A 144179-nucleotide genomic window follows, 5' to 3' on the forward strand; every position below is an offset into this window, starting at 1 on the left:
TAGCAAATGGCTGCAATGAAACAAAGGGTGAAAAATTTAAAGGGGTCTGAATACTTTCCGTACCCACTGTATAACAGAACATTACACAATACCAAAGCGTCTCTTTCTTAAAGTGTCTTTTCACCTCCCCGTATTGCAGTAGTTTAGTCCTTGTAAACTGCACCACAGTATTGCTGGGGGGAAAAGCTAAACGGTTATCTAAGCAAAGTAGGGCAGGATTTCATGGGCCACTTTATGGTGCCCCTTGATGAGTTCGGGCCCCCCATAAAACCCACTATTGTGTACAGGTGTACAGGGAAGTACTAAAAAAACTATAAAGCGTTTTGTGGTTCCAGAAGGAACCACATGAAATCTGATAAATGTGTGAGGTTGAAGACTACAAGTTTGAAAAGAAAACATGTTGGAGTTACAAAGGATTGATATTACGAGACCTATTTAGCCCCCTCTTCATCTATACTTGATGCTAGCAGCTCGAGGCTATATTAGCCGCTAGCTAACACACCTGAATCTCTGACTAAACTGCATTATAGGTAATGTTTTATCAACGAAGAAGAGTGTGTGAAATAAAAAAGAAAATATTCCTTGTTCTGCTGCACAAATTTTTTATGTTTTATTAAGTGTCATAAGTTCAACATTGTTATAGGAGTGAAATGCTAAATCTGTGGAGTATGCTATTACAGTTAAGAGTTGAGACCAAACACACACAAAAAACAATCTTGCATTCTGCCAAAGTTGTCAATATTTTATTAATCTTCATTTAAGGCAATCCATTACAAAGCATTTCACAAACCACAGTATGACGACAATATCATGTCCAACACCTGGTTTGGAAATTATTCAGCATGCAAGTCAGAGACCAATAGAGGTATGTAAACAACCTGGGATAAAACAGGAGTAGTGGCACGAAGAACCCATACAGAATGTGTCTCATAGGAACAGAATGGAGAGAAACCAGAGATGCAACATGCGAGGTGGCTGTAATCTCTAAATATCACGCCAAGTAACAAACGAAGCACATGGCAGATGCACTAATCAAGTGAAATGAAGGTAGACTACCAAACCTCCTGGCATTTTCGCACAAACATGCACATTGTCTAAAGAGGCCAAGTTCAACAACAGAACACATTTTTGGCACTGAACATTCTTAATATGGGGCTTATGTACATAATTAGATTTCAGCCTCAAAGAAAATGATAAATGAAGAGATAATCAAAGTCATTTCCTCCAAGAAAACATAATTAAACGAATTGTTGGAAAGACATCTTTTAGACTGAAAAATATGTTTCATAATAACTTAATGTTTCACAATTGCATAAGTGTCATTACTGTGCTCATTTCATATTTATTGATTATGTGTTTACTACTGAGGGTTGCAGTCTTTGATTTCCCTGTGGAGGAAATCTCACAGAGAAAAATAAGAGTGTAGCTTGTTATAATCTTAGTAGGCCGGCTAAAACAAGCCATCTTGCTGTATTAATTACATGAAATATGTCGGAAAAGTGCACATAACATATGACCCCAACCCACTGTTTTCATGTAATCTCTTCACACTCACAGTGTATGAGCTGCATGCTGACAACATGCCTGCTAAATGCGATGCCTACTTGGTTTTCAGTAATTATCAACTTGTGATTGTTTTAAAGGGAACATGTGAAAGTAATACAAACACATTGAGTAATACAATTTGAAGAGGTTACTTGCAAAGTAAATATATCATATATATGTAATTAATTATAATACTTCTTTAAATATATTTCATATCAACTGTATTCAATGTATATTCATGATTTACTTTTGGGCTGAATGGCTTTCTGTAGAGGTATTCTGGTATTTATGTGTGTTATGTAACTAAACTTAATGTTTTCATTTCATTTCTGATGAACAAGTGGATTTGGCAGCAGATTAAACGTTGCTTTGTCATCTGAGGGAGAAATGTCATCACATATGAAAAATTAAAAAAGAATATAACAGGACGCCAAATATGGATCTGGGCCCGTGACAGAAGGAGTTCACTGCCTCTGGACTGAGTTTCTGCAGTATCATCACACTATAGCTTCTCTCTGAGAGCACTAAAGCAATGGGAGTCAAAGAAAATGATACGGCTAACAAAGAGCGTAAAGCAACATGAATAACGTAAACACACTTGCTCTCAGCACAAAACAAATGAAAAAAAATACCATGAGAAATCTGAGCTTCACATTCTCTGAGACACACGACAACTCTTTGTAAATGTAAGTTTAGTCTGTGTCATTCATTGAAACTTTCTTTAAGGACAAAATGAGTAATGCAGAAGACAGAGGATCAAAAATAAACTCACTTCTCAATGAATGTTTGCTGTTAATCCTTGAGACAATGTTAACAGCCACAGTTGAGTTGTAAACAAGTCTTGACTTTGAATATTGTACAAGGCTCAGCGACACTGTTAATTCTCATTATTTCAAGACAATTAGTGAAGAGCAGCAAGTATAAAAAGTACAGGACACTGTTAGAGACAGCGTGTAATAGTCAGTAATAGTCCTAATCTTGCAACAGTTTTATTATCACCAACATTTTCTGTGTGTACATCTTAAACATGAGACCTGCTGCTGCTGGCAAAATTACACCTGGGTAACTGAATTTGGATATGTTTCCATATAATAGGCACATTTGGATAGAGATATTGAGTGACTGAGAGATGCTAATGGAAATAATGGCCAATATAAATAATTAGGATGTATACAACTCGGCCACAATGGCGTTAACTGACTTTAGAAATTGTGTACACAGTCAAAAAGAGGAAAGGAAGAGAACAAACGTGAACATATTGGCCGCTGTCTTGAATCCAATTTTCAAACTAAATTGTTTTTAGGTCAGGTATTTTGACTTCCGATGTTTTGTTATAAAATTGGCTGTTGTGCATAAGTTTAAAACAATGTTGTCTGGGAACACTAATGGGAACACTTAAAAAACAATGAATTTATAATGAATCAGAAAAGATGGACTCGTTAGTGTTTTTGTTTTGTGCAATCAGTTATTGTTTTCTTTAAAAAAAACATTCAACACCCAAATACTTCACTGCAAGATTTGTGATTTTTCAGTTTTTATACCGGGGAAACAAATCAATTTAAAGAGGAGAAAATTAAGTCGGTATTCGCTGACATCGTCTTTTGAAGTGTATTTGAAGGGTCCTTTAAAAGTACAGAGCAATATCCCAGACAACAAACTGTAACCACAACAAATATAATGGAAAGAAAACAAACAGCGAGAAGACGAATGAGATACGGCAGCATGACTAATAATTTACCTCTCTGCATACAAACAGGGAAAGTATGTGCTTTGAATCATTCATTTATTTTTTGTAAACATTCTGTTTCTGTGATAAATATAATTGAATTGTCATATATTAGTATATAATTTCTTTATAAACATTATTCCAGTTTCATTGGGTTTAAAATTATGCATGACGTTAAAGCGATGTCAAAAATATAACATGGGGTCCTTTCCATTATTTTCATTGTGGTAGCTGTTGGTTCTTTCAAAATAATATCTTTTGAGCTTATTAATATTACAACCTTTGTGCTTTTTATTTGGACAGTAATTAGTGCATTCTGTTAATATAAACACTGGAAATAGGTAAAAGACATGGTGCTGGAAAATCAGTATGGCAACAGCTCGCAGCAGGTCCTCTACATAACTGGCTGCGATTAAATCTATCAGTGAAAATGATTCATAAACTGCGGAATAGGTTTCATCACATGCAATTATATTACAGTCCTTATCAAAGTAGAAATTGGTATATTTTCTTTAATACACTGGTCATAAAATATATAGATGGAAAACTACACCCCCCTCCCCCCCAAAAACCCCCTCAAAGGAAAGAATTATTTCTGCAATAAATAAATAAACAACTTAATATACCTATGATTTCCTACTTCAACACATACCGTTTCCAAAAGGTATCACAAACATGATACACACATTCTAATATATGTATGCCTTTAAACAGGCTCTTTCTACGAGTTTACTTGCTATCCATTACATCACCACTTTGACAGGTTTGACAGCGAACAACTAAAACCTCCTTCCACAATGGCCTTCTCTCAGCGCTCTCATCCTCAAGCATTCTGGAAGAAAGCTCTTCCTGATCATCAGCAGCTTCACCAAAAGCAGTCGTATTTCTCCAAAACAATACGGAGTCTCATCATTTCTTTGTTCAGCCGAATTAATATTTATGAAAGGGCCTTAAAAGCGCATTTTCCCAAAAGATGGTTGTGAAGGTCGGTTCCCGTCAACCACGACCCCGCCCTACCTCAACGCAGAGCTGTTTTTGGCGCTCAAACGAGATTGGTCTGGAGTTGATCTCCAGGGGAGTAAGCCGGTGGGACGGAGTTAGGTTTAATGCCTCTGGTCTTCATGGAGGATATGAGCTGGTCAGGGATCTCAGCCAGTACATCTTTAGCCAGCCGCGCCATGCTCAGCACGTGGTTGCCTGTGCGGTCCATGTAGTCTCTGAACGGGACAAACTGCAAGAAATGTGTGACTTTATGAAAAGGATGTATCACGCATGCAACAAGTCTAACAGGCTATAAATATGAAGGCAAATAAATGTCATAATCTGCGAGCACAAATGAGATCTGAATTTGCGATCAAACTCCTACGAGTAACTTCGCGTTTGGTGTGAACACAGCATTACAAAGAACCCTTGAAAAACCCTCTTCAAAAAAGGGTTCTTGAGAAGCAAATGGTTGTGCGTAGAACCTCAGCCCTCTAGAAAAGAACCTGTTTGGAACCCTAAATTCTAAAAGTGTACTTTAATAACAGGAGTTAAATAAAGGTAACTTGTATTTTGTAAAGAGAGGGGATCGCAATTAGCAGAAAATGTGAAGCAGAGATGGCTTTGGTAGACATTTGTTCCTGAAAATCAGCAGGTATTTGAAGCTTTCTTCAAGTTCCTCAATGTCGTCTTTACTCTCAACAATCTGAGCATCGGATAATTAGTAGAGAAAACACAAGCTGCCCAAGCTGACCGATCACAGCTCCTGTCTGTAGCCACCATAAGTAGTCATTTCTGGGGAGGTACATACTACAGGGATACATGCGTAGGCTATGTAGCTACGTCATGGCCCCTAAACACACATTCATAATTCAAGCTTTAGAGCATTGGCAGCACTGACGCTTCAAAGAAAAGAGCAAAGAAAAGTTTCCCTGATTCTGGTGCTAGACGAAAGTTCAGAAGTTCATTAAAATCTCAAGAGGTAACCCTCTTTCCTGCAATTTTTACACTTGCCAATTAGATTATGATGATAAATGTTGGAAAAGTTTACATATCATCCTCACTGTGGTGCACAAGTAAAGGACAAAGGGTCACCAAAGCATTGTGGTTCATCCTCTGAGGATGAAGAACATGCACAGTTAATTAAATTCGAGGAGGAACATGCACAGTTAATTAAATCAAAATCGATCCATCCAATATCTTTTTAGAAAGTTGATATTTTGGTTTGAATGTGGATAAGACAAATCTTGGAGTGGGTTCATCCTCTGGGAAGCATGAATCTGTTCAGTAAATTTAATCATGATGTGCTTATTTGATTTTTCAACTTTAATACTGAATGTTTGAATGAATGAACTATCAATTACATATTTCAAGACAATGTGAACTGTTGAGATGAGATGTCTTGCTTTGAAGTAAAACAAATAACCAACACTGCTGTCTGTAAGCATGGCAACTAACGGAGAGAAACATTTAGAAAAAAAAGAGACAAAACATTAAAAGGTCTCACCTGAACAATGTCCCTCTCTGCCAACTTCCCCCTGGACGAAATTCTTATGTCATCACCATCCAGCTCAACCATGGCTATAGAGAAAAGGTATTAAAATGATCTCACATAAAAAATATATATTTTATACTGATGATTATGTACAAAAACTGCTATGGTTGGGAGCAAACCTAAAGAGCAAATTTGACTCTAACAAACCATCCCTGATGCAAACAGTCCCCAGACTGTGTTTCACCATTTTATTTATACACAATTGTTCCCTGAAGAATTTTATTTGCTGTTCTCACCATCAAACTCAGCTTGGCCAACTCCAACAATGATGATAGACATGGGGAGTTTAGCTGCCTGTCGTGAACAGAAGAACAAACAGTCGGGGTTACATTTCCAGTTATTTGTATTTTTCTCCCAATACACTTCTCATTCCGAAAATTCAGTATGGACTCTTTTCTCCGGTAAACATAAACAATAATGGACAAGATCAAATAAAATAACGAATACATAGCATTTTCCTGACTATGGTTCACATTATGATGCTCGGGTTGTTCAGAGACTGAGAGAAAATACAAAATACATTATTCAGCTCAGGGGCTCCAAGGTCATTACAACATCCAGCATATAACATAATATTTTAGCTACTACATGTTTTGCAGGCCACCTTTACAATGTGGAATACCAAATGAGTTTAAGTGCATAATGTTACACACCGTTCTTTTCAAGAATAAGAAAAACAGTAAAAATAACATGTACAAACATGAAAAAAGTATGCTTTATTCGTAAAACATCATCCTACACACTTGCATCATTCAGTCTAACATTATCTATTCATGATCTTTACATAAAGAAATGTGTCAACCACTGTTAACGTCAGAGCATAAAGGCCAAGTGTCCTGCCTATTTAACACCAATCTTAACTACACTTAAACTTAAATAGTAAAGATGTAATAGGGCTTATCTTCCACACTGTTTGTGGTGAACAGCTTTTTTTCACTGCATGATGAATCTAAACCACAGTCCTGATGGGGAGAAAGTGAAAGCTCTGGTATGAATGAATGATGTATGCTTGTGGTATAAATGCATTTAAAGGTGTAAAAGTAGGTCAGCTTTCCTAGAAAAATCTCCCGAGGGGAGAGGCCTGTCACAGATAGGAGTATACAGACTGAGGAGGACCATCCTCTCCATGTTCTCCATCATTATTCTCCCTCCATCTCCTTTGCCATTTTATCTTCCCCTCCACCTGGCTCATTCCTTACGACCTCTTGCTCTCACACTAATTACATACAGTCTGTTTGCCCCTTTTCAGCAGCAGAAGGCCACACAAGCATATACCTTTAAATGCCAGATCAGATTCTGAATCAAGGGCTGAATTATTCAGTCTACACCATTTGTTACTTTGCTTGTACTGTACAGTCACTCAGGGGAAATAACTCCATCAGTCTGTGTGAACACATCTTCCTCTTACTGCAGAGAACCGCAACAAATATACAGAGACTGTTAGCAGATACTTGTTCTCATAATACACTTTTTTGCTTCATTGGTCACATTAATCAAGAGGAGAATATTAATGAAAAAAGGAACACAGGGATACAGAATTAGAACTTTCACTGTGTCTTCAAGTAACTTGAAGGTCGGAAATCATCATCAGTTCATCATCAATTTGTTCCAACTCCTTATTAAAGCAAAATGTTTATCCTGAGTTAAATATTTAAACTCAAGACTCTATGCCTCATGCACAACTTAATACACATTTCCCTTGAATCAAGCCCGACATTTCTGGTATCTTTGTAATCTCTGGGGTTTTTTGTGTTCGAATAACGTGTGGCTTTGGGGTTGAAGAGGTCAATGATGAGGACAATGAGAAAAAGTGAAGTTATAGCAGCTTTGTGATGGATAGAGTCAATTTAAATAACATTGAAACATGCTGGCTTGATTAGGATTTTGGAAATAAAATGTATACAAAATAGGTACATTCAGAAGCAGATCATCTCTTCTTTTAGAAATTTGTAGATAAATCAGTCAGTGAGTGCCTAAAGTCAGCCAGACAGGTGAAACTTTTGCTTATTGATTCCAAGGGGACAGATGAACTGAGCAAAATGCAGTTATTTAAGTGTCTATACATTTTAAAATATTCATGGGTTTTATGAAGTTACTGGTCGAGCCAGCCTTATATCCAGACAACGAACTCACAACCGGAGACATAATCCAATACCTGGGCACAAATTGATTTATATTTTGGCCTACCAGGTCAGAGAGAGACTCTCTTTCATAATTTAAAATCCTGGAATGAAATTTGGAGCTTATGGAAAAAACATCAAAGGGAGGATGGCCGCAGAAGCTGTCCTGTTAGATAAATTGACACATTAGTCACTGCAGGCTAAGCTGCGCTGGTTTGGTTTGACCAGGTCAGTGTGATCAACAGCAGTTCTTATAACATTACCAACAGATATCTCTCGTTAAAGATATCTCTGAAGATACACCGCAGCCCAAAAACGAAATCAAAGGTACATAGATGAGTGTTGCACGTAAGTCTTTCATTATTATTAATTTCTCTGGGGCAAAGGCTAAATGCCAAGGTAAGAGGGTAAATTAGTCCTTTTTTTCTGTGGGCAGAAGAAAGTGTAGCCAGGTCCAAACAGAGTTGAGAGGTGGCAGGAGTACACAGCAGGTTCGGGCCGAGCAGTGCAGAGCAGCAGACAAGATCTTAAAAGGAAGGTGTGGCTGTTCGAATGGTTTGATTAACAGTCGCAAATTCCCTTTAAACCCAGTCTGCTGGGGGTCAGAGCACCGTGTCACTGTGCTTCAGATGGTGGGCTGTGTAAGACCACTGCCTCTCATACAGTGAACCTGTTGACCTGAGAGTGAATCTCAGCTGAGCCCCTCAGCCTTCTGTGAGTCTCGATAAAAAAGGACAAATATTGGACAAACAGAGCACCCGAGAACAGGGGTTAGACAAGTGGAGGAGAAACATCCCGTAAAGCCTCAAATCCTAGTGCAACTGGCTTATAAGCCGCTCAAAGTAACACAAAAGCTGAGAAAAGTGCCACAGCAAGCTAAAAGCACCTGCAATGCCAATGCAAGAACAGAGAGAGCAAGAGAGAGAGCAAGAGAGAGAGAGAGAGAGAGAGAGAGAGAGAGAGAGAGAGAGAGAGAGAGATACGTCCTCCAGGCAGTGTTAGAGCAGCACTTACATTCACTATGGCCTCCTTGGTCTGAGCCATGTCTGATATGACGCCATCAGTAATGATGAGCAGAACAAAGTACTGAGATCCGTCCTGCACTGCTGCTGCATACCTGAAACAGAGAAATCATTAGCACAGAGTGGTTTAAGACAGCTCCACACGGACCATGTTCAAGCAAAACAGATGCAGACAGCATGTTCATGGATTAACATACAACTCTGTGATTGGTTTAAACAACCACAGAGAAAGGCAAAGAGGAGCAGAGCAGCAACCATCTCCACTGTGTCAGAGATTAAAAACACAACAAAAAAAACATTAAAAAAAATATTTTTCAGGAACAAAGTTGCACCCCGCCCACCGTGCGACACAAAAGCTTAATATAGATATGTAAATAAGGGGAATATGTTGTATAGCACTTCATGTCTCAGAGGTCTATCCAGACTATTATGAAACCCATCAAAGACAGCACAGTGAGTGTGGCCTAGTTTCTATCGCCCATCGCTGGCTGCTCTATGAATAATTTATTAAACTGTTTATGCAAGTGCTGCAGTCTTATTCCTTCAGAGCATTATTGATTGCCTAGCACTCGTTTGACCACTCTTGATGAGTGAGAGCGGGTGAAACATGACAGATCATTGTGAGACCCAAGGACAGGTCAGAGGTCAGCCATTATTCATTCTAATCAGAGAGCGTGACTGGTCAGTGACAAGGCAGGAGCACTGACTGGTGTTCAGGAGATTAAAAATATCTTTGGCCATACAGCAATGCAGGCCACACTCACTGGAGACATTTGACCACATTAGCAGAGTAATAACTGTAACACCAAATATAATAGTGTATTATAGAGAGTTTACATTTGTAGGATTAAGATTATAATAATAATAATAAAATAATCTTCAGTATTTGAGTTTAACTGCAACATTTGGCAAAGAGAGGTCGTAGAAAATGTAATTATTTTGTCTCCAAATTCTTTCAACCAGGACTATTCAAAGTCATAATGTTTAATTTTTATTGGGCATAATATCCTTTGAAGAGTTGTATTTATGAATAGTTAGGTATTCCTTGAAATCACACAATAAAAAAGACTTCTTCCTTATCTTTTTAAAAAATATATCATTCTTGTGGGTCTATATGTATTAACTCAAAATGAATGACAATATAGTACAACACAGTTTAATGATATGAAATGTCTTCATAAGTAAGCTATACATGTTGACGCGTCCTTATATCTGTAAAGAATGTCCATATATCGGTTTAAAACAACATTATAGTGTGTCATAAACTATTTATCAAATGTTTATATAGTTCTCTTTAAAGTAAAGTCTTACCACATGGTCATTGATAACAAACCAGAAATACAGGTAAATGCTGAAAGTCAAATCTAAAATTCAAGTTCATGTCCGCAGTGCACGAACGTGAGTCCAAGTGTGAGTCATTGATATTCAGGTCCAAGCCAAGACATGAGTCATCATTACTGAGACCTAAATCCTGGTTTGAGTCCAAGAGTCCAGTATTAAAACACAGGTTGGGGGTAAGACAGTGTTCACCTTATTATAATTTAAATACTGTTTCATCTTCAGAAGACCATTTTTCAACAAATCGTGTGGTGCTGCCCCCCGCCAGACCAATCTCTAAAAAGTCTGAAATATCTGGTCCCACATATGCCTGATTAACATTTATATTCAACTCAGCTTTGCAGGCGATTGTTTATTTTCCCTTCATTAGTTCTGCTCAATTCAGAGAGAAACCATCACTCACTGTCTTAATACCTCTGACCGCATGTCTACCAGCCGAGGATTATTTACCGATTGACTTTCAAAGAAAGGACAACTGTACTCTATGTTGTGCACTGGGACAGCTATTTGTTCTTGTACCTGGCCACATGATTAACAACAGGAGAAAAGTTGGTCGGTCCATACAGCTGAACCGTCTTAAGGCTTTGATGGTAAGCTTCGAGAATCCCCTCCATGCCGTTACAGTACGGGTTCTCAATGTTGCCATTCTGAGAAAAAACCAAAAAATGAACGTCTGTCAGAATAGAACACATCAAGACTTGATATATTGTGTCTGGGAGTGAAGTTAAAGAGTAACTTAATAACAACAAGTGTTTTACTTTCCTCTCAGGGTTGAAAGTTGTATTTTTGCCTCTGACCACACCCAACCTTGCAGCGATTTCAAAATTCCACTCATTCTGTTTGAATTAACAGGAGAGTTTCAGAGGAGTCTAAGTCTGGCTCAGTTTAGCTAATGCTAACATTACTAGTCCATGCTTTGACTGACAAGCATACATTTTTACATCATTTTGATGTGGTGTGTAATGTAAAAAACAGTGGGCTTATTAAAACATTTACGTTGTTACCTGACAAGTTAGTTTGTCGAAAAATTTCTAAAATATATCAACCATCCATCGAACACATATCTAGGCTTGCTGGATTGAAATGTGCAACAGTTTATTAGCAGCTGAGTGTGTGCTCAATCCAACGCATCAAACCCAGCTGTGATGACGCGGTGTGCAGGTTCATCCTAACCTACAGAGGTCCGTGAAGTAGAGCTTCGCTCCCATAAGAGAATGAGTAGAATGGAGTTGAAGGACAGTTGGACATCAGTCTTTGCTCCCAGAGACGTCCTTGTCAAACTTTGTTTCAACAGTTAGCTGCCTTAGCTACAAGGCCCATTTCTAACCTAACAATTCACCCAGGACTCTAACTTTACTTTTAAACCCACTTACAAACCTGAGCATGAAGACTAAGACTTCAATTATATGGTGAGATGAATCTTAATTTACAAATTTTAATGGAAACATGGAGTGATGCAGACGTTACCCAGTAGACAGACTCCTCATTAGGCTGTACTATGCAGCAGCCAGAGCACATTAGCTGGCAGAGAGAAGCCAAATTGATTTAAGATGATCCTTCAGCCTTATAGAACCTCATTTGCACTATAAAAAGGTAAATGAAATTCACTCGGAATTATGCATATCAGAGGTGCAGCAGCGGTCATCTCACAATGCACACATCCATATGAAACAGTTATCCATGCATGTTGGAGAGAGCGTAAAAACACAAACGAGTGCTCACACTCAAAGATTAGATCCACTGGGACGGGCAAATTCATTTTAACATAGAGTCTGATTAACTTTGTGAACATTTCAGATGGTGAATTACAACCCGAGTGTGTGAAATAACCCCATAATTTACTCACCAGAGGGAACTCGTGGGAGACCCTCCCATCAGGGGGCAGCTTAGCACCGAATCCCAGGGCAGGGAACATCTTATCACTGTCATAGTCCTGGATGATCTCTCCCACGGCCTTCAGGGCCATGGCATAGGCATTCATCTGGTACGGGTTCATGTAGTGCAGTGAAGTGGACTGTGACGGATTTCCTTCCAAGACAAGTGAAGTCAGAGTCAGTGATGCAAACCATCAGACTGAGGCTGAACTGACAGCTGGAAGCGGAGCAACAAGAGCCAAGACTAAATTGGATGTTTTGAATAGGAGGTGAGCCTCGATATGACTATCTGCGTTATTTACAATACAGGAATTCAATGTTTATATTTTCCTGTTCATGTTTTGAAGTAACAGTGGCATTGTAAACACGTCTGGGTGGATATTAGTTTCTAGGACTCCCTTTTATACCGGCATGAATCAGTAACAGTCAAAATATGACACGCAGTTCAGTGAAAGCAGAGAAAATCAAATACCTTCAGAATGATCTCATTGAAATGTTTTAATGTATCCATGAACCACAAATTGACTTTATGCAATGGTGAAAAATATTTAAATATTTAATAGATTTTGTGTGCATCTCTTTATTTGCACATTAACATATCTTGCCATTAATATAACTAGAGTATGTTTTATGCATGTCCAGCTCTTTGATACACATCTATCGTTTGCTTTGTAGTTTGCACTAGATACAGAAAGTATTTTTTTTACCTTTTCTACATTCTGTTTATAATCACTTTTGCTTTGTCTTCTCTTGTTGTCCTCTTTTAAAAATGTATTACATGTACTTGACTTTATTTATCACGTGAACATGTAGATAAAAACAGTTTAACAATAAAAAAGATTAAAAGGTTAAAAAAAGAAAAGCAGGAAAACTCCAGCCCCCCTTTTGATTCATGGAAAATGCAATAGTCATACATCAGATGACAAATGGAAGCAGAACAGGGTGATGGTAGCGTAAAACACTCACCGTTTGATGCAGTGAAATCAATGGCCACTGTGAAGTGAATCTGAGTCCTGAAACAAATGAATGAAAAAGGATGCTGTTAACAAAAGAGAGGCAAGAAAAACTCAGCGCTGCAGTTTAATGAGGCTCTCCCTGGTTTCACTGTGCTCTCTGCTCTACCTCTCACCTGAGAAAGTTGTGAGAAAACAAAAACCCAATACAGTTTGGATAATGCACCTTTACTGCCTGGACAACATAGGATCTAATCAGGTTTTTTGAGAGCATAAATTTACTAATGGTCAATCAGCATCCTAAGCACTGATTTGATGCTAAAATGACTAAATTTGATGCATATTTTAAGATTTAACAGTGAAGCAGTAAAATCAAAACAACAAACACATCCCATGAAAAAAACTAGAAAAACAAATAAATGCAGAGTAATTTCACAAATAGTCACATTATGAGTTGCCGCAGCTGTCTTAATGATCACACTGAATAAAGATATAATTATTAACACGGCGCAAGAGCTGTAAAAATAAAATAATATCAATTCCATACTAGCTGTTTTGACTTTACCTTTTACCGTTCTCAAGATATATGAACATTTCCACAATCCTGTACAGTATGTATTATTATAGTCACATCATTAACTTTACTATCATTGTAATCACCGTTTGTGTCTTTGTTCCACCTGGTTGTATTAGCAATGGAAAGTTTGAGGTCTACGTCAATCTGAACAAAAAGCAGCCTCACAAAATGTAAAAAAACTATTGGATGTTTTTTATTCATGAGGTCATAATGACAGACAAGACCTTGAAAATAAACTGAACATGGCCTGACTGGCCTCTGCTGGATTTGTCCGTTTCCCCAGTGAGACAAAGGAAGAGAGAGAGGGAAGGGGAGTTAGATCAAAGTGTGTGCCCTTTCGTTGTGATTAACACTGATTGCCTTTCCTGACTTTGACTCCATTGAGAATATTCCCACAAGCGCCTTATCCGAGATAATGGCGGCTTCCTCCTGGAGAGACTCTGACCCCAGCTCATTAATCAGCATTGAGCCGGGCCGCTCAGCTGACAAAGGGGAATTGTTACAATGGCATGCTGCCTCAAGTCTCTGCTGATTTCTATGGTAAATTTTGAAAGTTAAGCGAGAAAAGCAAGGTGGTGAGTTAGTGTTAAGGCAGAGTGTTTACTCTAGAAATGGTCACACAGGAACTGTCCGTCAAACTGCCAATTACAGTCAGTCATCGGAGCATTACTTGGAAATTCCTCCTCAGACAGGAGCTGTTAAACTCTGCAGTTAAGTGGGAGCACCTACAACATGGTCCTATACCTTTTTAATCTGAATGTTTTTAAGGACTAGAACACAGCTGATGATTGTCACATTTATAGCATCCTTATCATAAACCCATTTACAAAGCACAATCCCTAAAATAAAAAATATATTTAAGTAAATAGACACACGATATAACAAGAAAATGCATACAAAAATACACTAAACAAACACTAAACACATTGATTTACAATAGCAAGGTATAAGTACCTAAAAAAAGTAGTGCAGAATTTTTTTCCAATTAATCGACAACCACTTTCTAAAATAACCATAGTTACCATTACCACAATCTTCTGTCATTGAACAACATCATCCAATATTAATGTACTGGTCTGGTGATTGGGCTGCTAATTTTATATCATATATATAAATATATATCTTTCTTCAAATATTATCTTAGGCATTCACAATGTCTTCCTAAAAAATGTCAAACCTTTGGTCCAACAGCTGCACCATTCACATGGCTGACATCCCTGGTTTCCCTGGTTTAGGAATTTGGATTATTCTTGGGTCAGAGCTATAGTTGTCACTATTCTACGATCCATCTATCATCAGTATTTTTGTCTGTCTGTCTGTGGCTTGCTGCAAGAGTTAAATCTTTAATCACACTTTGCTGTGTTCAGATGACTAAATTTGGTTTCACTATTTATTTATTTTGTTTTCCCATTGGTAATGCTCTGTGGGGATATGTTTGAGAGCAATGAGCTCACAAATTATTTTGTGACAAAAAAATTGATATGACTTGAGGTTGACTGATGCTGCAGTGTTGTCTGTTTTCTAGGTCTAAAACCAGTAGCTGGTCTGGGGTTACTATTTTTATATCTGCAATCCTCAAATCTATAGTCCTTGAGAGCGGGCAATTCTTCAGTTCTCTGAAGTCTCAATTGTCAGACTCTTCATTGAGTGAAGTATTGCTGTGTGGAGAAATTACTGTATTATCATTTGCTGCTTCATTTTATCAGGAGTTCATAAATCTGACACCAGCCTTTGAATGGCCTCTCACAACCTGATTCAGAACAAATCCTTCAGAACAGGCAGTCCAATAATTCCCTCTGGGCTTCACTCTGTCCTTTCATTTAATCACTCGCTCAGCATCTCGTGTTCTCTCAGTTTTTTCTTTGCAGCTATAATGACAGCTCCTCAGCCACTGTGTGCATCACCTTGAATTACTGCAATAGTTTAAAAATAGATACAAACGTATCGGTGTCTTATTGGCTTTCCCTTTCCAGTTAGACAAACAACATATGGCAGGACTCTTTGTAATGTGAAATCCCTGCAGTCTTGGCAATCTGGGAATTTGAAAACAGAGTGACAGAGAACACAGCCACTGTACACCTACAGTCTCATCAGTATGTGCCGTAAATTGGCCAACCCAGACCACATCAATGAGCAGATTGGCACAGTGCTTTTCTTGTGTAATGACATGCAGGCAGAAATACACAAGGGAGTTGGTTTGGTTTCAGAAGTAGGGTTGGGCCGGGGGTGGGGGCACTAACAAGTAAATATACAGTATTTATTTGTCCCTCATTATGAAATGTAATAGCAAACACCAACCCATATGGTAGGGCCGCCTGTATGTAGCCTGGGAGAGAAACACAGGATAAAAAGAGTCCCGTTGCTGCTTGTTAAGCTTGGTTACTAAATTGTGAGAGCATCGTAATAACTGAAGATGAAAATATCAACATTTTTAGTGAGTCAGATCTTCTCTCTTCTCGTTTTGGACTTTGGTGACACCGGATAGTGAAACAAAAAATGTTCAGAGAGATTTTAGTAAGAAAATCATCCTGAAGCTGTAAAAATGAGGGGAATGAAAGCTGCATTCAAAAATGAGTGGGACATGTCCTTCCACCGCCAATTGAAATTACACTCTTGGATATTTAGTATCTGGCAGTAAAAGTGGCAGTGAAACAAAGTAAAAGAAAGGTCAGGGAGGTCTACAGTGGTAAGACTCAGATTGCAGAAAACTGTCATGACAGTTTCTAGTTGCAGCAAATTCCCTGCACAAAACTGTGCCATACATGAATTTAAAGTGAAGTGTTCTGCCTCTGCTTCCCTGTATACAGGATCCACAGAAACGCCGATGTATGAATGAAACACCAATGCACAAAACCTACCAAGAATCTTTTAACATCATTACCTTCGCTTTTCTGTATTTTGCAAAGTGAACACATAACAAACCACTAAGCATGCAGTCAAACATAAAGCGGCAGAAGAATGAGGAAATATCTCCCAACTTTTAAGAACCAAGTGGGCAGTAAAGGAAGAAGACAAATAAAAGAAAATGGTGCACTCCAGTAAAAATATCACTCTGAAGACTGACCACAAAGCAAACCTAAGCGAAATGAAATAAAACACACATCACATTCTCCCATATCAGGACAACAAGATATTTTAGGATGAAACTATTAAACCTTAATAAGATCTCCACACAACAGAGACTCCACACAAGCCATTACACGGCCGAACACACTGCAGATTTAATTTAAAAAGAAATATTTCAACATGCGATGAAAAGAATATCAATCTTTCATTAGCCCCTCAGAATCAGAGCATGTGGCTTTTGGACTTTAATTACCTCTGTTTGACTTTATCTCTGCCCCAATTGAACGTTAATGAAAATTTATGAAAAACCAATTCACTGTGAAACCAGTCAGGATGGAATGGTGTGTCTGGAGAAGAAATTGCTTTTTTTACCCTCTGCTTCAGAAAATCATCTAAAACGCACCATTTTAGTTATTTCCTGTTAGAAAGGGAGCGGTAAAGCAAACATTTATGAAATGAGAGAAATCAATAGAGGTATTCTAAAAGATCAAATTCGGGTCTTTGGATCAGATGTCTACAGCCGGATGCAGGCGTTAGTAGGTTTGGAAGACATTCAGGTTCAGCTTTTTTGTTCCAGTTGCTTTTTATACATTTGTATGAGTTGAAGAAAAGCCATCTCTTTCAGCCAACTACAGATCAAATCAAAACCCAGCAATCCATTGGACAAACAATGAGTGTGCCAGAACCCATGAATTGCACATTTTGTTCCAGCAGAATAGAATTAAATCTGAGTCCGATCAAAAATATTTTGCAACTTGTGTTTGTCTAGAAACATCTGTGAATGAGTAGAAACTTCCCAACTGCACATCAATTTTCAATTTAAGTAAGACAATTTTTCGAAAGTTTTTATTACAATTAAAAAAAGTTTTTCTGTAAGTGATTTGTAATGTGTTGTATACGTGCTTGCTCAGACAGCTAACATCTAATTTAATTTATCTTGGTGATAATGTGAGCTTCTTGTTTCCTCGAATGCAATACAGCCAATTAAAACAGAGAACATCTTGTGATGAGATGAAACAATGTTTTCAGCCTTCACCGCATGTTTGACCGTCCCAGTGGGGCAAATCTTATTGTTTTTAATGATCTTTTGTGAGTTTTTCTCATCCTTAATTGAAGGGTTAAGGAAGAGTGGATTATTTTTATATTGTGGGTGTTGTGAAGTCCTTTGAGACAGTAACAGTTATTGAGGGTTATTAAAATAAACCTATCTTGATGGTTGTTCAGTGGAGAATAGGCTCTAGCTGTAAAGACTCATAAGAACTCAAAGTTGCCTTAAGGTTTTACACTTCAATTGACAAAAACAGCAGCAACACTGTCTGTGTGGAGTTTCATTTTCCATAGATACAGTTAATCTGGATCCCATCAAGGATAAGCAGCACGCTCATTGTATCGTCCCTCCAATGCCAGCACTAGTAATCTTGTTTATTTTCTTCATCAGCCTGTCATGCAATCTGCTCCATGCAGAGAAATCTTTTAAATGCTTTCATTTTGCTTTTCTTACTTGATAAATCCGGTAATTTATGATTGTGAGGATTTGATGGGGTGAAATTTTGTCTTTGCAGTTTTCTTTGTCACAAATATCTGAGTTACCATAGGAAGGAAAGTGCACACATATTCTGGCTAATATCATAAAGGAAGGAGGGAAAAACTACACACCCATAAATCAGATACAGTCTTTGTATCTAAAATTGTATTAAAAAATATCTCAGCTCATAGAGGGCTTCTGCAGAAAATAAATCCTGGATTCCCCTGAATGACTGGAGCACCTTAACTGCACCCTCCAAATTACAACAAGTGGTATCAACACAAAGACTGAGCATTATAACCTTCATAAAGGACGGATTTGTTTTGTGGCTGTTGCATTAGAATTAATACGTGTTACACAGATGTACCTAATAAACTGGCAACTGAGTGTAAATCTATTTTTATTAAGAAGAAAAAAAAAAAATTCTTCTTAAAAAGCTGAAAATCCCCCCGCAAAAAATATCAGTTAGGTTTAAACCCACAAACATACAGAAGTCCATAAAAAAACAATAATTGTGCATGATTTTTACACGTTTGCTACTTTTAGCTCCTTCTTTACTTGACCACAAGTATTGTACGTGTAACTTGGTGATATATATATATATATATATATATATATATATATATATATATATTGTAGACTTATTACTGAGTTTAAATGTAACCATCACCTAGTTTTGTATGTGCTGGTTCCTAGTATTTGGACAGACATACAGTAATAGTGTCAGAGGTATTGAATGACCTCTGATGATGATGGACTCTATTTCTATGATCTTGTTGAACGACCTGTGAGCTCACAGCTTTGAATCACTGTCTTTTTTTCTAAATAAGTCAGTCAGATGATTCTTTGCTTTTATTCAGAAAAAACAAGACGATATGTGCCGTGATAATGATGCATCAATGTCCTCCAACATACCAAATATATTCATATTGCTAAAGTTCTTGTAAGAAACAGATGCAAGACAGTGATTTTGTGTTTCATCAGTCAAATCAGCCACTAGTGGACATACAATACAGGAAACTATGAGAAAAGTCAATGAACATAGGAATTCGTTAACAATGATAAAATACATGTTTGAATCATTTCACCTGTGGGTGTAGGTCAACCAATTAACCTATTAACCTATTGAGTGAAGTTAATGTTGCCTTAAATCTCCTGCATGTAGAATATTGACATTAATATATCATTCTCAAATGATTTTGACAGCAGAGTCTAATGATCACAATAAATACATATAAAGCATTCATTGCTCTCTGCTTTCAGAGACAATTTGGCACAAAAGCCAGTGTTAAGAAAAAAGAAAAGAGGCTCAGTATAAACACAAAAGGTAGAGACAGAGATCGCCTTGACTTACAGCACAAAGAGATAGCACTAAGTAATATTGACCCTTTCTGGATCCCCCCATAACTGTCGTGTTTTTGATGTAATCTACCAGGCAATTTTTTTTTATCTCCACTGCTCCTTTTCAGACTTTTAATACACAAGGACTCCCATTGTTGAGAGCACAAGGACTCCCATTGTTGATTTAAATAACTCGAGAGAAAATGAGTGAGAGAGAATTTTATTTCAGGGATTTCATGTATTTTTTTAAAATTCGCATTAGTGTTTTTTAAGTAATAGTCGTTGTCATCAGCCACTCTTCCAAGCCAAACACCGAAACCACACTAAAGAACCTGATGAGCTTTTTAACATCTCTAATACTGTGTAAGAAAAAGATGAAGTACCACTCTACATAATGCTTCACTCCACATGCTGGGTCACATTAATTAACGGGGTAATCGCTCTCATTTCTGTCTGAAACAGACAGTTTCATGTGAAGATTACCATTTAACATGATGGATACAAAGCTGTTTCAAGCTTTAGACAGAGTTGAGAGCTCAATTTGAATCTGATTTTAGAGAACTCACATAAAAGCTACTACAAGTGCATTTAATTTTGTGGTGCATAACAATAAAGCATTTCTTTGCCAGTTATTTGCGAAGCCACCTGTCAGAAAGTTGGCCTGAATTTTTGTTGACATCTTTGATAAAGAGGTTAGTGCTGGTGTATTTCCCTCAAAGTTTGAGAAACAAGATTCTGCCATCTGAAACAAAAAGCATTCAACTCTACTCTGTATATTGTGATATTTCTAAGTTTGAGTTTCTGTAGATATTTATTGGTTTTGGAAAATCGTGTCATATATAAAAGCAAAATCCAATAACATGGTAGAATGTGGTCTTTTGACAAACAATTTGTTGTTTATGTTATTTTAAAGGCTAATTTGGGACAGACTGGTTACAGACATTTATTATTCTACAAAATATCTTATATCCCACAAAAATGTTTTTGTCTTATCTTTCACCTCAATCTTTGAGCTTCCTTCCTTCCAAATGCCATACAGACATGTTTGTACCCAATAAATAATTAAAGCAAGAAGAATAGTGGGAATACTGTATGTACATGCCCCAGTACCAGCAAATCCCAGTGGTCACATTTGGGTTATACAGAACATGGATGGGTGATTATCTGGGGTTTTGTGAATATTAAATTATGTTATGATAAACCAACAAAAAGATGAAAATCCAATTAACTGAAGTATGAATCTAAATGCAGTACAGTGTGATTTGGACTGTGATTTGGTTGTCTTTAATTAAGCTCTCAGATCTTCTCTATATTTTATCATAGTCGTTCATATTCATTGAAAATACAGTTGAATATGGACAGCATCGTCTCCTTTGGGGCCACACTTAACTCACATGAGGAATCTTCCAGGCCACTGAGTAACCGCAGTCAATAATACAAGAAAATGTGGGCCGGTGCTGCAATGAGCAGTTGGGTAGATTGGAAAGAGGATGAGTCAGGGGAGCCCAAGAAATGCATTTAAATCTACTGTATTAAATCTAACAGTGCTGATTTTCCACCTTATTTCCATGATTATTCACAGCAATGACACGTTTACATTGCCCATAACACACTTATGTCCTCTGTATTGCTGTGGCAAGTTGTAGCAAACCAGTTTATAGGGTTGACTCCAAATAGTTATATTTTAAATAAATTTAATCTGAGGAGCCTGATTTTGCCAATCTCATGTGGTAATGAAAAAAGATCATTCATAAATAATAAAATGGCTACTTCAAAATCAAAGAACAGGCCTACATTTATTAACCGGAGCACTCACATAACTGCTAAGCAGATATATATTGAATTTATAAACAATTCGCTAAAATCAGCTGGGGAGGCTAGACACTGCTGTTTGCAGTGCTATAACAGCTGCATGCGTCTCTCTTTCTCCTGTTGGCTTTCCCTTTGCTTCCCTGTCCTTTCTCTTTGGTTTGAGGATTGGGTAAATATGCAAAAAATATATATAATTTCAATAGTTTGAATTTCGATGTCTCCTACTCAACTTAGAAGCCAATTCTCAGTATGTTTGCAGTGGAGGATTTCAAGTTTCCACACAACACTACTGTAATTAACCTAATGGACCATGATTGGCTTAGTTATGATGGCTCTTACATATTGTAAACATCTTTCCCGCTTCAGCAGATTAATGTAAAAACAGCCTTTAAAATGTGGGACTCTGCACAAACAACATTCTGCACAGGGAAGCTCAGACATCCAAGGGAATAAACAACAAGCAAAACACATTTTTTAGTGAAGGGAAACTTTAAGAAAATTGATGTTGTCAGACTTTCTGTGTTTTTGCCCTCTGGAGAACTGGCACAAAGGTAATATATTAAAATACTGTGTATGCATATAAACAGCAACATCATTATCAGACTAACATTAGACTCACCCTCCTTTGATGTAATCCAGGAAGGTGTGCTCTGACTCCACATTGAATGACAACAAGGACACCTGTGGAAAAAGAAAAGGTCCAAACAGATTATCTCATGCATGGTAATTAAGGAAAGCTAAACCTACCAATATACACATTAACACTGACCTCTGAGCTAACCAACCACAAAATGAGTTATCCACACGGAATGATTTTGACGCCTGGGCAGCATATTAGTATTACAATCACTGAGAGAACCTCAGTGTGGCAGAGCACTGATGGATGATCAGTGTAATGGAAAACTAGCCACGGATTTTAATTACAGAGTCACCGCTTACAGAGAGCAGCCAAAGTACTCAGGCAGTAACAAAAGCTAAGGCTCATTTATAAACATCCATCACTACTCTTCACTAATAGGACAGACAAGAGTCCCTTTATGCATCACTATGGAGTAGGTCATTCTCCCTGTTTCAGGTCATGGGACTGTTTTCTCATCTACTTAAATTCACTGTCTGGATCATAAGCCCAGAGACTGCGAACAAAACAAAAACATTTAACAGAGCTGAACTGCCTCATACAACCTACTTAAAGGAAACTTCCTGATGAATACAAAATTAAAGGAGGGTGCACCAGGAGCTTATCTCAGAACTCACCGTCCCGGAGTGGATGTATCTCTTTTTCTTTATTTTCTTCTTGGCATTCACCACCTGGTATGAAGGCAGAGTAGAATAGAAGGATGAAGATAATATAAACTTGCAGCACAATTCTTTTTTTCCACCCTTGGGCATGTAATAAAAACATCTTTGTCCTCCTCCATGTCTGTAAGGGTAATGGAGCATAGGGGCTGAATCCAATAACCGCAGTAGGTGAGAATGAGATGGCATTGATCATGCCCCGCAGCAGGATACAGATTATACAGGGGTTATTTATATAAGCACCTACACTGGGCTGTACATTTTACATGCACATTACCAGGCTTGGGTATGTTGGGACACATATCTGTGTCCCAACCATGTAATTGGAATAAATAATGATAATATGCAATGGGGGGAAACAGAAAATGCAGTGATTAAATGCTTTAATAAGTAAAATGTGCAAGATATGGCCAGAATTTTTGTTAAACACATTTAAAAATGAAATAGGAGGCAATATTTGAGTCACTGTAGCATCCAGTCTACCCTCTGTCAAACATGAGAGTGTGAAGAACTATAGCTGCCCTGAGTCTTTGTCCGCTTTGCTAGTTTATTTATTGGATTATATCCAAAGTGAAAGAAATGAGAAAACAACCTATTTGTTTGTTTAGGCCTAACCACCGCCAGGGGTTCAGGACATGGACCTATATTTAGCAGTTAGCTCGAACTCAGCCAACGGAGTAACCCCAACAGCGGGATCTGATCCAGGGAGGCTGTCCTGACGCCGTATCAGCAAACTTTTTGCTGCTTTCGTTACAAGAGTTAACTGCAGCAAGCCAAAAGCCCACTGCAATCCCAAACGCAGGCTCTCCTCCCGACGGGGTGGACTACTCTTTTCTATGTTTGTTACAAGCTTTCTTGGCTTTTTTAAAAAAAATTAATATAGGAATAAATAAACAGCTTTGTTACATGCCACAATTATATAAATACAAGCAAAATAACTTTCAATTCGAATAGGCTGTTGCTCAGAGGATGTGTTCTGTGCTACTGGTTTACCCTTTGTGCTACTGGGTTAGCCTTTGTGCTAATGCTACTGGGTAAGCTTGCTGAGCAGCAACTCTCAGTCATTATCAGGCTCAGAAGGTGTGTGCTCATAAAACTGTTAACTTCTGGACTGAAGTGAATTTTAAGTTTAAGCGTATTTTATTTAAGCTGAAATGTTATTTTGACAGACTCTCAGAGTTTCAGCAGTTTGGTAGAATTTTAACATTCTTGCCCTGCTGTTAGTTAGTAGTTGGCTTTTGAATGATGAGTGTAAGTTTAGATTTTATGCACCCAGCAGTAGAGATAAAATGCTGCACTCTTCTTCTTTGGAGCATGTGGCTACACATTATACATTTCCCCTTTAAATTAATGTTACATTTAATGCCTACAGGCAGAAACATGTGTGCAACAGTGAGCCATCACAGTCTAAAATCTCTACTGCTTATTCTATGGGTCTGCACACAAACACAAAGCACAAGCCTGGAGGATAATGTGCTTTAAAATAAAGTAAAAGGTATACCACTCTCCCTCTCTTCTCCGTTCTGCCTCTGTGGTTTCTCTGTGCTACTCCTCAACTCCTCCAACACAGATGATGGCTTATAGCACTGCAGCCATCGCCGCCAGGTTCACATTATGTCACACAGACATCACCCTCAATTACACGGACCTCGGTTGGCATTAGCCTGCTGTCATCTCAAATCACAGAGCTAATGTTTGCAGGCCCTGTTCATGTCAGGTTTGGTACACAGGAATCTGCCAAGAGTCAAACAGCGGCCGTTAACCTATTCAAATTCTTTATTTGTCAACAGTGATAAGGTGGCTTCATGTCCTCTTTGACCACATCTTGAAATCGATTCAAGTGCACTGACCTGGCAAAGAGTGGATGAAGAAACTGCTGTGTTTCATTTTCTAATTAGAATACATAAAGGTTTGGTGAAGGGTAATGGATACACCTTCTTCTGCCATATCAGCAGTGTGAAAGGGCAACTCTGCATGCTACTCACCAATTCTGTCTCTCTTTCTCATTCTGTCTCTCATCACCTATCTCCATCTAACCAATGCCCTCTCCCTCTTTTCACTGGCCCTGTTCTTTCCTTAAGCCACCTCCATGACTAATTCAAAGGCTAATGTAACATGGCAAGTGTTTTAATGAGCAGGGACCAAAATGAGTCCCCCAGCGCCAAACATTAATACCTTCTCTTACCCTCTAAGGATCATCCAAAAAAACTCTAATCAGCAGCTAAGTTCAGTTGTACTCTACCCACAGAAACACCCTTCCTCGTCTGTTCAGCTGCACCACCTAAACTCTCAGATGCTTAATGCGGTGTAGGGTGAGGAGAGACAGAGGAGGCTAGCTGGTAATCAGCCACAACTCTGGCTCAAACAACAACAGCCTCTTAAAGTCATTAAACTTTGGATAATAAGACCTTGCAGATCAAAAGGTTGCACTGGTTTGGTCTTAAATCGAAGTTGGATTCTGAAACTTTTTCCAAGAAATTAAGTTTCGGTTTGTATTTTGCTCACAGCTCTGTCCAGCTGCAGTAAGCTCCATGTGCTTCTTCACCTGACTTGAAACACATTGGGTAATGGGTGTATCGGCTGTCTTTTTCTATACTCACCTCGTAGACGTTTAACTGGTTCTGACCTCGACATAGCTCTTTATAGCTGGTGGTGAATTCACCGATGAAATCGTGGCTGGAGATAGAAGACAAAACTTGCATGAAATGATGTTCATTGAAATGCAGAAGGTACAACCCTTCAGAGGGGAGAGGTAAAAGATAAAAGTAGTCGGAGGAATAACTTCACAACCACTGAGGCACGGATGGAATCTAAAAGTCCATTGTTAAAGAAAAAGGAATAGCAAGAAAGAAGACAAGATTGTGAATGTGATGGAAATAAGTCAAAGGACAAATCTGTAGACAGTGGGCAAGACATGGAACAATAAATAAATGATATGAATTATCACTGTAAATGCTGTCTGTGTGTGCATCCATTACCTCCCGTCTCTGTCCCAGTCATACACCTCCACTTTGATTGTCCTGTAAAACACATAAAAGGAGAGGACAAAGTGTTGAGCACATTTATGTAGCATGTGAAACTTCCCAGAGAACGTTTCTGAAAAAGCTATTTAATCTCATTAACAGTTAGTAAAATAAAAATAAAATGAATCAAAGAGAGCCTGCTCTGTGTTTGCATACAAAATGTGTTTTTATATACATTAGCTAATGACAAATTATTCAACCTACACTGTGACCAATAGCAATTCAGTCAGTTTTGCATTCAAGAAAGCTTTTAGGAGCCAGTTGGTAAAACATCAAGGTTTTAATGAATTTTTTACTAGTTAGTTTGTGTTTCTCACAGAAGAGAGAGTTTGAGGTTAGCTGCCAGAAGTTTACGTAAAGAATTTCCCTGCACATGCCAAAGATGGAAAACTAACCTCTTGGGAGGGAGCGTATTTTGCAAGGTCCTGAAATAAGTTGGAAGGCAAGAATCCAAATAAGTAAGCCTGAGATAATTCACTCAGAAAGAGGAAATTGCTTCCTCTTTTATTCTTTATCTGATGGAAAGATCAGTGGCTCCCCACCATCAACTGCTGTCAATCATGTGTCTCTGGGTCCAGGAGGCAAGGTGCTGGAGGGCTGCACTGTTATCCTGACCTGAACTCATTCTGTCTGCACTTAATGTGTGCAATCCATGTAGCACATAGAGAGGAAACGCAAGAATTGTAACGTGAATCTGTGTCAAAACCAGATGTTTCTCACTTTAATTGAGTTCTATGCAGAACTCAGAGTCTATGATTGAGGAATTGCCTCCACATCAGTGTTGCCAACTTACTTTGTCGCTATATTTAGCGACTATTCAGACCCCTCTAGCGACTTTTTTTTTTTTTCAAAAAAGCGACTAGCGACAAATCTAGCGACTTTTTCTGGTGTTATTGGAGACTTTTGGAGACTGACGTGAAAGCACGTATCGTTCTGCAGTTACTGTCCTCAACGAGCAGCGGGTGCTGCCGTGAGCCCTCCGCCGTCCCAAAGCACTCACAGGCGGTCAGCCTCACAGCGGCCTCCCGCAGCAGTCACAGCAGAGAGGAGAAGCTGCAAATGAATCGCGCATGCGCAATGCCGTCGCTGATCCCGGCCGGGCTTACAGAGCGGGATGTAAATGTAAATGTTTCTTCACTGTCACACTAAAATCAATCACTGCATTTGACTCACAGCCTCAGTCCCTTCCTCACCTCGTCCACTGTGTGTGTGCCTCTCTGTGACATAAGCTGAACCTCTAGCTCATCATGTCTCAGTCTAAACTGCTCAAACATACAGAAAGGAGTGGGAATCAAACCCTGAACTCAAAGGCTGGTTGGTCCGTTTATTGGAGATGATACACGGGCATACTGCCTGTGTTGTAAGGCTGATTTATATGCCAAACTTTGTGATATAAAAAAAACACATGACAACTCAAAAACAAACTCAAAAGGCAAATCCTTATCACAGTTCCACCCAAAGCAAGCTGCCATTAATGAGTAAAAGAAATCCATAAAAATTATGCAAATTATGCAAACAGTGCAACACACTCGTCAGATACCAACGCTTGGTCAGTAGCCATAAGCTTCAAACTATGACGCTCTAGGAACCCTCTGGCATCGGTTTTGGACATGGCAGGGACAGCGTGTCGGTTTCCACACCAACGGAGGTCTCCTGAAGTCCTGCGTTTGTGTGACCCATCCACCACGTGTCCCACCAGCAAGTGACCCCGAAGCACTGAAAGGCAGCACACTCAGAGGGAGTGTGACTTCACTCTCTGCTCAGGACGCAACACTTTACTATATATATTTACATAGCAAATAGATGCTTGCCGCTTTATTAATGTTATAAATGTCTTATAGAGAACCTTTAAATACTGAAACAACATTTAATATGGTCAGATTTCAGAGTACGAGTGAGAGAACAATCATCTTCTTGTACTCTCGACAAAAAAATTAATGTATTTTGACACTCAGGGCAGATGATTATCCAATGATGCATCAGTCAACATCAATTTTCTCCAATGTAATTTTCTTTTAACTAATGATCCTGGTCGTGAGCAGCACTACCACACGATCAAATCTACTGGTGAAGATACAGATAATTAGATCAATCTTATTTCGGTCCCTGCACCCACTGCATGTTTCAGTGGAACTGGGAGAGATTTCCCTCTCTGATCGCTATTAAAACCAGATGATTACATGAGATTTGACAGATTAAAATGAGGCCGAAAGACGTGACTCAAGACAGGACATAAACATAATCATTCTTGCCTTAGAACTAGAGGTAAAAGATGGGCACGGACTTGTCTCACCTCCTGTCTCATCTAACTGTGTGAATGATATCCTTGAGTTTTTGACTCTTGACTGTATGTGTAGTCTGTTCTTTTCTAGTTTTTTTGGGCAGAATAATCTATCAAATGATATTATTCTGTTGTCTTGCTGTAATTTACTAATGTTATTGATGTCTACTCTGTACAGAAAATTCATTACATATCTGTGGCTCAATCAGTGAAGTCTGCATTATCTATTAAGTATAATTGGCTGAGTCAATCAGAATTCTCAGAATTACTGCGCATAGTTTGGGTCAAAACCAGGCCAACTGCAATTATTACAAAGCCAATAAAGTTTAAATTTGATTTGCTGAGAAGTAGTGAATCAAAAGAATGAAAATGGCAGTGGCTCTGCTGTGTAGATTTTGGAAACTGCAGATATTATACAAATGCAAACTGCAGATATTATACAGGAACTGTCAGGGAGAGCCCTAAGTCGCTGAAGATTTATCTTGCCATCAAAATCCTTAAAGGGAATCAGGCTTCTTTCATGCTTCCACTCCATCTGTCTGACCCAATTAGCTTCTCCAGGCAGGTGAGCAGAGACGGGATCGAAGTGAAGAACCTCGGTTGACACCCAGCGTGGTGGAGAGGGCGAGGTTTGACATGCTCTTTGACGACTTCTACACACTCGCATGGCTGTCTGGGTCTGCACACTTTCATGCCCACACATAGCAGGCCTCCGCGTACAGACACTCACTGTCTCTCTTTCTCTCCTCTTATATTTTATTTTCCTGCCAAAACTCTTCCAGCTCCTCAGGTGTCCCAGGAGGCCTTTTTCTCTGAAGAGATTTAGATAAGATAGGAGATGCAGCTGGAACAGCCAATCAGAAACTTGAAATGCCAGCTGTAATATTTATATCTTACAGCAGCAGATAAAATAATGGTATAAAATCCATCCATCCATCCATCTTCCGTAACCGCTTATCCAGTTAAGGGTCGCGGGGGTGCTGGAGCCGATCCCAGCTGTCAATGGGCGAAGGCAGGGTACACCCTGGACAGGTCGCCAGCCTATCACAGGGCAGACATATAGAGACAAACAACCATTCACGCTCACATTCACACCTACGGGCAATCTCAGAGTCATCAATTAACCTAAGCTGCAGCTTTGGACTGTGGGAGGAAGCCGGAGAACCCGGAGAGAACCCACGCTGACACGGGGAGAACATGCAAACTCCACACAGAAGGTTGTCTGGCCCGGGAAATGAACCCGGGCCCCTCTTGCTGTGAGGCGACAGTGCTAACCACTACACCACCGTGCAGCCCTGGTATAAAATCAATGGTGTCTAAATTTGACACACTAAAACCATTTGGAAAGAAGTACGCAGCATATTGAAACGCTACGTGGCTTTGATTTCCACTGGAAATTCACACTCCGTCCGAGTATATGTAAAGTGTGCAGAACACTTTATTGTACATCATCAATCACCTTACCTGTCGTAGTCGCCGTTGCAGAGCCCTCTGACAGGTATGGAGAAGGGCTGCCACACAGGGTTCAACGTGTTCTTCACCACTTCAGTCTTGTGGCAGATGGTGAACCTGGGGATGCAGGTCGACAGGGATTTAAAATCTCTAAGAAAAAAAACCCAGTGATAAAATCTTCCCGCTATGCTTTGCTAGGAGACCATGCCTGCATGAATGTATCTCAATGCCGCTGACTTCAAGGGATTTCAATTTTTTTTCTCTCAACCCTGGTTCACTTCCTCTTTGATCTCCAGGCTCTACTATCTGTCTTTGATAGGCTAAAACGGAATATCCACTGAGAAGCAGAGGTAAGAGACAAACTCACGTGCCGTCCTCATTGCTTCTGTAGAAGACCATGAAGGGGTCCGACTTTCCAAAGAAGTCCTTTTTATCTAGTTTGTTGGCACAGAATTGCATGGTGGCGTAATCCTACGGACAAAGGAAAATAACAGAGAGTCAGAGAAATGAGAAGACAAAAAAATTAAGGACATTGCAAATCCATGCTTCTGCCTCTGTTTGACTCCTGTTGTTTGTTTATACTTGCTGTGTGCCAAGATATAAAAGCACTGAAGCACCAAATAAAAGCACAGTGCTGAGTGAATCCTAATAAGAGCAGAGTGAAACCAGCCAGTCGGTTCTCGCTTCCAAAACCTGCAAATGCATTCATTCATTCATTACCATTTCTTTATTACGCTACTCCTGCATAACAACAGTGGATGGGATAAACGGTATCAAATTGAAAATACCTTGTTGTGCAGCATATAATCATAGTAACAGTGTGAGAGACCATGCAGAGGCACAGAAATGGATTTTAAAACCCTGCATATGGAGGAAGGGGGGGCTGTGTACAAAAAGGATGTGGAGGGTGTGAGTACAGCTAATGATACATTAGAAAGGCTGGTATTACCATAATTATATTCATTTAGGCAGCATTTCAATGTGCGCTGCCATTACCAGGACAGTGAATATGCCCCAAAATGGTCTTGGTTCCAGATAGTCTCCCCATGGTCAAGATATAAGTATGCATTGTATAATAATGAAGCATAGTGGGCACAGTCTGGACAGGTAAATGTCCATGTCAGAAGAAACTCTGCAAAGTGTTCTCCATAACTGACATAGCTTTTATCTCAATGCTGTGTTAGACTTTAAAAGGTTTTAGCCCCTTAACATACCGAAAATGCAAGTTGACTAATCATATTTTAAAGCATGAGATGTGATACCAAAAGACGTTTTGGGGCTTTCAAGTGGCAGAAAGAAGAGCTGTTTATACCCTGCTGGTCTCCTGAGCTTTTAGATTTTGAAGTGAATTAGATCTGCTATTAGATCTGAATCAGCATGGCACTGCACTGGGTTTCCATCAATTGCTTTGACCCAGATCAGTACGGTGCACTCTGCCTCTGATCTGCCTCTCACTAACCTACATCACATCACTCAATGCCTCGGACAGGACACAGACCAGCCTCTGATGCAAACGCTCAGAAAAAGATGGATGTCGCTACATGGATACTTGGTAAAATAACTCTGAGATTATTCTCCTAAAAATTGGGCTAGTTTGATTATCGCCGTTGTTTCTAATCACAGTTCATGTTTCCAAGCAACACTGTGGAAATGTTAGGACAAAAGCAAAGGAAAGAGCTGATTAAAACAATGGTGTGTCAGCCAGTGGTTACTCAATGAAGCAGGGCTGTTGTATATTTTGTTTTCATTCCCCACTGTCATTTTCAGTTATTATCTGTGTTTTTACTGTACCGCTTCGACAATATAGGTAGAGAATAATTATTTCCAATTTGTGTACCTGGACACAGATCAGCAAAGTTATAGAGCCATCCACTGTGCTTGCAAAAAAGTCACGCTCATCAGTGGAGCGGCTTTTCACAAGAACTTCTTATTTGGCATGTTCCCATTGTGGCTTGTTTCGAGGATTTTAAGTTTGCTTAGGTCAGTCATCCAAACCCTTAAAAATAGAGGCATCCTATAACTGTTCTGCTTAACTCTGACACGGCCTCTACAATTACACTGTCATAGCAACACGGGGCCTTAAGCCTTCATTAGGCACGGATAACACATACCCACTTTGGTGCCTTGCAGTGTTCTCTCATTAAGTGTGGAAAAAAAGGCAGAACATTAATTTCAGCCACTGAGGTTTAAGAGCAACAGGGGAGTACAGAATGCAGTCTGTTTCCTCTTTTCCATTTCTCTGCACCCCGAAGATAGCGCTGCATGGGAAGTGTTAGAGCAATGCACACTGTCGCTTACAGAGAGTCGTAATGGTCTTTCAAAGGAAAATGGAGCATTACCTGAAAGGGGGCCTCGGGTGAAGGATTTCTATCAATGTGAAGAGCAGTTTTATACATGCACAAAAAAAGGACCAAAAAAAGGACCAAAAAAACTACAGTGATAAACTGAAGATTACTTCATTGAATACATACAATCCAAAAAGTCAATGCTAATTGGGTTTATTGATGAGTAAAGCAATTGACGGTACAAGTGAATGGTAAACTGGTGAGTATATACTATACATACACTCCGGAGAAAGACATGGGAGAAGTGCAGTGTACCGTACATCTAAATGTGAACTAAACCTTAATTGAACAGGCAGAAATAAAATAAAAATCTCTGTCATGTGTAAAGTGTTGTGTGGTTTACTTAGATTTAAATCAGCCTGAGCTGCAGCTGGACTGTGAGGATGAATTGACCGAGAGCCAGCTGCTGCTCAGCATGTTACATGTGCCAGAGTTAACGATAGCCAAGAGGAAGCCTTTGATCCATGCAAAGACTGTTGCTATCTCTAATGATACCTGGCAAATCTACTACAAAAGGTGAGAGCCAACCAGCCTCGAGGTTAACAATCCCTGCAGAACTTCCCCAGTCAATTCCCACTCTGCTGGTTTCAGTTTTCCCAAACAAGAGTTGTAGTGTTTCCCTCAGGCAAACAGCAACTCAGCTGCCGCCATTTATCGGTCACATGTGTATTATAGAATAAACACCATCCAGATGGATGGTAGCAATTCCAAACTGCTATAATTCCCAGGTGTGGGACTTACAGTGGGGTCTTCAAATTATTCAACTACGATACGTGTTTACTCCCAGTTCCCTGTTCTTTACTCAAACACAAGGTTTTTTTTCTATTCAGGGTCAAATTCTGTGTAAACAGGGCAGGTCTGGAGTTACATGTCAAGTCTGTATTTAATGGAGTCTGGGAGAAAGGAAATGGTAATTTGTACCAGTTATGATCATTTGCATTTATATTACAAAACCGCTCTTGAAGTGGTGCTTTGCAGTGATTATGCTAACTTCTATCATTGCAGATGGTGACTCACAGCAGCCCCTCAATGACTGTGCTTGCTTCAATCCATAAAACCAAATCAGTAATGTAAAGTCATGGCAGTGTTATTATAAGCATGGGTTATCTGCCTCACTGTAATCTGGGACTGTTTATTTATCAGGAAATAATTGGTGATATTCATAACACTTCCTCAAAGTCAGGCACAACAACTGTGAAACCTGGTGCTTTTTACTCAACATGTATGACTGGACGTTACAAAGCTTTGAACCATTACATCCCTACATGCGTTAGGATATCATAAAACATTCACACAGTACGTAGTTGATGCTCACTGGCTTGTTTACAGCCTCTGAGGTAGGCCAGTTGTTCTGGGCAATAAGTCTTGATACGTCTACTGGCAGCAGTATATTGAGATTACTATCTTCATTTAGCAGGGCAGAGAGAAAGCCAATCGGCGTTAGTGGACACAGGTTATTAACACAGATTCATGGATTACCACACCACACATCGGAGAAAAGGTCTGCTTCAGTGATGGGAATAAAAGCAAGCTCAATAAATATGCAATCAAACTCATAGCATATTCACTATGTATACAATTTCCATTTGACATACGTAATTGCAAAGAGACATGGCGTATCCTGCTGGTTTAATGGGGGCTGTTATGACACAATATATCTAACTGAAGCCAAGGCCATTAAACAAGCCACTTCACTCAGTATATTCATTACGGGACTTACACAAAATGCACCATTTCCCCGCAGTGTGTCTCAAACAATTTTACAGTGACATGTCATAATCAGTTACACTCAATACGTTCGATTGAACTTTAATGTGCCATTGTTAAAGGGCCCAATTCCAATTAGATCAGTGAACATTGCAAAACATTTAATATGAAACCCACTGTGTAAGCAAATTACAAAATACAGGGGTTAAAGCTATTTAAACTTACTCTGCAGTTTCCCAGCTCCTCAGCAGACAATATAATGGTCCCACATTTCTTCCCAGGTATGCCACTGTGAAAACAAATGGAAATCATTCACTATTAGAACAAATATTGTACAAATCACAATGATGAAGATCCACTCGATTATCTTGTTTGTGGTTTAAATGGCATTGAGAGGCACCGTGTTGACTTTTGCAATTCCCACAAGACTTGCAATGTTGTAAACTGCCCACATCTATCTCAAGTTTCTTAATGCTTGATGGAGGTGATGATCATAGTGTAGTTATTTTAGCAGCAGCATTAACCTTTTTTGGTTCCTGTCCAGTTATCTTCTGAAAAAGGGTTAAAGTACTCCTGAGAATCAGGGATTTTATTTCCACCAGAAAGTATATCAGACATTAAAAAATAATAATTAGAAAGATTAACAGTAATAAGGCTTTTTATGCAGTCACACTTTTCACTTGAGGTGATGATTGTACAAATGTACTTTTACATACAATTACAGCTGTAATCATATAATTCATTACAGAATGTGACATTAGAGTGACAGTCTGACAGCTCTAATGAGAACCACTGTAACTGAATCAAAAACCAGAGATAAATATAGGCTTTTGAGTTTTTTAAGTACAATGTGGAACAAAACTGCTTAGTTACAAAACTCCTCTGATCCCTGTTTGCCAGCATTACACTGAGAGTATAAAGCTCCGCGGGTCTGCAGTTGTTTACCGCTGATTCCCGCTCCAGCAGATGATCAAGGCATATCGTAGCACAAGAGAGTTCCCTGTGTGTCTGCATCTCTATGCTTCACCTCTTCAGTAGTTCCCCAACCCAATGGTGGTAACAAAAATAGAGACAGCTCCAGAGTTTGTTCTTAATGGTTTTGGGCTGTGTTTTTTTTTTAGGCGGAACAGAGTTTTTTTTTAATATCCAATCTCTCCACTCTATGCATCCACTGAGGCTGTGCGAAGAAGGCAGAGCAAGACAGCATCTCTACTTTCCCATCATACAGAAGCACTCCAGCTGCTGACACTCCTGTCATCTTTTCTGGATAAAGAAGGAAATTATGTGGGAGTCCTGCTGTGGCTGTAGCTGGAGAGCAATCATTAGAAGGTCAGACTTGCTGCAGATCCTCATTAAGCAATGACAGTTCATCTGACTGCCAGTAATACTGGATTCCATACTGCTAAATGGGATCCAGAATTTGACTACAGCAGCAGATGCTTGCTATAGCGCATACCTGCGATGGCTGAACTTACAGTACTAGGTATGCCAGGGGACCCAGAGTATTAAGAGGTACAGCATGGCTTCCTTTTGATTATCTACTTGTGCAGGAATTGCTTGTAGTCTTTTTAAGAAATATGGTCCATGGTGCTTCCATTAATCTTTACTGGCCTATCTCAGGTATCCCAGGACCTTAATACATGCAGTTCAATGCCCCATAAAAGAAACAGTAGCCCCTTAAGTATCAACTTTGGATCATCCTTAATATAAATTCACAGACCAAAGGCATCCGATTGGAAATACTGCGCACTGTGTGCAAGAAACCTTCCATAGTGTCAGCCTTTAATGAGGCAAAATGTGGCCCTTCACACTCTGAGAGGGCAGGAACACTTCATTCTCAAGCTCCACGAAGACTATTTTCAAGGTTAATCAAATGTCCTTTAATAATTGATATTCAAGTCGCCACTGTGCAGTTTATGACGCCTTAAAGAGCCAGCAAACCCTTAAACAATGAGGCCAGTAAACCCTGCACACTCCACGGGTCAGGTTATCTCCCAAGGGTCACGATAATGGCCGATACTCTTTTAAAACGGGGAAATGAGATCCATTGATTTGTAGAATATCAGCTCCAGACACGTTAGGATGCACCACCCTGATCTAATCCCTGCTGCTGAGACGAGAGCAGGTACCAAAAGGGCAATGGTCTTTTTTAAATTAGCCATGCATTATTGAGTGCTGCATTTTCTCTGACAATGCCTAGTTAACTTGAAGAGCAAATAAGCACTAAATGGATAAAAACCGTTCCTGTGGCAAAATTGTTCCTTTGACTGACAATTTTTTTCTGCCAGTTCCAACAGCTTCTGCACTGAAATGTAACTGCTCATGATATGAAATGTCCTGAATCAAGAGGCCTCATTCACTCAATGCTCATTCACTGATGTTCCTCAGTGGGAAAACGCTTTGATGATGAAATCATGTGAAATGTGCTGCTGCTGCCCTCCTTGCTGTTCTATCTGCATGTGAACGAGGCCCACAGTCCGACTGCTGTGAGGAACTGACAGTAGTTAATCAGTTGGTCATGTAAATGTGTATTTGTCTCCACTGATTCTGCGCTGCTCAGACATTTGACTATTGAAATTACAACCTTGGGATTGCTTGGCTGTTTTGTAATGTTAAACAGCCAAGCAGTCCCCAGCTAACCAACTCATGTCAACAAAACGATATGACAGCTTCAGTGTTTCGGGTTACATCATCAAGGATATACACGTCTACATACAATATAATGCGGAATATAACATACTTTTCTGTATTTGCTTCAATTTAGTGTTGTAGGGCTGTGGATTATGGAAGTGGATCACACTCAACCTAGGCTGCAACATCATATCTGGGGTCCCCAGATGGTTGTGGTGAAAAAAATGAAATAACATATTTCATGCTGGGGAATTTACATACCAGTGATATGACTTACCTCAGAAATATAGATTTTATTAAGTGTGTTTGTGAGAGTCAAAGTGTGCATTCAAATAAGTTTCTGACAGGGGGATTCGCAGTGGGTCAGGGGGAGAGAAAAAAGTCACGGACAGCTTAAAAAAAAAACTACAGTGCTGAAACACATCGGACAAAATTTAGGTGCTAGATGTTCTAACACGGACATGAATATTCTTGTGGTTCGCGACTTGAAAAGGTGAGAAGATCATCAAAACCAGCAAAGCCAAATAATGTGTTGCTATGATGTCACTTTGCAATGTTGTCATCGGGTAGTGTGAATGTTGCAGCAATGTAATTAAGGATGCACATATAATAATATAATTTATGGTATAATATGATAACTATCAGTTTGACTATTTAATGATGAAATTAAAGCTTGTTTATATCAACTGATATTACTGATGTTACTCTACACCACACAATGCATGCTGGGTAGTAAGCACAACGTAAGTCTACATCAATGTTCATTCAATCCCTCGACTCTCAGACTATTGCTCTCAACGAAATCCACTTGAGTTTGCACAGTAAAAGAAGTTAGCGAGAGCTCATTAAACCACTATTTGAATGCATTGCTTATGCTTCTTACAACTTTAAGTGACCCCCTGAGCTTTCTTTTATTTCCACTGAGGCACAAAGTTCCACAAGAAATATCAAAGTCTAATGGGCATATTGCATGCATAATGCAGGATCCCTTTTCATGACGCACACCTTTAATTCTATGTTTAAATATGCAAAGGCATTATTTATCCTAACTTTTAGTATAAAAGTTCAAATGGACAACGTAGTGAAATAAACACCTTAATGTGTATATTGGATGAAAAATGACATGTTTAGCAAGCAAAATAGCCGAAAATCTCTTAATTGATCAGGGCAGAGGATGAAAAACAATGTTTTAGCTTGTGATGTATTGCCCTAAATCAAACATACCTTATCTTTTTCTGCATGATGTGTCGTACCTCAGTGAGTGAAATAACTGCCCAACCACCTTCAGTGCCATGGAGCTACGTGGTGCACATCCACAAAGTAAAATAGAAGAAAAAAATAATTTCAAACATTACCTAAATGATTGGTTAGGATTAAATATTTTATAACTTTAGTTTACGGGTGCAGAACCCTCTCCGGGGCCTGACTGAGAGTGTTCGTGGTGAATGACAGAAACAATTACCGACCTTCAGTTTTTTTGAAGAATAAAATTGAAGCACTTCTATTGAATGCAATTTACAGTTAGGAGGAAGAATAGTAATTATTGTGCAGAAGCAATAATGACGGCTAAATTCAGCAAGTGAAGAGCAGACAGGTGAATAAGAGTTTTGATAAGGTGTTCTCGCAGAGAAGACTGATGACAGCCTTTTATCGTCCACAGCTTCTGTGCTTCCAGTCAATGATTAATGGGATACAATGAAAGCATTAAGGCTTCCAGTATCTGAGGAATGCAGGTCAGATGTGACTGCACTAACCACATGCTAAACAGCTCTGATGCTTACCTTTCACAGTGTTCTATCATTAATACATTTAAAGGCTGCCCTTAGCACTCGACAGACACCTTGCCATATGGTCCTGACCATTTAAGCATCATGTTAGCAAGACGGGCTACCTCCGCTGCTGTCCCTCCTGTTCAACTGAAACCCAGAGGATCAAACAAAGCATCATGAAGACAACTAACAAGTAGAGACAGAAATGAAACACTGCCTTGTAGCAGAGTGGCCTCTTTTACAAAGAAAGAAAGCTCACCCTGAAACAGGGGGCTGTTCTGCCGGATCCCCTGATTGATCAACTGAATGGATAGAGATCAAGCAGCATATTTCATCATCACTACAATTACTGGGTTAAAGTTTCTGATACTGCTGTTCTGCAGAATACCAATAAGAATATCTCTTTTCCATAGAAAAACACATTCGAGTCATGTATCCTATGAAAGATCATTGTGCATGACATATTACAATATGGATATCCGGGCTCAATGTATTGCCTCTGAAATTTCCCATCTAGAGGCAGTTATTGTCGTGACATGGTGATTCACAATTCTGTATTCTCCATTACCAATCAGTGCGGGGGTGGGGGTGAATGGAGCTTTGTGAGATTAAAGTCCGAAGAGGGACAAGAAAGCAATTGTTGATGCCATTCACGTTGGGTCATTAGGATGAGGAATGGGCTTGTTATTTAACTAACGCAGCAACGGGTCGTACATATGAGAGTGGGGGAGGGTTATCTGCCCAATAATATGAGTGAGAGCCCAAGAAGAAGAAAATTATGTTTTCACACTGCGGCTGTTGTAGGGTGGGATTACAGCACATATTCTCCTTTTAGAAAAAAAAAGACTGCAGCGTGCTGAGAAGATTGTTTATTCGCAATTTCACACCTGGGGATAAGCAAATTAAAAAAGTATTATTTGGGAAAGACAAGAAATAGGATCATTTTTACTGCATGAAAGAATGATTTCAGAGATATTGCCATGGTTAGAGAATCCAATGAATCTTTCTGGTTGACTGTGGGATAAGGGTAAATGAACAAATCTAACTGGTTTGGGACCAACAGAGATGAAGGGTGGACAGATAATGAGGCTTTTTGCCACTCTAAACGTTTGGGGCAGTGGGCAGATCATAGTTGAATAGAATTAGACAAGGTTGCCAAAAGTCTATGAGGGTTCAGATTGGATTATACTGCTAATCCCTTTGATCTTCATACACCGATAAGCATCCATAATTCCTCACCTCACCAGGATTAAAAAGGAGGATGAAAAGTGCACCGGCTAATTTATAAGGACGCCAGAAAAGCTAACTGTAGTTCTCGCTGGTGTTTGTGTTCAAAATAGGTAGCTACAGGCAACCTGTGCTAAGCTCTTTGAAGTTTTGTTAGAATGAGCACAAAGCAAGTAAATAGGGCAAAAAAAATGCTTTGCAGAAAATGTCAGAAGGATATACCAAACAGCCAAGAGTAAAGAATGCGTTTGCTTTTTTTCAACAGTGGAAACGAGATTCAAGGCATGAAACCACATTGTCACCAACATGTCATCTTTTTTTCCCGTTGTTAGGTAACCTATTGGGTACTATTCACTGGATACCTTGGGAATCTCACTGATGCATAATGCCCATCATCTAAACCTTGAATGAAAATAATCTTGTTATTTATGGTTAATTATGTTTGTTCTTGTGTAATTATGAACACTAAATATGAATTAAAATTACATTTCAAATGCTCTCCATTGTAGTATTGATGTAATGAGACTGTTGTTGTTGTGTTGATTATATAAATCATGGCGCAGGCTTTAATCACTTTAACAAAGTTTGACTAATTGTGATTCTAAACAAATGAGCCATCCATCAACCACCTGCAAACTAAAAATGCTTGTTTTGACAGAGAAAAAAGAGGATTAGGAGAAGTTGTCAATCAGAGAGAAACTTTCTCTCTAAGGCTACAGAAAAAAACTACTATCCAAAGTCATGACAGTGAGTTCACTCACTCTCTCCCGCCGACAAGAAAAAACTTCTCTAGAGGACATAACAAGCACATTTCAATTTCCTCACGGCAAGAGCTGAACATCCCTCTCTAGCAGAGGCCGAAAGAGAAGCCCAATTCTCGTTGTTAATACAGTATAACACACATGTTGTAAGTCATATTTATCCCACTTTCCCTCTCTGGGTGTTTGACATTTGATCACAGCTGATTCTCGACTACCATATCCCCGCTGTGTCACTAGGCCACGCCACCTTTGGCCCCCTCTCCTAGTGCTGGGCGGCGAGTAATGAAATTCATACCATGTCACACTGGGGCGCCCAGACCTCCTCTCCGGCGCTTACTGCTGACTATAGATTGCAATCTGCTTGTCGACAGATCGTTTTCGGCTGTTTAATAGATTAACAACAAGGGAGTGTTAAACTGAGGCAGCAGAGCGTTCGTTGAGAGTCTCTTGGGGTAACTTTCGATAAGATGAGCCTGTGGCAATGACAGAAATTAACATTGTCTGCTCTGAGTGCAAAGCAAATCAGCTAAACTCATCCACAGATTAAAAACCTCCGCCGCCCTTGTCTACTCCTGCACTTGAGGCCTTCATTATGTGTCTAAAGACAAAAACCCATTGCCTTATTATCCACATAGCTTAAAGAACCAAGACCTATAACAACATTTAATGACCTGTCTCTTTTCATGGCAGAAAGAAAGGGACATCTTTTTTCGATTTTATGTGACGCCAAAGTCCTTGAAGAGTCATAAACAGAGCAATTCAACTCCAAGTTTGCTACAAGAGCTGTTCTGCTGAGAGGCGAGACTTTTTCCTCTTATGAAACCAGAATGGTAACTAATAAATCCCTGTTTCACCACACAAAAAGAGTTCTTGTAGAATCAGCACGGTTTGGTTTTTCCTCACTAAGCAGGAACAGACATTATTAAAGAGGGACCCTTGTTAGTGTTTAGGCTTGGAGCCCAAATTGGCATTTAGCGAGGCAGCAGAAAGCTCTAATTGTGTGTGATGTCCCAGGGCAGAGGATGCTGATTACTGTTAGCCGTCTAAAACACTTCACCTCCCAGTTAAGTAATACAGGAAAACATGGGGCTAAACAGGCAAAGAGAACTATCTCCATGCAGTATCAAGAGTACTTAGATGTTGGAATTTCAGTTCCACCAAAAAATGAACTTTGCATACTCCCACTCATTATTGAAATCTGCAGAGTTGCTTTTTTCATCTCGGAGGAATTGCCGCTGAGTAGCCCCGAATCAGTCAGCCAACTACATTAACCATCAACTCTAAAAGCACTGTGAGTCTCTGAAGTCGAGATATGACAAGTGATGCCCTCTGCCTCAGTTTTCTCTGAAAGAGTCATACATCTCTGCTACTTGACACAGAAGTTTGACATCTGTGAGTATGACATTGTAAAAATGTATCTGACCCTTTTATGTTAAGTTTGATTATCAATTCTGATAATTGTGGGGTGTTGCACTTTGGAATTAGAGTATGTGGAGATGCATCTTAGAAACCTCTTATGTATCTCAGCTAGAAGGTTTTAGCTGACCGCTTGCTAAACCCCTCCCTCACGCAGAGACGTCCAATCACAGCTTAGCAATGGTAACTAGGCGTCAGTTTTGGATGTGTCGGGGACAGCTTTTCAGTATCCGTTTATTACATGCATAATGTATTTTCAAAATAAACTTCCAATGTAGCTTTAGGGCCTGATCATACAGAGCGGGTTTTGCAGGTGGAAAACGGCAGGCGCACCGTGCTGCCAGATTGTTGCCAGAGTGTTTTTTTGCAAGGCAACCAACGAATAGTCCAGACGTTAGCTTAACGCGAACCATGAATTTACACTACTTATAGTTAATAGTACAGTTTAAATGAATGAATAAAACGCAAGGCACTCAACAACTCGATAGCATTAGCAAATCAATACACTCTCATTGGTTAAGTTCGGGAAAAGATCGTGTTTTGGTTATAATAAGTAGCCAACAGTTGTAATGTAACTGGTGTTAGTTAAGTAGGCTATGTGAGTTAATTAACAAAACTACCGTAAAATATGTCACGTTGACTTGGTTTCACAAGGACACGAATAGCAGTCTCCTGGGTGAAAGTTTGGTGTTTGTTTGAACAATCCACTTGACAACCACAAACGACAGCAAGGACCTTTCTTTAAGAAATTACAACAACTTTCAAGTGTAAGTCTGTCACTATTGTCATTGTAAACTGCATAGGTGCCATGTACCAATGGAAAGGTGTGAGTACAGTGACTAATGGGGTGAGGCGCAGATGACGGTCAATTATAAACCTCATAGTTTCAGGGAAATGTTTCTGCTAACATCCTGGAAGAATAATTATCTGTAAGTCAATGATGATATTGTTCCACTTTTTCATGACAGAACTGAAAGAAAAGTGAGGATTTTTAGCCAAAGAAGTCTGATTGGTTGGACTACAAAAAAAAACCATAATTTTTATGTATCGACTGATGGACTATGAGCTGTAGAAACACGAGACGGAAGAGAAAAAAGTGAGACAACTACAGTGCATGGATGAGAAAAGTACAGCTTACTACTGTATGTAATAAAATGCAAGTGCAACCTAAACTTGTAAAATGCAATGTAACCAAACACCAGAAAACACTGTTCAAAGAATAACCACAGATATAGTAACCACAGATATAGTATTAATTACATTGCTGTTGTGTCAGATTGCATTACATTGAACTGCTGTTGGTGTATTCAATATTTAACTTAGTTTTGGAGCGAAAAAGATACTTAGAGATATATGAGCACAGATATAGTGTTGGAATTATGTCTAGTCGTCAGTGGGAACACAAGGATGAGGGCTTGAGGGAGAATGATAAAATAATTCAAATCTACACTAAAATTCCATAGTTTATTGGATTTTATGCAAACTTGTGTTTCAGTTTTAGATTTTTTATGATTGACTTGTTTTGGTAGAGAGATAATTAAAACACGGCTGATCTGATGAAAGAAGAACCAAGCTTAATTTTAAAAACATAATTATCATTCATCACTCCACTCTGTTTATCATTCATCATATGCACTGGTGTGAGCAGTAATCATTTCACATGTGCACAGACCAATGCGTCAATCAAAGATTAATCCTGAAAACTCTGAGTTGATTGTTTTTGGTTAGAAGCCATCTGGAGCTTCGATCTGCACCAACAGTGTGAGATGGACTTTTTGTTTGGGTTTCTCTCAAGACTTCCAGCTGCTTTATTGATGTTGATTGTTAATTATGATCAAAAAGCAGTTTGGACATTAATGCATTTTGTGACACATTAACCACTGCACATATTAAGCTGTAAATTCCCCCACCAGGGGCAAAGCTAAGCTGTGAAAGAAAAGGTGATTATCAAATAAAGCTTCCGTGATTTTGATGAAATATTTGCTCTGCCTTTAACAAATCTGCCATGTTTTAATCAAATTATCTCTTTATCAAAACACACAAGAAATTTTAACTGCACTTTCATCGTTTTTGTCATATATTATTTTGGTTCCACATCTGGGCTAATTTATACCTAGATCTGCTTGTCCTTAGACTTTGAAGGTTTGCTTTCAAAGCACCACTGTGTTGTTGGCTCTGAGGAGCTAAAAAGTCTCATTTCAACAGTTTATGCTAAAGGCTTAAAGAAAATACAGTAACCTAGAGTCTAACCTACGCTGAAATCAGAACATATAGCATAAAATCAATATTACATCAAACTGCCATGGTACATCCAGGATACATTCTAACATAGCACACATTTTACTTCCTCTAAAAAGAGTCATTAAAGTCGTTTTTAGTTAATGCAGTGTGTAGACTTTCTGTATAAGTAAAATACTTATTGTTTTGTCTTATATATTTCCTCAGACAGTAGCTGACCTCTTACAAGAGTCACCTGACGTGCACTAGAAGATGCTAACTGTATTATATTTGTGAAAATATTTCCTGAACTTTCTATTCAGTAGCCACTATAAAGTGTTGTAGAGACAACTGAAAGACAACATTTTTCCTTTTAAAGATGGTTTGGTTCCTGAAGGTGGGATGTGGTTCAGATGAGCCTCTGACTTGAGTTATGGCTCTCAATCTATTTTTTATATGTTATTTCCTATATTTCTACAAAACCATCTCCTCCATTGCCTTCCATGGGTGCAGCCAGCACACCCACGACAGTCATTGCAGTTTTACATATGGTTAATTTCCTGCCTCAGGCACACAGCAGCAGGGCACAGTTACAGTAGGCTAATGGGTTTGACATGCTAATGTTGTGCTGCATTCATATGCTCTAGTGTGTAGTATAATTTACCATATCAACAGAAAAGGTTACTGCCATTTGTATAATGAACTCTATTATCAGGTTACCTATACAACCATAGTGTGATTCTCTCCCACAGGCTATACAAATAATCACTGCCATAAGAGCAGCTAATGTTGTTTCTCTGTAAAAGATGATATTCACCTGCATCAGTCGATCATTTAGCTTTGCATTTCCTCAGCTTAACTTGGATACATGCTTCTCATTAAAACCACATTATAAACAGAAATGATCTGTACCACTGTGTCAGTACAGCATTTCATAGCTCTCATTCCTTCCACTGGCAGACGTTTCTGTCTTCATAAAGACACGAGGGTAAAGCCATACATCTCATCTGTCCTGTTATTTTCCCCAAGACAAATAAATCGGAGAAAAAAATTGCTCTGAAGCAAATGGCAGGAAATTAAGATTGTTCCCATGTGCACCGCACATACAAATTCAGAAATGATTGAAGTGAATTATTCAACCAAGGTTGAGGAGCACGTTTCTGCGAACATGAAAGTGAAAGAGTGTATGAGTGTGTGTGAATGTGTGTGTGTGTGTGTGTGTGTGTGTGTGTGTGTGTGTGTGTGTGTGTGTGTGTGTGTGTGTGTGTGTGTGTGTGTGTGTGTGTGTGTGTGTGTGTGTGTGTGTGTGTGTGTGTGTATTCATCACAATATGGGTACAAGGAATCCTGCAACATGATGACCATTTTGTGCACATACACCCCAACATTCAGTCTTGACTTTTTAAGGCTCGTTAAAATCATAGCTAAGTGAAGTTTCGAGTAAAATCTTTGAAGCATGTAGGGGAAAATGTTAGGGTAAGACTCCTGAGAGTGAAAGGAAGTCAATATGATGTTCAACCAAAAAACATTTTCCTTAAACTTACATTCCTTCGCAATTAAATAGTATTAGCATATACATTTTGAAGGCAAAGTAATGCCGCTCGGATTAAGGGTTTACTATTCAATACATGTGATGTTATATCTGCTATCTGGTCACTGACCCTGCAAAATGTTTATACTGAACGTGTCCACAAAACATTCTTTGGAAATGACATGTTGACACACCAGCAATTCAATTTTCTCCAAAATGTGCTTGGAAAAGGAAATGTGTGTTGGGTACTGTATCACAGCATTTAAAAGGAGACAGAGTTGAAGCTATCTGTTGTGAGTGTGGGTTCACACTCTGATACTGAGTGTGGACTCAACACCTATCTGAGCACAAAGGTTTGATCAAGGTAAAAGAAAAACATACAGACGGGTTAAGCCTTTAAAGTCAAGATTAGAATTATGATTGGGTTAGAATTTGGGATGCGTGTAGCAGTTATGGTTAACATTACTATAGGATAAGTAAGTAAAATGGCCTCCAAAGTAAAGTAGTACGCTTTTGTTTGTGTGTGCTGATTGTAGGAGGGAGCAAAATGAAGGCAGATAGAGAGAGAGGAAGAGGTTTGGGGGAACAAAAATAAATCAAAAGCACAGCGAGTAGAAAGGGGGTCAGGCTATAAAAAAAAAGAAGTTGGTGGATGGAAGGAGGGAGAATAAATGGGAGATGAAGTGTGGAAAATAGGGAAAGGGCTGCTGATGTGCTTCTTAAGCAGGTCATTGGATGCAAAGTGCCTTGGGAGGGCTTGTTTAAGCATGGCTAACAGATTTCCTCAGTCCCTGCGGGGAGCTGTTCCTCGGCTCTGGTCCGGAGAGGCACTGTCACTTCAGGACATATGACAAGGAAATGGAGCACATAGCCATTAAACGACTTCTGAGCTATCGTCTATCACAGGAAGAGAGGAAAACTCCATTATCCTTGGATGCTGTTTAGCTATTTAAACATGACAGAACTGAATACAATTTTATCCTTAACTGAATGTTATCAGGAACAGAAAATTGAAAAGGAACCTATACTTTTCCTTTAATTACTAGCTGCCACAAGTACTTCCTGATACAAAAGCTATTGAAACTGTTAATATAAATGCGCCTGAATGTTTCATAAGGGCTCATTTCTACAGTTTATAAAATGCATTCTGTAACAACAACCATGTCATCTCTATCACCCTGCTGTAGAAGAATCATAGTGTTGATCAAGGTGCCCTGCTGAAGCTGTAGAATCAATACTTTCGTCCAGCGTGTCTGCCTCGGGCTCCTGAGCCTTCTGCCTGTCTCTGATGTGTGAATCCTAGTTTACAGCATACTGGTGAACACTGTCTCTTGATCCTTCTCATCCTCTTATTCAGCACTGAAGGGCACAGAGCTCTGTAATCCACAGCCACCAGTCCTTGGCAGAGTTCATGGTCGACACCAAAGCCCCGTTATTCACACAAGCCCCCCACTGCAAGGGCCAGCACCGCCTCTTTCAGTACTTCACACAGAAGCATGCAGGCTTCACAGTCTCACACACAAACACAAGCTTCGTAGCTCGTCAAACTCTCCTTCTCTCTTTCAAATAGACACACATAACTCAAAGAGTCACGCACAGGTCTGTGGGTGCTAATGGCTTCAGGGTTTCATATTTCCTAATTTACGTTGAAGGAGTTGATAGTGCCATGTGGCTCACGCTGACTTCAATCCGCTCTCCGTGCTAGATCGCCTCCCTAATGACAGTAATTGCATTGAGGAAGCCCCCGGTCCTGTTCAATTACCCGTTCTCATCCAAGCACACGGGTCTAATCTTGCAGTATAATGTACGGTACAGATGGCTCTTGAAGGCAGACATATTCATCAACGCCTCATCTCTCCTGCAACGTGTGGAATCCAGTAGGAAATCCATGTGACATTTGAAATGGTTGAGAGGTTGAGTTCTCAATATCTGATAATATCTGAAAACTTGTGTTTGCAAAATCACAAGTTATATTTGCCTCCTTAAGAGGATAAGTAAAGGAACAATCTCTACCTGGCTCTGAGTGGCTATTCTCACAAACGATTGTGAAAATAGGAGAGTGAACACGGTAAAATGAAGACTCACCCGAGAGGTTTCTCCAGGCGACTGGCGGGTGAGCCCACGATCTCTCCCAGTGTACAGTAGACCTGTCCCAGGAAGTCCTGCCATGGGGGGAGCATAAAGTGGGAATAGAGAGAGACGTAGGACGGGGGTGTTCAGGTGGATCACGGGGGGTAACAAGGAGAGTCGGTGAGGAGTTAAGCATCGTTACAAGAATTGTACGGTTATGAATTACGACATCTGAGGCAGACACGTACGTTAACGTCGGTTGGCTTCCGGGGTGAAGAAGAAGTAGGAGCAAGAGAAAGAGACCAGGTAGCAGCAGTGACACAACAGAGCATATCATGGAACAGAAGGCACACGACTCAAATACCAGACTGTCATCAAACAAGTGCAAAAAAGAATGGAAAAGGTGGTTATGTGAAAGAGCTGAACAGCAGATGGTAAAGAGTCACAGAGTCACAGAAGTCGAGAAAAGAGAAAGCGGACAGCACAAGAGATGTGAAGCAACGAAGGCCGGAAGAGTTTTGTTCAAAGAGCAGTTTGTTTCTAGACCATGCAGCACAAAAACACAACAATTAAAGCCTCACAGTGACAGAAGCAAAATGACTGCTGAACATTTTTGTACTATGCAAACCAAGTGCTGCAAATATATTCTGTAAAGGTCTATGTCGAATGAGTAAGAGTTTATTGATCAAAGCTTTCAGCATAAATGACAAAACTAACCTGAATGTTGTTCTAAAATAAAGTGCTGTCTTTTTCAGACAATTTAAATACATATAAATGTATATAGTTTTGAAATATATTTACATTTATATGTATACATGCTGTGTATCTGGATTGCAAACAACACTACAGAGCACACGAGAAATGTGTTGAAAAGCTTTAATAATAATATGCAATGCTTCATTTCTCATTTTAAAAAAAGTAATGAGGGTATTTCAGATGCAAATGACACTGAATGAGAACTGTTATAGCACTGGAGGAATAAAATACCTCATTTACATACTGAAGCAGATGGAAAGTATAAAACCAACAATATTTTGTCAGATGAAGCATAATTCATTCCTTATTCCAAAATATATTTGAGCATTTAGATGTCCCAAACTTTGGTTTGCATAAAACCTTAATGTTATACACACCAATAACAATTCCAACTAATGTCCAAAATATACAGCAGAACTCCTGAACCTCAAAAAAATGTCTTCACTTACATGCTTTGCCAGATCTGGACTTTTAGAATCAATATCATACCTGAAATCACAAAGAGATCACAAATCACAGGGGCAAAGATGTGGGCAAAACATCATGAGACATTACAAATTACTACAGACTCTCATAAAAAAAAAACAGTGGCTGCAGAGTGGACATTTTCTGCCTGTCAATCGCACACCTGGGTCATTGATGGAGCAAAGGGGAAAGGCATAAGCAATAATGTGACAGTTAATTAAGGAAGTAATTCTATAGTTTATGAATGTAATTTCCATACTATGCCTGGGGGATCATATTAAAACAATCTACCAATGCAGACAAAGTTTCCAGCATTTGCCAGTCAAACTTAATGTAAAAGTAATTAAACCTCAGTATGCCCTGGCTCCCACTTCTGTGATAAAAGAAAGATGTAGATGAGCAACACTAATTAAGAGGGGATGCACTCCCTCCTTTCCTGTTCCTGAGTCTAATCATGATAGCATGCCAAATTCATTCATTATGTGTTTAAAAATCCAAAGAGACATGCAGCTCCATCCTGGATACATCACGAGGTCCGCTGGGGACTTCATGCTTGAAAAAAACAAAACAGAGCAGGTTTTTGGAAGGATAGCTGTTCTACTTGAGGAGAGGGGAAGAGTGGAGAAAATGATCCTGACTCTTTTCTGGGAGATCTCAAAAGGAAACTACACCTCCCTGACCCTCTCGCTAGCCTGGCCTTTTCAAGAGGAGGAAGGCAGCTATATGTGAAAGAGGGGAGGAAATGGGTCATTCGAAGTTTTATGAGACTTGGTTTCAGACATTTGCTTTGCTTAGCAGCAGTGAGACTAAGGATAAAACTTTATATGAAATATTTATCACCCTTATACCAATCTCCCTTTAACAAATGACTACTGAGACACTGCTCCAATGAATAATTTCTCAGGAGAGCCGAGCTGGTGCCAAGGGAGTCAAGAAATAAAATGAGAGGCAGGAAAGATGGAGAGGGGATGAAGAGATAGATGGGGGGAGATAGAGACTGATTGAGGGAGAAGATGTAAGCTTGTGGTCGAAACAAAAGGAAGAACTGGGAGGACTGGGTTAGAAGAGGACGGCACATCTGAAACACTACCACACATCCACCTCGTGTGAGTCCCCAGAGGACCGGATCAAACAGAATAACTCACACGTCAAAGCGCAGGTTCTGCTTCTCCTCAAAGAAGTAGTCCAGGATGTACTTCCTGATAAAGTCTGGGTTTAGTGTGTTGTCTATCACCTCAGTTCTCCCAAACTAGATCAGAAAGGAAAGAATAGAAAAAGGACAGAAGAGGATGAAGTGAGCCCAGAGCTTTGACACAGCACATCATGCAGAAACCACATCCACTGCTCTATTACCTCACCCCACCCCCATTATCTTCCCCCAGCAACCGTGTGAATTCACAGCTTCAGATAAGCTCAGATTTGATTAAAAGAAGTCAGTGATCCCACAGTGTCAGCTCTTCTTCTCCACCTCTTCATTGTGCTGGGGTTGCACAAGCCTGAGGAAAACACTTTATGGAGTCCAATTACATTCATTTAATTAATACCACATTCACATCACTGTCGCTCTCAAAACACTGGGCTGAGGAAATGGTGACGAGACAAAGGCAGAGAAAAATAATGACTTTCACATTTGTCTTTACACAGGGGAACTGTCAAAAATGACGGAAAGATAGAAACCTATCTCCTGTTCCCTGGTGTTAAGAAGAAAATAGGAACCTGCCAGCACAGACAGTGAAAAAAGATCCGTCGGCGTTACGGAGCGAGACCTTCTGATGAGGTGATGTGCTGATAAACAAATCAACAGACTCAAAGTGTTGCACTCCCTGCACAAGCACATTAATTGTATCCAAAATGAATAATTCAAAGACAGAGAACTGATGTTGAGCTGCATAAATAAAAGAAAGTGTAACCATAAACCGACACAGTGAATTAATAATAGCAGTGTTAGAGCTTAATGAGTAGATGAAACAGCAGGATTACAGGCTCACACCTTTGTGATTACATCCAGTGGGGGTAAATCTCAAAGTGGGAATTAACAGGGGAGTTACACAGGGTAACGTGACAGCAGCGGAATACTTTTAACGGATGGAAGCCTATGCTAATGCAAAGACAGTCAAGCGGGATTGTGTGTTACATATGACAGTTTGAGAGTGGGTTTGCTGAAGTGTAACCTGCCATCAAACATAAAAAGTGTGTCTAAGCTTATGAAAGTTTAACTGCTGTGTGTGGAAGCAGCTCTCTTCTCGCTCATCCTCTTCATCTCTGTCAGAAAGTGTGAGAGCTCCCGTCCAGCAGATGCAAAGGAGGAGAACTCTCCACCGGGCGAACAGCCAGTTAATTCAATGATAGGAGCTGAATGTGGCCGAGGGAGCCAATAGCATATTCAATTTGGTCTCAGGCCAAACGGAACAGAAGAAGAAGAAAAGCATCAGAACCAAGAACAGCCACCCGAGGATAAAAAAAGATCTCCCACTCCACATATTATTCCTACCTTGGCAAGTACCCAGTCGACCTGTAAAGCCAGAGTTGCAAAGCATTTAAAATAACTGTCAACCCCCCCGAAAAAATTAACACGGGTGCAGGGTTATCAGGGCGCTGGCAGCGTTCACTTCTTCCCCTCCAAAAACCCCAACCAGGATAAATTGTGAGCTGCAATGTCAGAAAATTAATCTTGGTAAAAAAAGATTAATGTCTCAGAGTTTGACTAGAAGTGGAAAGGCCAGGCTTTGCTTGAATTTAGGGAGGTTTTATTGTGTCAGTTAAGTGAAAGCAGTAGAAAGAGGAAAACCTGCCGTGAACTGGGAGTAATTACAGGCGAGGGAGTCAGAGAGAAGGATTAAAACTTTACAGTCATGTGGTAACAGAATGATGGGCTGCAGCCACAGTTTTATTTATTCAGCTACGGATTCAATTAAATTCAAACATATTTAAATTGCACACATCAAACAAATGCAGTTTACAGTGCTTTAAATAAAACAATAAAAAACACAAACACAAAAAGACAACAACAAAAAAGCAGCAAACATGTGCTGTGTTGGAGCAAATCCTAGATCAGCAGGCAAACCGTTCCATTCTTTAGATGCATAAATACTGACTGTCGTCTCACTGGACTTTGAAAGTACTCTGGGTACATGTAGGATATAATGTCTGAGATGTTCTGAGGAGCAAGACCAGATATTTCTTTGTTTACCAAAAGGAGGAATTTGAATCTTATTCTGAAAGTAACACTTAACCATTGAAGGTTTCGTAGGTTATATGGTCTGACCTTTTTGTCCTGGTTAGACAAAGTGCAGCTGAGTTCTGGATAAGTTGTAATCTCTGGCTTTTTTTATGTTTTGAAGATTCATAAACAGAGAACTGTAAAATACAGCCTGCTCACAACAAATGCATGCATGATCTTCTCTGAGTCAGGTTGTGAAAGAAAGCCTCTTATCTGTCAGTACGGGTAAAGTTCTCAAGTGGAGAAAATGTAGCAATTTTCCTGGAATCAAAACCCTTTCTATCCATTTCTTTTATTTTTCTTCTCTTGGTGGATAAATGCGAAAGACTCGCAGCCGATGGTTTAGTTTGTTCCACAGAAGATTAATTGGATTACAGGCGGTTGATGGCGCAGTTAAAGGTGCTCCGACCAACCAAATCTACTCTTGGGAGAACAAAACCGCATTAGATGACAGAGGGGCAAAAGAGGTGCTTAGCTTTATCAATATGGAACAGCTTGACTCTGCTGCTCACAAAGCCAACTGTCCTCTAAACTGAAAGCACAAGCCTGTCTCTCTTTCAGGGCGACACGTTTAGGCTCCACTCAGCGTTTGTAAGCTGGAGGCCGGGTAGTGTAGCCAGTGGTGACAGGTATAAGAGGCTCTTCCAGCCTGAACTCTGCACTTGATGCCTGTTTACACTGCATGTCAATCAGTAAAACTACTCTCTGGCTTAAGTAAAATAATTTCACTGTGCTGCCACCAGCACCAAGTTGGATTCACTGTGAGCCAAAGCCAGCTGACTATTCTGCAAAGATATGTGATTAATGTAAAATTATAATCAGCAACCAAAGTCAAGTATTATTTGCTCTGAGAGATTAAAGTAAAGCAATGGAACACTCAGCTCATTCAGTTATTCAACAAATCAGTTCAGCAATCGATCAAACATCCAACCAGTCAATCATCCAGTCAATCATTCAGGTTAATTGTCCCTGATGGGAAATTTATTATGCAGTCAGGTTAGCAGAAATGACGAGCACAGACACATAAAGCACGAGACGAGACAACACAGACAACTAACCACCAGGGAGACATGGAGACATACAGATGACCACAAATAGATTCAAACAACAACTTTCAAGAAAAGTCTTGTGAACCTATTCAGGATTTTAGTTTAAATGTTATAAACTTTCTGCGTCTGTGTGTTCTTTTTTTTACTTCAAACTTCAGTTTTCTTTACAGATGAAAGAAACGAAATACAACATATTACCAAGTGACATTAGGAGGTGCGATTGGTCCGATATGTTCACCTGTGGACAGTAAAGCTAGCTGTTTCAGCCAAGTTTTTTTGCTAAGCTAATAATATCTTGGCCCTAGCTTTATAGTTACCTCCGACATGAGAAAGGTTTTGATCTTCTCATCTAACTCTCAGCAAGAAAGCAGATAAGCGTATTTCCCAAAATGTCAAACTATTCCTTTTAGACTTGCTTTTTGGCTTAAGATTTCTGAAAGTTTGGGTTAAAAGAGAGTAGAACGGACATATCAATTCAAATCAACATTGGAGGATGGTCAGAGTGGTGGCCATTTTAATGTGTACCATTGCCACGGCAAAGAGCTGTGACCGTTGTAGCCGGCTAGCTCTCACAAAACATTCTGTATAAAAAAACTTGTGGCAAATCGCAGTCTCACTGAGGTGAGGCTTTGAAGTAACAACCAAACGAGCTTCTTTTGTGCACAATCTGTTGCCTTGCTGCTTGAAAAGAAATTAAGGATTCATTGATTTACTTGCTTACAGATTTGTATTCGTAATTCACCAAAGCGGAGCTCTCTAACTAGTGAGTGTGCCACACTTTATGGACCCAGCCAGCATAACAACTAACAATCTGCATTTTTTTTTAACTACTCAAATCAGATTAAGTTTGTGGTGAATGGGCACAAGTAAAATAATATATAAATATGTGTGTGTGTGTGTGTGTGTGTGTGTGTGTGTGTGTGTGTGTGTGTGTGTGTGTGTGTGTGTGTGTGTGTGTGTGTGTGTGTGTGTGTGTGTGTGTGGCCATGTGAGATTAAGTGTCTCTCATGTTGAAATTCATGAACTAAACCTGCTCTGTACCACTGAAAGCTGATTTAAACCTTCCTCCCTTTTTAAGAGCCCACGAACACCAAAACACATATTTTTAACTGAAACCTTTGAATCTTGGAGGCCTGGACGCTACGACGTTTCCCACTCTTAAATCTGAGTGTTACACCACTGTGCACCAGCATGACACCAAGGTCTCTGTGGCATCAATAAACATAGCACTCCTATAGAGACAGATTGTGAAAGAAGAAGAAAAATATTGCTTTCCCAATGTATCTGTCTTCCTGTTAGGCAGCGTATATATACAGTATCGATTGAGCTGTATACATTCTTACTTGGAGGGCTTTTAGCTTTTGAAAAATAGTGATTCATGTTCACAGAGAATGGCTGGGTGCTGTAGATCAAAGAATATCAGACTGCAAAAAGAATCTGGAACTAAAAACTATTCCCCTTTGAGATGTATTTTACAGAAAGTTGTCGTTTCTCTGTATGTCATCCATTGAGATTACAGGGATAAATATTCCCAAAGGGATCCTCTGTTTTGCCGCAATCTCTGCCCTCCTCTACCTAATCTGCCTCTCTGGTTTTATTAAGGCCTAGAGGCCAACAGCCAGCGGAGACTCTGATGCAGAGGCAAATCTTTATTGATACAAATAGCTGCCACCTTAATCAGCAAATCAGTCACGGCTAACACAGTTCTGACCAGCGCACGGATAATCGCAGGGTCAATCAATTGCAAATGATTGGCACTCACAGCATTTACCTTGAGGGATAAGAGGGGAGGGTGGGGAGGGTGGGGTGTAAACAGAGAGTGGGCTGTCATGGAGAGGAGACAGGCAGACTGAGCTGTCTTGACAGAGGGAGGGAGGGCTGTGATATCTTACCTCTCTCCACTGTTTGCACTCGACGCCCTGCGTGTACAACACCACCACTGAGGAGAGAGGAGAGAGAGCAGAGGGATTCATTGTCACAGCACAATCTCAATCTCAATCAAGCATCCTGCTTCTTCAAATAGTGTTTGGTTTGTTCATTCTTTGCTCACATTCATCACTAATTATCCTGCCATGCCCTGACAGCATAATTAAGTGCCAAGCTTGATGATACTGCGTTGAATGACATTCTAGGTATAATGACCACATGCAAAGAACAAAGCTATAAAGCAAGATTTAAGGCTCCTGGAGCACAATTTAAGCCATGCAATCAAAATACAATTTCTTAACGGTAGGATTCTCCTGACTCGTGTTTGATTTTGCGACTTCAAATGAGGCTGAGGCTGGTGAACACAACGTGACCTGTCATATATCCCAGGGTTCATCTTCAGGCAAATACAAAACAGGGCCAGTGTGATATTTTCCCGGTAGCTTATTTACACAGGGCTTGAACCTCCTCCCTATTATGATAAATGTCTCATCCATATCCCTGCAGGAGTATCAAAGAAAATGCCTTTATGGCGGTTCCCCATGTGTCTCAACAAAAGATACCCATTTGTATTCAAAGGCTGACTTTTATACCCTGAATGCATTAAGGTACTTTCAGTGAAGAAAGGCTGTCACATTACTGTGCAAATGATATGCAGTTATTGAAGGAACACTTTGAAATAGCAGAGTAAACTGAATCAATGTTAAACTCAGCAAAAGTAAAAAGTATAGCTCTGCAAAAGGAGAGGAGGTGTCATTGAACCGTTTTCTGAACAAGAAAAAGCTAAACTGAAATTAGCATTGTTAAAAGTTGAGAACTTACATGGGTCGGATTTGGAGAAAGTGTCTCGGTCCAAGAGATCCCTGTAAAAGAAGGAAACAGTCACACATTAAAATTGGGGTGTGGCATGTGTTTAAATTGGTTTTATTCATTTCACTGAATTTTAGGACTGCTGTGTAAACGTTGGGGGGAAATCCCAATTGCAAAGAGCTACAAAATAATTGCATGGTAATTCATAACCACACTTTACTTCACATAAACCATACTGTCCTTGAATTTCAATTTTAAACGTGAGCAGTGCAATAAGCACATTAAAGCTCAGTAAAAGGACACATGTACCAGTGAAAAGAGTTTGCCACTACAAAGCATTCAGAGTGTGTGCATACCTTTGTCAAGCCTGCACAATCCTTTACATTTATTCTGAAAGGATAAAATGGACAATCATGGCATGCATGTGCTAGATTTTTTAAGCGTAGTATTTCAAGACAGAACAGCTAAAAATGTTAACTGCCATCTCAAAGTGAAACATTTTTGAAATTATAAAAAAATGTGGCCTTGCTCTTTAGCTTATGACATTATTTTCTACCAAATTTCATGAACAATACTGAAAACACTCAACAATCTTATTTGTGAAGGTAAATAATCAACAGATATATGGCATCGATGAACAGAACAGAAGTGACAAAACCTCACACTTGCTGCTGCAACCTAATAGGATCCATGGTTGTACTCATTATTTGAATGGTGATTTAGTAACGTTGGTTCCTATCTTGTTTTTATATGCCATATGGACGGCCTCTGTATGTTGTACAGCAAAAGTTTGACAACATTTAATCCAGGAACAACACCAGGCTAAGCAGCCATTTTATCGTAGAAGTCACAGGAACAACAGAAATACAATAAAGAAAATGAAGCGCATTCAGAAATTAATCTCTGTAAATTTAAGCCATTATGTAAAAGAAAAATCCAACATTCAAATCAGTAAATTGTGTTTGTCCACCCTGCTTGACCAGAGAAGGAATTAGAGCTGTAACGATTAGTTGATTAACTGATCAACAATTTTTTTTTTTAAATCAGCAAATACTTGATAATTAACTAATAATTTAAGTAATTTTTCAAGCAACAATGGTAAACGTTTTGTTTTTGAATCTTCTCATTTGTGAGGATATTCTGCTTTTCTTTGCCTATTTGGATGGTAAACTGATGTATCTGTGTTTTGGACTGTTGGTCAGACAAAACTAATAAAATGAAGAAGTCACTATTGGCTAATTTTACTGACAAAAAATTAATCCAGAGATCCACATAGTTTGCAGATTAATTGCTAACAAAAATAATTGTTAGTCGAAGCACTAACTCCTTATGCATATGTGATACGGGTCAAGAAACCTTTCTGGCACACCACCAGATGAGCAACTTCTATCAGAATAAATAGTGGGCTATCTGGGAGTTCTCTTTATATATCCATGACAACACAGAGTAAAGTGTGAGGTAATCAGCTCTATCAAGGCTCAGTAGTACTGCAGAGTGAAGATGAGGAGTCTAGCTATCCTTGGCCTGGTGACTCTGGCCTCAGGGCAGTAAGGCAACAAGCCACAGCACAGAGTACATATGAGGATTTATTTCACCATTAACAGCAACATGGATCAATACATCAAACAGGACCATCTGCATGCATCCATGAGCAATGTTAGATTCAAAACTCATGTAGCTTTCATGGGAGCGTAATGCAAAAAAAGAGTGTCCCATGTGTTCATAATGTTGTGAGTATCAGTTGGATTCAGCAGTCACACTCATTCAAACCTGTTCCCATTCAGTCTCCTTCAGTTTGAACCACAATCAAAGAAAACTGGCTGCTAGTAATGACAGGATACCTACAACACACTCTAAAACCTCTAAACCCTAAAATAAAACACAGCCTTGCTCGCCGTGGAGGAGCTATACCGTTCCCTGACGCTGATCATCGTCCAACACCTTTTCAAGCAGCCAGACGCTCTGATTGGCTGACAGACTCATTCAATATAAGAGCCGCAATCAGCATTAATAATATTCATTCATTCTTTATTTTTAGCCTGTTCCAGCCTAGATTCTGTGTGTGTTTCTTTGGGAGACATGGAAGTTTTCCAGACAACTCGAGTCATTCGCTTTAGTATGTCCTTCTGTCACTGTAAAAGAGCTAAGAAAGCAGATATTACCTTTAAAACATAAGACCTCTGCAAATGTGCCTGAGCATCGATCACTTAATGCAACATTTTAAATGAGGGCCATTTTCCAGATGGTTTCAAAGTTCTCATTAGCATAAAAGTATAATGCAAAAGCCTATGAATATGTCTTGTTTCTGCTTCCTGATTTTGTGCAGCTTCAATAAATAACTTGCATGTAGCTCAGAACAATGCTCATCCCTTTAGGGGAAGGCAGGATTTCAGGACTGAATGCAAGCAAGGGGGAATAATTCATGTGCGCATAATTCCATGTATTCCTGGACACAAACTCGTCTGTCACAGGGATACGTGGGGAGATAACAGATGCAGCTTGTTCAGGTATTAGCCTTGGGCTGACCTGACTACAGTTGGAACATTGTCAGTGTAATTATCATTGGTGATAACAAAGCCATCCATGACTAACTGCCTCTTTGTATCCACCTGTAACCGTCTGGCATCCATTACCCTCCGACAATTAGCTTGTCCATCACCTCATCCTGTCTCTCAGTGCAGAAGAGAATGTGCCACATGAAAAACATGACATCCTTTTTTCACATTTACGCCTTTATTTGCATTGCTGAATCTCACTTTTGTCTTGCAGAACATTTTTATTACAAGAAGTAAATATTAGTATACAGATTTGCACACCGACGAAAATTAAACCACCATCTTAATGTTCACATGGCCGGAGAACATACAGTGGTGCCGCAGAATGGGTATTAACAGATAATCAGTGTGCTTTCACTGCCTATTTCATAAGTTAACTCCTTCTCACTGCGAATCTCAGCGGGATAAGAGAAGATCATTATCCCGAAAGCTGATGTAGAACAAGTTTGTTGGAGATAAAGTTCATTGAAAGTAGGACAAAAGTAATTAGATCCAGCTACTTTTTCATCTATCAGCCTTCTTTCATACTGTAGCACTTTTGTGATCACTATGACTATCTCATTTGAAACATGTGAATGAAAATGGCAAACATCACTTCCTATTCCTCTTGATCTCAGCATCTTCATTAAAACTGTGCAAAAAAAAGTTAAATAATCTCCTTGAGTCACTGGAGCATTTAATATTTTATCACATGTGAAGCAAGAAACTGGAGTGCATTATTAGCTGTGGAACAAACAAAACAACAAGAAATTAAATTGAATTTCACTTGAAAAAAGAAATATATAATTGAAATAGCTTTCTTTCTCCGTCTAATCATCCTTAACAAAGTAATTTGTTTATTCATCAGTGAATAAAGCTTGCAGATATCGGTAATGCACATTTTAATTAATAAGGCAGTACCAGGAAAATCTGCGAATGATGAACTAGAATCACCCAGCCAATGCATGAACTCCAAATCTGCAACTCTCTCAGGCTGTATAAATGTTAATAAATGTTAAATATTGAAAAACGTTTCCACTTGAGGCAAATAGTAAAGGAGATTTGACCTCTAAAACGTGGCTGGCTGCTGAACTCAAATTTAGAAGAATGTAATAGGAGAACACGCTCCTGCTCGGTCAGTTCCCTGGAGATATTTTAGCAGCTCCTTGGTCCATGTGGCCGATTATTAAAGTGAGAAATGTGAGAATTAATTCCTGCCCCCGCTATGCCTTATTGTCAGCAGTACCTTAAATCTCCTCCACTTTCTTAGAGTTGTCGAAATCATAATTGGCACCTTGGCGAAATAGCATCTAATTCAGTGGAAAGTGTTCTTAAATTACCTTGAATCCGGCTGGCCAATTCTGGTATGCACTGCTGCCTCATTGTGACTTAAAAGGGAAATAACAAATACAAGGTTGAAAGTCAAGTCTCTGACTAGGTTAGAGGAAGGAAAGTCTCTTTATTACATTAGACACAATGGGAGATTGCTTGGAGGAGAAAGTGAAGGACGGTTTGCATTTTCAAGTCTACGCTGTCACTTCACTTTCACCACTGCCCTGTGGCCCTCTCTTTTTTTACATTACATTACATTACATTACAGTCATGTTAGCAGACGCTTTTATCCAAAGCGACTTACAGGAAGTGTATTCAACATAGGTATTCAAGAGAACTACTAGTCACCAGAAGTCATAAGTGCATCTCCTTTCTTAAACAAGCATCTTAAAGCATAAACCAGAGCAAAAGTATAGTGCAGAAGCAAATTACTACGAAAACAATAATTGCAACAGACTAATACGAATACAATAAGTGCTACAAACTAATACGAATAGGATAAGTGCAGTAAACGAATACGAATGCAATAAGTGCTACGAGGAAGGCTCAGGGTAGTACTTCTTGAAAAGGTGAGTTTTCAGCCTGCGCCGAAAGATGGGTAGCGACTCTGCTGTCCTGACGTCAGTGGGGAGTTCATTCCACCACTGAGGGGCCAGGACAGAAAAAAGCTGTGACCGGGTGGATCGGCCGCAGGGACCTCTGAGCGACGGGGCAACCAGTCGCCCCGAGGCAGCAGAGCGAAGTGGTCAGGTGGGGGTGTAGGGCTTGACCATGGCCTGGAGATAGGAAGGAGCTGTTCCTTTCACTGCCCTGTAGGCTAGCACCAGAGTCTTAAACTGGATGCAAGCTCTTACAGGGAGCCAGTGTAGAGAACGGAGAAGGGAAGTTGTGTGGGAGAACTTGGGGCGATTGAACACCAGACGTGTTGCAGCTTTCTGGACAAGCTCCAGAGGTCTGATGGCCGATGCCGGGGCTCCGGCAACTAGTGAGTTGCAGTAGTCCAGGCGGGACTGAGGACACACATTTTCATTCCACTCATACACCAGCGGGTTTAACTTTTGTCTAATATGGCCTTAAGCAGCCTCTCAGGGGTGAAATTGTCAGGAAACCAAACAAGTGAAATATATGCTGCAGCAGAGGTCAGCTGACCCTTTACAAACTGGAGGAATCCCATTAGTGAGACTGAAATACTCAGTTTTCCTTGAGGGTGTTTTTGTGATTCTTAAAAAAGAAATATCTACAATATATTATGCAGGACAGACCATCAGATACACGTGTCAAGGAGCACTACTGCTGAAACTCAATCTAACAAATTAAAACAATAACTGATAAAATCTAATGCTCTCCTGCATTTGATTATTGGAAATGAGATCTGCCTGCATTGCATAACTAAAACCCCGGAATAGTGACGGATGATGATACACAGTAATGTTGCGTTTGTCTGGATCTCAAAAACTCCCCTCCATTTCATTCAATCTGATCCCTTTATTAGTGACAGACCCATCTGCTGACCTTCACTGTGATGGCACCAGGTGTCTTCCCCTCCTCCATCTGTTTAATTATTCAGTTTCTGTTCAACCTGGGAACTCTCCAGGTTGAATATACGAAATACCTGCAGCAGAGCACTCCCTGGGCGGCCGTATCACAGGCAGTGACAAAATCTCCGTCATAAAGCTGCTAGTATAATAGATGAGAAATCACGTACGCCGTGATTCCTTGTTTCAGAGTGGCTTTTGGTGTGTGTCTAATGTCTGACATGGGAATAATATCACCGCTAATTGCACAGTGTGACAGCTCGGGATTTGTGCAGAGAAAGGAATTTTTTTTGTAAGGAGCTTAGGGAGATGCATACACTGATACTATGTGGCTGTAATAACCCAGGCAGAGAACTTTGCATTTATTCTACTGTTAGAAAACCTAAGCTGCAAATATCTTTGCAGGCACACACTAACCATGTACTTCGCAAACTGTCGACTTAAATCACATTAAATTCTACATTAGGAACCCCAATAATGCACGTAAAGTATTTCTAAGCTCATACATATTTTGACTTTGAAATGACTAACCGATCATTAAAGTGAGATATAGAGAAAGTAAGCTCTGCTTGGATTCAGTCAAGTGTGGAGTGGAGAGAGCAGGGTCAACATGTTCATGATAATAAAGCTTGCAAAGAAACTTTCTCAGAGTATAACACTAATTGATGTTAGTGAGGGAGGAGATAGCTGCAAGCGTATAGCATATAGGGTGGAAACGGATAAATGCAGATGTCTATCTGGAGGTGGACTCATGAGGAGCCTTTATAGGTGGAAGCACTAAGCAGCAGGTAAAATGGTGTCAAACCATAATGACCTATTTATTCAATGGTCTGGAACTAGGATATAACAGATCTGACAGGAAATCCCTACTATAAGGCCTATAAAAATGTTACAGCTTGAAATGAGCCAAACAGCAAAGAGATAACATTCAAATCTTCAATCTGATGACAGTTGTTACCGTCACTTTTAATTAAATTTAAGTTGTGTTTTTTACTTTGATTAACTGTGCTTGTTCTCTTTTGAATATCAGTGTCAAACTGAAATACTTCAGCTTTGAAGTCAAGTTCTCAGGGGCTTTGAGAGAGAAGTCACAGCTGTTCAAAAAACGATCTCTCTTTTACAACATTTCTCTCCTCTGGTAAAGGTAACTGTGAAGCCTCAAAACACTCATCATCGCAATGGTAACACTGAAGTCACTGATTGGTGGAATGTTTGTAGCATTTATGAATAACTTAGAGTCTGTGGTTGGGTCCAAAATCACGCTGTTGGTCACTCATTTGTTACTCCTTATATAACCGCCACTCAATAATTTGCTCTAGAGTTGCACAATGGTTCTTTATGCATCTGTACAATGCAGAGCACTGCATTGTGTGATGGTTAGCAGAAAGTAATGTACATGTATGGACACTACTTTTTTCATTCCATTGAGGATTTTCTTAAGGACACTAGCAGATGTATCTACAACTCAGATTTCAGACATTCAAGTAAAAGGGCTTAGGGTAAATACAATATAGTGCACAATAGTAAATAGGGAACAATTTCAGACATAGCTTGTTTCTGCCTGTATTTATAGGTTTTCACAGAGTGTTCATTGATATCCTGTCAATCAATGACAAAGGCTATCAGCCGAAACGGGTTGCTGTCACCAATGTAATATTTAAAAGGGGCAGTGTGTAGCATTTAGGAGGATCTATTGCCAGAAATTAACATAATATTAATAAACGTGCTTTCTTTAGTGTATTATCACCTGGAAATAAAAATGGTTTGTGTTCTCGTTACTTTAGAATGAAGCGTTTATATCTACATACATAGAAGGTCTTCTTCTTGTCTTCTCAAAGCTGAACACACTTTATGAAATTAGACTAACTGTCAGCTTCTACAGAAAGCTATTATCATTTAATAGTTTTGTAGCTTGTGGTTAAGTGTATCTTGCAAAATTCATACAATTTCACTGATAATCCATTTCCCTACAGTGAAAATTAATTGTATTTGTACATTTACAGCCACATACACAGCTCTGTGGCAAAAGCACTCACACATATTCTCCCCGACACAGCCACAAATGTCCCCTTTGGCTAAAGAATAACAGCATTGGCTTAAATGTATCCAGCAGAAAATTACTCTCTTAGATAAGTTTAGAAATGACAATAACCCTGACAATGAGAAACTTGTTTAGGCCTGCGGCTAAGTCTGTCAATGAGAGAGAGACCTCCAACATATGCAATACAATGTGGTGAAATCTTCACAGAGAAACCTGTGGCACTTTGTAAAATCTGCCACCAGCTCGCACATTTCCCTGACAAGCTGTGATGTTAGGTCAAATACCCCTTGATACAGAAATCCACTGACATACTCTGCTGACCCTTAAGGTTGTCTGAAAATAGTGACAAAAGCAGCTTGATACTTCTGAGCCAAGAGGGACTGCTTTGATTTCTTACTGCTGCACCACCCTCTCGACTTTTCCTGTCATTCCAATCAACACGTTCAGATGACACAGCCAACATGCAGAGTGTTATACATCACTGGCATGGCACCACAACTGTGTATCCATGGGATCCCCCTCTGCTGTCATCAATCCCAAATGAGAATATATTAATAACACTGACACCACCACAAGCCAAGTGTCTGCGATCCAAACTCATTTTCACTGTGTCAGGGGTTCATGCATAATCATCCGCTTCATCGACCTGTGAGACTCGCCTGCTGCAATCTTAACATCCCCAAATTGGAATGAAAGAAAAAAACTCTACCTCCTCTTGGCCCCCTCGTGTCGCTCAGCCACGATCCCCAAAACAGATGTGACACATCACTTGCACACCGCACACACACACACACACACACAAGCCATCCTGCAAGATAAAAGCTACGAACTCGCCCCAGGTCAGTCTTAACCCAGAACACGATATGAAAAGAGCTGCACAGTGAAAACAGTGCAAATTGAAATTTCTCTCTTACTCTGAGATCTTTTATTAATATTTGATGCTCTTGCACAATGCAAACTAGTTCAATTCAAACTTGCTTTCTGCCAGAGAAAAAAAAGAGGATGTTTCAACCACAAAAAAACCAGGTCACATGGTTTCATTGAATGGGTAACCAAGACTGAATTAGATCAAGAGATACGACAGCATTTAACACAAGAACAACAGCGGATAACAAAGCATTTAAATAAAAAAAGGTTTTTACACGGCTTGAATCCCAATTGCTCTGCTCAGGCAATTGTTTTTGACAGATTGAGCAGCAACGCCACACATCCTAATTGCCCTGATGATTTCATTAGGCTTCCCCACTCTGTTGCTGATTGCCTCAGGAAGAGTTCAGATCAGTAAGCATGCCTTATGTTTTAAGATTGACCCCTGGGATCCACATCTGTGGCCTTTTGTGCCAGGTATCCAATCCTGCAAGCATTTGTCACGGATGCTGACAGTCATGTGACCTCCTATGTGTTTCACAAGGTAATGAATCCCTCGGGAGCCGAGTGGCCCTGTTGAGTTAGATCCCCCAAGCATCGGAGGGCATTGATTGGATGCAGTGCTACTCTAACCAATCTATCACAGCAAATTTATGGTTAAAGAATGGGCGGCTGTGGCGTAGTGGAGAGCAAGGTAGTTCTCCATTCAGAGGATCGGTGGTTCAATATCCAGCAGTCGATGTGTCCTTGGGCAAGACACTTAACCCCAAGTTGCTCCCGAAGGCTTGCCATCATGGACTGGATGTTGCATGAATGTTAGTTAGAGTCTGATGGTGGCACCTTGCATGGTAGCCTGTCATCAGTGTGTGAATGGGTGAATGATATGCAATATACTACTGATTGTAAGTCGCTTTGGATAAAAGCGTCTGCTAAATGTAATGTAATGTAATATAAAGCGGGCGACGAAGCAACAGCAGAGAACAGGAGGAGATGGACAAGGTACTTTGTCTTCATCCTGATGAAATGGGCAACGGAGGCTGATAAAGTTCACCGTTCAAGCTGTCAGGTGGGAGGCTGAGCGCAGTGGAAGGGAGGGTGGCTTTGTCAGCTGATTTTACTTTTAACAGCATACCTGCAGTGTGTTTTGACACGCTGCAAAGGACCGATAAATTTCTATAATATGCCCTCTGTTGGCGTGTTTTTAAGTTGGAGAGATATAAAAATTCAAGCTGCGTCCTTGTGCTTGTTGTTTATCATGTACTCCCAATGATACAGTATCAAAATATGGGCTTTTCATCAAATCACTCTGTTATTGTTTTCCCTTCAATCTCCTCTGGATGGTAACTTTCTAACAAATGAGATACCAAAAACAAATCTTTCAGCAGCAAGAAATTATTTTCCCCTCGACTCTGCTCTGATAAGGGTTGTAAACCTATGTGGGGGTTGTCAGGCTTATCAGCTCTGGTCCCTCATTCTGGCCACAGAGGCACATACAGTAAACAGTGTATTTACAAATCATTACTGACATCCTGTCCATGGATCTGTACTGTGATGAACCAAAGGGAAACACAGGAAAAAAAACTGAAGATCCATGTATCAAGCAAGCCTTTAGGGGCTTTGTGATTTTCGTCCGTGTGCACATTTTTTTCCAATGTTCATTATCAAAACTGTGCTTCACAGTGGAACCGCAAGAGCTGAAGCCCCAGCTTCCCTTAAGTCATTGTTCATGGGAACTCTGAGACCGTCTGGTAAGCTGGTAAGAAGAAAGGGCACACTTTACAAACCAGCAGGAATCACATTTTCTACTTTGCTCATAATTAAAGCATGATGTAGCAAACCACATAGACAACTCATGAAATATTTATCAGAGCTGCTTCGGTATTAACTAATGAACACAATCACAACTGCCACATAAGAGGTTGGATCACGCTTGTAAAAGCACAAGGGACCACTGGCCTGAACCACTGAACTGTACTCGCTGGCGTGCATTTGGTAAGGCAGATGTAGAAATAGAGGCCACTTGAGTTTGAAAAGCCATCTTATCGCTGAGTTGGATGCTTGCAGCTAAGAAGCAGATGCTCTGGGTTTCGGCTCACTGGCTGACCCGTGAGCAAAACCAATCAGAGCTATAGACTTGGAACAATGTGCTATCACAGTGACATGCACTTGTTTCAATAAGGGGTTGTCTGCTTCAGTCCCTCCAGTTTGTCAGCGGGCTTGCTGTAATATCGGCATAGGGTTATGAAAATGCCAGCAGGGTTGCATGCCACAATTCAGGTCCATGTGCGCTGCAATCTTGGAGCTTTCAGGCTTACTAAATCAATTACACAGAGTTGTGGAGCCTGTGCCTCTCACCCACATCACACCCATTGTTTCTATTTTCTTCTATTGGATGGACCAGTTATACATTTGCAGATAAGTGGGAGGAGCGGCTTCATGCATGAATAGGTGTTCAGCTTTCGAGCTGTCCAACGTTTGATCTGTGAAGCAATCCTCAGAGGTCAGACATGAGCTATGGTAGCAAGTCACAAAGAAGAACAGACAGGCCTTGAAGTATTTGCATCTAAAACATAAACAATGTTTCAAGGCCCAATGAAAGCAGGAATGTTTTTTTTCTGTTCTATCAAACTGTGTCCGGGAGCAAGTCTTTGTTGCGAGACATTAATGACAGACTAGGGAGCTGTAGAGTTACCAGAGGGCATCAACACAGATCCCAGCTTAAAATATGAAGATCTGAGGAAGAAAAAAACATAAGTGTGTACCAACAGGGAGTCCAGCTGCTAGCCCTACACTGGACAAAACACACACACATCCTAAGCTCCATTCTCAGCACACACACCCACACACACACACACACACACACACACACACACACACACACACAGTTTATTAAATTTTGGTTACATAAACGCAAGACCTCAGGCCTTTGTAGGAATTAATGCTGTTCATTTTCTTTTAACACCCCCCTCTCCCCATAGCGGCTCCATCCTCCCAACCTGTCATCCCTATAAAAGGTTAAAATATTTCTTTGGAAAGGTGACTTATATACAAAATGGGTTAAAAGGTCGCCCACACAACCGCAATGTGGGGTTTGTTGAACAATTTAAGAATTTCAAAATGGATGACATGTCAGCGTTTGCAACAAGAGTGAGTGAATGCAGATTTCAGGAAGATGTCAGATGAGAGAGAGTGAAGAAAACGATGACAACAGACTGTTTGGTTGATTAATATCTCTGGCTTGTGGCTGAACATACAATAACGTCTGAAATCTCTTTTTTAATAGCAGTGCACATGGGAAAACATCATTAACATGCATTTAATACTGATGCAGCCAGGAGTTACAGAGAGTTAAACGCTGTGGATTATGGCAAAAATGACGCACAGCCTAGGAGTACAAATGAACAACAATTTCCACAAGAGACTTTTATTTTAAAACTGCATATGGTAAAACTGCACCGACTGTAATCGTCGACCTTTCTAACGCCACTATGTGTTGCAGCACCGTATACTGTAACTGTATACGGTGACTCTACCTGCAACCAGCGCTGCCCCGCCCTATCGAGCAGAGGCACTTGACATCTTCGTGGTATTTGTGGTTTTGGGGGAGGAGAGGGGAGCTGGCATCACTTAAAGCTTAATGGACAATCGAAATATTTAGTTCTAATTATGTTTTCACGTTTCTGTAAAAAAAAAAACTAGTGTTGTTTTCGGAACCTGCAAAGCGGTTACACGGCTTCACACACGACAACCTGCCTCGGGGGAAACCTCTCAGGCACGCCAACAAACTCTATGAAGGTCGATATCTCCTGTGGCTCGCAAAAACACACACACACACACACACACACACACACACACACACACACACACACACACACACACACACAGTGGTATAGACCCACGAGACACGCCGACAGATAAATGGATTTATTTTAATAGACACCAAAGCGTACATCTCTACGATATACAGGACAAACACACACACAAAAGTACAGGGATTGTCAGATTTACGGCACGTTGTGTGAATCTTGTGTGAGTCTTGTATGTATCTTTTCAGCAGATCAATGATCTATATGATGATATTACTTACAGTCATTTTACATTTGTAAAGTTTTTTTTTTATTCTTCAAAATGTTTAAAGTAAATCTTTTTAGCACCAACATGTTAAATGGCACGTTACTTGTTACAAACAGTGTCCTGTCCTCTCACAGCAACACGCACCATAGAACACGCGCTGAGCTCCTCCAAACCCTGGCGCACTCACAGCAGCAGCATCAGCACCGGAGCGGACTCACCTGCAGGACACTGTGATCTCCACTTTGGTGGCCGGGATGCTCCCGCTGATGGGATCGAAGTCAAGGACCGTCGCCGTGGCCTCCACTCTGTCCATCACGTCTCCCTCCATGTGTGCAGGAGACCCAGGCCAGCTCCCTGAGCCGCGTCAGTCCCTCTGAACCTGGACGGTCGACGGTGGAGAGCCGGAGCGCAGCGGGCGAGCGAGCGGGAGCGGAAAGGGTCCAGACAAACCTCCTAAGTGCTGTCCATTGGACGGGCAACAGCATGGAAAGTTGAATGGGGAGGCTGCAGCAGTGAGGCGATTGATTTGACGAAAGTGGGATCACATGCCAGGACGCATCAGCGCCAACTCCGCTGTTTACCAGGCAAAGAATGAGCTCTTCTGCCAGCGCAGCGTTTGAAAAGTAGAAGCTGTGAACTCCACCCCTCCTGTCTGCATTATCCTACATGCTGGGCTGCGACGGACACAACTCGTTGCAGATTCAAGCTGTAGCTCTATGGCTGGACGGTTTTTAGAGCCACTTACATACAGAAAATAAATTAGCACCGAGGAGCGTGAATATAGAGAGCAATTTTATTTTTCTTGCTGTTTTGGTTTAAGAATGGGTGGGGATTCCCTGCAGAATTAAACTGCCCCCTCAAATTAACCACAAATAAAAAATGTTCAAGCTGAACCTTCAGGTTTCAAGCAACGGATGAGTATTTATTATATATTTATTTTACGGATGAGTTTATTTTTACCTAATGTTGAAATCACATCAGTTCCTCCGGAGCCACCAGCTCTTATTACTAATTGAAAGGCTACATGGTGCTATTTCAGCATCTGGACAGCGCCTTAAAACTCCTGCAGCTTCAGTCACAGCCTCGTTCCTCGTTTATCACGGAACTAAAATCTGGATAAATCCAACCTATAAACTCACAGGTGAATGGCTTTAGATTATGTGGACATTCATGCAGTCTGTGTGTGTGTGCACGTATATAAGATAAGATAAGATAAAATAAGATAATCCTTTATTAGTCCCGCAGCGGGGAAATTTGCAGGATTACAGCCGCATAGGGTACAGTGCACACAAGAGACATAGTAAAAGAAAGACAAGATAAGAATAAAATGCAATAAAAAACAACTATTATAAATAAGCAATAAAAAACAGTAAAATCCACAATAATTGAAATATTATATGTACAGACAGAATAACTATTATAACTATAATTGCACGTTGAATTTGTATTGCACAGGTTTTTAGTGTCATGTGGTCTGCTGGGAGCAGAGTTGGTTGTGTAGTCTGATAGCAGCAGGAAGGAAGGACCTGCGGTATCTCTTTGTGTGTATGTTTGTGTATACACAGTGACTCATTTTCTCTTGCAAAACGTTTTTCTCTTTTAAAGAAATCACTCTAAACAACTCCTCATGTTCCTGAAACCTTTCACACAGTTATCAGAGGCAAAAAGACAAAAAGCAAATAAACCTTCTCCAAATGACCAATCTACACAGAGGTATTAGGAGCTGCATCAATTTATGACAAATGGAAATCATACTCCACATATGCTACAGACTGAAACACCTAGGCTTCATATGTTCCATAGATCACATATGTATCATGCATCCATGGAAACTGAATGAGGCCCATGTTGCAGTCTATCCATTACTCTCCAAACGTCATTCCTGAGCCGCAAGCATTGTGGAAGGTCTATTGGTAACGCAATGCTATAGTTAAACTTGTACACCCGAGAGTGAGAATAGGGCTGATGAGGGTTGCACATTTCGGACACAGCACTACCAGAGTGCAGCTTCATCATTAGTCATGTTCACACTGTAATTAGGCCCCTTGGTGGCCCTTGGTTGGTTGATTTTGAGCTCCCTTCGGTACGCTGTACCCTGCTCCCCCGTTGTGAAGCTCTCCGCTGTTCCCACCCACAGCCGCCGCACTTCCTATAGCTGTGGCAGGAGTGTAATTACGGTTGTATGGACCCTCTCTGCAGGGAGTATGTGTGTGTGTGAGCAGTGGTGCAGCCCAAACCTGCTCAGCAGCGGGCATCAGCAGAGGGGGGAGGCCAGATGACAGGGTACAAACTCCAACATCACTGGTGTTCTGCAGTGACGAGTAGCCTACGGCAACACAAGAAGATGTTGAAAGTTATACATATATTTACTCAAATATTGTATGTAGAAATATGGAACATTTGACTCTACTACATACGTCGGACAGCTGTTATCTTTCAGGCAAAGGGTACATTTATGAATATATATACACATTTGAAGCATATGATGGTTTGGTGCATATGGGAATAGAGTATGTAAATAATTTATCATTTGTAGGCTAATCGCAATAATTGCTCAAATGGGATAACAGCTCAAAGATCCGGACAGCCTTTCGTCTAAGGAATTCATACTGTTGCACTCATCTGTACAAATTAAAAGTCAGACAGATGGTTGTGTAAAGAATGAAATGAAGATAGCTCGAGAGACAAATTCAAATGCTGCCTACTTTCTTACGTCCACACACCTGGTCACCTGTCAATTCAGACACCAGTATGGTGTGAGGCGAGGGTGGGGGGTTCTAATGCTGTTTGATTATCAAACAATCGCTTCAATTACAACATATGAACGCCTTCGACACATTACGATCGACATTTGCATTGCGTGTGTTACCCACTCTGAATCATGATGTTGTTTAATCAGGTGCCAAATAATTCCAATAACTGCAAATGAAAAAAAGACAGTTTTATATGATTACAGGGATTGTAACCAATTGTAAACATTATCAGGGATAATTCTGCTGCATTACTGAGTACTTTACCTTTTTTTTTAATTTAGGTATATTTTACTGGTAATACATAATAAACTAACAGCTAAATAACATTTTTAATGTAGGACTTCTACTCTTAACATGCTATTTTTACATTGTGTTGCATCTTAAACGTTATTCCACCACTTCAGAACCAAAATACTTTCTATATCATCTGCTCTCCATCACTTTGCATGTCAACAGAATAATTATCCCATCAGCTACTACAAGTAAACATTAGGTTAGCTTAGCAACAAAGCTAGCATGGTAGACTTGCCCAGAAAAACTAGCCCAGGATGTTATCTCAACTTAGCTACCTTAACTCAACACCACACATTAAGACTTAACATAGCTTTTTTTCACTTTCTCACCTTCAAACACAGTAAAAATATTTTTTATATGCAGTTTAGACGAGTACAGGACTTGTCGCTAGCATTAACTACTATTATGACCTTTCTGTTTCTCGCGCTTACAGCGTCACTGACATTACTACTGCCCTCTACTGGCGAAAACTGATGTTGCAGTAATTCCGTTTTACATGAGAGCAGAGGAGTCAGTGACTAATAATCAAATGCACTTACACAAAAATAAATGGAACTACTGCCATGACAACTTTCCAGAGTTTTGCTTTCGATTTCACTCCCCAAGCGAATCAATGATATTTTTCACCTGTTACCCGGCATCGGGTTGTGCTTTTGTTGTATTTTTGTTTGCAGAGCTGTCTGTTTATGCACAGAATTGTGTGCCTGTTAGCATTATGTATGCATTATACATGTTAACATGTTAGCCTGACATAAAAACAAGGTCACATTTTCCGCAGGCCGGAGTGACTGGTGTTCAGCCTTCTTCATGTGTCAAGATTTAAACGTTGTTTTTTCCCTGGGCAGACATGTCTTTCAGGCTGATAGGCGAGATTTGTGGGATCAGGAAAATACCTCTTGAGATAAACCCATTGGATACAACCCAATGCGGGGTAATAATGGGTATGCAGAAATTACTGTTGGACAATGACTAACCCTGTATGACTGGCTGAAACACGAAGTAGGTCTTACATTGCATAGCCAAGCCTATGGTATCTTCACGTGTCAGCAGAGTAGCTTACGTGTGCTGAAGCCACGTATGTCGTTTGTATCTTAGCTTCAAGCTCATCAATTATCACTCAAACTGGATTTTCTGTATCATAATTATATGTCCCATCTGTACCTAAAGCAACACTCCACAATGTGCCTCTTTTTGATTCATAACAGTGTCGTTTTTGGTCATCTTGTGAAGCTGTTGTGCTGATGTTGGCACTCTGTCAGATATTACATTACATTACATTACAGTCATTTAGCAGACGCTTTTATCCAAAGCGACTTACAGGAAGTGTATTCAACATAGGTATTCAAGAGAACTACTAGTCACCAGAAGTCATAAGTGCATCTCCTTTCTTAAACAAGCATCTTAAAGCATAAACCAGAGCAAAAGTATAGTGCAGAGGCAAATTACTACGAAAACAATAATTGCAACAGACTAATACGAATATAATAAGTGCTACAAACTACTACGAATAGGATAAGTGCAGTAAACGAATACGAATTCAATAAGTGCAGCGAACTGATACGAATACAGTAAGTGCAACAACTAATACGAATGCAATAAGTGCTACGAGGAAGGCTCAGGGTAGTGCTTCTTGAAGAGGTGAGTTTTCAGCCTGCGCCGAAAGATGGGCAGCGACTCTGCTGTCCTGACGTCAGTGGGGAGTTCATTCCACCACTGAGGGGCCAGGACAGAAAAAAGCTGTATATCCTGTATACTCAGGACACCATTGACATTCATTTGGAGTCTGTTCATGGCCACCTGACAAATGAAAGTCCAATATTTACTTTGCCTCTCAGCTCTGGTATGCACCAACTTCAGAGACAGGGCAGGGCATATAAGGTCCAGTGGGTATCAGAGCTTTATCGCTGAATATGGCTGCTGAAGACAGGGCTGATGATGAGAGCAGCGACACTCAAAAGTTATCTAGTAATTTATTCAATATAATGCTTGAGGTTCAGTGCTCTTATTAACTGTAAATGTGCAATAAAACCAAAACCATGAGCTTACAGAGACTCAAAAGCTGCATATCCTCCTGAGCTGCAAAGTTGGGTGATAATTCTCATTCAATTGAACATTACAAGGGACCTTTTTCACATTTTCAGACACGGTCATCTGATTAATTAGAATGATATTGGAATGGTTAGAGTGCAGTTCTCCGCCATCTGTGGTAACTGTGTCTCTGGAACAGCGTATGTAGTTCCGCTAGCAGTAAGCCAAACACACTGTCAAGAACAATGAGAGTGAGAGTGAGGTTATCCCCATAGACATACAGTTTATGGCTTTCCCCCACTGTGTCTCTGGCCCCCAGAGTAGTCAGCTGTGTTGTAACTAATGGCCCCTACCGACCAGGGGTCAGCAGGCAGTCGGCAAAGGCATAAAACAGGCAATAAATGGTGTTTTGAGAAAGTGTGAGCCAACACAACCATGACAGGCCCTTGAGCATGCAGCTATAACTAAGTATCCAAAATAGTTTTCTGCAGCAGAATGCAAGATTAGCCATGGACAACACTTTTCTACTGTGGCACTGCTACATATACATGAGTAATGATCTAAATACTTGTTCTTCAACTGAAGGATGGAAGTACAGAGAAAAAAGCATCTTGTAGAAGCTGCTGTTATTTCCTGTTTTTATGAAAAGGTAGACGTTAGAAAGTTTATCTTCCATTTTCTGTGCAGTCTGAAAACACGCATCTACTTGGAAATGAACATCTGTGTGACAAAATACTGTAAATGTACCGTGGAAGAAATACTGGATACATTTTTTTAGATTATTCTTGCTAAAAGTGAAATTTTGTTTGTTTTGATTCAGTTTTTCACATCTCTGTTGAAAAGCAGACACTTTTCAAGGACAAGTATGCCATCTGTGGCCCACTGACAATAAACTGTGTCACATATGCAGCCTACCAGCATCAGACAGCAGCACAAGATGGCTTTTAAGCATTTCTAGGATTCCTTTTTGCAACTGATAGTTCTATTAGTCCAACCATGTTTATTTTTCTCCTTTTTTAACTAACTAATATTTTTGTTCTAAAATTTTAAATAAACTATAAAAAGTTCAGTGTTGATGTACAAGGAAGCCTTTGAGGGACTGAGGAACATTACTAACCGAAGGTACAGGGATTCAATTTAGCCCCTCTGTGATATTTTTTATTTTGGGAGTCGACCTAACTGTTGTGTAGGTATGACTGCTTTTGCATGAGAGTAGAGCTGTTCTTTTGGCAAGACTACAAGAACAGCTCCACTCTCATGATTCTGTGACACAAATCAACAACGCCCCTGTGTCGAGCTGGAAACACATTTGTCACTCTCCTTTTCAGATCATTGGATCTCTTAGTAGAAGAGAAGGAAACAGGGAGCATTAAATCCCTCCGATGCGATGATGTCCAAGCCACAATAAACAGAGCAGTGAGTGGATCCACAGTCATACATGAAAGTACAGAGAATAATTTAACTCAACAGGGAAGTGGGGTTTAGTCCAACTCTGCTCCATTGCCCAGTCCAATTGATCTGCAATGATGTGAGGTGGATGGAGGTGGATGGAGCTTCATCAAGCGTGCAGGGGGGGAAAGTGTGAGATTTTAGCTTCAGCGTTCATCTTCAATGTGAATGGAAAATGGTAATGTGTGATGGAATGACAGGACAGAGCTTCTTTATGTAGAAATGTGTGTATATGCATGACAGTTATGCATGCATACATGCGTGTGTGTTAGCATCACCGTCTCTTGCAGAGACTCTACCTTTACATTGATTGAGCACCAGGAAATGTAATGTCGGCAGCCTGCTCCGCTCTATCACTAAAACACTGGAGCGTGTCTGTTTTCAGTGGAGGCGACAGGAAACGGCCATGTTTTACTGTGGCGAAGCTCTGCCACTTCCCTGTCAGGGAGTTCATTATGTTTAGAAAGAGATTCACGGCCCCGTAAAGTGAAGGCACTTTTTTTTAGTACAGTGGAGGTAATTCAGATTTGTATGCTCTGGCCTGCTGCAGAATTCACACATAAAATCTTTTTTGTGGTGTAAATCTTTGATAATACGTTCAGAATTATTGCAGTTATGTAAGTATGCTTTAAAAAACTCGGGATCAAATATTTGACTGCCTGTGGTTTCCCTTTGAAATGCTGCACACGCTCCACGAGGTAATTAATTCAAATCATTTTCCCTGAAAAAGAAAAAAAATGATATCATTGCATTTATTGAGAGCTGTCATACATGCAGTAGTCATATAACCTTTCATGATTCCCAACTGTAATTGCAAGTCTTTGAAAAAAAACTTTTACACATTTTAATAAAATAAAATAATACTGGGGGCTTTTCTCATATCCTCTGACAGATCGGTTCGTTAAGCATGTGTGACAGCTTTGTAGCTGGCTGGCTGCAACAGACAGGTTTTTTCTCTTCCGCCAAATATCTACAACAAACTTTAACCATGAGCTCAGCTTGTTGGGCCATTTGCATTATTTATGTTGATAATATAAGCCAAAGTGATTGGTTGGTTGCAAAATTACGAGCTGGTAAATTTGTCAGCTGTTGTATTGATCCCGGAGAGAGAAATGATCGCGGAACAACTTAAAGCATCATTAACAATTCTTGCTTTGTCTTAGAGACCATGGAAGGGTTGCTGTGATACCTAACCAAAGACGGTTGAATTGTTACCATTTTACTTAAAACTGTTTATTCCTCATTTGTGTTCAAAGTCTCTGGAGCCTTGCATAGATTCTCTTTACCAACTCGTTACAATCTACAACAAAGAAAGACTATCTCTGGGCTCCAGCGACATATGACATCACTTCACCATCTTTGTAGAACTATCAGTTTCACATTCTGTTTGCCGTGTGAGTGGATGGATCAATCAATGCATCCAGTTGCTCTATTTAAATGCCAAGCTGTAACAGACAGAAATGGTCCCTTGAGAAGTAATTTAGGGCTCCTCAACTGGATGAGACCGCCTCCCTGTGAATGCCAAGTGCCCATAAATTTGTTAGAGACATAATCTGTAAAAGTTAAGGTTCCTCACATCTGCGTGCCTCTTGTGGGTGTCTCTGAATAACATGGTGTTGCCATAAGTCTCCTTGCTTCACTTCACAAGCAACTCATAATCCACCAGCAGCCTGACCTAGATATAACCATCCCTGTGCTCACATCGTATCCATATTCATTGGGCTCTCTTAATCATAAGACAGCCCCTTGAGCAGAAGAGAAAAATCTCTAATTAGCTGCTATCATCCAATGGCAGCTCATTGGGCTGCGTTTGTCTTGCCTGCCACATGTTTTTGTTTTTGTGTGTTACTGCAGTCGTTTTCATGCAGGTTCAAGGCTGGCTGTCATTCGCCATACCTGTGGTCACTTGTTAAATTAAGGTGGTAATGAGTTTCATGAGACTCTCATTCTGACACAATATGTTTGGTAGAGTAAGCATCATGCGTGCTTGAAGCTGCCTGCTTAGTAGTTCAGAACACAGACCACATGATCATGACTGACTGAAGTTTGCAGCTGCTGACATTCAGAAAAATAAATCAAAAGAATGCTTGCCTTCTTCGGATTGTGTTACTGTCATCCTCCAGACAGTTACTGGTCTTTCATGGAAACCGTTTCCTGCAATAAGACCCAACACTAAGACAATACCGAAATTCATAACAGGCACACTCTCCTACTATTGTTTACAAAATTACTAAATGAAGTGTCAGTTGTGGCTGTAGGCTGATCACATTGGTAGCCCATATCAAGTCAAATCAAGAGTTACAGTGAATTGCATCAGATTTCTGGTTGCATCAAACCATTGTTTGTGAGCCCATTAAATCTTTGTGGTGTTGGGGTAGACTAATATATTTGACTTCGCAACTAACAAAATTATCATTAACACCCAATAACAGTTGGAAAAAACACTGCATTCATCGTTCTACTTCTAAATTAAAAGAGTTCTCCAGTTTACTATTTGTATTGTCTTTCGATAAAATTTGTAGACTTCAAATCAGTATCGGTCAAAAACAGAGAATCCTACAACTCCCAAGATGCATCACCCCTGTCTGGTAATCACTTTCAAATGCCACATCTACTCTGTAATGCAGGATTTCTGTTTTGTTTGTAGTTTCAAGCCAAAGGCGAGATAACCGAGTGATGCCACTTGAGTGACTTTTACAAAGCTCCGCCCAGAGCCATTATACAATTGTTCAACTCCCAGAGATTACATCCATGTTGACCTTAACCCTTCAAATGTATAAAGTGAGAATTGTAAAAGAAGGTTGGCATTGAGCATGAAACAAAAACCTATAAACATCGTCATTTATTCTGATCTATTCTAGGGTTTTGTGCAACTGTCCAATATCAATGTTCTTGTCTGGGGAATATGTTGAGTGTTCCCTCTTACTGGTAAAAAGCACTGCAAAATGTACCCCTTTAAATTGCAGGTTATTTTCAGCAGTTTTACTGAGGTCAAGTCCCTTCTTCCAGACTTCATGAGTTAAGAAGCACAAGCACCTCAGTCTCTAAAAATATAATTATGTACAACTGTCAGACACTCAATCAACAAACTCAAAAAGAGACACACTTCTGCTGCAAAATTAGATGCAAAATAAAAGAGAGCTTCTTCCAGTGTAAAGTTTGACAGAAACAGAAGTGTTGGAGGGTTTAATGAAAAAAAGTCTCAATATCTTCAAAGGCTGAAAAATGAAAAAACATCAGCAGTCAAACAAAAGCAGCACAAAGTTGACAGGTTCCTCCTGTGTTCTCCAGAGAGAATTCATGATTGTTAAAAAACACACACATTTTTGTACCTCTATAATTATGAGGACCCTCCTTCTCTCCTAGGGATGAACCCAAAGAGAATTATCACTCGACTCTTGTGACAGCATTCAACACAATTCCCCCAATGAAAATGATTGGTAAACTTAGCGCCTTGGGCTTGAGTACCTCACTCTGCAACTGGTTATTAGACTTCCTCAACAGACCCCAGGCAGTTTGGATTGGCAGCCACACCTCCTTCACTCAGGTTGAACACCGGGGCTCCCCTCAGCTGTGTGCTCAGCCCCCTCCTGTTCATCATGTACACCCACTGCTGCTTCCCCTGAAAATAATCAACTTGTTAAATTTGCAGTTGACACTACTGTGATCGGTGGGATTACAACCATTGATGAGACTCCATATGGAGAGGAAATCAACAACATCTCAGAGTGGTGCTCAGAAAACAACATACTGCTCAACGTCAGTAAAACCATGGATCTGATTGTTTATTTTAAGAAAAAGGAGGTGAATACACACACCCATGTCTACAACAGTTTTAAGTTCTTTTGAAGCAACATCACAAACAACCTGATAAGGTCATCACACAACTCTATCCTGGTGATAAAAGTTTGTAAAAAAACAACTGTATTTCTAAAGGAAACTTGAGAAGGCAAAATTCCTGTGCCAAGTTCTTGTTAAGTCTTACAGAAGACCAAGAGAAAGCATCCTGACTAAAAACATTATATTACTGGCATGGGATGTGCACAGCCCCAGACAGGAGCACTCAACAGCTAATGATTAAAATAGCCCAGACAATCATTGGTACTCATCTATCGAGATAAGCAATATTGGTGACAAGAGGTGCCCGCAAAGAGCTCAAAGGATATTAAAAGTTAAACGAAAATGAGTCAAGGTTGTTCCAAAACACACTGAATAAAAAAAAGGCCTTTAAAACAATAAAAACCAAACCAAATCAAAGAGGCCAAACTCAGATAAAATCGGAAGCAAACTTAAATTGTCTAGACGTATACATAAACGGTTAAGAACAGTCTCTCGTTGTCATCTTCAACTTCAAATCGCTTACAACAACTCTTATTATCTGGCTTGAGCGCCGTGGAAATTGTAGTCCTACAATTCTATCTTCTTCGCCCTTAAAAGGTTACCAGTAGGTGGCAATATTTTGGGGGTTATTTAAACAAAAGGAAAATTGTCTCTTACAATGACAATAAATTCACTTTGAACCGGTACTTTTGGGAACACCATCTACATCACAACTACATGGCAAACTTAACACCTCAAACATGCAAAAATGGGCACCGATTGCAATCTTCTATTAGCAAACATCCTACCACTTGAAAATGGTTTTCACAAACGTATACGTGCATTAAACCACATACACGCGATTTCTTGGCAGCTTTGACAGAGTTACAATTTCTTTTTAGGAGCCAAATTGCAAGAAATTACTATTGCATGCTTGCATGAAACGCAAATGTCAAGGTGTCCAGTGTCAATCAATGAAAGAAAATGAATTGAATTACCTCAGAGGCAGAGAGTCTGAGAGAAATGCATTATCTGTTCATCCACTGAATCCCAGACCACAGCATCATCTGGATTTTTCATTTCATCTTCCACTTGCAGCAACACGCCACTAATTGTTCATCCTCAAAATGCTAACTGAAGCAGTTTAGTTTGTGTTGACTGTAACTAAGCAGCTCCACTGCTGATCTAAAATTAAATAAGAGTGATTTAGATGCTTAAAAAACTGCTTTAGTGAGTAGCATCACAACCATTGGAGTGACAACTTTTAGGGACAACAGACAAAACAAGCCCTTCCCACAGGAATTTGACCTCATCTATTTGTTTAACAAGCAGTGGGTGTCATCTTAAATGCTGCACCCCTGCAGCCTCCTGCCCCTGCGATGCCTCGAGGCATGGAGACATTTCCCTCCTACCCCTGATCAAAGTTTGCTTTCCAGTGTGGGCGGGAGAGCCTTTCATCAGTGTTTTCTCAAAGCTATATCCATGCAAATCACAGCATTTATCCCCTGTGCACTGTATGCAATATGGGTGGAAATGAATACACTGCCAGTGATATGGGAACATTGCAAGATAAGACTCACAGCAGGCGTAGTGCACCACCAATGGCTCTCTGAGGGGAAATAGCAGGATTCCTCCCACACAGAGATCAGATGCAGGTGCAGGGGAGCACCGCTGAGCCAAAGCTGCAAAGGAGGACTACCATTACAGCACAAATCCCCAAATATTGTCAAAAGGGATCTGTCAGCAAAAAAGAAAAATATAGAGTTCCACAGTCCTGTGGCATGTGCTTAAATTGCACTGTGGTTGAGTGAGTGAGGACACTAGTTGTTGTCATCCTCAGAGCACTAGCATCCGGGGGCGTGAACTCCTGTCTCTGGAGTGGACCTGTATATATGTGACAGTATGATTAATGCGACTCCACACCCTCTGCATTATTCGACCCTCGTGGCGCTCACATCTAGGTAATGAGGAACGGCTCCTCGCCAGCTGAAACCCCCCTCCCCCTCTATGCACATGCCCTCCGGTGCAGCCATCAGAGCAAGAGGATGCTCCGAGCAGGATTTGCCATTATGGGTTTCCTCATTACAGGAGCAGCGTGATTTTAGGAGTTGATGGGCTTCACACGCTCACAGGGGCCCGGGGATGTCATCCCTGCCTGGGAAAAACTCATCAGTGGCGAGTGCGGGTAGCAGTACAGGCCTGCTATGGTGTTGTTAACGCCAGTAGTCTTTAACCCCTTGAGCTATTTCTGACCAGCCAACCACCAGCAGCTGCTACTTGACAATTTCCATAAAAATGAAGCTCGCTCACCTCCATTATACTCCACAAATCAAACCAGTCGACAGGTAATGAAGTGAAGGGACTCGCTACTTACATTTTGTGAATCACATAATGTTTACAGTTTGACCTTCATAGGCAGAGCTTATTATCAATACCTTTACATTCCCTTCATATGTACCCTATGTGAAAAACAGACATATCTTAAATATGTGTTTTTATGAGCAATTTGTAGACCAGATGACAAAAAGGAGAGACAACCTGGACCCACAAATTAAGATACAAAAATATTGCCTGTCTATGATTGGTTAATAACAAAGACAGCTAAACATTGAAGGCTTTTCTGGGTCAGCAAATGTCAAATAAAGTTATTAAATCCCCATTCAGGCTGTCCACTATTTAGCCTCAGCCACAGTTTTCTGTGATGGAGCACCTCTTCTTTCTTTTGTGGGTAACAGAAAAGCAGTTAATGACTAAACGCCCATGAGTGTGAAGTGACTTAAAACTAAGCTGTTTTTTAAATTAACTAAATATAATAATACTAACTGTAATTCGACGGTAATAGAATCTACTAGAGACGAAGTACACAAACAAAAAGATAGCGACACTAAATGTTATTCAAGCTGAAATGTTGAGAGAATAGAATAGAAATGTCTTTGCGTACCCAGCAACAACCTTTGAAGCTCCATCCAGTCACCCTCATCCCAGTTTAAAGTCAGTTTACATGAACTCGCATCATCAACAGCTGCTGTTTCTTCAGTGTTTGATGCAAATAGTGATGGTTTGGATACTGTTCATCTAAACAGCCTTCTTCAAAAAGTGTGTGAAGAAGAGGGGTCAAGACACAGAAGCTTTGCACCAACTCCATTTAAGCCAAGTGTTTTGAATACATATATAAGTATGCTTCTAAATTCACTTCACTTTTGAGTGTTCTGTTGATGGGCTCTTCTATCTCAAAGTGCAATGCTCAGGAGGTGAAAGAGCAACTCAACTAAATAAATAAGTATTAAATCTAAAGGAAAACATTAACATTTTAAAGGAGTATAGTTCAACATTTTGAGAGATTACTAACTCAGTTTCTTGGTCGAGAGTTACAGATGATAAGATATATATTATTCTTGAGTCTGAACAGTAAATATGAAGCTGGAACCAGCAGTTGGTTGGAAACTGGAAGCAGGGGACAGTGATGCCAGATTTGATTAACACCAAGAAGCAATCAAAGTATCAAACATGCCCAACCGTCAAAGAAGTAGCCCAATTGTTTTAAAATGTTCTTAAAAAGGTTTTTTTTCATTCATTCATACAGTTCCCATTATGTTAATTGACTGACATCGACCTCTATAAATACACTATGTGAGTAGTATAAATGACCCTTTGCTTAGCCCCGCCCCCCTGCTGCTGCTTCGTCAAGCTGTCAGAGATATGTTACCCACACTGCCCACACTGTCACTAACTGCACTCCCTGAAGAAATATTAACCTTTTTTTTTTTAAATACGAAATAGCGATTTCAGAGAGAAGCAGACACAAGGGTCTACAGTATGCATTTGAAGGATAAATCCAGGATGGCAAAACTATTCGGCAGTAAAAATACGGGTTAAAAGTGTAAAATAGAAGCTAAAGCCTACAGATCACAGTGTAAAGTGAACCAACACATCACCTGTTGATCCATTCAGAAGAAAATGAAATGAAGGAACACTGTTCCTGTAAAGCCAGGTAGGTGCTCGCTGTTCAAACATTAAAAAGCAAAAGCAGCATGTGTAATCATTCAGTACATCTTTAGTAGCTTGCGTCGAATAGGGGGGTTAATGCTAGTTAACAATGTGCTAAAGTACACTGCTAATGTTAGCTAACCAGGTGATTACATAAAAATGTAACGTTTTAGAAACGCAAATTGCCTTCCTCACTCTCTGTTACAAGTACGTATCTCTAGTACACAACTTTTAACATTGACTTGCTCCAAATCCACAAAACCAGCCTGAAAAATCTGAAGCAATTGCATGAATGAAAGGAGCAGAGCCAGGAAGTAGAGCAGATGCTACACTCTGATTGGCCAGTCTGCTTTCAAGGGGTGGGATTTAGCGCAGGGTCAATTAGGTGAGCTATTGAACTCAGTGCCCTGTCAATTTCACGAATAATAATTGGGAGGAGGAGCCAATTAGTTAAAATATGGCCTAACCCCTGGGGGAAAGGGCACAAATTATACAGAAAGTATTTCATGAATATTATAAATATTTTGTTGTACATGCTGAATACAAGTTTAGTATGGAACATACCCAAAGAGACACTAAACCCTTTTGAAATCCGTGATGGGAACTTGCAGAGAAAGAAGAGTAACATGAAGAGAGGGCTGATCAGCAGTAGAATTTCTTCCCAGTCAAATTAACAGCAAGAATTTCCGCACCGCTCTCTCATACAACACAGCCTCGCCAAATTTTAGTGTTGAGGGGCGGGAATCCTCCTTCCTATCACTTCTGCTACAAGGTTATATAACTGCTGGAGCATCACTTACACATACAATGACAGGAAACAGACACTCTCGCATGCAGTGACAATCTAAAAGTGAACGCACGAAAAAACACACAAAAATGATTGCTGTGTGGCGTCTGGCCTCGCCTCCGTTTCAGGGCACTTCACAGATATATTGATGGTGACATTTCAAAAGGGCACCGCACATCATGATTGAAATTATAGGTTTGTTTTCTTTAATCTTTAGGGGCCCTCTGATATTATGCATGTGAGAGTATACACACACAATCAAAGTTCAGAGCCTTGGGTCCTAGGAGGTTAGAAAAGAATAGTGATGAGATTCACCCCCTGAAAGAAACATGCCTCCTTGCCATGCGTGTCCTTGCCCCTACCTGATTTCTCATGCAGCGTGTGTGCAGCTCGGAGTTGAAGCTGGTGTTGTTGCACCGATAGCAGCTGTGTTGGTAGAAGCAATGTTTTCACAGGGATTCAGTCTGTCAGGAGATCTGATGAGCCCAGCTCACACTTGATATCACATTCACACACAGAAACACACACACTGGGCTTCAATCCTAGAATCAGCAAGACATCCAGGGATTAAACACATAATTCACAAACTAAATGAGGAAGAAAGCCAGGGAGGAAATTACTTTCATAGTAGGTGTTTGAATATGAAAATCAAATTGATTAAATATTTTTTGTGTTAACACAATCAGTGTGGAGGATGCAGAAGCCTCTTCAAAGAACATCACACAAGAAAGGGTTTATGTAAAATACACTCAGGGTATTTTTCCACATTAAAAGATAACATAGGCATAATAACAACAAAAACAGCACTCTCAAAAGGTATGTTTAATATTGATTTTTCAAATAAATCGTGAATAAACACGAATAAAGAGCAAGGACATTCTCTTCCTCTTCCGTTTGTTTTAGTGGAAGTATGGAAGGAGCTCAGTCTTAATCAATACTTTGCGCATACATGCTAATAAATGACTCGACTCAATACACTCAATGGCATACTGCCCCCTCTTGGACAATTTTGGCTAATAAAATATTTTTTTCATAAACGCAACGAGAGAGAAAAGGCATTTTGGGGGATTTTCTGTGTTTTCTTTTTTCAGTCTTTTATTATTCTTTTTTCACAAAAGCAAAGCATCTGTGTCGCAAAAATAATCTCATTAGAGTGACACCAAGCACACATTCCAAGACTTGTAACCATTGCAGATGCCTCAGTTATCCCAAATACACTAGTGCTGGGTTGCTGAGGGTGTTAGACCCCATTGTGGTCTTTTCTCTGTCTGAAATAACAAGATGTGTCTGGCTGAGCTCTGGATAGGATCCTTTTTTTCTGCTGCCAAACTACACCGATTCTAACAGAAATGGGATGAAAGAAACAGGCCTCAGAGTCGGCTGGACAAGCATCTATGAAGCTGCGGTGCTGTAATGAAGGGGGGGGACATTGATGCAGGGTCAGGCATCAGGGAGTGGAGGAGAATGTTTAGGTTGTTGCTCTGAGAGAAGCACAAAAATGTGGATGCCGGTGCAGCAATTACAATACCTGCACTAAACTCACAGAGCTTATTATCTTCAAACATTGCTGCTGAAGAGACACAACATCACAGTGTAGTTTGAAGGTTAATGATGCAACACAGGGGGGTGTTTAGAAATCTATTTCAGTATGCACAAAGCCAGTGAGATATATAAAAATGAAGGAATACTAGAGATATACAAGACATTTTGCCCTCCTGCAACAACCCTCCTGTATACTGATTGGAGTGGTTTATTAAACTGAATACTAAGTAGAGAAAACTAAGTAAATTTTATTATTTTACTTATTACTTTTCAAACCAGCCCCAATGGGCAGTACCCTTGCCTGGGCCAATCATAAAATAAATCTGTGCCTGTGTTGAAAAGACAGTTATTATTTAGATGAAATGCCTTGCCATCCCTTATTGTCATTGGCATCTAATTGGAGTTCTTGTTCGTTATGAATCCAAAGGCTGAAAACTCCATCTTTTACAAAGAAGCAGACACTTTGTTGGGAAGGAATCAGTCACATAACATAGAGTCACATAACATAAAGCAATAATATAGCCAAAAGAAAATATGAATATGATGGAATATCTGTCACATTTCCAGAAAAACATTATGATGCACTATGCTCTCCGTCTCAGCAGCAAACCTTAATCACATCACGGAATAAGCATGACGCTGATTTGATGAAAGTTGGCCATGAACGTAATAAAGCTGCCAAGGTTATTAGAAGTGCCACAGGCCATTTTACAACAGCTCACACACCTCGTATTGGATTATGGAGAGAAATATGATGAACCAAGGAAGTAGGGCTTGCCCATTTAGAGAGGACCTGGGGAGGTTTAATGACTTGTGACTGAATCCATTCATAAACATTAATATCTCCTGCAATGACAATCTGCAGAGGTTTCCCTCAGTTGGTGGAAACTTGAAGACATCCTTTTAAGGTATGCTGCAGTTAAACTGTGTGTACATATCAGCCATGTGTTGCCTGTGTACAACATAAACACTCCAGTATAGCTCTGATCACAGGTTACATCCAGCAGCTAACAAGTGTGATGGGGTATTTAGGGTTTAAAGACGCGTTTGTCCCCTCAGTAGAGTTGATAAGGCTTTAGATCGGCCACTAATAACATCTAAAAGTGCTCATTTATCTCAGATGGACTTGATTTTTACATTTGGATTAACACTGAAACTATACTCACTCCAAGTGCCTTCAAAACCCTCTGACAACAAAACATCAAAATGAATGCACTTTGCGAGTTTCTTTTGCAAGCTCACAAGAAAAATAACTGAAATGTCCACTTGGCTCTCCACAATGTTTGACCAACTCAAAAAAACCATCACTTTATCTGTGATCATCTGTTTGCAGAGAGCCAGAAAAAAAGCGTTCACCTACTTGTACACCGCTTAACTTTTCTCTTTCTTGTGAATCACAGAAAAACAGACTGGCAGATCGTTTAAACAGCGTCTCTGAACTGCAGTGGGAAGCAGGAATAATTGAACATCTGGATAAACAAACCTGACTCCACTGAAGAGCTCAGCTATCAGTTTGCTGATAAATTCAATCATCTGAGGTAAGAACCCAAATATGAGCTCAACCCTCTGAATCCTTTAAGTGTAGATTGGTTTGGGTTTAGTGAGTAGATCCTGAGGATTACTGATCAATAAAGAGTTGAAATACAAACACCTTCTGTCCATCAGGTAGTACTCATTCAATAGATAAATGCCCCTTCTAACTCGAATAATACAACATTATAACTTTAGATTATTATCATTATTACTGATGCATTAAGCATAACATTTAATATACTCATGTGGTTTGTCCTCAAGTAACAAGCTTTATTTTGTTACTTTGCAAATTATTCATTTGCAAAGTAACAAACCAAAGCTTGCAAATAAATGAACAATACTATAAACTAATTTAAAGTCGAAGAACCTCAAATTTGTACAAAAGTATAGTAATTGAGTAGAAACTACTTTACAGGGTAAATAGTAACTGGACTGTACTTGTACAGCTCTTTTCTAGTCTTCCGACCACTCAAATCTTTAACACTCCATCAGGTTTATCTAATCATTCAAACCCATTCATACAGGCTGTGTATGAGGGAGCAATTTTGGGTTAAGTGTGTTGCCCAAGGACATATGGACTAGCAGAAATGGGGATTGAACCGCCGATCCACTGTTGGATCGGCAGGACGATCCTGCTCTACCACTAAACCACAGTTTCCCAAGGAAAGGGGTTAATAGAGGACTTTATCTAATTTTAGTCCCAAGGCCCTGAGGCCTGTTAATCCAGCCACCATGACTGATGGATGATGAAATGTTATGAGCAGCCAGCTATTACCATCTACAAACACAGTTCTCATTAATTAGGAGACAAAAAAGAAAAATGTCAAAATTACCATCAAATTTAAATTAGCAGTTGACGAAGTTGGGATCAACTTCTGCTTCCATAAGGTGGCTTCTGATTGGAGAGGACAGGCCATTTCAAGTCTTTTTTGTAAGTACCATGAACTTGAATTTTATCTGAAATTAGCTGGATTGCCTAGTGGCACCAAGACAAATTCTTTTAAAGAATCAAAAAACGATTCTGCTGTCTTCAATGTTAAACAAGAGCTAAAAGGTTTTGGAGTGACAGACAGTAGAATGACTGCAAAAGCCAACGCAAACAAAGTTTAATTCTCCTCAGTAAAGTGAAAGACAAATCCTACTTTAATTTATATTCAGGAGACGTTGGCCCCCCTAAAATCAAACCTATGAGCAATAAGGTGAGAAAATGGTAACACAGTTAAACGCCTTAATCATCCTACTAATGTCAGACCCTGTCTGTGATGGGAACAAAGGCTGTAAAATTAAGACCTCAGATTTCATCTTCATTTGGGAGCTATAACAGAGCAGCGCTGCTCTGGGTCAAAAACAGATGGACATGGATTTATCTTTTAATTCATAACCATGAGCTCTGAGTGCAGCATAAGTGGATCTTTGGATTTCACTAATTCTCTCATATCACTTTAGGCTTTCATTATTTTGACTTTAGAATAAGCCTGGAACATGTTTTTTTTGTAAGAAAACAAATAAAAACAAAAAACAAGGTTAATCCTTCTAAAAGTGTGAAATATATCTCTGTCCGTCTCTATGGTCTCCACATCCAGAACCACATCTCCTCTTCGAGGCGTCTCCAAAGAAACTGCAGGCTTGAAGGAAATCTTGACGAGACAGTCGGAGGCTGTCACATCAGGGATTACGTCTCATTAGAGCAGCACTCCAAAGCAGCTCCCCCACATTTCTCCTACACAGACTGAGTTTGATTAGTCTTTTTATCTAAGCTACGACATCTCCTCTCCATCTCATCGCTCTCTCTCTCGTTTCCCTCTCTGCTTCCCCCACCGGCAGCTGATTGTCCCTCCTGAGCTGCAGGGAGCCATCAGGAAGCCGTCTGGGAGTCTGTGTGGCGATGCAGGGATGACCATTCATCCCTGAATACTTCCCTCTACACATGGCGGAGTGTCGCACGACGCCCTCATGCTCCTTGTTATGAACACTGGCTGGAAGGTGAAGGATACAGATGGTGACATGCTCTGTCCGACTGCCCTCTGTCAGCCTGGAGCCAGGGTCGTCATCCCTAACTGAAGATGGCACAACAACAAGAAACATACAAGGAGTGACACCATATGTGTTGCTGTAATTCAAAGGACACAGTCAAAGTGATGTCAAAGCACACCAGCAGTTAAGAAAGAGAAATTAGTTAGTGGGGCTGCAGCAATCAGATTTACTGTTTTTGCTCAAAATGTATCTCTGGTGTTGAATACGGTTACTTATTAGCCAGCAGAGGGGCAATTAAAATTAAAATTAAAATAAAGTCTCCTGAACAGACTAAGAGAGATAAATCTCTGTTTTGGTATGAACCATTACAGACCAGCTGCTTTTGGCAAACACATTTGTGCTGTGAGATTTGAAGCTGCCCACAAGTCTGGATTTCACATCTGTGCCATTTTCTGAGCCTCTACGGACTCAGACTTCACTGTTGCTGAACTCCCAACACCATCTGCAACGACTTAAATATATAAAATTCTTATTGTGTTCATGTCACAGCAAAAAGTTTCAGATAAGCAGCACTCCAATATTGTATTTGACATAAATGAATACAAGTTTGAAAACTGCAAACCTTTATTATTTATTTTTCCTGTGTATCAGCCATAAACCTCAGCATACTTTAACGCAGAAGCCACTAAATATAACATTATGACATTGGAATAAATATGAGTTTGTACTAATTTAGAACAACTATAAAATGCTGTAAAGCTGCAGTGAGGATACAAAAATAACCCCTAAACATTATGCATGTATGTGGTTTTGTTGGAGATTGTTCATTTCAATTTGGTTTGGATTTCCAAGGAGGCAGATGTACTTTTACAAAACCCTAAGTGGCATTTAATCGTATGATAACACAACTGTAGTGTCTTGATTCTACATATGCTTGTTTATACCTCCTAGTTATGAATACTGTATGAGTGTTTCAATGGTGATCTTGTTGCTTTTTCTGTCAACCTCTGACGTCAGAGCCACGTCGTTAATTAGAGAGGTGAGGGTGCTGTCCAGGGTGCTGGATCCTGAGCCGGCTCTTTCAATGCAAAGCAGCCACAGCAGCAACGGGCGTGCGTTTTGTGTGCCGTGGCGAGTTTAAGGACTCACCAGGACACGTGGATAAAGTTATAAAAGGAGTACGAACATGTTTTGCTTCCCTGGAAACAGGGAACTTTTAAGACACATTTAAGAAAAGCTCGCTAACATGGATCTGCTTCCAGCCCAGGAGGCTGCCAAAATCTACCACACCAACTATGTGAGAAACTCTCGAGCCATCGGCGTCATGTGGGCCGTGTTCACCATCTGCTTCGTCATCATCACCATGGTGGTCTTCATCCAGCCCTACTGGATCGGGGACAGCGTCAACACCCCGCAGGCCGGGTACTTCGGCCTCTTCCACTACTGCATCGGGAACGCGCTCACCTCGGAGCTCATCTGCAAGGGCAGCGTGCTGGACTTCGCCTCCATCCCCTCACCGGCCTTCAGGACCGCCATGTTCTTCGTCGGGACCTCCATGCTGCTGATTGTGGCCACTATGGTCTGCTTCAGCCTGTTCTTCTTCTGCAACGCCGGGAACGTCTACAAGATCTGTGCGTGGATGCAGCTGGCCTCAGGTGAGCAGGACTGTGGTCTGTATGCTTCTACTGCACTGCATTTCAGAGGTTCATTATGTATTTTAAGTGCACGTAATTTGTTTGACAGTTAAAGTTACTGGTCGGATTAAGACCAAATAATAAATATAAGATCATTGTGTAAATATGACGCATTGTTATTGATTAAAGTAGTCTGCATAATGATCACTTTTACACTTTTAATAGTTAAAAGTACATTTTGCTAGTTATACTGTGAGTACTTTTTGAATGCAGAACTTTTACTTACACTAATGAAGTAGTTTTAAATTTAGGCATTACTACTTCTACAAGTAAAGAAATAGATAAACTCTTTCACGATTGGTGGCATCCAATGACAAAATGAACATGAATCATTTTGGGTAAAAATCTACAGCCTACGGTAAAAAATGTATTCATGTAGCCATTTATTATTTTGTAGGATGCGTTTTGATCACATTTTATTTTGTAGTACAGAACTGATACTGAACTTACATTTGAGTAAAGCTGAGAGATAAATATTGATTATTTATTATGAGTTATTATTATCTGGGATTAAACCAGTAGTAATCCATAAAATATCATAACTTTATTGATATTGAGGCATTGTGTTAAAAATGCTGTGGTAGTACAGCCATACAGTTACTATGTCACCTACAAGTTTACCGGGTTTAACATGAAGGTTTGAAAAACTAATGAGTAAATTGGTTTTCATACCTAGAGGTAAAATCTTGACAAAGGTTAAAGGTCACACAGTGCATGATACTCTTAGTTGGCGAGCGACTCCACCACTTGCTCTACTTTTTCAAACTTTATAGTTGCTTTAGTTTCTATTTCTAACTATCCAAATAAAGACTGTGTTTCTACATTTTGTCATGAAAGTACACACTTAACAGAAACCTTTTAAGTCTTTACCAAAGTTCAGCACCTGAATATCAAAACTCTGAAAAGAAGCAGTGAAGGATGAGTCTTCTGAACGGTTCCCTCTAAACTGTGTGAGAGTGTGATAAACTCATCTTCTCACCTCTCTTGTTTCATGCGAGGTGTGTGTGTTTGTATTGGATGTGTTGTTCTTCACTAAGGAAGCCAAGAAGGGATCCAGTTTCCGCCCAGACTTTGACACCTCTGATGGTGGATTGGTTACATGTAACAAGATCAGGTGTTGCTGTGTCGTTAACTGATCAAAACTCCCACCTGAAACACACCAGGGCCAAGTGTTATCAGAAATATTATCAAATAAATGCATTTTAAGAATCAAAAGTAAAATATTTTGTTCTGCAGTAAACGTGTCCCCTGTGACTGATATATTATCATAATTAAGTTTTAATACTGATGCAAAAAATGTGTTAACAGCATTTAGATACAGTCAGGTAGTTTTTCTAATGGTTTCCAACCTAGAAGTCAGGCTTCGCCATAAGGTCACCAGAGAAATGAATGTGATACAAAAAATAAATGTGTGCATTAAAAAAAACATTCTTTAATCTTTGCATTTTTGAATACTAATGAGTAATTTTAACTCTTTGGCCATCAAACAGATATTTAAATTAAACCATCTGAGAAGTTAAGAGGGGAAATGTTTTTTTCTGATTTAACTGCTAACAACTCATAGACTTCTGAATATGTTTTAATGTAAAAATAGCTAGGAACAAGTAAACACAACAATATTTCCCTCCAAAATGTAGTGGCATATAAAGTAACATAAAATGGAAATACCCAAGTACAGTACACGTACAACTGCAAAATAACACGTAAGTCATGCAGTACATCTACTTAGTTACCACACCATCAAATTTAACTTGACAATTTGGAATGGGCATATCTGAAAAATTCAGATTTGAATCTATATTTGTACGGCATATGTGGCAAAAACCCAGAGGAGCCTTTACCAGATGAAGAGCATTTAACATTTAAGAACTTTCATAGCAATACATGAAATACAAACAGCCCCACTGAGCATCCTTTGCTGCTGCACCATTAATAAATTAAACCTTAGGCACTTTATGGGGTTTCATCATGCCTTATCCTGCGCTAGGGGCTCAGAAGAACCTCCCTAATAATTATTCAGCAAAGTAACAACACACAGGGGTAATTATTCCAAGGCTCCACCACTTCAGTGTCCCGTCTTCCCCTTGCAGCTGTGTTGATGGTGATGGGCTGCATGATCTACCCGGACGGCTGGGACTCTCCGGAGGTGAAGAGGATGTGTGGCCAGAGGACGGATAAGTACAGCCTGGGGAACTGCACGGTGCGCTGGGCCTACATCCTGGCCATCATCAGCATCCTGGACGCCCTCCTCCTGGCATTTCTGTCCTTCACTCTCGGCAACCGTCAGGACAAACTGCTGCCGGAAGACTTCGAGGTGGAAGGAGGAGCAGGTAATGAAAGCAGATGAAGGTGGTGGTCACGGAGCAAAGCAGGGAGGTAACATGTCTTCTCTTCAGCTTGGTTTGCGGAGTCAGTATGCTGGTTGTAGGCCTTTTTCACAGCAGACATTTTGACTTGTTATGGAAGGAGAAGCATAAGTGTTTTTTAAGCTCTAATGTTGTGACAATGGGCCGGGTCCACAATACCAGAACCCTAAAACTGAAGCTGCTACATGTAAATGGAATTCAGCCATCACTCATTTTATTATTTACACCTTAGCTTTTCCTATGCTGGCACTATTTGAAGCCTACACTTTCCTTTTCACTTTGCCACTTCTGGAGAGAATCGTGTATCTTTACAAATTTCACAGAGATGGTTATACAAATACAACTATATATAAATACTCCACTTAACTTTTCTTTCCTGATTGGTTAAATTAAAAGTGTATAAATTCAAAACCATAAAACATTATGAAATGCTAAACAAGGATGATTTTAGGATTTTCGATCAAATTGCAACCTACTGTATATTATTTGATGCATTTTTTCAACATAGTACAACAAAAGAACACAATTTTTATCTTAAATATTGGTTAAAAATACAAAACTTACAACTTATTAGCAAAATGGTATGGTAATTCATGTGAGTTGCAACCCAGCGAGGAGGAAACAAAGGCTCAGTGTCTTCAATCCATTAAATACAGATATCCTTAGGAGTGTTTTCCCTCTTTTACAGCAAACCCCTGATGAACATGGACCTTCAGGACCACATGGACCTTCAGGAGTGATCAAGATTAAATGAACCATTTCATAATGTAGTTCAGGTCAAACTGCTCACCTGACTCGTTGTGACCTTTGGTTAATTGAAACATAGCAGTCCCTTACTGCTTCACAACCCTAACAGTAACAGCAGTGTTTTATTTCTGTACTTGATGTCAAACACCTTATAAACTCAGCGAAACAAGCTCGACACAGTCGCTTTGTATTGTATGAACATCTGCTTTTATTGTATGGTGTGTTTTTATTGTAAATCAACAGCTTACATAAAGTCCATGTTGAATCTGACACTGATGTACATTTTGTTGTTACCTAGGCTCAATAGATACATAGGTTATTTTTGATATGATCAATTTGGGACACCGTTACATAACATCAGATCTCACCATTTCCATGGTAAAAACAGAGACATTATTGAACAGTTGGCCATACATACAACTGAGCTCGAACACATCTTCCATACGCTTTATTAAAACACAGCTACCCAGCTAAATAATCTTAGCTAAGATATAAGATTTGTTAAAAACTGTACATAACTGTAATATACATAAAGGCAAACTCTTTGGTACAGATATATACAGTTTATTTTCACTTTTTTTTCCTTTGAATACGGCCTTTTAACATGTCACATCTTGTTGAAACCCCCAAAACAATATATTCCTGATTTGTATTAAATGTATGAGAATACCAGCCTCCCATGAGACTGAAAGACCTCATGTATTTTAATTAACTAACTACACTAAGTACCAGATGACGATGGATTTGTTATGGCTAAATAATATGACCTACATTATCAGACAGTGGATGTCTCTAAGAAACTGTCTGAAGAAATGCTGTGCAACATCACCACAGTTCGTGTACATGTCAGCCCAGTGTGCAACTTCCTAAGCCTACTTTACAAATACGAAATGTTTACCTTACATGTTTAATATAAGATAAAATAATTATTTAAAAAAAACAACACAGCACTAACGAAAATGCACAAGAAAAGAAGTATAAGTGGATCCTTTTTAAAGAGGACAGAATGACCAAGGAAGGCTACATATCCTTAATTTGTTTAGTGCAGGAGTGTAACAAACAAGGATGAGTCACTAGCAGTACAAGAATAGGTTTGCTTAGTTGGGAAGGTGAACGGAGCACAGCAGATTGGAACCAACATGACCACAAAGTAATATAAACCACTGGATTCCTGACGTCATCACACTGAGAGAAGAACCAACGAATACAAAGCAAACATACACAGAAGCATTAGTTCAATAACAAGAACATAAGAAATTCAAAACAAGAAAAACAAAAAAAAAAGAGAAATAAATATTCATCTGATATGCCCAAACTGGAAAGTGATCTGTTGCAGTCTCTGTTGAGAGTGGGAAGGTGCAATGGCTGGAGGTCTCCACTAGAGGGTAAGCCAGGGGTGACGCAAGCACTCTGCGGCAGTAGCCCTCTTCTCTGGGATCAGCTCCAGCATGGGAAGCAGGAAGTCGGTGAAGCACTCGGCTTCTTCACGGGGCCACTCGTACTTGTCGACCAGCACCTCCAGCAGGCCCCATGGCTTCAGCTTGGTGATGTGTTTCAAATCACCTGCAGACAGACAGCACTGCATCAGAGAGCCATGAAGAACTACAGCACAACAATTTCCCATGTGTACATTCACTACTATCGAATCTCTCTAAAAACATATTCAAACCTCTAGATATGACATACATTCAATATATTTACTTATATAACAGTCAGTGGTTTTACAGTAAGTATTTGAATAGCAATATCTAATGTTGGAAACGTTTTAACAATAAAAGTTTAAGAGAAAAAACATTTCAAAATGTCATACAAAAGATAAATCAAAACCTTATAAGCAGCTCTAGGACATGATTTAAACAACAGGCAGAAAACCTCTTCTAATCTTGACACTGACCAGTCTTTGTTTTACCTTTCTTGGTGAAAAAATCCTTGGAATATTTGCCGGCCGTTATGAGTTTGCGTGGGACACTCCCCAGCAGCTCAATTATCAGCGCTATATGGTCTACACGGCAGACGATTGCAAGAGGAGAGGCACAAGACACACAAGACAAACAACAGATTCATCAGACAGTGTCCGAGTCAAGGGCCCACTCTGGGTGAGTGGGTGGAGGGCTGAGGAGGAGAGAGGTCAGCTGACAGCACCAACATGTATATGGGTCAGATTGTTGCAGAGGTTGGGGTTCACACACCTACAGTTAGAAATCGGGCATCAAACATGGCCACCAGGCATTACTATAGCTGTGTGGTTCTTAAACTTCTTCCAGCTCAATGTGTCAAGAATCAATAGCCTCAGTTTTGTCACTGCAGTCAGACACTGGATGGTTATAAACAAAATTCAGGGGGGGGGGGGGGTTATTAACATGTAGGTCTTGACATTTTTCTCCCACTTTAAACACCTCATTTTAGCAATTAATAAAAAAGTTGAAGTGAATCTGTGAACTTAATCATTACAAATGTTAACAAATCAAGACTCTGTGATAGGCATAGTGAAGGCAGCAGGGAGGTTTTTCTTAGCGTTGAGACTCCAAGCACTCAAACAGGCATCATCCGCCCTGCAGAAGTGCTCTTGAACACGACCGACTGCCTTACAGAGGTGCCATCTGGAGCACAAATATTCTCAAACCATTTCAAGCCAGGGTCCCTTTATGGATGAGATACCACTGTATATCATATACACTTCCGGTCTGTAAGTAGGAAAAACGCCACAAAGTTGCATTTGACCAACCGATGGAGGAAAAAAATATGAGAATTCTCCCTTCAGTCATCAATATACTATCAAGTATCCAGTCATCTGGCTACAACTAAGCTGAGTGTACCTCTGCAAGCAGACAGAACTTATGACACGTGAATCAATGTCTGATGGCACTGTTCAAAGTAACATAGTTTAATTGGTCTGTATTTATTATTTTGCCCAGTCGCCTGCATAAACTAACAATTTTGGGTAGATCTGTATGTGCTGACAGAAACCTTCCTCCTCCACTTCCCATCCACTGATCCCAGAGCGAGCCACAGACAGAGAGGTGGCGTACCTCTCTTGGTGAAGTATTCCTGTGAGTATTTCCCACTCAGAGCATAGTGACGAGGGATTTTACCGAGCAACTCGATCATGAGAGCAAGATGGTCTGGAAATGAGGCACATCGGAGCAGGAGAGATAGAAAGTCAGAGGGCATCAGTTTGGAGAGGTGATGGCAGTAGTCATGTGGAACAATGTATTAGGAATAATGGATGATGACAGCCTTGCGTGACAAGAAGCACATGTATATATTATTTTTCACATGAAAAGCTTCAAACATTTCAATACATGAAGCCATTCACTTTCATATACAAAAAAACCCAAAGCATTAGGATTGAATCAGACTGATTATAAGACTTAAAGCACAGCCCTCAAAGGCATACACACTAAAACTTGTACAGCAGATTCTGATACAGGATGAGTGATTAGTTAAAAAAACGTCACACAACAGACCAAGCTGTAAAAAAGGCTGTTGGCAGTAGCCTCATGAGTTTGAGTACTGTAGGTGAAGAAGCTAATTCACAGCTGCAGGGCATGTGCCAATGAACTGAAGGTTGAATCTGAGCACATACCTGACACGCTGCAACAAAATCAAGTCGTACAGAAAACTCAAGCTAAGCAGCAAGCCAACATTATCATGAAGCAAAAGGATGAGAACAATGAAACTTTGAGAGAGAGAGAGAGAGAGAGAGAGAGAGAGATAGTGAGGAGGAGGTGAAGAGAAGATGAGCAAGGAAATGAGAGATGGCCCCGTCTCCAGTGCAGCAAAAGTGGTTTGAGGTGTTAGAGGAAATAAACACAGGAATGTTGGTACTCATCAATTCATCATTCATCTACATATCTTCTAAATTTGTGACCATTTGAAATCACTGTAATGAAGTACCTCATTTAGGTGTTAACATTGTGGAGAATTAAGCAAAGTGCACTGCAAACTATTACGCTGTTAACTGTTACACAATGAATTGAAGTGAAAGTCCCAGCTTGATATGCTTACTGTGAAACTTTTATGAGGTGTGGGGACATTTTCAAATAATTCATAATGGCAATTAAAAAACAATGAGGGCCAATTTCAGGAAAAACATCATGAAGCTTTTCACAGTAGCAATAACCATTTAAGGGTGCCACAAATGCCAAATCTCTTACCAGTTAAGCATACATTTAAAAAAAGACTATTAAATATGTCATAGGGATTAATTATGTGCAGGTCTAGAGAAAGAGAGGAAGAGGAAGTCCCAGCAATACCTTCATCCCTGGAGTAATCTTCCCCAGAATGTGGTTCAAACAAGTAGTCCCCTGTGGCGAGCTCAAAGGCCTGAGGAGACAACACAATCATCATAAACAGAGGAAATGACACAGTGTGAAGGGATTTACTACCTAGCACCACCTGCTGCCCACTCATAACAGCGCAAGGTAAACTGGATGATTTTGTTTTCTTAGGTTTTGATACAGTTGTGAATGCAATCTCTCACCATGCAGGCGGTGCTCCATACGTCGGCTGGTGTGCTGTATCCAGCACCAATGAGCACCTCTAAGGATCTGTACTGCCGTGTCTGGATGTCTTCTGTAAAGTGCTTGTTCTGAGAGATGGAGAGACAGAGGGGGAGAAACAAATCCTAAAAATAGATTCCAAAATATACCAGAGTGACAGAGCCTAGGACAACTGTATCCAGCTTCCTCTACAATTCAATTTCAAAACTCAGATTATCATAACAAATTACAACAGCGGGATGGAAGATTTAAGTATTTCTATTTTGGTAGCTAGATGACACTGCATGTGTCCCTAGCTGGAAGCTTCATCCCTAATCAGGAAATCCCTCAGGTCATTAGCAGGCTACTCACCACCCAACAGGCATTTCCCAAGTCGGCAATCTTGACCTTGATCTTGTCTGAATTGAGTGGCTCAAGGGGGTTCACTAGCAGGGATCCTGCTGTCTGTTTGCCTATAACAGAGCAGAGAGAGTGTGAAAAATAGATAAGAATGGAAAAAACATCTAAGAAAAGAAGAGCTTAACGATTAATGGACATTTAATACATTTCCAAAGCAGCCTATCCAGAGCAAACAGCTACCAATAAACTCTTTGCAGTCACTAGATGTGCTGATTTGGCTGACTGACCGTCCAGGCTTTCGGGCCCGTCTTCACTCTCCCCGTGCAAAATGCTTTGCTCCAGCTCTCCGTCCTCCAGCCCAACAGGAAGGTGTCTCTCAGTTACTCCACTGCTGTGAGCACCCCTGTCTTCAGTCTCAGTGTCCAGCTCCTTGAGATCTGCAGAGTCCACTCCGTTGCAGATGAGGTGAACTGGGGACTCCTCGCGCTGCTCCTCCTGACTGGCACATTTCTCTGTTGGCTCTGCGTTGCCATTGTGTTGGTCCTCGTCCCTCCACTGGGACTGCCTCTGGTACGCCTCCACATGGCCATTACAGTTAAACTCCAACAGCCCCTCTGGTCCCACCCTGGTGAGATCTGCATTCACACTGCTCTCTGAAAGCATCAAGAAAAGACGGATAACATTTCTTTGCAAATGACTCGTATAAAAGGCTTTTATTACTGTCTCACAATCGTGACTTCTTACCCTCTGTTTCCTCATTTCCCAGCTCCAGAATAGACAACTGTCTGAGAGGAGCGCAGGCTCGTCCCTTTGGAGACTGTGGGTCCTCGTCTTCATCTTCTTCATCCTCTCGTGTCTCTGTGGTCTTTTCCATCTCCTCAAGGTCCAGGATGCACTTTTCCAGCAGCTCTGCCTGACGCTTCTGCTTCTTTTTTAACTTCTTCTTCTTGTTCTTAGACATTTTTACTGTCTGTCAGAGATTAATTTAAGAAACAAGATGGCTTTAATGGATAGTTGCATATATATATGGAGCTGCCTTAAACGTGTGTTATACTGAAAATGAGGGAGGCTGACCTTCTATGAAAAAAGTCAATAATAAAAAGGGCTGTACCTGTTTAGGAGCAGGTGCTGTGCTTACTGAAAAGAGAATATCAAATGAGCACAAACTGTAACCACACTGAGCTAATGAATGTACATATGAAGTGTTTGTCTCATACTTGCTGAACCAGATGGAGGAGGTGCCCCAGCCCTCTGCCACTCTGTAGCTTCAGCTGCCAGTTTACGGACATAAGGCTCGTCAACACTCATCAGGATATTCTCTGGCTTGATGTCTGTGTGGATGATCTGACACTTTGTGTGCAGGTAATCCAGGCCTTGGAGAACCTGGAAAATGAATGAATGGAAAATGATTGATTGTAAAAGCTTTACTGTATTTTGAAATTGAACAAAAAGAAACACTTTTTAAATATTTAATATTTCAATATCAATTTCCATTTAGGTTTTCCACAAAGTTGAAACATATTGACTAAAAGTAGCCTCATAATTACAGAAATCTTAAACTAAAATCATAGCAAAGGCTTGACAAAAACAATTATTAAAGCATAAATAAGAGCAATACTTATTGGCAAAGTCAACATCAATATTGTTGAATCAGTTACAACAAAAGCTCAGCAAACTACTCCGCCCTGACAGGTTTCTCCTGTCACACACCCTGGAGGCTACCTGGCTCTTGTGCATGAGTGGAAACTACAACTGAACCTTCTTCAGGAGTCAGTCGGCATACAAAAGGTGTGACACTGTGGGTCTAATGTTACCTGTCTTATGATGCTCTTCACACACGGCAGGGGCAGCCCTTGATAATTAGACTTTATTATCCACTTTAATAAGTGATGCCCCAACACCTCAAACACCATGCAGACATCTGAAGAGCACAGCAGTTAAGATAATACAAGTAAGACAAAATGAATAACCCATTAGGAGAAAACGATTGACTAAACATGCCTTGTGGTCATTCATCTACATGATGAGCATTAGCATTTTTGACCGAAAGAGAGTGCAAACACTAGGGAGTGTTGCTAAAAAGTGTCAAATTACAGCTCCAGCTGTCCCTGTGGCATTCAGGGGATCTTACTGAGTCAAAGTGTTGTGATAGGCGGAGGTCTGTTTGGGACACACAGTTCTTTTAAGTAAAACCCTCACCTGTTGTTTACTTTGCCAACTGCTTTCACAGCTGAACTTGACACCCGGGGAAAGAATGATCCTATCCTTGTTAAAGTATTTTTCTAAGAATTAACAGGCTTTACTCTTTCCAGCAGGAAGAAATTAAACAGATCAAATCTGAATCATTAAAAAAAGACCAGGAAGCATTTACAGTATCTGGGTTGAAAGGATACGGGTTCCATTGATACCAGAGATCTTGAAGTCATCTACCATTTGGACCACCATCTCCCGGTTGGGATCATTGGGATCTGAATTTCTCACCTGAAAACAAAGAAACAGAACAACGCAATCCATACAATCAGGATTTACACTTACTAATGTTAGACTGGACCAACACAGGGTCGGCATGAATGTCTCTTTATCTGTTATACAGCTTGAACATACATGCCTAACATGCTGAATGTTGTCTGTGAAGTCACACAGTTTAAGTCTGTGATGTTTTTCACTGCAAGAAAGACCCTGTTGTCCTTGTGTTATGTGTGTAATTATGAACTGTGAACACTTTGTCCTCACTGATCGGTACATTTACTCAGCTTCCTGATTTGAACTCACAAAACTTTCAGTGTGCAAATAACTCATCAACTCACGGATCTGAGGAGTTTGATCTCATCCACTGCTGTCTCCGTGTAATGCTCTGCACTCTTCACCACCTTCATTGCAACAAACCTTTTCACCCTGCAACCACAGAGCAAGTAACGTTCGCTAACAGGAAGCACAGGGTCAGCTGCAACTGAATCTGTATCCAACTTGAAGCCTCAAAAACAAAACAGTGCTCTAAGAATATGCAGTAAAGTTTTTCTCGTACTGGATGTCCCAGGCGAGCCACACGGTGGAGAAGTGTCCCCAGCCCAGTTTCCGGATTACATGGTATTTTCCATTGTAAAGGTCTCCTACTTTCACATGGTGGTAGCCACCTAGAAGGGATGAGAAGACAGTCAATAAACTAATAAAAGGGCAATACTCTTTTTATTGTGACTGTCATACAAATATCTTAACTGGGTATCTTAGATAAGTTAAACTCAGTTATCAGGGAACTTTGTTAACTGTAAACAACACAAACACTGAATAAGACGGGCCTCGCCTTTGCAGTAGTCGTTGGGGTCCTCCTGCTCCTCATCATCAGAGCCGAGGATCTCCTCAGGTTCCTCGGGTTCCTGAGGCGAGGCTTCTTGCTGGAGATGCTGTCGAGCTCTGGAATTGACTGGCTGCCTGATGGGCAAACACATGCAAACAAACCATCTTAGACTTCATCAGGAACAGAGAACCGGACATGTTATTTCAAGCACTGGAACCGAGAGGTATTTTAAAGCTGTAGTGCAGGACTATTACTAATTATTCAAAGTCTGTTGAAATAAAGCCCTTGCCAAACGAGTTCACACAATGATGATTAAGCCTATTGCTGACAGGGAATGCCGTCTGTATTTTGCAGTATACTGGAGTCTGTGGCGCAACAGTGATGTGTTTTAAGTCAACCAGCCAGAGGGGAGGAAAGGCCGTACGTCATAAGCAGCATCGACAGTGTTTGTGACATTACTCTCACTGCCAGTTTGGGGGGGGGGGGACGACTCATTGATTCAGCTATCCTTATAGCTGTTCTGCACCACAGCTATAAGTATTAAAACCTCATATAACTGTATCTGTACATGTCTAAGCAATTTCATTTATATACACTTTTATTCTAAATGAATGCTTAACACCAGTATAAAAGGTGTACAATTAAAATGACTTTAAACTTCAACGGCAAGCCTTATCTGCAAGATTGGAGTTGATGCCAATTTTAACAGATCCTTATCTGGTAGAAACATATACTGTATATACAAACAAAAACAGCAACAGCTTTCAGATTGACAGAGACTGTAAGCAAGCAAAGAAACCTTAAATAATTCAAAAAATAATTATTAAGGTAATTATTTATTCCTTTGAGCTGCTGCAGATGATGAAAAACTGCATTTAAAATTCTATACTGCTGATGCTGGAGATGAAGAGACGCTGTCAAATCTTGTCAAACCGTTCCTGCCACAGCAGATCTACAGACACCTCTGATATCTCTCCTTCCACACACAAAATATAGGAGGCAGAAAAAAATCTCTGTCGCAGGCTATATTTTCTAAATTCATAGCTATGCAGCTGTCAACTCAGGTCTGAATAAGAATGGATTTACTAATCTTAATTTAGACCTATTTTGGGATGAGTGCAAACTGTGCAATTGTATCGTTTAGGGAAAATATAACATGAATCAGGACTTCAGCATTCGCCTAGTATTGGTAGATACAGGGTAAAAACTGCAGCTGGAAAAGAAAAAATATATATATTCATCGTCAGTAAGGAAGAGATTAGGTATAAGTGGCAATTACAAGGCCCACTTATTTTGTCATTATGTCGGATGGAAGTGAAAAAGAACATTTAGTCATTTTATATTGTAATTAAAATCACACTGGCACGTGAGCACTTTGCCTGAGTATTTATGTGTAACATCCTATAATCTCTCGGGCTGCACGGTGGTGTAGTGGTTAGCACTGTCGCTTCACAGCAAGAGGGGCCGGGGTTCAATTCCCGGGCTGGACAACCTTCTGTGTGGAGTTTGCATGTTCTCCGGGTTCTCCGGCTTCCTCCCACAGTCCAAAGACATGCAGCTTAGGTGCATTGAAGACTAAATTGCCCGTGGATGTGAGTGTGAATGGTTGTTTGTCAGACTGGCGAACTGCCTTCGCCCATTGACAGCTGAGATAGTGTACCCCTGCGACCCTTAAGCAGGTTACGGAAAATGGAATCCTATAATCTGTGTTAAACAACATTTCAGTTCCTGATATTAACTTGAAAGCAAAAGAGCCTGAAGTTACTTCCTCCACAAAGCAGATTACAGATGCCCATCACCATGGGAGACAAGAGCGCTGAGATCACATTAAAATTAATTCCTACACTGGTCTGTAGTGTATCACAAATGAGCTATTGCTTTTCACATAATCTGGAACCTGACACAGGTATTTGAAGCAGAGAGATTTAAAGGAATGCTTGTGCACCAATGAAAGAACAAACAATTGCAATTAATTACTGAATTATTTGAACTGAGTTCTGACTTTTTAATGCTATTTTTCGTAATTTGAAATGCATTCAAGACTTTTGCATAATTAATAATACATTTGTAGGGGGCAAACAAAATTGGAAATAATTAATCTCAAATCACACTCAAATCTCTTCAGTGACTATCGAAGATTGGATAAAGGAGGGACCAAAGGAATATCGTTACTTTTGCTGGTGCCTATCAGTTTGGCTGAGAAGGAAATATTTGACAACTGATTCAGAACTATAGGTTCTACAGTACGCCATTTCCTTGACTGAAGTGTTGGTGCTCCTGTAAAAACATGGTGCTCAGCATGCAACTATAACTGTGGTATGCAATGACACCGTTTTAGGTTAAATTTTTAGTATCATAATTCTTCTGCCTGATAGACATGCCTGTTTCAGCCATGAAATAACACTGTCGGGAGTTTAGTATCTGCAATAGTGCCATTTTCAGTAAAACACCATGCTTTAGTGGGCTGATGTGGGCTTCTTCATTCTCTGGTTTTAAATATAGCACAGGCTGTTATGCAACACTACGGAGGCTGCCACTGATGGCATGATTAGTAAATTGTAAGATGCATCCAAACAATCAGTAAAGATCAACGCTTGAGTGATGTATTTTGAGCCCTGACTGTTGCATTATCTTAATACAGTCATTTATATGCTTCTTTTTTTTTTTTTTTTTTTTTTTTTTTTTTTTTTTTTTTTTTTAAATAGTTGGACATGGCCTTCGGGTGGTTTATTTCAGGCACTACACGCAGCACATTCTATACGGATAACTTACGACTTATATCTCATTCAAATAAAAAGGTCCAAATAAATGATGCTAATGCCCTCACTTGAACCCCTTGCAAAACATGGAAAGCTATTAAAACCAACCCATGATTATTTTTTAGATATGTTAATTTGTCTAACCCTTTTCTTATCATAGGACTGCACAGACCAAAATAAAGTGCAAGCATGCAGTGAAGGACCTTGAGTCAGGTTCACATCTGAACGTCTGGACCCATGTGCAGACAGCACGCTCACAATGCAACAGACGACCACCTCTGACTGGACTGACACAATGTGCATGCTTGAGGGTGTCGTGTACAAAATAAAGAGATCTTAAAATAGGGTTTTTGGAAGGAAAAATAAATAAACTCACTTTTTGCTGGTCTTCTTTGCTTTCCCCCTCTTCTTCCTCGCCTGGAGTGCCAGAACTGTCAAGAGAAACCAGGGACCATTTATCATGCCATTGTCTGGTGGCCGATTGTTGTCTATTTGACACTCGGACAAACAAAAGATGACACTGACTGAGGCAAAGGATACCACTAACGTCACCCATCCCTTCAGCTCACAAACGCGGATATTATGCACTGTATTATTTCATATTCGCAACTACCAATATCTATGTAATTCACAATTTACGTGCATCTGTCGGTCACCCGGTTTGGTGTTGAGTTAGCTACCGTCCATCACTAAAGCCACCGACACTGTGCCGTGAAGTCATCTCACCCTGGTCAGTCTACATAAGGTTACTGTCGTGGGTGTGTAAGGTTGTGGGTGAAGCCACAGAGCTGGAGAGCTAAACGCAGCTACATAATCCTGACATGTCCCGGTGAAGCTACAGCTAATGTCTGGAGAGCTAGCGTAGCTCCAGAGCCACCAGTGCGTGACAGACGCGTTCAATTAAACCACCCCGTGAACGTCTGCAGCTCGGCTACTCTTCGTGTGTGTGACCGCAGAGGATCATCAGCTGCAGTGTCAACACACACACACGGGTGAACACGACCACTGCGGTGCACGGCGGGCTGGTGTAAAGGTTTACCTTTCCTCTCCATGTTGGCTGGATTCGTAGCTTAGCCGTTAGCTAAACCACCAATGATCGAATGTTCCGCGCATGCGCACTGGTTCGTATGCTCAAGGGGGAGCTTCCCCACTGAAGTCTCCACCTGAGCTCCGAACCGTTTTTATAAGGAGACACTGAAGAGACTGAAATTGTCAGTGCTGTGCATAGAAATGAGGATAGACAGGGGCCGATTCTCCTTAATACTTTACATTTGGTTAATAAAATGTTATGACTAAGATATATAATAGGGACAATTTAAAATGGCACAAACTGTCATCTGGAAAGTGTTTAAAGCACTGTAAACTTTGGCCTTTCTACACTGTAATTTTTGGTACTTTTTGACCGACGTGTGTAGAAACAATGTCTTTTTGTAATTTAGTATCATTTTGTCAGCATCTTGTGCTATCTGCTGCACACCACAGGGCAACTCAAGATATTTTTTTTCATGTTTGCAATTTAACAGCCAATCTAAGGTTTTTCAGTATATCAGTGTTTTGCTCCTGAACAGGACAGGCACAGCCCAAGTCATCATTATTGGTGCTTGAAAAAGAGTCAAAATATCCATTAAGTAAATGTGGAAACATATCGTGAATTTTCAAAATGTAAAATAAATGTGCAGGTCATTGTTCTCTTTGCTAAACCATTCGCATTAATTCAAACAAGGATTAGCAATGCCGATTAAAATATGTTCGGAAAAAAAGAAATACAAATAAACGGTCTCTTAAAAATAAGTCTTTATTTAGTTAAACAAAAGGACTGAAGATAGAAGTTACTCTGCTGGACTGAAATAGTTTAAGGGATCATTCGATTGTTGTTCATAAATACCACCTCCACAAAGTATAAATACATCTGAAATCCCTCTTTTACACATTTAAGCAGTATTTCTATTAGAGGTTTTAGCATGACACTTAAAATTCCTGTAAACCAACAACACACTCTCTCAAACGCACACAACTATTTTAACTGATGTACATAATAAAAGTGATTGCTTCATAACATGAGCTCAGAGATTTAAAAAATAACGCACAGATATTTACATAGTTTTGAGTAGAGCATGTACCCATGAATATTTTTTTTGCTGCTGAATAGCACTTTCCTTAAACAGTTGAGGCTCAGATTTTCCTGTGTAGCCAAAATATGTATACGATTCTCACAGAGCATCTAAACTATCAAAATAAACAATAAAATGTGTGAAATTCCATCGGTAAGCACCAAAGGTCAGTGACTTCACAGAAGAGGCACATTCTCAAATTCGTAAAAACATCAAATCCACTTCTGTCAAATATATAGCCCTTTAGAATTATGTCTTTTTAAATAAAGGAACCATTATGATAACTGAATCATTTTACAAGTTCATGTGACTCAGTGCTGTATGTGACAGCTGGGCAGGGCAAGTGGTAGACTAGCATATTCCTTTTTCAATTGATGGACACAGAAGCTTAATCAGAAGTTATTCAATAGTAAAATTAAAAACACAAAGTAGCACAGCTATAGGTCCAGGTGTTTCAGCATATCAGTGTCACAGTGACAAGTCATCAAAGTCTAAGTTTTAAAAAAGAAATTCTGAAGAACATAAAATTATTTCAGCTATTGGCAAGAAATGCCATTTCCCAGCAACAGTCCATCAACATTAGTGGTTCATAAATAAGAATAATGATAACTGCACTAATGAACATGTTGGGGATTGTTACAAATTGTCGGAGGCTGGACTCGATGTGGGTAGCATCACTCCATTTCGTCCTCATCAAAGACATGTGGCTCAAAACTACACAACGCCTCATAGGTTAATCCTGCAAGAACAGAAAAAACACATCAGTGATTCAATACGGAATACATCTATACCTGATAAGCTTGTTGTTGTTGTTGTTGTTGTTGTTTTTTAACAGGATTAGACTTTTTGTGTAGAATAATGACGTACGTTTCCACTCTTCAATCTCCAGCTCGCGGCTCTCAAAGCTCTGGTCGTACGGTTCGGCCTCAGGCTCGTCGTCTGGGTCGTGGTACTGAGCGAAGTAGGGGTGAGCCAGAGCCTCAGATGCTGTTATCCGCTTGTCTGTATCCAGAACCAGCATTTTCTCCAGAAGGTCCACAGCTTTAAAAACATGTCAACATGAGAACAGAGCCAAATCTCAAAACGACTATGATCCATAAAAACATCCTGTCAGGTAGATTTTTAAACCAATATTACTCACAAACAAAAGCCCAAACTATTTGTCTGAATTTATTTATATATTATATATATATATATAAATATATATATAAAAATTGCAGGGGTGGTACCACAAAACAACACAACAGATATCTTGTATTACCTTGTGGGTTGGCCCCAATGAACACATCAGCAAAGTTCCTCTTTGGCATGTGTGGTAAGGAACTGATGTAGTTCCTGGCCTGAAAAAATGCATAAAGTAAATCATGTCAGCTCCTACCAGCAGCAACATGTTGCCTACATTCAATACCGCCTGTTTCGTAATGCTCACATATTTTCACGCTTCTGATTCTGTTTAATGTATCCAACTGCATCTTATAATTACTGCTCACTTCTTACATATCTATATCTATATATATATATATATATATATATATATATATATATATATATATATATATATATAGATATCTATATCTATATCTATATCTGTATAGATAACTATTCTGTATCAAATACAGATGTCAAAGAAAAAAATTGTGGTGTGGCTCTCTTTGTCTTCTTGTCTGGTTGAAACAGTAAAGAAGTGTATGTGCAATTACATTTTTCAATATCCAATATTTGTTTAATTATATTTTAATACAATTTTCAATAACAAAACTACATAAATTAATTAAAAACCAAGACTTTTTTCTTAAAATCATAAAATATTGAGCCCTAAGTATCCTGGTATAAGAAAACAATTAAGGTTGCAAATTATTCTATGATTTAGAATGGAAAATAAAATGTAAATTACACAAAAAACATATTGAGAGAAGCAAGACAGCAAGTTTTAAGAAATGTGCAACAAAAACACAGAAAGAAACCTGCAGAACAAAGCATCTTTCATACAGAAAGTGCTGTTAGTAACTACTGTATCACCAACAGTAAGCCTAGCTGCTGCACACAGTGTGCATGTTTAATCCAGACATCTTAATACTACCAGGGTGAAATGACAAGCACACAAATGCCGTTACCACACAAGTTCAGAGCCACTTCTGGTAATCACAATCTCATGCAGCAAGCATGTCAGACATACAATTACCAGGAGTAAACTTAAAAACTAAAATCCTAAATCCCTGGCTGTGAACCCGGGTGGCCGTGCTGCTCATGGCAACCCACTTGACCAAAGTAGTCTGAGTCAACTAAGTGATGCTTCCATCAGTGTGGCCACCTTCATTGACTTATCACTTAAGACAAGTAAAGTTAAATAAAGATTAACATAGTTAAATCTTTGCGCCAAATATTACCGTTTGTATGGAACCCTTTTGGGGTAACACTCTGGATAAATATGGGATATTAAGCCAACAGCTGTGTTGCTTTATAAGCACAGAGAAAGTGACGTCAGCATGTCTGACTGTCCTTATGCCCCGGACTACTGTCTGGTCTAAAGAAAGTATCAGCGGATCTGGCTCACCTCGTGGCTGGGCATCCTGTTTATTAGAGACGCTGGGGGCGTTCCTGTTAGACGCATTATCTGCTGAAGCTGGTTTATATCTATGAAGCTTGTGTCAAGGGGAGTATAGCGACAGAGCAGAGAAAGTTAAGAAGCTGCTTCTCAATCTAACACTGTGCGACTAAACTCTAGATGCACTACAATGTTATGTTGAAAAGCAAACTTCAAGCTTTTAAGCAAAATGTGACAATAAAAGTTAAGATGTAGAGGAAGGACACAACACAATACTTTGCATTACAGTCAATCAGTGAAAGCCAGAGCTCAAATCACCTGTGTCATAATCATTTCATGACAAACAAACTTCACCCAATTAAAAGAGGCAGAAAGCAAGTCTCAAACCCACAAAGCTGAAGGCCGTAAAACATGCCATGTCAGTTAGGTAACAGATACACCAAGTTATTGCATAAAAGAGTGGCAAGTTTGGAGCAGAAAAACTTGTTAGAGGAAAACCTTGGATGTCTTTATGAACTCACAGACTCTGAAGATATTTTCATCAAAAGCTCGGGCCCTGGTGTTCCGACGAGCAGCATGATAAGCTTCAACTGATCAATGTCTACCGGCACACGGTAAAGGAAGACCAGATGCTGGACAAGGGAGAACTTGTAATCTGACCCGTTATTCTTCATCCTCCTTGTGAAATTTATGGCACTTAAAAACCATCTTTGATATAAAATTTCACTATTTACTTTTATTTCACACATGAGATGAATCAAAAGAAAAAACCTGCATGCAAGTTTGCACAGGATAGAGAAAGTATTTGAAATGTAACAAGGGGAAAGCTTACAATTACCAAAAGTGGAGGCAGCAGACAGCCCTGTTACAACCAGGGGGAAAGAAGGATAAACTAAATATCGAGCACAGATTGATAGGTCCGTGAAAAGACTGGCAGGGGTGCAGGCAGAGAGTGGACGGGAGCCAATGATGCATACCGACGGTGCAGGAATAGTTAAAGCACGCCAGTGTAAGCATTGCAGTAAAGGGCATGTGTCAAGCCAGAGGGAAGTGTGAAAACAGGTACTATCTGCGTTTCATTTCTAATATTAAAAACACCTCAGGCAGGATCATGTCTCAACAGAAAAGCAGGTTTTCATGAGAGGACACAGAAAGAAGCATTGCAGATCAGTTTCTGCTACTGTGCCGGCGAAAACAAACATCATAAATCAGTACTTACACAACTACGGACATGTTTAATTTGCCATGCAACTTGCATGTCAGAGTCTCTCCAACTATGGGAGCTCTGTACAAACTGTACTCTCAAATTGAAAGGATACGGTCAGTTCCAGGAAACAGAGTCTTTCCAGTGAGAAGTTCTGCCATTATACAGCCCACTGACCAAATATCAACTGAAACACAGAAAAGCAGGACACAAGCATTAAGATTATGACGTATAGGTGCAAAAAGTCATAGGGGGAGATATTTTCTATACCATCTACCTGTCATGTTGTAATGCATCCAGTTCAACATGATCTCTGGTGCGCGGTACCAACGAGTGGCCACGTAGCCGGTCATCTCGTCATCAGTGTGCCGCGCCAAACCAAAGTCCAAAATCTGGGAGCGATTTAAGTGCAAGTGTTTGTAAAATATTCACATTTGTGGACTGACATTTACATGGGTTTTTTTTCATGTTTTACATGCAACAGCTGTTCACTGACCTTCAGCTCACAGTCTTCATTCACCGCCAGATTACTCGGTTTCAAATCCTGAAAAAGCAAAAGCCAAAATGTAATTTAGTGTAATTCTAACATCTTAAACTCTACTTGTCATGATTGCAAACAAATATGTACCTCTGTTAATTTTAAAATAGAAGCATTACATCATCAACACCATGTAAAAGTAAAGGTCCTGTTTATGAGTGTTTGTACAAGGCACAGGCCAAACGCTGCCTTTTTGTTAAAGGTCAGAGACGCAGTGACATTTGTTGGACAAACAAACATGGCACTTACTCTGTGAATGATGTCTGCTGAGTGGATATACTGTTTAGAGATGGAGAACATGTGCGTTAAATTACATTATCAGTTGATTTTACACAACATGTAATGTCAGAGACAGTACAATGTAGGAACAATTGATTCATCTAACAATTTTTGGAAATAAGCTCATTTGCTTTCTTGTTGGTTAGATGAGATCACTGATACTCTCTTAACTGCGTCTGGTATCAATTTGCTCATCTTACTCCTGGCAAGAAAACAAACAGCCTTTTCTCTAAAACCTCACCTTTAACCCTCTGAGGATCTGGTATATGAGGAACTGCACATGGTCATCTGTGAGTTTCTGACATTTCACTATGTTGTTGAGATCTGCCCCCATTAAGTGAGTCACAAGATACCTGCCAATCACAAAAGTGTAAATAGACACAAATATCAGAAAGGCATGTCAATGTTTTCTCATTTCATAAAAAGTCAGATGGATCAATGAATATATTTGCACTTCAAACATTTTTTCCCCAGAGTCTGTTTGCAATCTGAAACTTATTTCCCATATGACAATGTGAGCTTTAACAGGTTTAGCTGCTACTTCTTTTCAGAGGCACTTAAAGGCCAAGCCCTGCACAAATTAATCGTCAGTTAACACACCCACATAAATGGGCTTAGTGGAGCTGGATCAGTGGATGATTCAAATCTAATCCCAGAGTTGTCTGAAGTGCCCAAATAGCACTAGTGAAGGAAGGCGAGAAAGCAGGATGCTGCAGCCAAAGCACACAACGGCGTGTGCTGCTTCGTCAGTCTGCTGCTCAACAAATCCCCACTTCATGAATACTCTTATACTCTTATTCTCACACAGCACAGAGAGCGCGGCCTTAAATAGCACCTGGTTACGCTTGAACTTGTTCTCAGCAGCACGGACACTCTCCAAAGTTCACCCGCCTTGGAAAAAAGGGGGGATATAAATAGTGACCTCTGTTTTCCTGTCTCCTATAGAAACAGGAGCTCTGAGGAGCCTCACCACAGCGTTGTGACTCAGTCTCTATATTTAGAGCGGAGGGGAACCATACTTTAAGCACCTGCATACCTGAGATTTTTTCCTTGATATCGTACTGCATTCAGAACATTTCCAATTTTCCAGCAGATGTACAGATAAAGAGAGCCACATTTCCTCTTGACAGACTGTGACTCAGCATTTATTCTTCTATGCAGTGTAAGAGAAGCTCCACGCCACCCACCTTTACTCTGCCCCGCTTTTCTTTCTATTCTCAAGAGCTCAGTCTCACACACAACCCAGATGTGTGATCTTGACTTCTGTCCTCCATGATATTATGCTAGTCGGGGAGCAGGGTGGTGACTCTTCATTTTAAAACAGGAAACATAAGTTAAATTATGTCTCTATGCAAATTATTGTTCCACTTTGATGTATGTTATTTTATTCTGCAAAAATGCTGCACATTTAAAGAGCACCCCACGGATTTAGCATTGTAATTTTATAATTATGTCGGACTCACGTTGGACAGTGATTTAAAAGAAATGATCAAATCAATGCAGCAAAACCAGAGATTTCAATTTTTATTTCATGCCTTCTTCTTCCTTGTCAAAACCTGGGGCCTAAACCACCCACGATATTTAACTCCCGAATGTTTGTTCAGAGATTCGAGTGTGTTAGCCTCAAGCAGAGGGCTCCAGAGGTTTGCTAAGTAAGGATGTCACGGAAATTTTTTTTGGGGCGGCTTAGTTTGTAATCAGCAGCAAATATTCAAAGCTTCGGACGAAACTCATCCTTCAGTGCGCAAGAGATCACCGTGACCAGAGGAACGCTTTGGACGGCATAGTGCAACATGTGTCTTTCGGTTAAGGATTAATTACTTATTCGTTATTCCACAGTATTGTTTTATGTAATTTTATTTCTTATTTCATAATAAGCATTTTTTCAAAAGTCTGGTGTGTTTAATGCATGTTTGTAATCCCGAGGGGTAAAAAAGAAAAAAAACTGAATATCCGAACACCAAAAATGTATAAAAGAATAACTACACAACGAACAAATAACAACATTTTCAAAGATCACTTCTTTCTAACTCTAAACTAAAGTTTTCAGCCTCAGACTTTGCACAGCTCCATCTGGAGTCACAAAGGGCTTCATACACAGACTTTGAAATGTAAAATTGGTGGAATCCCCCTTTAAAAAAACATTCACAAAATTACTTATCCTTAGTAGGTCACTTTCATGACATTGTCATGGAAAATAAAAAAAGATCATGAAAACAAGTTGCATGAGGCTATCCGGGGACATGACTGAGGGAAAAAAGTTCAGCACACTTCACTTCTCTGCATCTGCCCTGGCTGTCAATGTCTGTGGTCATTTTTTTTAAACATTTTGCATTAAACTCACAAAACAGGCATGAATTAAACGGAATCAAAACCCATTCTGAGCGGTCCAGGAGGCTTGAGACCACAAATGTTTCCTGGGTTTTCTGCAGTGTTTGATAGCAGAGGTGGGCTTTTATGGCTGACAGAGACTCATATGTACATCACCTGTTGGCCAGGGGGAGTGAAATAACATGAGCCTTTAGGGTAAAGTGCAGAGTCGCCATTTTAGACAACAAATGCTGTATATTAAGGAGTGTGGAAACCAGCCATTGCAAGTACATCACTAACCACAATCACAGACTGCCTAATGTAGTATTTATGTGACACAAATAACTTCACAGGTGAATTGAGTTGATTTGTATATACCAAACTACTTGGAAAAGGTTTTGGAGTCCTTACTTGAGACGACATAACAAACAGCTAATACATATTCTCATCTGTAGTTGGATGACTAAGCTCAAATGTGCAGCATTGTTTTGTTAAGCAGTCATTGTAGTTTCCCACGGTTAAAGATCAGGGAGTACTGTCTCCCAGTTCCTGGGCTGTGGTCTTGGGGGTTGACATATTTTCCCAGTATTTGAGTGGATTTCCTCAGACACAAAATGACATGCATGTTAGCTATTAGAAATAAACCTGTCCAAGCTGTTTGGCAAGGACTCTAAAATGAAGCGAGTGCTACACTGCCCACTCCCAAACTACTCGAGAATATTTAGGATGAGTCAAATCTTGAGGGATAATTTTCCATACAAGAATGTATAAAGTATGAAATCACAAATGGGCAGAGACGAGAAATCTGACTCCTAGTTTTTAATTTGGACTCATTCTTATGTTGGCTGTCGACTGAAATCCGTCACAATTTGATCTAGAGACAAATCACTCAGTGTGCAGAGAAAAGAGGGAGACATTCCACACATGACGGGGGAGGCAGCACGCTCTTTTGAGGATTTAGTCACCGTCTAGCTGTCCACTTCCCCTTTCTAATGAACTGTAACATCAGTGAACAATAACTACCTGTTTGCCAGCATCACAAATACGTTTCACAAAGCCAGAAAGCAGGAAACAAAGGGAAGGAAGCCGGTGGTGAAATGACTAGTAGCAGCCAGCGAGTGAATAACCAACAGAGTGTACAGTCTAAGAAATGTTCCAGTGTGTTTAGTCAGCTGGCCTGTCGCCAGGTGTTTCCCCGCCACAGCTAGGATTGTCTGCAAAACTAAAGGCTGCAGTTTGCGGAACAACATTTATAAATCATGCACAAGTGTTGTTGAGGTGAAAATGAAATGCAGTTATTATTCTAAACAAAAACATTCAACTTACACATCAGTGAATTCTTTCAGACTTGTTGCGGGGCTGAAGACATCTAGGAGGCCGATCACCTGCAAAAATATGACAACCACTGTGGATTTAACAAAACAAAGAACCACAGGAAGCAACTATTTATAAAAACATATGAAACATAATAAGCAAACACATTGTGTGGGATTGAATAATACTTTGTTTTTATGACTGTTCACCATATGACACGATAAAAAGGGAAGAGAAACAAGTTGACTTACATTTTCATGTTTCATGTGCTTCAGCAACCGCAGCTCTCTGTATGTTCTCTTGGCATGGATGATGGACTGAAAGGGCCGAGAGAGCTTCTTCACAGCTATCTCCAAACCAGTCTTTATGTCATATGCAGAACTGAGGGGGAAAATAAATTCAAAATATGTAAGCTTAAATCTCATCAGTAATAATACACTGGTCACTGTAACCTAACTCACCTACAACATTTTTAGTCAGCATGAACTGAATTAAAGAATATAATGTACATGCTATGAAAATCAACACAGCAGAAATGAGCTAAAAATATAAAGCAAGCCTGTCGTTTTTATGCAGATGAGAAAAATTGTTTGCTCTCAAAACCAATTAGGTGCAGTAAGAGCTGCTGAGGGCTGCAGAAAAGGGCGACATCAGCAGAAAATATCATCTCTCAGCAGATTGGTAGCAGGCCTGCCTGCAGTCTGTCCCGCACTCTTGAAGGCCGACTGTCTCTAAGCCAAACCCCAACACTTCCTCAGGCTCAGCTCACCTAACCAGAGTCTCAGGCAACCTCCACACTGCTACGTGTTCATTTTAATAGCTTAATAACTTTTGCTGTAATAGAATAGAATCTACCTAGCTACCAAACTAGTGCTGTATTAGAACCGCTAAAACTGAGATGTTTGAAAGCTGCGGACGCTGTTTTAGTTAAAAAACTCCAAGGTTGCCTTTTAGTCTGGACGGGCAGAAACAAAACCTTTGAAACATTGACTCAGACACCCTTGTTGTCTTCTTGACTGGGTCTCATCGGTCCTGACTTGTCCTTCCCTGATAAATCATGCCCCTATCATGTAATCCTTTTCCAGAGAAAATCATACATCAGGTTAATTTCGACATATATAACAAATTACAAACAATGCTGATCTTGTTCTCTATGCTAGCAGCTATTGTGCAGTTACATTTTGCATATTATAATGCTACAACTGCCTACATGCGCAGGAGACAAGCTATTATTGGAGCAGTATGCACATGCCTGGTGTATCTGAATTATCATGTGATATGAATCGCAGTCCATTTATAAACAATGCTGATGTATGACTCACTTTAAACTAAGCTATAATTATTAGTGTTTTCTATATCCTGCGATTTTGGTATGCATGTAGCATCTCAACATTAAAGCTGTGTCACCTAAATCAGAGTAGACTTGACATTATAGGCCAGTGCGCTGCTTGGAAAAACAAACCAATCGCAGTCAATGCACTTGTGAGCAAACAGTAATCTGAACAGCAACAGATTATCCTATTGCCCAGCAACAGCACAGCTGTCGTCTTCCATTTGCAAAACAAACATCTGCCCACTAAATCAAGTGTACCGCTGACCATGTTGTGTCCTAGATAGTATCAGCACAACATATTTAATCACCACACCATTGCAAAGGGGCTATCCTATGAAAGCTTACACTTTTGCCACGAAGCTGCATTAAAGAAATCCACCTCACCAGCAGCAAGGTCTTCTTAAAAAAATAAAAAAAATCAATAGGCAAGAACCCATCTCCACTGTAAATGCAAATGATTCTGTGCTACAAATTAGTTCATCCCTAGTAAAAACATTCACTGTAGAGATGCCTTTCATTAAGGCTGGAAACGTTAATTATATTTTGATTAGACTTGTATGACCAAGGAAATGACCTGGTCTTATGTGATGTATTACAGATAAAAATCATACAACTATTTGTACTAGGGCTGCAACTAAAAATGTATTTTCTTTATCGGTCAGTTCTTCTTTTTTTATAAATAACAGAATAATTATTATTTGTTCCATAAAATAACCCCCCAAAAATTACATTTTCAATTAAATAAAACAGAAAAGCAATAAATCCTTACATCTAAGAGGCTTTTTCCCTCTACCAGATAACTATTAATCAACAAAACAATTAAATGTTGTTTATGAATTTTTGGTGATTGACTATTGTTTCCCATAAAGTCTTAATTTGTAAAACTGCTGTTCATGAAATGATAAGCATCTTTCCTTTTGGCCACCTAATCAACACTACTAGTAATGTTTACTAGCATCAGATTATATTGAATAGCTATTTGAAAGCACACATAATAGAAATATTGTCACATCCTCCATATGAAGGTAACGTCGGTGAATCAAAACAATATTTGTAATAGTTGTTCTCGAGATCTGTCCCAAACACATTACCATCAACCAACACTAACACTATCTGTTAACCTCATGTAAACTTTACTCGGATTAAATCACCTGTTGTATCAGTAAAGCAGCCTCTGGGAACAGACTCTGCGGTTGCACTATGTAACTTAATCATAAATACTGATTGATTTGTCATTTCTGTGATGTTAACATGCAAACTGATTAAATAAAGACTCGTGCATTTCCCCCCAGAGTTAATGTAAGTGTTACTGAAACGCTTCCTGCAGTGCGGCTTGTGCGCCTGTCTGAGCAGTCAGACGTCTCTGCAGGAGAGCGATAACAAGTCAACAAGTTGTTCTTGTTCAAAGGCACATCGTGGCTCCACCTTGCTAGCTAGCAATCAGGACGAGCTAACCTAACTTTAGCTTCTGCAGCACAGGCCTCGTCTAAATGAATGGAGGTTAAGTTTAGGTGACCACTAGGCTACACGAAACGTCCACAAACTAACGCATGAAGAGCTTTACCACACGGATCCGTAGGCTCCGGAGCCCACCGGGGACAGTTTTCGGTAGCGCTCTGGGACTTCCCATATCGTCTTGTTGACCTCCTCCCGATAGAAATTGGGTCTTTCTTTCTGCGACATTCCTGCAGAACCGACTGCCGACCACCGACTCGACTTTCTGCTCTGAGGGTGGTGCTCCGAGCCGTGCAGCTAAACTTTCCCGAAGTTACGAGAAGTGACGCTAAATGTCACGTTTCTCGTCGTTGGATAACTCGAATCGAAAGTTACGCTGCTGCCTTTTTTGTTGTTGCGTGATGTTGCATCGACCGAGTCACCGTCTGCTGTATGCACGTTATTTAAATCTCGACGCTATTTGTTCCTCGCTCTCTCCGCTCGCCTCCAGACAGTCGAGATTTCACCCCGCTTGCAACACGTCGCAAAGACTCGCGAGAGCAAAAGAACGGGAACTTACGAGACGACAGAAACTGAAACCCGTGCTGCATTCAGATGCAAGAGCCTAGAAATGAGATACGTCCTCTACAAATATTCAAAATCGTAGAAGTCCGAAATCAATCACTTTCAGATCTCACCCATTTGGATTTGAATGATTTTTCCCTACATGTTAACCTTTAGAATGAACCAGAAGGACAAAAAATCAAAGGAGACTCAAAGTTGACCCATATATTAGATGTCACAATGACAATGACACAGATATCGTCTACAAAAATATACATAATAATATGTTGGTTTTGATCATCAAGGTAATTCACAAGTTCAATATTTCTTATCCTGAATAAATAAATAAGTCAATTGGGTTGATTTTTTGTCACTACAATTTAAAAAAAGCACAAACTCCAATTTGTTTTCATTTTAGGTAAATACTTCTTTACATCTCTTGAACTTTTTATGGTGTGCCTGCTATCGGTTGAGGCAGTTGGGTGGGTCAGTTTAACACATTAATCCTTAATGTTGCCCATGATTTTAAATTTAATCTCAAGTATAATTTCAGTTTTTAGGTTTGTATATCATCACGTGACGAAAAACAGGAAATTACTCCATCAAAAATGTGAAAAACTTTACTTTTTATTTGGAAGCAACAGTATGTTGCTCGATGCTGTGGATGGCTCCACTAATGAGAGCACATCGCCCAAATCAACCAGGTGTTGATCATGATGTCTTTCAGGGCCGTGTACAGACACAGAGCAGGTGCTTAAGCAAAAAAAAGTATCCCGCTAATACATATTAATATAAAATAAAGCTACATGAACATCACAGACAACACCATAACAGGCCACCAGTTGAATTCTTCAAAGGCCAAGACAAAGCATCTTCTACTGTGATTGGTTCCTTGATTTCAGTTTTTTGTGTGAACTGCCGTGACCTTCATTATTGAAATTGGTTCAAAGTATTGAAGACTCCTAGTGCCTGGTAAAGTTCTTACCTGACAGAAAAGCAGCCTTTGAAATTAATTCTCAGCAAGCCATTGGGATAATATGTAGTATTCCACTTCAACAGTGAAATAGTACTGAGCAAAGAGGTTTGGTAGAAATCGCTAGCTAGTAGTCACCCTTTCAAATTGAAAGGGTTGAGCTCACAAAGGGATTGATTTCTGACGGAATGCACCATTTATAAAACAACAGTCAGGGGTGGAATTATTATTACAACCCTTTACTTGAGTTCAATTGGCAGAAAAACATGTAGAAATGTTCTATTTCAAGTAAAAGCTCAGCGTTCAAAACTTTACTAATGTAAAAGTACAACATTTTTGCAGCAGAATAGCCCTGCAGTATTACATTATTTATATTATTGGATTTATGATTATTACTAATGCACTAACATGTAAACAGCATTTAAATGTTGTAGATGGAAAAAGAAAAAGTACCATATTTAATTCTGAATTGTAGTGAATTAGAGCTTTAAAGTAGCAGGTAATGAAAGTATTTGAGGACAGTACTTGAGTAAATGTTCAGCTAGATTCCACAACTGCTTAAAATGATGTGATATTTAAGATATGTTTTGGGGGAAAATACTTTCATTCTTCAATGTGAAATTGCAGAGAAAAGAAACATTTTGAATAATATCACGTGTTCCTGTTTTGCCCTGTTTGTCTTCGGTATCATGAAATGTAGGTTCAACAATTTATAGTTAAATATTAAAAACATCAATAACATGTGCATATGATTTCAATGTTTGTATTTTTCTTGACTAAAACAACCACAAAAGTACTTTTATATAAGGCACATTAAAACACATATACACTTTAAAGTAGTAACAAAAAAGTATCATATAATATACGCAATATGAAATGATCTTAGGAAGAGCACCTGAAGGCAGCATTAGAGGTAACTCTTAATTTCTAGAAAATGTCTTTACTTCACAATAAAGCAAATTTAATTTTTAAGCTTACGTGCAGAATAAAAGGTTATCAAAGGTGGTAGCAAATATATTACACATATCGCCAAATAACATTATAAGACTGAACTCAATGGCTGGTCTGATAAAAAAAAAAAACAGAATAGCCTACTAAAAATAACAATAGGGAAAAAAATGAAATACACACTTACAGTTATGCAAAATGTTCACAGCCTTACACATCTACCACAAATGTAATTTAATCCACAGTTTGGTTCTCATATTATTTTGAAATACACCATTTGGCTGTAAATATACAGAATATCCCCAATATGGAGACTTTCTATTATCAGGTTTGGCAACCTAGCGTATGACAAATAATACTAAATAAAATTGGCGCTCTTGTCATTATCATTTTAAAACTCTCGCAGTAAGCCTGTATCTTTTGTAATAAATAAAATGCATCCAGCAGCCCTTCTCTGTTTGCTGGAGCTTTTAACTTTAGATTTACACTTCCTTTGCGCTCTGGTAGAAGCATCTTTTCATCCTCTGAATTAAGCATCATCAGAATCTTCCTCCTCTCTTTGATGGTATAAGGATGATGATTTTAGTGGAACTGAGTCAAATCCATCTGATGTCCTCTGAAAACACATTGATAATAACACAAAGCATGAGAAGTTGCTTTAAAAGTAGATCAGTCTGTGTGAATGAACGGGTCACTGACCTCTCGTGAGAAGGACCTTATCTTGGTGAAGAAGGATTTCTTGGTGAGGTCCATGAGGTCGTCCTCTGCGTCCTCTCCCTCCATTATTGCACAGCTGTCTGCAGTGGGCAGCTCACACTCTTTACCCTCAGAGGTCATCATCAGCTTGGAGTACTTAAACTGCAGCCTGCAGACAGAGTATGATAGAAAATAACATCCTGTCAACATAAGTCTTACAGTCTCTTCTTTGTAGTTTACAGTTTTGCTTAGGTTTTATCTTTCATCTTTTATTTACTATATGACATATCATTGCTTCAACAAACATTGTAGAAAATGTGAAGCTCAGCAGTCTCACTTGCGTGTCTTTTTCCAGAAATAGCAGCTGATACCGATGAGCAGCACAGCAGCAATCGTTCCCGTGGAAACACCAAACTTGAGCCAGAAATCCAGAGTCACACAAGCACTGACCTTTTGAGCCGGTAGTGACTCTCCACCGTAACACTGCAATGGCTGCTGCCACACATAGGTGGTTTTCTGAAACACACACACACACACAGTTTAATTTAGTCACATATCACACACGTCTGTAAAATACCTGATACCTAATGATTTCAGTATTTTCTTCAAGGAATAATGAGCTTTAGAAGTGTTTGTTGGCATATTTGGTACCATTCGACAGAGCCAGGCTAGCTGTTTCCCACTGTTTCCATTCTTTATGCTAAGCTAACAGGTTGCTGGTTGTAGCTTCCTATTTAACGGACAGACATGAGAGTGTATAAATCTTTTCAGCTACCTCGTATTTCTCACAACGTCGAACTATTCCTTTAAAAGTCCCCATAAAAGTTATATAAATATTATGTATCAGTGTGTTCCAGTGCTTCACTGTGTCTTTATCACCATTACAGTACCTTAAGTGAAAAGGGCTACATTATAACATAAAACAGCATATTATTATTATATCATAATGATTATAATGATTATAATGATTATAATATAATCATTATAATATTTTCAATGGACCTGTGATTGGATATGTGGGGTTGAAGAGGTAAAAGTATTTTTGTCAATATTTCCATGCCTGTGCATCACTACCTGTATTCCCTGGATGCAAGCGCTGACAATCGCCCTGTAGTTGTTTTTGGTGCAGAGTGGACATGAATGCTGGCTCTGCCACAGAAAGTGGAAAGTACAACCATCACATGTCCCCTCTGAACAGTTACTGTGGAGGAAAACACAGATAAGTGAGATTATTACAATCTTCAGATGATGAAAAATATCTCCAAATTCAGATTCTCAGATCTCAGTGTGTTACAGTCTATGTATCTGGTGTTGTAATACAGTATTTGTGTCAAATCAAATGTTGTCCTGACAAGTTTTGTGAGGTCAAAAGTTGAACTTGGTCACAGTGAAAGGTACCTTGGCAGCATGATATGGTCTTTATCGGTCACTTGGGGGTTGCATCTCAGTCTGATGGTGGCTGACCGGCCTTGTTTACAAGCCTGAGTTGTCTCACTGGACCTGGAAACACAAACGTCTTAACTTCCACTATGTAATATATTATAAACTGTTTCTGATTGTCAATTACATTACCTACTTCATCTGTCGATAAAACTTCCAGCGTAAAATCTTTATGTTAATTAAATCAAATCATACACATTATATTACTAATAATACCATTAGAAATATGTATTTAAAAGTACCACAATGGATGAATGCAACAAAATATGATAAGTTCGGATTTTATTAACTTGTAATAGAAGATGACATCTGGCAGGCCGGGTGCAGAGGGAAACAGCGATTTTGGAGATGAGATGCTGCTCAGGGTCGTGTCGGTGGTCACACCTTCAGAATAAGAGGACATATATCAGCATATTTTTCTGATATATGAAATGCAACCAAATTTAAGCAACCCCACAAAGCAGTATATATCTCTGTGAGATGTGAGCCGTTTAATCAATTCAAAGAGTAGTCCCCTTTTTAGACTTTTGCAAAGTCATTTTTAAAAGCCTGAACAGGTAGAACAGTGCTCATAAACCAAAGTATTAGCACAAAGGTGGTGCAAAAGTCAGAGGATCACCCAAATCATTAGGATTCATCCTTGAGGAAATAAATTGAATGGTTGTTGAGACGTTTCAGTCCATGAAGTGTAATATTGGAGAAAAGTACAAAAACATTAACATAGTTGAGCCAAAATGTCTCTTATTTTGTAACCTGGTAATATTCAAACAACCTCTTAGATTCAGCTTGAAACAGTTTGATGGGGCCCCGGTCCCACTGAAGAAATTAACATTAAATACTACATCACAGAAGACAACACAGTATATAATATAAATATGAATGTGTGTTGCCCTGAAATAATATCAGGAATTTTGAACATTTTCTACAAATGACGAAATTTGGTGTTGAAAAATTCTTACAAACATTTCCTCTCATTTAAAGAAAAGTATCGCTGCAGCATTCAGTCCATACCGATGAGTGTGTCACCAACGATAAAAGGCTGGGAGGACACCATGCTCTGACTCCTGATGTCAGAGGGAACCACAGTAGACTGACAGACGTAACCTTTGACCTCTCTCCCACTCTCTGTCACATTTTCCACACAGGTAGCTGGTATTCTGCCCTGTAAGTGAAACAGCAGGTTTTAACGTCAAACTAAATTTGGCTAAAATCAAATGCCATCAGGACCACAGCTTCTCACCTCTTTTCCACACAGACCCAGATTAAAGCGATGGAAATATCTCAGGCCTTTGCTGGTGAATCGGGGACTGCTCTGGAAGCCGGTGACGTTGGACAGAGGAGAGAAGTCATAGTGCAGCATCGCGCCATCTCTAGTCTGCACATCCAACGCACAGTCACTGATACAAGCTGTGTGGGCCTGGAGGATGGAGAGGTACGTATTCTGTTAACAGTGAGTTAAACAATCTCATCTCATGTACCGGCTGACTGAAACCCAAATAAGACAACTGGGAAATGCAGATATTAGCTGGACTATGGAGGCATGTAAACACCTTATTCTGCCTACTGTTACAATACAATAAATCTTATGTTTATTTGTTTTTAAAGATTTTAGAACTGTTTGTTTTTTGTTTTGAATTAGATGTGTAATGCCACATGATGTGGGTCGATTTATATTTAGAAAATATTTTTAAAAATTGAAAGAAAGAGGTAAACAGCAGACCAACATACATTCTGCTATGTTAACTACATAATTGGATATTCAATACGGCAGAAAATAGGGTCAACATGAGAATTTTTCCCTTTTGGATAGAAGAAGACCAATTTTGCGTAATAAAAGTTATGAAAATTTTATATAGAGAAAAATAAAGATACATTTAGGGTCAAAGTCAGGGTTTTAAAAATCATGAGTCCCAATGCACTCCCATTTTTACCTAGTCAACAAAAAGTTTGTTTTTCCTTTATTCATTTAAATCTCCAATTATATTTCTGTAAATGTTTATTCTGTCAGTGCCCCCTGTACACCCTTTTTAATTTATTTAATTTATTTATTAACTAGAAACAGTTAAATGTGAAGAGAAGGAGTCAATAAAAGCCTTTAAAAAAAACCTTAAAGTGTATAAATTGTGAGTAATTATAGAAAGCAAACTCCTCTAATTGCGTGAAAGCCCCAACAATCATATAATGAACCCTAAGGACATTACCTCTGTGTCCTTGACAGCCCAGCATACAAATACACATATTTAGTCAAATATTTTTCAGTGGAAAAGACATTGTTCCCATTACCTTGTTTCTCTGTGTGTTTGGTCCACACTTGACACAAGCGTCTTCTCCGACAGGCTGATCGGCCCTGATGAAGGTGTTCGGCGGGCAGCTCTTACACGCTCCAGTCCCATTGACCATGTAGTGACCCGCTGGGCAGGGAACACAGGCGGAGCCGGCCTTAGCGGAGCTCAGGGCACAGCGGCGACACTGAGAGGCCACACCTCCAATCACATTGGTGATGTGGATGGAGAAGATCTTTGCAGAATCAGCACTGTATTTCCTCTCCTGAGGGGAGAGAAACACAAGCTGAGTTGCTACAGACAACATACTGGTCTGTTCTGCTGTTGAAAGGACAGATTTTACTAAGTCTACTGCTGTTTTCTACTCAGCTCTCATGTAGTTTATGTGCTGTGTTACAAAGTGGCCACATAGCTCTAGACTGTCATCTAGAGTTCGGTTCAATAACTGGGGGCAAACACAATTACAAACAGAATTTACAGCCATCATTTGTAAAAATATTCAAAGCATTTATTGCTCTTTTTGGGTCTTCATCTTCTTTACCTCTTGCCCATTCTAAAAGATGTGTCAGACTTCATATCTTACCTATAATTCTTCATAGAATGTCGTTTTTACACTGTCTGGCTGTCACTGAGTAAACTTTAAAAACATAAATTGAATGATTGGTACCAATGGAAAAAATATATATATATAAAGAATATACATATATGAACTCAGACATAAAGTGCACTTACAAAAAAAAATAAAGCTTTAGGATGTAGAGAGCTTAATCAAATAGCACTTAACTTAATGAATTAGAATTTTAAGGCTGAGGGAGTGAAGCGGTTGGAAGGTCAAGAGTGATATCGAGGATGTGTGATTGTGTCTCACCCCATTAAGTTCCTCTGTACGTTGAAATGTCCAGGTGAAGCTGGCGGTACTGTTGCTCTGGATCAGGTAGGAGTATGACTGTTTACTGTTGCTGCCTTTCCACCGCTCTACCACATCGTTATTCCACTGTTTATAACCCTGCAGAGAATAACACTCACTTCATATATACATAATCATTCTGATGGCTGGCTTTCCTTCTATTTATGTTGGAACATTTCCCCTCACCGCCAGGAAGTAAAACTTGCAGTCAGCTGTACACGTGGTCTCAAAGACAAACGTGATGCGAGAAAGTTCACTCCTCTCACTGTCTTCCACCATGGACTGAGGCAACCTGTGGAAACAAAGGCGAGTCAATCAACGTTTCCTACTGGGACATTGTGTATATAGTTGTCCTTTAAGAGGCACGTTTGACTTCACCTGTATCCAGGGACATTGAGTATGAGCATCAGGAAGTCTGTGTCCTGATCCCCAGGGGTTGTGTAGACATACTCTCCAGCCACCTCCCATGCTGTCATTACAAATAAATGAAAGAATAAACAATCTGCTGCTATCCCTTTAGCACATACAGTAATTCAGGTTGACATGTGCCATCTTTAAAATAACTCTTACCCATACTTACACTTTAAATTAGGATCAAAGCATAAGTTAGTACCTGAGTCTGAACGTGTAAATTAATTTTTACCTTGGAAATACTAGTTTGACGGAATAACCTCACAGCTTTTTGACATGTGTACTTTAAGACTTGGCCGTTTTGTTGGTGATTTTATGAGATACATCATGTATTTTACTCTCTATCTCTTTTTGTCCTTATCTTCCATATCCTGTTTCGGTTAATTGCTTTTCGGATGTTTCGAAATGCTATCTGGCTCTTTAAGTAATTCTGTTAGGCTTCTAGTCTGTGCCTTAGAGTATGTTTTTCTAACTGTGATGATTATCATTCAACCGCTGTGGAGTTTGTCCTGTCCATCTGCACTGTGTTGCCTAATACTGAGTTTCTCACCCGTGCTGTGTTCAGAGTCGCCAGACTCTCGACGGAAGATGGAGCTCTTCATGTTGCTCGGCATTGTGTTCCACCATTTGTACTCGAAACCCACCACTGGCTCCGTGCCAACAGGGCACTTGGCACAGGCTGTGAGAAAATATGATGTTATTATGTCAGGGTTCACATGGAAAATAAAACAGGAAACATTCAGAGTCCAAAACTTTTTGACAGTTTTATATACTTTGAACGTATCACTCTGCGGGAAAGATTTTTATTCAGTTTTGGGGGATTTTTACAGCAACACTGGTAGTCTTTTTGGCACAAACGTTTTTTATATAAAATAATATCATGTTATCTATTTTGTGGTGTCAAATGATTAACATCTTGGGTAAGTACACGTGTATGTCAGTACAAAAAAAGCCCCTCAGTCTGACATGCAGGTAAGATACAGCAATAGGAGTGAACTCATTCTGCACCTGTTCCGTTTGAGTAGAAACCTTCGTCGCAAGGTTCACAGGTAGAAGAGTTGGTGACAGAGAACCCCGGGTTACATGGGGGACAGGTTTGCTTCTCCCCCGATGCGGGCAGCTTCACGGCTCCTTCAACGGTTTCACTGCAGATCTTTGGCTCGATCCACTTGTACATGAGCTGAGTCTGAGACACACAGCAGGCCAGACATGAATATATGAAAGAAGCCACCAGATGCCACACAATCAGCCCAGGCAATTCATATTTAAAGTAACCTAATAGTAACAGCAGATGGCTGCAGACTATTTTCAAGGTGAAATCTCTCTCTGTGTTCACCGCTACTGAACCTCCACAAACTCCGCCTCCACACACTTCACGTCATTTTCTACATTACCGTTCCCTCAGAGTCACAGGGAGTGTGGGTGTAGAAGTAGTCACTGTTTGTGCATGCAGGTCGTGGTTTGCAGCTCCCTGAACCAGCCTCTGGAAATATAGAAACCGAGCCAGAAGGACACAGCAGGTGGGGGACGAGGGAAAACACACAGTTCACATTAAGATCCAGAGATAAGGCAAACCTCACACACTTAAGCAATAAATACAGTATTTGCATGCATACTGCCTTGCATGTGCAGGTGACGATATGCAAATACGGAATGATTGTAAGTTTAGACATATCTACGAGTTAAAGAGTATGTTGATGAGTGTAATGACTGGTGTTAGTGGACAGAGCGTTAAAAATGCAAACATGCATACCTGCATATGTGTCTTGCTCACACTGATAGCAAACGGCAGCACCCTTGTTAGAGTAGGTGTCAGCAGGGCAGGGGGTGCAGCGGGCAGATCCTTGTTTCGCACTGTAGGTGCCAGGTTTACAATGGAAACACTCTGATGTGTAGGCGACCCCTGGAAGAAAACAATACATTTCATAACCAGGAAAAAGGGAGCAGAAAACAGCTGTTTAGAACTGCTGCACATAACACAATATAGGGATAATCTACCTGAGATGGCAATGTTTGTTAACAGCACGGGTTTGACACTACTGCCCTGCAGAGTGTACGCAGTGGTTCTCCAATACAGCACATTGTTGCCACTGTTAAGGTCCACCTGCACAGAGTGAATGTGAACATAAGAAAGGAGCAAAAATGAGAGCTCTTTCAATCTGAATTATTCAGCAAATGACAACAAGATGCCCGCATGTTTAGTGAAGTACTCAGTCAAACAAACCCTGTATTTGTTAAAGCTGCTCTCAGAGATCTTCATCCACCGGCTCTTAGTGTCCGTAGACTGACACTGGTCATTCTGAATCTACAGCAGGGTGAGAAACGAGCCAGAGATGATCAAATATACCCCTAAAAAAACAGCCATCTGTCAACATCAACAGTCATTTTACAACACTTACAAAAAACTCAAAGTAAATGCTGTTGTCAGGGTAGAAATAATCAAAAGACACAGTTCCAGGTTTCTTGAGGCTCACAGCATAGGACAGCGTTGCAGTGCACTCATCTGTGTTTGAGGTGACGTAATCACCCTTTGGTGTCCAGGTGGAGCTGAAGAAACATCAGCAGCAGAAACAGTTTGATGAGCTTCTTGAAACAAGGAAACAGTGTTTAAAATAACAATACAAGTGAGGCATATACTGACTTGGAGCAGTCTGTGCGGTCATCCCAGCCGTTCGTGGTCACTCCGTGGGTGACAAAACCAGGCGGCAGGCTGTCCCACTCATCAAAGGCCACGCCGGTGCCCAGAGAGTAGGTACCCACAGCACACTTCTGGCATTCCTGCGACTGCATGTCGAGGAACTCTCCCTCACTACAGGAAAAGGCTGTTAAGAGGAAAACAAAGAAATAGGACACATTGGAAATGTATCATGGAGACGTGGAAAACATGACAAGGAACAGATAAAGAGGATTAAGTGTGGTAAGAATTTTATATTTACACATTAAAGCTTTGACACGGATTGCGGGAGTGTACAAAATGTATAAGATTAGATATAAGAGTAGGACACTCACTGCATTGAGTGCCTTTGACTGGATCTGGAAGGCCTGTGCATATGTCGGCTTTGTTGGGAACCGCCACTCTCCATCGTGCCCCGAGTACGTCACACTCTGTGTACTCAAAGTGATAATCTGACTGCAGGGACAAGACACAGGTGTTAGTTTCTCACAGCTTGAAAAAAAGTACATACTATAACTTTTTTGATACATAAAGCTGCAGGTCAGCATGCATGTGAACAACAAATGGGGTTGCCATTAAAACAGGTTTATAGCTCTGGAATTTCTTTTCGAAAACCAGGCAAGCCTCTTTTCTAAATAAAAGTCACTGCTAATATTTGCCCAGGAGGCTATCCCAACTGTTGTCTTAATCTTGCTCATCAAGGATGTGCTGCAACTCTGCACCAGTTAAACTCCCTTCAAGGTTTATTTACTTAGCCAAAGGGGAGAAATGGTGATTAGTACAATCCTTTTGTAAACATTGAATTTTCAGCATTGTCGCAGGAGTTTGGAGACAGCAGGAGCTCAGGTGCAAAGCCTATGCTGTATTTGTCTGTCGGGCTTTGACACTTTTTGGAGATACTGACAATAGGTGACAGACAAACACCGTCACACCCGTAATGATGATATTTGGGATGTGACATAACATTAAGGGTATCTTGTTGATCTGACACCTTCTGAAACAAGTCGTGAGTACTTAGCCGGCACACAGTGTAGTCAAAAGCTGGCTTTAATATTCCAAGGAAGGTCAGACTTATCCAAGGCCACACAGCCTTGTGGGATTAATAGTTAACAGAAACAGAGCAGCAGCAGCAGCACTCCTCTGGGTCTGTGTTTTCAGTTAGCGCTGCCACATTAGCTGTGGTCGGGGTATCAGATGAACGTGTGTTTTGGGTGGGAGGATCTGCTGCAAAAATGCATCGAACTGGGGATGTGCTGTAGACTAATCGTCTCCTTTAAACAAACATGAGGAAACCAAGGCAACAGGACATAATGACCGCTGTGCCTCATGGTCAGTGGACTGGCATGGAAACAAGCTCTCCTTCTCCTCAAAGCATCATCGTCTATAAGCCCAACAGACTGAAATTTTAAGACAACAAGTCTCTTGTGTTACCTTTTCCCTAACAGCTCGCATATCGTAATTCCACTAACTCAGTTCAGAGTATGCTGATAAAAAAGAAATGCTCTCAGTAATATAAAACTGTAGGCTACTGTTATGCAAATTGAAAACAGACACAGGAGGGCAATGAGAGCAAGGCAGAGGATGTAACATATGGAAACTGTAGTAAAACAAGTGTCATGATAACCATAATAACACTGAAGCAAGCAGATCTAAAGTAAATAATGTAATGTAATTCAAACACCTGCAAGCGAAACATATGTTAATTTCCCACTCACAATATGTGAAGGAGGCTTTTACTAGTCCTGTTAAAATCCACACTGGGTTGTGGCAATTTAAATGTACACTTTTCTTGATTTGTTTTTAATACCTAAAGACGGACATAGCTCTTAAACAGGCCTATACAGACTGTAACTCGGTGAAGCTGTTTGAGAGGCTTTAGGTCAGCCATCTTTCAACATTTTCATCAATGTTTCATATTTTACTGAAATTAAATGATCTTTCTACCTACTGCTTATGCATAACCATTTTCACTGATTCAACTTTAATACAATTAACATACTTAATACAAAATAATACATGTTTTAACACACTGAACTGCTCAAATGGGAACAATGAGTATGAGTAATTTTAGCTTCTGATGGGTTGTTATCCATAATAAAGAAATGGCTAACAACAAAACAGATATGAATCTCCTCACCTCTTTGCACATGGGCAACTCTGCATGGGTTTGTGCAAAAAGCAACCACAGTAAAAGGTGGCGCAGGTGTGTCGGGCCTCGCTGCATCGTCGCCTCCTGTCAGTGCTGAAGTGATGGAGGCGGAGGAGCCGAGGGCTGACCTGAGACCTCAGGTGCTGCCCGGCCGGCGGCTGGAGGCGGGGCTTCCGTCTCAACGGTGAACGAATACTGACAGGTGATTGGCTTTGGAGCCTGTTGTTGCGTTGACTCATCTTTTAATGGCTGTCTGTTGAAACGCAATAGGCGGACTTGTGTTTTACCAGCATTGTGCTTGCATTGTTTGGACATTGCACAATGGCACGAACATATTTGGGAATAGTATAGTAAAGTATAACATTATTTCAAGGTAGGTTTGGCGAGGGGCCATGTCGACCTTTTCTTTAACAACAAGACATAACTTGTGGTTTAATATCGACAGATGTGGGTGGAGTGGAACGTACGCCAACAAGCGTTTTATTTTGAAAGGTTTAACCGGAAGTTTGTGGTTTCTAGGAAACCAGGTTGTAAACATTCTAGTAGGGTTCCTCGTTTGTTAGAATAAAGTCTAACAACAGCAAGAACAACGAAGCTACGAGTGTTTAGTGCTCAGTATTATCATTAAATATGTCGGGCCGGGATCCTTTCCCCTCCCCAAGGTTTGAAAACTGCTTCACCCTCAGCGGCTTCAGGCCGCAACAGGTAACCTAGGTGTTCCTACTGTTAGATTGGATAACTTAACGGATGTATTTGAAAATACACATTTGAGACTGACTATTGTTTTGTTTCTAGACATAAAGCACCTTTGGGCCCACCCTAAATATGTTTTGTAATTTATAATTTATTTTATTTTATGTTCCTCTCCCATTGCTCAGACAACAACATATGGTAAGCCTACCCATATCGCCCAAACAGAGGAACCCTGGAGTCGTCTCCATGATGCAGCCACTTTGGCCAGCTCCCAGCGGACTGTTATGCGTTATGAGCATCAGGTAACCTCCAGGATGATGAATGATTGTGACCTTCGAAATGATGTCAAGGCAAGAAACTGGAATGCACCCCTCTTGTCTCAACCTCAGGCTCCAATGGACAGCCTCGACTTCCAACTAAAGTCTGTCTACGATCACCACAGGGACTTCTTCTGGTTAAAGAACCAGATTGTATACCAGAAGGAGACCGTCTCTGAGGACCACCGGTGGGTGTTGTGAATTTGAAGGTTGTGTCTTTGCAGTGCCACCTCACTCTGTCGGCAGGGGCATTTCAGCAGTTTAATTCAACTGTATCAATTTATCAATAACATTTTAAATGTACATTTACAGGAAGCAGGGAAACTTGAAGCAGGACTTGTTGGAGACGGAACAAGAGAAAGACATCAGAGTGTGGGTCGATCCACAGAGGTGCTCCATCTACAGCATTAAGTGAAGCTCAGGTGAAGTTTACACATATTATGATCCCCAGTTATTTCAGCTGGTGTCTGGGTGGATGAAATAAAATAAAGAAACCTAAAACTTCTGATTGAAATCTCAGACTGATAGAATCTGACTCTGGGGAGAATCTGACTTTGTGTGGAGCGAGGTGTGTCTGAAATACCAATACAATACCCTTTTCCCCTATACAGGTACTTTCCAATAAGTGCTACACTAGGGAGAAGTGAGGCAGCTTGTATTCAATGTAAAGCTTCCAGAACTACTATCTTTGACTGCAACCAACATGAGAGCTCTGTAAATAAAGGAGTTCTCTCAGTGAATTTATGTGATGCTGGCATTTATTAATATGCGATACACAGAAAACTCAATACTAACTGAATACTGAAGGTTTATTCATGGAACACAAACTCTGATTCAAAGAGATGCCTTTACACTGAAAGAAAAAGCAAAAATGCAAAAGAGCCTAATTTCAGGATAAGTTTCACCACATAACTCTCAATTAACACTGAAGAAAACTACACCATTGCATAAAAGCATGAACACTGAGCTCACTTATCTGTCACATTGCTGAGGAGTTTTAATCTTCAAGAGTATACATCATGAGGGTACGAAATAAGGTTTATTTCTACATTATTTTTCATTTAATAAACAATACTAGTGTTTCTAGATCTCACTCTTGTGCAGATTGCCCCAAATTTCATACACATTTCAGCACAATGACATATTGGCCCTTTTTGTAAAACTTTCTGTGGCGTTTGACCAAATGTTTTTTATTTTCAATGTAAAAAGTAAGTAAACATATAATTACCTACTTCATACTGCATTGCGTAATGAATCAGTATTCACGCAAAGCATACCAAGAATCGGATATTAAATAAATATTATAAATAAATTTAAGATGCACATTTAAAAACACACAGCTGAATCTTTTATTAAAATATAAAAACATGCATGTGAACTGTTTAGATGAAACAGTTGAACATATTTTGAATAATCAAAAGAGTAAGCAAGTTGCTGTCTAAATAGAAAATGTACAAATGACAAAACAAAAATATGCTTAATGCATATTTAAATTTTTTGTACATCTGTTTTATAATTGTCAATCCTATTCTGACATAATGTTTAGCTTGTGAAAAATCCTCCCATAGACTCACTTAAATATTCTCTTTTAAAGGTTCATATAGTAAATTCTATCTGAAATGAAATAGCACTTCAGAAATTATTTATAATTATAAACATTAGTTTCATGGTGGGTTCATGCCCTGGCTTTTCTTTGGAGACATCGTCTGATGAAAGCCTTCTCGTCCCATTGGTTGGGGGGAAGCATTTGGCTGCCGTTGTGGACACAAAGGACAGTCATCTCCTCAGCGTACTGAAGATTCTGCAGCAGCTGAAGACAAACACCAGAGGAGCAACAGTTCAGGATAATGGAGAGCGCATGGATCATATAATAAAGCAGATATAGAGATTAACACAAACATTTTACAGTTGCAATAACTGGGTTTTTTTTATCATTCGGGGGTAGCAGAAACAAGCTGAGACATTGACATAAACAGAGTATTATATATAGAAAACAAACAGCTGCTTATTTTCAAGCAGATACAGACCAACATTGCATTTATATGAAGTCATGTTTCTGGCCACTTAATGAATGTAAATCCAATAGTCAACGTCTTTTAACAATGTTTTTGATCTCCAAGTCTTGAGGAAAACATCTGGCTCTACAGCTGCTAAATGCTCTGCTATGTTCACCAACTAGTTGCTAACTATGTCTGTCTGCTGTTTGGTGCTGGGAAGGTAGTAAACAGTGGGCTTTTAGAAAAGTTTACAGTGACAACAGGGGTAAATGACAGGGAGAGGGATCCAAAACAGTAAAGTTGCAGACCTAAAACCAAAACAATGAGCTTAAAGAAGTTAAATTGTTCTGTGGAGCTGAGGGAAACTGCAGAGCTGGATAATAAGTGTCTGTCTGTCGCTTTGTCATCACAATAAGCGACATCTTTCATATACAAGTAGGCATGTGATCCATTGTTACTATCAAAATATAGATTATAGCCACTTATGCAGAATACACAGTGTATGTACTAACGCACGCACACAATTTGGTAAGAATCTCTTGTTACTTATTAAAAAGGTACAAACACTCACTTTGGGGGTTATGAAGAAGTACTGGGATGTTGTCTCTTTGCAGGCCGTACGGACCACAATGTCAAAGACTCTTCTCTCATTTACAGGATCCATTCCCTGCAGAAAACAGAGAAATAGTATCAGTCACATCCAACCCTGAGGCTGAGGAACCAGGGATTCATTTTTGTGGCAGATTGGACCCTAGAGCAGCACTACATGTGTGACAAACAATCACAAAATCCACCTTTGCTGGACTCATGGCAGGTCATGCTTCTTTTGCAGCTCTGTTTTTATGTTTATATTCTCACAAAAGAAAAGCTGCTGTGACTGCGTTTGTGTGTGTGAGAGAGAGAGTGAGAGAAAGAGAGAGAGAGAGAGCAATACCTGGTTGATCTCGTCCACCACTCTGAAGGGGCAGCGATTGAGCTCCTGCAGGGCCATGAGGTAGAGCATTGTGGAGACGCTGCGCTCTCCTCCGCTCTGATGGTAGGCCGTCAGCTCGTGGAGCTGAGTGCTGCTGTGGAACTTCACCCGAATTCGGATCCCATACTTGTCGTACTCCTCCTTCAATAAAAGACAGCATTTAGCAGGGTAATAATTAAAACTCTTGAATAAAAAAAGAGCATAAGATATATTAGAGCTTGATAGTATTACAGTAAACCACTGTTAGGGATACCAACAACATCTTATTTGAATAGTTAATGTAAACAATATTCATAAACGTTCATTAATTCATGGAAAAAACACTGGAATCGATCTTTGACCCAGAGAGGGCAGTGTGTGTGTTGTTCCCTGTGAGTCAGCATTTACCTCATTCTCTGAGTGCAGGTCAACCTCTCCTGCACACTGCATGGAGCGGAAGAAATCACTGAACTTGTCATTAATCTGTTCCACCAGCTGCTTCAGCGGGTTCAGCCAGCGCTCCTTAGCCTACAAAGACAAATACAGAAATCACTATTCACACATTTAAACAAACGATGACCAGGCTGGGCTATAAGAAATCCCTGATCCCCATAAAGGTCCCTGAGGAATCCCTGCAGTGATAATCATGTACCTCTGATATGTTCTGTCGGTAGGCGCTCAGAGCGTTGGTCTTGTCCTCCAGCTCCTTCTCCAGATGTTTGATCTCCTGCTCTCTCCTGTTGTACTCGTCAACAACCTTCCAAGAGAAGAAGGGAATCAACATGAGAAACATTCACACTCTGAGGTTACATGCCACGATGTATTCAGACTCACAACTATTGGCCAAAAAAGCAAAAAAAACAACAATAAAATTGCTAGGAATAAAGTAATAAATAACAACAAAACAGCATTATATGGCCCGGTCACAGTCTCCTGTAGAGATTAAATAACTTACATTTTCACTGAGGCCAGTGAAGCACTCAGATCTGGACCGCTCTTCGTTCAGCATGGCATCGATCTCGTCCAGTGTGTCGGGCAGCTTGCTGAAAGCCTGCATTAAAAAACAAGAATATTTTGCAAACTAATATTAATAACCACATGATAAGGAAAATATACCACAGAAAGTGATGAGGCTTATTTTATTCAGTGATATGATACTGATTGTAAAATATAACACTGTGATAAACGCTTACATTACGAAGGTCTTCGGGTAATGACTCATCAGGTTTCATCCTGCAAGTAGTCCTTGCTCTCCTCAACAGGCCTTTGCACTGTTCCGTCAGCTGCACCTTCCTCTGCTCCAGACGGCTGCATTTTTGCTGCAAGAACACGCAAGAAAACCCAGGAGTTAATATCATGGGCACTGCAGCAGGGCATATGTATATAAAAGTGTGAGTGAAACACTAACCTCAGTGGTCTTGAGTTCAGAGGCGCCCTCTCTACAGTCATTCTCCAGCTTGGTCTTCTCAGCCATCAGACCCACCGTCTCTAAAGCCAGGTACACCTTCTCCATGGTCAGCTTGGATCTCAGCTACAGACGAAGGAGACAAGAAAAATGGAGGGCACAATGTGAGTCAGACATTGAAGACAGGAAATGGGCAGAGAAAGATTATGCAGACTTTTAAAGCAAAAACAAAACAAAAGACAAGAAAAAGAGAAATCCCTTGAAATCTATCACAATACCAAAAATGGTCTTTCTCACCGTTTAATTAATTAAACAACAAAAGATTGACATAATGTCTGCTACGAGGAACAGTCAGAACAAGACAGAAGCATGAAAACGCAGAGGGGAGGTAAATGCAGGGACTGAAAAAAAAGTTAGCGTACAGTAACTGACACTATATCAAAAAAATCTAAATGTCATGCGACCACAGTTATCAAACGCAAAACAGTCACACAACAGCCTTAGTTTTAAGTTTATTGATCCATACCTTCATTTGGGCCACGAACACTGTGACTATGGACACCTTCTGGGAATTAACAGCTGCAATTTTCTCTTTAGTTTCCTCTTCAATCTTCTGCAGGTCAATAACACTCTGCTCCATCTGCCTCAGACTAAACACATGGAAGGAGCGAGTTAAGAGTAGTTTGACATTTTTGCATTAACTAAACAGAGACAACGTACTAATCAAGTCATATATGACAACATATTACAGGTTACAGAGGGAAGCGTTCTGTGCCTGTTTGACCTTTTAACTGTTCAAGACGGACTTGCCTGTCCTGCTTAGTACTGATCTTCTGCTCCAGTTGCCTCTTTTTGCCCTTCACTTCAGAAAGGTGCTTCTTCTCTACCAACAATTCGTTGTCACGGCGATCCAGCGTGGCGGCTTCTGCCTGCAGGGCCTTTAGCTGCTCATCGATGTTTCGCAACTTCAACTCACAGTCCTAGTCACAGTGGGGGTTAACAGTTAAACTCTTGCCTCAGTTAAACTCTAACATACTGAGATGTGTTAAGGCATATTTCTCACAGTATCAGATACCAGATTTCTGAAGTGTTTAAGTTAAAAAAAAAAGTTTAGGGCTATGCTTTCAAATCTGTTCCTCTGTCTCTCCCTTACCTTCATCTGCAGCTCCAGCTGCCGTTTCTCTTCAGCATCCACAGTGATGGTGAGGTACTGGGAAGGGTGCACTGCAGAGTTACTGGTGCTGATCTTGTTGGAGTAATGGGACCTCTTCAATGTGTACCTCTCCTCTGTTGTGTATAACACCCTGAGGTAGGGCTCCTCAATCACCTGTGAGAAAGAAGATGAGAAGACAAAGATTGAGGACAGCAGAGATGCCTTTTTTAATAAAAGAATAAAATATGAAGTTAAACACTACGAGCTCCAAGCAGGTTCTCTGAACAAACTTCTTTGACATGAAATTGAAAAATGTAACTTTCTGACAGCTTTAAAAAGGCACTAGGTCAAAACTAATAATTTAGTGTGGTGATCATATGATTTTAATGGGTAGTTCCTTTTTACAGACCTCACTGTCATATTAGCTTGAACCTACAACACTTATCTTTAAAGCCGAGCTTTTAGTTCACCAAAGAAGTTCAAATCTAAATTACATTCACTTCCCTAACACTTGTGTTGTGTTGTGAGAACTTGAATCATGTGGGGAGAAGAACGTACCGTTTTAATCATGGCTTTAGTTTGTTCATTGCCCACAGGAACGTCATGCACTTTGTACTGGTGACAGAGGTAACTCATCACCTCATCAGGGGCGTCGAACATCTCGCGTAGGTAAGTGAAGAACCCAAAACGCCTATAAATAAGTCAATAAATTGAACATAACTTTGAAAGTAATGGTCACAAACAAAACTACATATGTTGATGCTGATTTTATAAGCCAATACGCCTCAAGTACAATTAATGTTCTCTCACCTCAGGGACTCAATATTTCGGGATGGCTGTCGCCTAGAGCACGATTCCTCAGGAGCAGAAATGGAGTTCACTTTCAAGTTCATCTTGTCACGGACCTGAGGTTCGGGACGGATTAAGTCATTTTTTTAAAATTTGGGACAGCATAAACTTGATGTCACACACAAAGTTCATATTTGTCTGACAATTTGCACTAATGACAATGTGACAATCATAATCTGCACTGACCTCTGTCATGAACCTCTCCATGTCGTCTTTTTTCTGGAAGACAAACGCCCGCAGATCGTGGAATGAGATGTGGTTTTCCACGAACTTTGCAAAGCGATGATCTCTCACATTGATCTGAGGAATGAGGAAAGGATGAGCATGTGGGCTATGCAACAGATTCAAAAAGCACCACAATCCCAATAATTACTGCTCAATAAACACTTACCGTATTTTCCGCACTATAGGGCGCACTGGATTATAAGGCGCACTGTCAATGAATGGTCTATTTTCGATCTTTTTTCATATATAAGGCGCACCGGACTATAAGGCGCATTAAGCGAAACAAAACAGTCAGTCAGTCAAACTTCCTCCACTTCCGTACCATTGATTCATTAATGTTGAATTCTCTCGCAGCTGCTCTATTCCCATGTTCTACTGCGTGACTGACAGCCTTGAGTTTGAAGTCCGCGTCGTAAGCGTGTCTCTTGACAGGTGCCATGTTGGGTCCTTATACACACACACTGTAATATTATGGTGAAGCAAAGTATGTATTACTACTTTGTAGTTTACCAAAGTCGTACTAAAACATGTTGACAGAGCGCCGTGGACCACACAAAATCGCTTCGAGGTCAGTAAACACAACCAGAATTAATCCATATATAAGGCACTCCGGATTATAAGGCGCACTGTCGTTTTTTGAGAAAATTAAAGGCTTTTAAGTGCGCCTTATAGTGCGGAAAATACGGTATATCTTTTTATATAAACTTAAAGTTTACCGGCAATACAGTCACTTATAAACAATGTATTAAATGCTCATATTCTTCTTATAAATGCTAAACAGGGTGGGGTTAGAACAAAGTGTTACCACATGGTTCACTAGGACTCACCACCAGCATCATGGGCTCATGGACATTTCCACCAAAGAGTTGTCTGTTCTTTCTGAGCCACTGGAGTGCGGTGTGTGTGTCCCTGTGGCGTCCTCGCAGCTTCTCCTCTTTGGCATTCATCATGTTGTTCATGTCACTCAGCTTTCTCACCAACACTGGTAATTAAAATAAGCAAACATAATCTACTGACTTTGAACAGTCTATTACCTGGTTTGTGGCTGATACTGGTACCTATGCTAGCAGCATCTTATGTTAAATAATTTGATTTTGTTAATGTAAACTGGTTCAGAGGGCACTGCACAGTTTGTGCTAAACTCTCACTTTTGGACTCAGCATGGAGGTTGTCTTTCTCCCTGCGTAGGTCGGCCTTCTCTCCTTCGATCTTGGCTCTCTCCGCCCGGATGTTCCTCAGCTCGACATTGACAGCATTGATCCGCGGAGTCACATCAGGTGTGTCCCCAACTTTGGCAAGCTCCGCCTTCAAGTCATCGATGGTCCGTCTGGTGTTGCTGATTCGCTTCTGGTGGTCTTCTTCTTCCATCTGCTTCAGCCTTTGCCTCTGTTTAATATCATCAATCTGGAGAGCAGAACAGGGAGAGGTATCACTCATTATTAAGTCTACTTTATTTGAGTAAGTACTTTACTTACTTTTATATTTTACTTGAACTGCTTAAAGCACATAACAAATTTAAATAAACCATGAAATATAGAAAAGGAGGACATTCTCGGGGCCAGGATCCCTGATAGAAGTCAATTTACTGTATAGTGCCATTTACTCACAACTATTAAGCCCTGTATAAAATATTAATAAATCCATATTGCAAATCAAAAGTTGCCAACAATTTTAATTGCAAGATTTCTACCCAAGATAAAAACAACTGTTTTGTCCACCAGAGGGTTCAACGAAGATAATTTATTCAGCTTTGAGGGCTGTAAGTTTTCTTCCTCTTTCCGAGTCTCACCTCTTTGTGTTTTCGATCCAGCTGTTCTTGTTTCTGTTTGCATTTAAGAGAGGCTTCTTTGATGGCGACAGTCTGAAACACAAAAAAAAAAAAAACGCTCCAAGTTACTTAACCTTTCAAACACTAGAGCCGGGCAGGAGATTTTACACAAAAATGACATTTTTCCTTTTTACAATTAACACTTGAAATGATGAAGGCGCATGTACATACAGCAGCTGGTAGCTCCCATGATTTTATGTTTTGTGTTGGTGCTGTTGTGGCCACATCTTTACAAAGACATCCCTCCATTGTGGAATCTCTGATTAAGCTTCAAACTTTTAGTTAACTTTAGTTAAGATACCGGCCATGCCTTTTGCACAGTAAATTGTTTTGTTGCTCGGTTTACTTTCCTTCTGATGCAAATTCAAACATTGCACTACAGGGATGCATCACTGTTTCTGTTTTTTGCCATGTTTTTCTGTAAATGGGCTACAACTGTTGAGGATCGCTGTGTTGCATAATGACAATACATTATCCGTGAATCTATGAAGTTATCATCATGATAATATAACAAACATTACATTCCAGTATTTATTGTACTGTAGAAAAACAAAACAAAAAACCTAGCCTCTCATTTTACTGACAACATTACGCCTGCTTTCAAAAGGTTTTTAATTCATCTTAATTACTCCTGCTTCACATTCAGTAGAGATGTATTTAAGAAATAAACCCAGACTATAATGTAAATAGCTGGTGGGATTCTCAACTGTGCCGCTCCAAAATGTCTTTACCTTTTTATTATGTCTTTCTGTGGGCAGCATAATGCTCTGATTCATTTAAAATGTACTTACAATTTATGTACAATCCTCATGAATGCCCAAAGAGGCTCTACATAAAACCATTCAAGTGCACTGGATGAATCAGTGAGAGCTAATGGCTAGACCTCTGAGCTACATAGATACACACAGATCATGAGTACTAACTGAAGGTAATCTACAAAAAATAACAAATCATTAACCGTATTCTTCTTTTAGACACAGCTATGCTACTGTAGACAAGAGTATGCCACCTTAGGCGCACATGCCACAATTGGCACACAGTAGTTTGACCAATGGCACACTAGCAAAAGGTGTGCTAGAGAATGGGAAATAGCCTCTTTCACAGCCATTTGCATCCTATTATTTATGATAGCTTGATTGTTTTTTTCCTCACCTTCATTCAGCAAAGACCCTCCCCACTGATTGGATAGCACTCATTGCCTTTTTCGCTGAGTTTGTTAAGTTTATTGGTGATAAACAAAATTGGTGGAAGGTTGGTAAATGTTATTACTCTTTCAACAGAGTAATAATATTTGTTTTTTCACCTTAGCCTTCATTTGTTCCTCAGTTGGCTTCAGCTGGTTATCGATCAGCTGGATCTTCCTCAGCATGGGTGCCTGAGCCTGCTTCAGGGCAGAGAGTTGCTTTTTGGCCTCGTCTCGCTCTTTCTTCGCAAGCTCAAACTCTTTACGGGTGGTCTCGTACTCCTGATATTAGAGGGAAAGAATTTACAGCTAATACAGTTAGCTTAACACGGTTCAAAAAAGAGATTCAGTTTTACTCTGACGGCACTCTGTGTTTTTTTGTCTCTCCCTCTCGTACACAATGTTTCATTTCCATCACTCACCACCCATGGTTTCTTCTTCTCAAGCAGCTCAATCACGTCCAGATGCCTCTTCTTTTCGTAGTAACGGTTCACATCATGTTTGTTCCTCTCGTTCCTCTGCTTGGCCTTTTCCAGGAAACTGGCCTTCTCCTTCACAATGTTCTAAAGGGAAACAAATCACCAACAACAGTGAAAAACCAAGAAGAGCCTGAGGTTTGCAATGCTTCCTTTACATCTTTTAAGTGTGGGTAAAAAGTAAGATAATGGAACAACTGTGACATTGTTTGTTAAAAAAACTTCTGAGTGGTGCCAGCCAAACAGAAGAAATGAGAGACAGTCAAAACACATTTTTATACAACTCTTTGAAATGCATTCATTCTTTGACAATTATGTTTACCTCAAGTTCTCGTTCTCTGTTGCGAAAGTTTTTGAGCTCACAATGGTACTCATACATCTCTGGTGGTCCCACTGACTTCTCAGTTGCCTCCAGCAACTCTATTTTGGACATCTTGGCAAACTCTCCCACTTTTTCCTGTCAGGACAAACCAAACACATCAACAGAAAAACAGTTGTTATTGGATGAAACATTTAATCTATAACAATCTATAACTATTTCAATCAGGATTTGTATGAATGAAAAATAAAATGTTATGTTTCCTCCACATCTGCACACTGATACATTGATTAAATATTGAAAGCTAGGTTTGAAATAGGGGGGAAATAATTAGCCGTCATTAAGACATTTTTAGATTATAAACCAGGTGCGCAATAAAGCATTCACACATATGACGCCTGCACTGTGCTAATATCCTACAATGTGACAGTACTAGTTAAACAGGCTCACCTCGGTGGAAAATGTCAGCGGCCATTAATGTATTCGGCACAAACATACCTGAGGCAGAAACTGGCAGAGGTTGCTGACTTGGATTTGCATAGCCTTGACTTCTTCTTCCACTGCTTTCTGGTTGCAGTGTCTTCCATTCAGCATCCACAGCGACTGATTGTTCTCCACATGGATCTCTCTGTTAATCACTATATTACCATCAGTCTTGTACCTGGAATAACAACGAAGAGTTTGGCTCTACAATCAGACACATCTAGGAAAAGAATATACAAGTAACATTGTGTGTCTGCAAACTCTTTCACATAACCTACAGTTCAATCTCAATAAATCCTTTATTGCACCCGCGTTTGACATAGAGCCCAACCTGCAGAGAGAAAAATAAACATCTAGTTTAGTTTTCGTCATCAGAATTGTAATTCATGTGTCAGCTTAAATAACTGAATATTATTTGACTAATTGACATTGATTCAGAGATCTGAGACAAACCATTACATGCAGTGTGAGAGGATTATGAATGACATTCAGATTAATTAAATGCTGTTGCTATCAGCTGAACACCTAAAACGTATTAAACTTTTTCATCGTGTGCTTTGTGGTACTACAGTGCACCTTGTCGCCTCTGCCCAGGATAGCAGTCTTGCCAGCCAGACCCAGACAGATGGCACACACGATGCTAGACTTGCCAGTCCCATTAGCTCCAACAATCATGTTCAGATTGGGTCCAGGAAACAGCACAGAGTAGTCATAGGTCCTGTCAGAGAACAAGGTGGACGTTAATATGCAGTGTTGTCATCGTGGTCTGGTTACACGCTGTTCTGTGGTCTGTTGACAGCTCAGGAGCAGTGACTTACAGGAAGTTTTTCATGGTGAGGCGAAGTATGGAGCCCTCCACAAAACGACCGTCTACTCCGGGTCCGTCCGACTTACTGCTGGAGAACATGTTCGCTACGCTGTTGGAAGTTTGCGAGCCGCTGTTTACGGAACTTTGTCGCCGTTTTTTACTGGACGTCGCCATTGTGATTAAAAACTAGTTAGCTGTCCAGGGGAAGGAAGGACGGGCATGAACGTTCGCCCTCGCGCGCTTCGCCCAGTGTTCACTGAACGCTGGTTGGACAAAGGCGGTCACGTGTATACACAGAGCCTGACGTCATCGGGGAAACTACCGTTATCGCGAGATTTAGTTCACAGACTGAGAAGTGAAATAGCTCCTCTATGAATACAACGTTTATCAACCAACTCGTATGATTTGCTTTTGTTTTGCTATTGGCACTTGTATAATATTATCAAATAATTTACGAATTGTTGTGTAAGAACAATTATATTGATGTTAACATAAATATGCTTTACTCAAATTCACAGTTTGGTAGATGTTGGTTAACAGGTGATACATACTATGTTGGTACTGGGATATGAGAGCTTTGTTCTGGGACTCTGCACCACATATATCCTGTAAAACATGGGTTTGGGGGGTTTTAATCAGGAATTAGGACAGAGAATATTTTTGTTAGCTATGTGGAGCAAAGATAAAAAATGTATCATCTGGTCCTTCATTATATATACAAACCAGTACCGGGATGGTACTTGTGAATAACTTTATCAAATAACTACTTGAATAAAGAGACAAATGTGATACCGTACAAACAACATGGTGATAGTTGTTTTTATTATATTCATTAGTTTCATCTGTTTATTCATTCCCCTCGATTTAACCCAGTTACCAGGGCCAGTGTTATGTGTGAATTTATGTTGTGTTTTTAAGCAACTATTTTAGAGAGGTGTTGGCCATTTTGGAGAATATAGTTTGTGGTGCTGTTGAAAAAAAAAAAAGTATTACACTGAGAGGTGTTTTAGTGTTTTGTCTACCTTCACTGTTATAAACAGAGTGGACAAAATATGAGAAACAGGTCATTAAGATAGGATGTATTGCAGGGTGTTAAATGTATTAAGACTGAGTGTGTTCCCATTATTTGAGAAAAAGAAAGGGAGCAAGAAGACTGAGCTCGCACAAATGGGGAAAAGCCCACCTGCTTCTACATTTAACAAGTTAGTCCTGTTCAAACCCCCTGATATGTGTTACAGTAAGAGGGAGACGATTAGTAACACCAAGAGGGAATTTTGTAGCTTAAAAACGAAGTTACACACATTTAACTCAGACTGCAAGGGGCCAAGCTTTGACTCAACTCCCATGGGAACTTTTCAAGGGTTTCTTCAAAGCAAATATCGACTGGAGGAACATTGAATCACCCAAGAAAACTTAAAATGTAGATGGATACGTGATTAGTATTAGTCTTCCCCTTTAAACACGGACACAGGACAGCAACGTTACTTTGTATACATTTTACACTTCCGAGTGCTAGTACACGTTAGGATAAGTCCAGCGAAAGAGAGAAATCGCCGCCATTGTTTCGGAACAATGTAAACAATGTAAACAATCAGCGTCTCGTCGTTTACGTCTCGTGAGCAGAACGCAGGCCGGGGTTCCGGTTCAGGTCTCCTCGCGCTGCTTCTCGGTTGTGGTTGGATCAGAATCGCTTATTTTACTCATTGTCCATTGTGAAGTTTTGGGTGAAACCCAAACACACA

The 144179-nt window shown here is 40.0% G+C and overlaps 7 protein-coding genes and 1 non-coding gene across 13 annotated transcripts in view; 2 read left to right on the plus strand and 6 right to left on the minus strand.

Moving 5' to 3' along the window:
- Positions 1–4252: 4252 nt before the first annotated feature.
- On the minus strand, positions 4253–68321 carry cpne5a (copine Va). 4 transcript variants are annotated; one of them, XM_054608784.1, is made up of 23 exons: positions 67988–68321; positions 55399–55439; positions 54543–54589; positions 49527–49630; positions 48366–48405; positions 47176–47252; positions 46095–46117; positions 40231–40259; positions 38199–38212; positions 33765–33828; positions 29855–29958; positions 29500–29604; positions 25710–25751; positions 25332–25407; positions 22690–22743; positions 22055–22116; positions 13128–13174; positions 12134–12315; positions 10807–10934; positions 8942–9044; positions 6044–6101; positions 5760–5833; positions 4253–4502 (listed from the first exon to the last, which is right to left on the minus strand). In XM_054608784.1, the coding sequence occupies exons 1-23, from the start codon at positions 68095–68097 to the stop codon at positions 4314–4316; spliced, it is 1773 nt and encodes a 590-aa protein (XP_054464759.1). In that variant the 5' UTR covers positions 68098–68321; the 3' UTR covers positions 4253–4313. The 4 variants fall into 4 exon arrangements, with proteins under 4 accessions (XP_054464759.1, XP_054464760.1, XP_054464758.1 ...); XM_054608785.1 differs by lacking the exons at positions 38199–38212; positions 40231–40259; positions 46095–46117 and adding an exon at positions 47409–47423; XM_054608783.1 differs by lacking the exons at positions 38199–38212; positions 40231–40259; positions 46095–46117.
- Positions 68322–89017: 20696 nt separating this feature from the next.
- On the plus strand, positions 89018–92811 carry lhfpl5b (LHFPL tetraspan subfamily member 5b). The gene is made up of 3 exons (XM_054609186.1): positions 89018–89590; positions 91720–91959; positions 92684–92811. The coding sequence occupies exons 1-3, from the start codon at positions 89182–89184 to the stop codon at positions 92692–92694; spliced, it is 660 nt and encodes a 219-aa protein (XP_054465161.1). The 5' UTR covers positions 89018–89181; the 3' UTR covers positions 92695–92811.
- A 135-nt stretch (positions 92812–92946) lies between these two features.
- On the minus strand, positions 92947–104792 carry srpk1a (SRSF protein kinase 1a). 2 transcript variants are annotated; one of them, XM_054609183.1, is made up of 16 exons: positions 104677–104792; positions 104014–104068; positions 100885–101012; positions 100609–100717; positions 100391–100478; positions 99977–100064; positions 99398–99504; positions 98801–98966; positions 98695–98720; positions 98328–98553; positions 97871–98236; positions 97596–97696; positions 97226–97333; positions 96999–97068; positions 94652–94744; positions 92947–94305 (listed from the first exon to the last, which is right to left on the minus strand). In XM_054609183.1, the coding sequence occupies exons 1-16, from the start codon at positions 104687–104689 to the stop codon at positions 94121–94123; spliced, it is 1929 nt and encodes a 642-aa protein (XP_054465158.1). In that variant the 5' UTR covers positions 104690–104792; the 3' UTR covers positions 92947–94120. The 2 variants fall into 2 exon arrangements, with proteins under 2 accessions (XP_054465158.1, XP_054465156.1); XM_054609181.1 differs by lacking the exon at positions 94652–94744 and adding an exon at positions 95772–95864.
- Positions 104793–105409: 617 nt separating this feature from the next.
- On the minus strand, positions 105410–117313 carry mapk14a (mitogen-activated protein kinase 14a). Of its 2 annotated transcripts, none has more exons than XM_054609184.1 (12): positions 116836–117313; positions 114190–114319; positions 113951–114009; positions 110556–110667; positions 110285–110314; positions 109994–110041; positions 109775–109889; positions 109613–109684; positions 108303–108382; positions 107010–107088; positions 106616–106789; positions 105410–106487 (listed from the first exon to the last, which is right to left on the minus strand). In XM_054609184.1, exons 1-12 carry the CDS (start codon positions 116952–116954, stop codon positions 106423–106425), a joined length of 1083 nt encoding a protein of 360 aa, XP_054465159.1. In that variant the 5' UTR covers positions 116955–117313; the 3' UTR covers positions 105410–106422. The 2 variants fall into 2 exon arrangements, with proteins under 2 accessions (XP_054465159.1, XP_054465160.1); XM_054609185.1 differs by lacking the exon at positions 108303–108382 and adding an exon at positions 108815–108894.
- A 1684-nt stretch (positions 117314–118997) lies between these two features.
- Positions 118998–127731, minus strand: elapor1 (endosome-lysosome associated apoptosis and autophagy regulator 1). The gene is made up of 20 exons (XM_054609138.1): positions 127568–127731; positions 127326–127473; positions 127151–127231; positions 126925–127030; positions 126680–126829; positions 126321–126409; positions 125935–126112; positions 125477–125605; positions 124894–124984; positions 124702–124807; positions 124477–124614; positions 123610–123873; positions 122567–122743; positions 122338–122488; positions 121617–121710; positions 121285–121386; positions 120961–121087; positions 120224–120402; positions 119890–120055; positions 118998–119806 (listed from the first exon to the last, which is right to left on the minus strand). The coding sequence occupies exons 1-20, from the start codon at positions 127714–127716 to the stop codon at positions 119720–119722; spliced, it is 2712 nt and encodes a 903-aa protein (XP_054465113.1). The 5' UTR covers positions 127717–127731; the 3' UTR covers positions 118998–119719.
- A 2535-nt stretch (positions 127732–130266) lies between these two features.
- cfap276 (cilia and flagella associated protein 276) lies at positions 130267–131497 on the plus strand. Its single transcript, XM_054608872.1, has 5 exons — positions 130267–130454; positions 130628–130744; positions 130832–130947; positions 131072–131181; positions 131371–131497. The coding sequence occupies exons 1-4, from the start codon at positions 130380–130382 to the stop codon at positions 131172–131174; spliced, it is 411 nt and encodes a 136-aa protein (XP_054464847.1). The 5' UTR covers positions 130267–130379; the 3' UTR covers positions 131175–131181; positions 131371–131497.
- A 75-nt stretch (positions 131498–131572) lies between these two features.
- smc5 (structural maintenance of chromosomes 5) lies at positions 131573–142719 on the minus strand. Its single transcript, XM_054608873.1, has 24 exons — positions 142448–142719; positions 142206–142347; positions 141908–141960; positions 141645–141807; positions 141150–141284; positions 140774–140914; positions 140472–140633; positions 139130–139201; positions 138489–138744; positions 138168–138322; positions 137302–137415; positions 137077–137171; positions 136825–136957; positions 136267–136440; positions 135924–136093; positions 135640–135763; positions 135117–135239; positions 134902–135027; positions 134664–134759; positions 134361–134465; positions 134117–134236; positions 133691–133870; positions 133328–133423; positions 131573–132569 (listed from the first exon to the last, which is right to left on the minus strand). The coding sequence occupies exons 1-24, from the start codon at positions 142609–142611 to the stop codon at positions 132435–132437; spliced, it is 3234 nt and encodes a 1077-aa protein (XP_054464848.1). The 5' UTR covers positions 142612–142719; the 3' UTR covers positions 131573–132434.
- A 1394-nt stretch (positions 142720–144113) lies between these two features.
- The window catches only part of LOC129100437 (small Cajal body-specific RNA 2), a 360-nt gene continuing 294 nt past the window's right edge, over positions 144114–144179 (minus strand). Inside the window, exon 1 of the non-coding RNA XR_008531671.1 lies at positions 144114–144179. This exon is cut by the window's right edge and continues 294 nt beyond it. This is a non-coding gene — a non-coding RNA (small Cajal body-specific RNA 2).

Source organism: Anoplopoma fimbria, chromosome 12 (genome assembly GCF_027596085.1).
Source record: "Anoplopoma fimbria isolate UVic2021 breed Golden Eagle Sablefish chromosome 12, Afim_UVic_2022, whole genome shotgun sequence".
In the NCBI taxonomy this organism is placed as follows: domain Eukaryota; kingdom Metazoa; phylum Chordata; class Actinopteri; order Perciformes; family Anoplopomatidae; genus Anoplopoma; species Anoplopoma fimbria.

What these genes read in the sequence shown, in the direction of transcription:
- lhfpl5b (XM_054609186.1), top strand. Translation starts at nt 89,182, where the DNA reads ATGGATCTGCTTCCAGCCCAGGAGGCTGCCAAAATCTACCACACCAAC. An exon ending in GTGGATGCAGCTGGCCTCAG is followed by an intron (nt 89,591 to 91,719) that starts GTGAGCAGGACT and finishes TTCCCCTTGCAG; the next exon opens with CTGTGTTGATGGTGATGGGC.
- srpk1a (XM_054609183.1), bottom strand. An exon ending in CAGCACCTGCTCCTAAACAG is followed by an intron (nt 98,554 to 98,694) that starts GTACAGCCCTTT and finishes AATCTCTGACAG; the next exon opens with ACAGTAAAAATGTCTAAGAA. An exon ending in GGGAAATGAGGAAACAGAGG is followed by an intron (nt 98,237 to 98,327) that starts GTAAGAAGTCAC and finishes TGATGCTTTCAG; the next exon opens with AGAGCAGTGTGAATGCAGAT.
- cfap276 (XM_054608872.1), top strand. Translation starts at nt 130,380, where the DNA reads ATGTCGGGCCGGGATCCTTTCCCCTCCCCAAGGTTTGAAAACTGCTTC. An exon ending in GCGGCTTCAGGCCGCAACAG is followed by an intron (nt 130,455 to 130,627) that starts GTAACCTAGGTG and finishes CCCATTGCTCAG; the next exon opens with ACAACAACATATGGTAAGCC. An exon ending in ACCGTCTCTGAGGACCACCG is followed by an intron (nt 130,948 to 131,071) that starts GTGGGTGTTGTG and finishes GTACATTTACAG; the next exon opens with GAAGCAGGGAAACTTGAAGC.
- mapk14a (XM_054609184.1), bottom strand. Translation starts at nt 116,954, where the DNA reads ATGTCGCAGAAAGAAAGACCCAATTTCTATCGGGAGGAGGTCAACAAG. An exon ending in TCTGTTTCCTGGAACTGACC is followed by an intron (nt 108,383 to 109,612) that starts GTATCCTTTCAA and finishes CAAGCTTCATAG; the next exon opens with ATATAAACCAGCTTCAGCAG. An exon ending in GGAGATTGAAGAGTGGAAAC is followed by an intron (nt 106,488 to 106,615) that starts GTACGTCATTAT and finishes CTGTTCTTGCAG; the next exon opens with GATTAACCTATGAGGCGTTG.
- cpne5a (XM_054608784.1), bottom strand. Translation starts at nt 68,097, where the DNA reads ATGGAGGGAGACGTGATGGACAGAGTGGAGGCCACGGCGACGGTCCTT. An exon ending in TGCAACGGCGACTACGACAG is followed by an intron (nt 25,752 to 29,499) that starts GTAAGGTGATTG and finishes TGTGTTTTACAG; the next exon opens with GACAATCAAAGTGGAGGTGT. An exon ending in TCTCCCACGAGTTCCCTCTG is followed by an intron (nt 10,935 to 12,133) that starts GTGAGTAAATTA and finishes GTTTTTTCTCAG; the next exon opens with AATGGCAACATTGAGAACCC.
- elapor1 (XM_054609138.1), bottom strand. Translation starts at nt 127,716, where the DNA reads ATGCAGTCGCAGGAATGCCAGAAGTGTGCTGTGGGTACCTACTCTCTG. An exon ending in GCAGCTTTAACAAATACAGG is followed by an intron (nt 127,031 to 127,150) that starts GTTTGTTTGACT and finishes CACTCTGTGCAG; the next exon opens with GTGGACCTTAACAGTGGCAA. An exon ending in TTCTGGAAAAAGACACGCAA is followed by an intron (nt 120,056 to 120,223) that starts GTGAGACTGCTG and finishes CTCTGTCTGCAG; the next exon opens with GCTGCAGTTTAAGTACTCCA.
- smc5 (XM_054608873.1), bottom strand. Translation starts at nt 142,611, where the DNA reads ATGGCGACGTCCAGTAAAAAACGGCGACAAAGTTCCGTAAACAGCGGC. An exon ending in ATCAGTACTAAGCAGGACAG is followed by an intron (nt 135,764 to 135,923) that starts GCAAGTCCGTCT and finishes CCATGTGTTTAG; the next exon opens with TCTGAGGCAGATGGAGCAGA. An exon ending in TCACTGGCCTCAGTGAAAAT is followed by an intron (nt 134,466 to 134,663) that starts GTAAGTTATTTA and finishes TTCTCTTGGAAG; the next exon opens with GTTGTTGACGAGTACAACAG.